Here is a 125402-nt window from a genome sequence, read left to right on the forward strand (position 1 = left end):
AAGTACCAAAAATGAAATACTTTTATTTATTGTCAGATACATAGGTACTGTAAATTTTTTACTCTTGAATAGTGGTATCCCCCCCCAAAAAACAACAACAACAAAAAAACAATCCATATCGGTTGGGCACTGATTCCCACAATGAAAAATATGAATATAGTTAGTGGAAAAATCTGTCATCTTCACATTAAGGTCATCCGTGATGGTTCCCAAAGAAAAATATGTGTGATGTGACCACTGCAGATATTTCACAGAAAAGTGAAACACTGTGGGGGCACCCTCACCTGGTTAAAGCGTTTTTCACAGTGTGAACACTTGTGGCCCTTTTCCGTGTCATGAGTCTCCAGATGTCGCATCTTGGCAGTGGGATCAGAGAAAGCCTTCTCGCAGTAGTCACACTGATATGGTTTCTCTCCGCTGTGCACAAGCTGGTGGCGCTTCAAATTGCCAGATGTGGTGAAGAGCTTGCCGCACACTTCACAACTATAGCGCGCTTCACCCGTGTGTCGTTTACGGTGCAGGTTCAGCAGGCTGATCTGGCGGTAGCTCTTTCCACATGTGGAGCAGCAGTATGGTTTCAGCGGGCTACAAAGCAACAACAGCTCAGTTTCAAAGGGAAACCTGACAAAAACGCCAGTTGGAGTGATCAGATGTAAATTTTATGAGTACGCGTCACCTGTGTGTTTTCTCATGTGCTTTGCAGGCTGCGGGGTCAGAGAAAGCCTTGTTGCAGTCTCTGCAGCTGAAAGGCTTCTCTCCTGTGTGAATACGCATGTGTCTCTTGAAATTGCCTGTGTGGGTGAATTTCTTTCCACAGTCCTAGAATGTAGAACATCATTTGAAAAGCATGAGCTGAGCCACATATTTATTTTCAAATGTAAATGTAACCATCACTTAACCATAAACTCAAAGTTGTAGCAGTAAAATGAATTTCTGCCTGTTAAAGCAAAAACAGCTCAGTGCCAGGGCCCGCCTGCCACAATTGTGACAATACTGAACCATGAAATTTCAGATGCCAAAATGGTACTTTAACCATTATGGACTCTCTCAGACACAGGTGACAATACACATGTGCTGTAACACGCACAAGGAAGGTTAAGCTGTTAATTCCCAAATGGTGACAGGAGTGTTTATACACATTGTAGTTAGATGCACCAACGTCCTTGACAGTCTGTAATGTTATATTTAGGGCTCTCCTTACAGCTACTGAGACAGTGATACTTCAGAAAGGACTCTCTTGTGCTTCCAACTACACTGACTTTTTTTTCTCTTTCAGACAGATTCATTTGAAACATTTTTCCTCTAAATCTAATGTTTTGCCTAATAATAATACTGCAAGTAATAATTTGGACTCCAACATCTGTGATTTTTTTTAAGAGAAGATGCCCCTTTTAAAAAGAAATCAAAGTTGCTGCCTTCTTCAAATTTAAATCCTACTATAGTGACCTTTAGCCAGTTAGCTGAGCAGGATTTGGCCAAACTGGGTGCTTTATGCCCATCTAAAAATAAAAATATGACAAACAGTGAATTGGATGTGTTGTGATCTTTGGAATCCAGAAGGGATATCATTGTTCGCCCTGCCAATAAGGGGTGGGGGATGCTGTTGTATAGTTATGGGGTTAGAGAACTATGAATGTGGTATTTTGAAACTGCTAAATGATGAAAAACACTATTTCTAATCCCATTTCTAGCATCAACAGTATGATCCATGAATTTATTGATGCATCTCATAAGAATGGCTGGATCACAGAAAAAGAAGGTTTTTCTTTTAAGTGACCACCCTCATTGCCTAGTATTCTATGGTTTACCTAAAATTTGTAAATGATTGGATGATCCTACTTTACGGCCTATTGTCTCTGGGATAGGGAGTCTTACTGAGCCTCTCTGACAATTTGTTGACTTCTTTCTTGGAAAATTTGTTCAGTTTACCTTCATATCTTGGGGATACTAGAACTGATGTTCTAAATTTACTAATAATTGGAATTGTGCAAGTGATGATATCATTGTGTCTTTGGATGTGCAAAGTCTGTATACATGCTTACCTCACCACGTAGGCTTAGAAGCTATGTCCTTTTATCTTGCTAAACGTCCCACTGATGTGTTACCGCCATGGGATTTTCTTTTAAATCTGGCAGAGATTATTTATCTAATAATTTTTTCAAATATTCTGGCAAATTTTATTTACAACTACAGGGGACTGCAATGGGGAGTGCTTTTGCTCCATCGTACGCCTGTTTAGTGATGGGTTTATGGGAAGAGAAGCATGTCTTCAATATTGAAAATAACCCTTTTCACTCTAAAATATCACGATGGTGCAGATATATTGATGATGTCTTCTTTAATCTGGAAGGGCACACTCGATGAGTTACATTTATTTTTGAATTATGTTAATTCCACCATGGATTATCTTTCCTTGACTATGAATTATAACTTTCACTCGATTTTAGATCTCACTATTTATAAGGATGGAAATAATTTTTTACAATCTACCAAAGGCACTTTACTGAGAGCAGACAGTAACCATCTGCCTCATTTAGTTCGTAATATACCAGTGGGCCAGTTTTTGCGAGTTAGAAGAAACTGTAGTATTACTACTGATCTTATGTCAAAAGCAGTTCATCTAGCACATCCGTTGATATATATGATAAAACTGACATCATCAAAGCATGGGAACGGGCTTTTAACTGATCGTGCCTCATTACTTAAGAAAAAAACCTAATGCTGCATTTACAGCATAACGACGTCACGTCACGAACACCACGAAGTACACAGTGGGGCAAAAAAGTATTTAGTCAGTCCCTGATTGTGCAAGTTCTCCTCCTTAGAAAGATGAGAGAGGTCTGTAATTTTCAACATAGTTACACTACAATTATGAGACAAAATGAGAAAAAAAAATTTCAGAAAATTACATTGTAGGATTTTTAAAGAATTTATTTGTAAATTATGGTGGAAAATAGGTATTTCGGCAACCACAAACAAGCAAGATTTCTGGCTCTCAGAGACCTGTAACAACTTCTTTGAGAAGCTCTTCTGTCCTCCACCTGTTACCTGTATTAATGGCATTTGTTGGAACTCGTTATCTGTATAAAAGACACCTATCCACAGCCTCAAACAGTCAGACTCCAAACTCAACCATGGCCAAGAACAAAGAGCTGTCCAAGGACACCAGGAAGAAAATTGTAGATGTGCACCAGGCTGGAAAGAGTGAATCTACAATAGTCACAGCAGGTTTGGTTGTGAATAAATCAACTGTGGGAGCAAGTGTAAAGAAATGGAAGACATACAAGACCACTGATATCTCCCTCAATCTGGGGGCTCCATGCAAGATCTCATCCCCTGGAGTCAAAATGATCATGAGAACAGTGAACAAAAATCCCAGGACTACACGGAGGGACCTGATGAATGACCTGCAGAGAGCTGGGACCAAAGTAACAAAGGCTACACACCTATGCACAGAGGGACTCAAATCCTGCAGTGCCAGGCATGTCCCTCCGCTTAAGCCAGTACGTGTCCAGGCCCGTCTGAAGTTTGCCAGAGAGCATATGGATGATCCAGAAGAGGACTGGGAGAATATCATGTGGTCAGATAAAACCAAAATAGAACATTTTGGTAAAAACTCAACTCGTTGTGCTTGGAGGAAGAAGAATGCCTGAGTTGCATTCCAAGAACACCATACCTACTGTGAAGCATGGGAGTGGAACATCATGCGTTGGGGCTGTTTTTCTGCAAAGGGGACAGGACGACTGATCCGTTTAAGGGAAGAATGAACGTGGCCATGTTTCATGAGATTTTAAGCCAAAACCTCCTTCCATCAGCGATAGCATTGAAGAGGCAAGGGACTTTTAGCTGACTTGGCATCACTGTCGTTCTTCAGCATACTGCAGTAATGAAAAAACACTGTCACGCTCTATTAAGGATCATCACTAATCAAGACGACTCAACACACTCAGTTGCGACCTCCATGACATGAGGCAAAATGAGGGTGGTGCGTGACATTCGTGGAAGATTTTTTTGACAGCCAAAAATATTTATGCTTGTTTTTAAATTGGAATGGTGTGTTTCTAATTATGAACTGAGTGCAACACCTTGATTGATGGATGGTTAACATCCCTTTACACAGGATGACATCTAGCCCTGATTATTATTTAAGGCTGTACCATCCATGTCTTTCAAGGACTCTGAGGAAGATGTAATTTTTACATCGAAAAGTTAGTCTCATCATTGTTTTGCACCTATAATAAACTTTTTGCACTGACTTCTGTGTTGCACCAGTGGTCCTCAGTGAATGAATTCCCTCACCTCATTGTCGATGAGGTATCTTTGGCTCCAAACTTTAACCTATTTTGAATACAATTGCTGCCTTTGTTAACTTACTCAAGAGGTGTGCAGTATGACCCCTTTAACAGTACAGTGAAAGTGAGACTGGAAACAGAGAGAAATGCAGCAGAGGGTATTTGATTCACATGTGTGATAGCCAGTGATGCCAGTAACGCGTTACTTAGTAACGTGTTACTTTAATCTGACCACTTTTTTCGGTAACAATCTAACGCATTAATATTTCCAAATCAGTAATCAGATTAAAGTTACTTCTCCAAGTCACTGTGCGTTATTATTATTTTTGCCTTGCGGGTTGATCACAGTATTAAACTTGGCCCGTGGGCAGGGGTTGGGGTTCAGCTGAACTGCCCACTTTCAGCGAGCTGTGAGTTTTTCATCCGCGGTTTTGCGCTGCAGCTCCGAGTTGGGAAAAAAAAACAGTTATCTCTCAAAGCGTGGTGATGACAGCACACCTGCAGTGAGCTTTACAAAGACATTTTTACACTCCCCCCCCTTTATTTAAAACTCTGAGCTGCTCTGTGTGTCTTCGCTAAAAAGATCTGATTCACAACACATTAACACTTTTTCCCACCAAAATGCACCTAAACTCTCTTTTTGAGGGTGACATGAAGTAAAAAACGCTGATAAAACTTTCTTACATGTCAATCCAGTTGTGTTTTCTGCATAAATAAATGTTATTCATTCTTCCTGCTCAAATGCCAAAGCAGGGGTGAATTCTGAATGAAAGGGGGCATGGAGCGGGGCAGGGATGCTTCCCCCCCACAACACCCCTAGATTACAGTTCCACTTTTGAAGCCTTTTTTTTTTTTTTTTTTACTACTACTACCACTACTAATACTACTCATAACAATAATTTCAACAACTAAAATGTATACGATAGAAAGAATTTAGAAGTTACAATAATAAAAAATGTTGGTTAGAAACTGTAAATTTTACTGTTACAGTGCTGTCAACAGTTAAATATGAGGTCAAGAAAGATGTCATTTTATTTTTGATAAAACAAGTATTTATGTTCATTGTAGTCAAGAAAGGGTGACTATAAAGTGAGTACTGGCACTACTGGGGTGTTGTCAGCAGCTGCTGAAGGTACCTAATAAAATCACTAGTAATTTAACTTGGTTACTTTTAAAACTGAGTAATCAGTAAAGTAACTAAGTTACTTTTTCAAGGAGTAATCGGTAATTGGATTACTTTTTCAAAGTAACTATGGCAACACTCATGATAGCTGTAACAACAAAGTCACAAGACTGCCTCACGTTATCTGACGTGTAAATAATGATGGCGATTCACGGTTCTCACCTCACATTTATGGGTCATAGAGCTGTAAGGCTTTGACTCGGATCGACTGCTCAGGAATTTTGTATTCCTTCTCTCTCACTGCTCGACTCGACTCCGTTCCTTTGCTGTCCAACCTGTTCTTCGTCTTCTATAGGTGCCTCTTCATCATATGCCTCCTCTTCACTAGTCTCATCAGAATCATGCTGTTGTACTTCGGACACTTCAGTTGCATCATTCTTCTCATTCACAACCGTAGACACGCCTTCATCCTCAGAGTCATCTGGAATAACAACAATATGGAAAGCAAGATTTGGAACAAAGGAGCAGATACACTGTCTCAAATTAATGCAAATTAATTAAGATTGTAATGAACTACAGTAGTTCATTTTAGTATTTTTAAAAATCTGTTTAAAAACATGACTTGTCTGGACACGATCATTTTTCAGTACTGGCTTCTGCCCATGAAATATTAGAAGTCTAACTGACCAAAAGTTAAGACTGAACAATTAATCAAGTTATCATTATGGGGAAAAGTCATTAATGCACTAAACACATTACAAGGGTTGCAACACGTGATAAGCTCAGTCACAGAGGGGCGCGCGTGTGTGTATGAGTGTGTGTGGTGGGCATTTTTATTTATTTTTTGGTGAACACTGCTGCCTCACAGAAGGTCATGGGATTGCTTTCAGCCTGGTCGTTTGTGTCGAGTTTGGCAAGCAGGTCAGGGGAACTGGAAACTTTTACGTTTACTGTAGGTGTGAAACTGTTTGTCTGCCAACATGTTGGCCCTGTGATGGACTGGTGGCCTGCGTAGGCTGTACACCACCTCTTGCCCACTGACTGCAAGGATAGGCTCCGGCTCCAATGTGGCCCTTACTGAGAATACGTGGGCATAGAAACTGAATGAATGAATGAATGTGAAGTGTAAGTTTAATTAAAAAACCCAACAATGATCAAACTTTGCAGGACTATGGTAGGATTGCATAAAAAACAAGAGCAATCACAGATATCCGACATCCGCCAATCCAGATCTGGATCACCTCCAAATTCAGTGGAGTCTTCCATGCCCTAATATATATCTGTGGAGCAATTTGGTGAGAATCTGTGAAGTAGTTTTGATGTAATCCTTAAAAGCCTATAAAGTGAAACTTGATCCAGAATCCGGATCCAGATCCAGATCATCTCCAAAATTTAATGGAGTCTTCCATGGCGTAATATGTATCTGTAGTGCAAATTTGGTGAGAATCTGTGAAGTAGTGTTGATGTAATCCTTCAAAGCTTACATAAAGTGAAATCCTGAGCCAAATCCTGATCTCTCCCAAACTCAGTGGAGTCTTCCATGACATAATTTTTCAATTTATTTTCATTGATACAGAATCAAATCACAACAAAGTTGCCTCAAGGCACTTCACACAAGTAAGGTCTAACCTTATCAACCCCCAGAGCAAGCACACAGGTGACAGTGGTAAGGAAAATCTCCCTTTGATGATTTGAGGAAGAAACCTCAAGCAGACCAGACTCAAAGGGGCCTGCCTGGGCCATGCTAGAGACACAACTGACAAAATAATTTACAAAAGGAAATTTTGCCGGTGCACAAGACGGGAGGGCTGCAGAAGTAGACACCACAACCATCTCTGGATGGAGCCACACCTCAAAAAGAGAGAAAAAACAGAATCAGGCATCGGAAAGACAACAAATACTGTATAATTTGTCAGCAATAAGCAACAAGAAAAACTAAGAAATACTAAGGTGATCGCCGGCCACTAGCCCTAAGCTTCACTAAAGACCCAGACTTTAGATAAAGTTGAGGCCGCGGCTCGCTCTGTTTCCTAATAAAATTTATTTAAAAGGGTAAAAAGCATAGTAACATACAATGCCAGTATGCTAGCCATACGAAAGGGAAAATGAGTGGGTCTGGACTTGAGTGTCTACAGAATCTGACTGTTTTATTGATGCAGGGAGATCATTCCACAGAACAGGGGCATGATAAGAGAAACCTTTGTGATGCGCAGACTTTTTATTCACCCTAGGGACACAAAGTAGTCCTGCACCCTGAGAACGCAGAGCCCGGGCCAGTACGTAGGGTTTAAGTAGGTCAGCTAAATAGGGAGGTGCCAGTCTGTGAACAATTTTATAGGTTAGTAGCAGAACCTTAAAATCTGATCTCACTGGGACAGGAAGCCAGTGAAGAAATGCCAAAATGGGTGTAATGTGGTCAAACTTTCTGCTTCGTGTCACAAGTCTGGCAGCAGCATTTTGAAACAATTGAGACCCCTAATGCTGGACTGTGGTAAACCAGAAACTAGAACGTTGCAGTAGTCCAATCTAGAAGAGACAATCGCATGAATCAGGGTCTCAGCATCAGCCATAGACAGGATGGGACGAATCTTCACTATATTTTGCAGGTGGAAGAAAGCAGTCCTCATAATATCTCTAATGTGGAGGTCAAAAAATAACATAGGATCAAAAATTATCCCAAGGTTCCTCACTTTACTAGTGTGATGTATAACACATGAGCCTAGGCTAAGCATAAACCTGATGCCGGTGTCCCACTGGACCAAGAACCATCATTCCAGTCTTATCAGAGTTTAAACGCAGGAAACTGCTAGACATCCAGCTTTTCAATGATGCAAGGCAATCTTCTAAGGATTTTAAGTGGATGAGATTACCAGCGGTTATCGGCATGTATAACTGAGTATCATCAGCATAGCAGTGAAAGGTAATCCCAAAATGCTGCAATATGTGCCCAAGGTGTGCTATATAAATTTGTGTCTGTAGCATGGCCCAAGCAGAGGATCACCCCCTTGAGTCTGGTCTGCTTGAGGTTTACTCCCCAAAGGGAGTTTTTCCTTACCACTGCTGCTCTGGGGGTTGGTAAGGTTAGACCTTACTTGTGTGAAGTGCCTTGAGGCAACCTTTTGGTGATATGGTGCTATATAAATGAAAATAAATTGAAAAAAATTGAACTGAGAAAAGCAGGGGCCAAAGTTGGACCCCTGTGGAACTCCAAATTTCATGTCACTAAGGTCAGAGGTAGTTTTATTGTACAAAATACAGAACTACTGGTCAAGTATGATGTCAACCATGCAAGGGCACTCCCGGTAATCCCAAAATGAGCCTATCCAGCCTATCGAGTAGAATATGATGATGTGGTGTCCGAATCCATTGCAATCAGAAGATCATTCAGCACTCTAGTGAGAGCCGTCTCTGTGGAGTGATATTTTCTAAAAGGAGACCACAGTCGCTCAAAAGATTATTCTCAGTAAGATGGTCCACAAGCTGCCGTGAAACCACCTTTTCCAGAATTTTAGAGCAAAATGATAGATTTGATATTGACCTATAGTTTTTCAGTACACTAGGGTCAAGATTAGATTTCTTAAGTAATGATTTAATCACTGCAAATTTGAAACATTTAGGAACAGATACAGAGGCTAATGAGAGATTAATAATTTCCAGTTTTATTGGTAAGGGATCAAATAAACAGGTAGTGCTTTTTGTAGAGGTTATGAGTTTCGTCAGCATACCTAGTGAGATACTATCAGATTCTGTAAATCTAGGTAATACCTCAGTTATGGCACCCACCTCAATAGCAGGGTGTACTGGCTGGGTTAAGGTATGCTGGGATATGTTTAACTTAATGCTGTCTATTTTCTTCTCGAAGTAATCCAGGAAATCTTGTGCTGTAAAAAGAGAGCGACTCACAGGTGGTGTCCATGAATAAGTGTTGCCACCATGCCGAACAAGAACTTTGAGTTATGCTTGTTTTTGTTGATCAAATCAGAGTAGTAGGTCCGCTTTGTAGCGAGTTGTGCATGCTTATAATCTAAGATAGCATAATGCCATGTGAGGTGGAATACTTCTAATTTTGAACTACGCAATTTCCGTTCTGGACCTCTAGCCTAATGCTTGAGGTCACGCAAGTTTTCATTGGACCAAGATGACTGTGTTTTGGGGGAGCGTGGTTTTAATATGTGGCGTAGTCATGTCGAGTGTAGTTTTGGGTGCTGAGTTTAAACTGTCCACAAGACTGTCTACTGATTGGGCATATTCCAAATGTGAAGCTAAGATATCAGGCAATATGTATCTGTGATGCAAATTTGGTGAGAATCTGTGAAGTAGTTTTGACATAATCCTTCAAAGCGTATATAAAGTGAAATCTGATCCAGAATCTGGATTTGGCTCCGGGTCACCTCCAAATGGAGTCTTCCATGCCCTAATATGTATCTGTGGTGCAATTTGGTGAGAATCCGTGAAGTAGTTTGATATAATCCTTCAAAGCGTGTATAAAGTAAATCTTGATCCAGAATCCGGATTCAGATCCAGATCACCTCCGAAATTGAATGGAGTCTTTCATGACCTAATATGTATCCGGGGTGAAAATTTGGTGAGAATCTGTGAAGTTGTTTTGACATAATCTTTCAAAGCCTATATAAAGAGAAACTTGATCCAGAAGTCGGATCCGGATCACCTCCAAAATTTAATGGAGTCTTTCATGGCCTAATATCTTTCTGTGGTGCAAATTTTGTGAGAATCTGTGAAGTAGTTTTGATATAATCCTTCAAAGCGTGAATAAAGTAAATCTTGATCCAGAATCCGGATTCAGATCCGGATCACCTCTGAAATTTAATTGAGTCTTTCATGACCTAATATGTTTCCGGGGTGAAAATTTGGTGAGAATCTGTGAAGTAGTTTTGACGTAATCTTTCAAATCCTATATAAAGAGAAACTTGATCCAGAAGTCGGATCCGGATCAACTCCAAAATTTAATGGAGTCTTTCATGGCCTAATATCTTTCTGTGGTGCAAATTTGGTGAGAATCTGTGAAGTAGTTTTGAAGTAATTGTTCAAAGTTGCCCTGTATTTTATTTTATTTTTATTTGTAAATAATATACAATAAGCCCCTTATGTTTTATTTTTATTTCCATGTATGCAGCTATTTCAGGATTTTGAACAGGACCTGTTTTGTTTGGATTTGATTCAAAAATAAATAAATTATTCAAAAAAGGAGACGCCGTTGTCTGCTTCAGGGAGGTGGTGGCGTAATGGTTTGCACGTGATTTAAGAGGTTTTACTTTGCCATCTGCTTGTTCTTAATGACATTATTCCCTTTGGTCACAGTTAATATCTACGTCTGTGAAATAACAGAATACAACCGAATGCATTTTTTATGTGTGTGGTACTGGCATGATCTGATGTCATATTCTTCCATGGCCTAATATCTATCTGTGGTGAAAACTTTGTCAAAATCCGTGCAGTAGTTTTGACGTAATCCTTCAGACAGACAAATAAATAAATGCTGATGAGTTTTATTCTTCCACACAACACTCCTTGTGGTTTGAGCTTTACCCCCCCTCTGTGAGTACTACAACACCTGCAAAGAATTTCTACGAGAAAAACTATTTTTTGTCTTCATGGCTCTTTAACATTGTCCTCACCAGGTGGGAAGTTTCGATGAGCAGTTCTGATTCTTCTCCCTCGAGAGCTCAAACAGGATGAACTGTCAGCAGGCTTGAGCAGAGATTCTGTTGACAAGTAGAAAATATGTGACAGGTTAAAGATCAGGTTGGACTCAGACTTATTCGAGCAACATGTGGATCAATGTACTAACTGAGTGTGTTGTCGGAATCTGAGGTGTTGTCTTTGAGTTCAAGTACATCTTGTGCAGGAGGTTCACCTTCCACCCTTAAAGGTACTCTCCTTTTGAGCAGAGTTTTTTGGTGTCCGTCCTCGTCCTGAACAGGCTCCGTTTACATTCGGCTGTGGAACTTCGTGTTGCGTTTCAGTGGAGTCATCATGTGTCATCATTTCTTGTCCAGCTGAGGACTGCTGGGTCTCTGTAGGGGTGCTGGGAAGTGACTCCTCTGCATGCGATGCCACGTCTGCCAGCTTTACCACCAGATCCTCCGCCTGGTCTGCTTTACCTGGTTTGTCTTCTGGTTTGGTGAAGAGAAAAGAAATAAAAGTTTTTTTCAAATATTGCTGGTCTTATGCAATAATAAGGAAAACTGGAATGGATTCATTCATTCAGATGGAACAAAGTTCCTGTTGTGTCACAAGATTCTCTACAGCACAAGTCCCAAATCCGACTGACGGCTGTGTATTGGGAAATGAATCTTGCCTCAATGAGTTGAAAAATAAGTGAACTGACAGTTAAGTGTGAGTGTACATCTACACACTCTCATTTTGCAATGTAAATAAAATAATAAGCAAATATATTTTCATGGCTATAACCCTTTTCGCAGATCTGCTGAAGAATGTAACAGATTGTCTTCCAGATCAGAAGCAAACTGGTTTATAAACGCTTTGTGTGATGGTCTCTTTTAAATCCCTTCAGCTGCTCTCTTGTTTTCACTCGTGGTCACCACTGCAGATCTGATGTGGATCTGCATGTTGATTTGACATGATGTCCTTACTGATGCAGCTCCATACTACAACCCCTGGCAAAAATTATGGAATCACCGGCCTCGGAGGATGTTCATTCAGTTGTTTAATTTTGTAGAAAAAAAGCAGATCACAGACATGACACAAAACTAAAGTCATTTCAAATGGCAACTTTCTGGCTTTAAGAAACACTATAAGAAATCAGGAAAAACAATTGTGGCAGTCAGTAACGGTTACTTTTTTAGACCAAGCAGAGAGAAAAAAATATGGAATCACTCAATTCTGAGGAAAAAATTATGGAATCATGAAAAACAAAAGAACGCTCCAACACATCACTAGTATTTTGTTGCACCACTTCTGGCTTGTATAACAGCTTACAGTCTCTGAGGCATGGACTTAATGAGTGACAAACAGTACTCTTCATCAATCTGGCTCCAACTTTCTCTGATTGCTGTTGCCAGATCAGCTTTGCAGGTTGGAGCCTTATCATGGACCATTTTCTTCAACTTCCACCAAAGATTTTCAATTGGATTAAGATCCGGACTATTTGCAGGCCATGACATTGACCCTATGTGTCTTTTTGCAAGGAATGTTTTCACAGTTTTTGCTCTATGGCAAGATGCATTACCATCTTGAAAAATGATTTCATCATCCCCAAACATCCTTTCAATTGATGGGATAAGAAGAGTGTCCAAAATATCAACGTAAACTTGTGCATTTATTGATGATGTAATGACAGCCATCTCCCCAGTGCCTTTACCTGATATGCAGCCCCATATCATCAATGACTGTGGAAATTTACATGTTCTCTTCAGTTCCAGCATCATCACCTTGCCCAATGCAGATTCGAGCTTCATCACTGAATGACTTTCATCCAGTCATCCACAGTCCACGACTGCTTTTCCTTAGCCCATTGTAACCTTGTTTTTTCTGTTTAGGTGTTAATGATGGCTTTCGTTTAGCTTTTCTGTATGTAAATCCCATTTCCTTTAGGCGGTTTCTTACAGTTCGGTCACAGACGTTGACTCCAGTTTCCTCCCATTCGTTCATTTGTTTTGTTGTGCATTTTCGATTTTTGAGACTTATTGCTTTAAGTTTTCTGTCTTGACGCATTGATGTCTTCCTTGGTCTACCAGTATGTTTGCCTTTAACAACCTTCCCATGTTGTTTGTATTTGGTCCAGAGTTTAGACACAGCTGACTGTGAACAACCTGTTGTGTGGGCCGCCAGAAGAGGAGGTACTGCTGGCCCACCACCAGAGGGCGCCCTGCCTGAAGTGCGGGCTTCAGGCACGAGAGGGCGCTGCCGCCACGGACACAGCCGGGAGTGACAGCTGTCACTCATTATCTCTTAACAGCTGTCACCCATCTACACTTCATCATCCCACTCCATAAAGACCGGACGTCATCTCCACCTCGTTGCCGAGATATCGTCTACCTTAGGAGGTACTTTGTTCTCAGCCATTGTTTTGTCTACCACAGACAGTGTTTGCTTGTGTTATTTTTGCAGTAGGTTTTGTGAGTGCTTGCAGCTGGAGGCTGGGTTTGGACTGATGTCTTCACTCCAGACCTTTGATAAGTACACATACTACTGCACGTGGCAGTTTTCTGTATGAGAGGTGGAGGTGGAATTTCCACCATTGTTGTTACTGGGTGTTCACACACCCACATCTGATTGTCTCTGCTCCTCGCCAGCAGTACCACATCCGACACGCGGAGACAGTGGCCACCTGGGGTTTTCGGGATTTGGCGGCTCCAGTATTCTCCAGGTTCGGTGGCGGAGGAAATCGTGTGGTTCCGGTTCCTCTCAGGACAGACGTCCTCTATCCTCGAGCCTGCCCACACGTCACCTTTGTTAATTGACTATTGTACACATTCTGTAATCTGCTGTGTTTGGTTGTGCTTTTCACAACAGTAAAGTGTTCATATTTGACTCTTTCATTGTCCGTTTATTTACGCCCCCTGTTGTGGGTCCGTGTCACTACACTTTCACAACAGGATATCTCGGCCAGCGTCATTGGATCCCGAGGGGCGTCAACCATCTGTTGGACAGCCAATGGGAGAGCAGGATGCACTGGCGTCTGCAGGAGGTGTGATTGGTGAGTTGCAGCAAATCCTCACTGCCTTTACTGCTCGGTTGGATCTGATGACCGAGCAAAACGTCATCCTTAATCGCAGGATGGAGGCTCTCACCGCACAGGTGGAAGCATGCGCTCAGGGCGCTGCTGCAGCTCCTCCTCCTACCGACCCAGTGCAGAATATCAGCGTTCCACTGGTCGTTCAACGACCCCCCCCCCTTCCCCTGAAGCATACATAAGTCCCCCAGAGCCGTACGGGGGTTGTGTGGAGACGTGCGTGGACTTTATTATGCAGTGTTCGTTCGTCTTTGTACAACGTCCCGCAATGTACGCGTCTGACGCCAGTAAGGTGGCTTATGTCATTAACTTGCTTCATGGTGAGGCACGCACTTGGGCTACGGCGCTTTGGGAGCAAAATTCACGGCTCCTTCTCACGTATGCTGGGTTTGTGAGGGAATTCAAAATGGTTTTTGATCACCCTAATAGAGGAGAGACCTCTCAACAGTGCTGCTGTCAATGAGACAGGGGCGCCGGAGCACAGCCACTTATGCAGTCGACTTCCGCATCGCGCTGCGAGATCGGCCTGGAATAACGCTGCGCTCCGCGCCGCCTTCATAAACGGACTGTCGTCGGTCCTGAAGGAGCACCTGGTAGCTAAGGATGAACCGCGGGATTTGGATGGACTTATTGATCTCGTTATACGGTTAGACAATCGGTTAGAGGAACGCCGTCGGGAGAGAGACGAAGGACGTGGCCGGGCACGCACCGTCCCTCTCCCTTCCGGGTCTGAAAAGGTTCCGCCCTCCCCATGCTCCACAGCCGCAGCGCTCCGTGGGGCAACAGCACCCCCTGCTGACGTTGCTAGGGAGACGCGCAGGGCCAAGATAAGATCAAATGACAGAATGAGGAGGCTGGTCCACGGGGAGTGTTTTTTCTGCAGCTCAAAGGAGCATATACAGAGAAACTGCCCCAAACGGCCAAAACGACAACACTCGCCTTTAGAGACTGGGCTAAAGGGGGGTCATAACATGAACGTGGGACACACACGTATTGCCACACGACTCCCAGTTACAATCCTGAGTGGGGATTTAACCCTTCAAGCCCCAGCACTGGTGGACACGGGGTCAGAAGGGAATCTGCTGGATAGCAGATGGGCTAGGGAAGCAGGGCTCCCTCTGGTGGCGCTTCCTTCACCATTGCAGGTGCGGGCACTAGATGGCACCCTTCTCCCTTTAATCACGCACAAGACACAACCAGTAACTCTGGTGGTGTCTGGAAATCATCGGGAGGAGATCAAGTTTTTTGTGACTCCTACCTCCTGCGTGATTTTGGGCTTCCCTTGGATGTTGAAACACAATCCCCGGATTGATTGGCCGTCTGGGGTGGTGGTTCAGTGGAGCGAAACCTGCCATCGGGTGTGTTTAGGATCCTCAGTTCCTCCCAGTTTACAGGCTAAGGAGGAGGTCAAAGTCCCTCCCAATCTGACAGCGGTGCCGGTTGAGTACCACGATCTTGCTGACGTCTTCAGCAAGGATCTGGCACTCACCCTTCCTCCGCACCGTCCGTACGATTGTGCCATTGATTTGATACCAGGCGTGGAGTTCCCGTCCAGCAGGCTGTACAACGTCTCACGACCTGGACGCGAATCAATGGAGACCTACATCCGGGACTCATTAGCTGCCGGGTTGATGCGAAATTCCACCTCCCCGATGGGTGCAGGTTTCTTTTTTGTGGGCAAGAAAGATGGCGGACTCCGTCCATGCATTGATTACAGGGGGCTGAATGAGATCACGGTTCGCAATCGATACCCGTTGCCCTTGTTGGATTCCGTGTTCACCCCCCTGCATGGAGCCAAAATCTTTACAAAATTGGATCTTCGGAATGCGTATCACCTGGTTCGGGTCCGGAAGGGAGACGAATGGAAGACGGCATTTAACACCCCGTTAGGTCACTTTGAGTACCTGGTCATGCCGTTCAGCCTCACTAACGCCCCCACAACGTTCCAAGCTTTGGTAAACGATGTCTTGCAGGACTTCCTGCACCGATTCGTCTTCGTATATCTGGACGATATTCTCATCTTTTCTCCGGACCCTGAGACTCATGTCCAGCATGTACGTCAGGTCCTGCAGCGGTTGTTGGAGAACCGGTTGTTTGTGAAGGGCGAGAAGTGTGAGTTTCACCGCACTTCTTTGTCCTTCCTGGGGTTTATCATCTCCTCTAACTCCGTCGCCCCTGATCCGGCCAAGGTTGCGGCGGTGAGAGATTGGCCCCAACCTACAAGCCGTAGGAAGCTGCAACAGTTCCTCAGCTTTGCAAATTTCTACAGGAGGTTCATAAAGGGCTATAGCCAGGTAGTTAGCCCCCTGACAGCCCTGACCTCTCCTAAAGTCCCCTTCACCTGGTCGGATCGGTGCGAAGCCGCGTTCAAAGAGGTGAAACGACGGTTCTCGACTGCACCAGTGCTGGTGCAGCCTGACCTTAGCCGCCAGTTTGTGGTTGGAGTGGACGCCTCTGACTCAGGGATAGGAGCCGTGCTATCCCAGAGCGGAGAGACCGATAAGGTCCTTCACCCGTGTGCCTATTTTTCCCGCAGGTTGACCCCGGCTGAACGGAACTATGACGTCGGCAATCGAGAACTCCTTGCGGTGAAAGAGGCGCTTGAGGAGTGGAGACACCTGTTGGAGGGAGCGTCTGTGCCATTCACGGTTTTCACTGACCATCGGAACCTGGAGTATATCAGGACCGCCAGGCGGCTGAACCCCAGGCAAGCCCGCTGGTCACTGTTCTTCGGGCGTTTTGACTTCCGGATCACCTACCGCCCCGGGACCAAGAACCAGAGATCGGATGCCTTGTCCCGGGTGCATGAAGATGAAGTCAAGACTGAGCTGTCGGATCCACCGGAGCCCATCATTCTGGAGTCCACTATCGTGGCCACCCTCACCTGGGACGTGGAGAAGACCGTCCGGGAGGCCCTGGCACGGAGCCCGGACCCCAGAACAGGGCCGAAGAACAGACTCTACGTCCCACCAGAGGCAAGAGCTGCTGTCTTGGATTTCTGTCACGGTTCCAAGCTCTCCTGTCATCCGGGGGTGCGAAGGACCGTGGCAGTGGTCCAGCAGCGCTTCTGGAGGGCGTCCCTGGAGGCCAACGTCTGGGAATATATTCAGGCCTGCACCACCTGTGCCAGGGGCAAGGCAGACCACCAGAAGGCACAGCGACTTCTTCAGCCACTTCCTGTGCCTCATCGCCCCTGGTCCCACATTAGTCTGGATTTTGTCACGGGCCTCCCGCCGTCCCAGGGTATGACGACCATCTTCATGATAGTGGACCGATTCTCCAAGGCGGCCCACTTCGTGGCCCTCCCGAAGCTCCCCACGGCCCAGGAGACTGCAGACCTCCTGGTCCACCATGTCGTCCGTCTGCATGGGATACCTACCGACATCGTCTCTGATCGTGATCCCCAGTTTTCCTCACACGTCTGGAGGAGCTTCTGCTGGGAACTGGGGGCCACTGTGAGCCTCTCGTCCGGGTATCACCCGCAGACCAATGGACAGGCAGAATGGGCCAATCAGGAATTGGAGCAAGCCCTGCGCTGTGTGACGTCCGCACACCCGATAGCCTGGAGTGAACATCTGGCCTGGATCGAGTACGCACATAACAGGCAGGTGTCCTCTGCCACCGGCCTCTCCCCATTTGAGGTGTGTTTGGGGTATCAGCCCCCGTTGTTTCCCGTGGTGGAGGGAGAGGTCGGTGTGCCCTCGGTCCAGGCCCACCTGCGGAAGTGCCGTCGGGTAATGGCGCTCCGCCTGTTCTGCCTTGTAAAGGCCCGGACGAGGGCGAAGACCCATGCAGACCGCCGGCAGTCCCCGGCCCCTGCTTACCAGCCCAGGCACCGGAGTACATCAGGGACCTGATCCAGCCTTATGCTTCCTCCAGGAGCCTCAGGTCGTCCAATCAGAACCTGTTGATGGTTCCTCTGACCCGTTTTAAAACTCGCGGGGACAGATCTTTTAAAGCAGTGGCGCCTAGCCTGTGCCCTTCGTTCTCTGGATTGTATAGATACTTAGAAGGCAACTAAAGACGCATTTCTTTAAGTTAGCTTTTTAGCCTAATATTGTATTTTATTGTTTTCGTATGTTATTTTTAGATTATTTTTGTATGCCATGTGCAGCGCTTGGACCCTGGTCTGTGAAAGGCGCTTATAAACAAAGCTTACTTACTTACTTACAGCCCGGGCAGGAGGTGTGGCTATCCACAAAGGACATCCCCCTCCAGGTGGACTCTCCAAAGCTCAAGGACAGGTACATTGGACCGTACAAAATCCTCAAAATCCTCAGTCCTGCCGCAGTGAAGCTCCGACTCCCAGCTTCACTGCGGATCCACCCGGTTTTTCATGTGTCAAGAATCAAACCTCACCACACCTCACCTCTCTGTGCTCCCGGACTGGCGCCGCCTCCTGCCCGGATCATCGACGGGGAGCCGGCTTGGACATTGTGCCGGCTCCTGGACGTCCGTCGGATGGGCCGGGGGTTCCAGTATTTGGTGGACTGGGAGGGGTATGGACCCGAAGAACGCTCCTGGGTAAAGAGGAGCTTCATCCTGGATCTGGCCCTCCTGGCCGATTTCTACCGCCGTCACCCGGATAAACCTGGTCGGGCGCAAGGAGGCGCCCGTTGAGGGGGGGGTCCTGTTGTGTGGGCTGCCAGAAGAGGAGGTACTGCTGGCCCACCACCAGAGGGCGCCCTGCCTGAAGTGCGGGCTTCAGGCACGAGAGGGTGCTGCTGCCACGGACACAGCCGGGGGTGACAGCTGTCACTCATTATCTCTTGACAGCTGTCACCCATCTACACTTCATCATCCCACTCCATAAAGGCCAGACGTCATCTCCACCTCGTTGCCGAGATATCGTCTACCTTAGGAGGTACTTTGTTTTCAGCCATTGTTTTGTCTACCACAGACAGTGTTTGCTTGTGTTATTTTTGCAGTAGGTTTTGTGAGTGCTTGCAGCTGGAGGCTGGGTTTGGACTGACGTCTTCACTCCAAACCTTTGATAAGTACACATACTACTGCAGGTGCCAGCTTTCTGTATGAGAGGTGGAGGTGGAATTTCCACCATTGTTGTTACTGGATGTTCACACACCCACATCTGATTGTCTCTGCTCCTCGCCAACAGTACCAGATCCGACACTCGGAGACGGTGGCCACCTGGGGTTTTCGGGATTTGGCGGCTCCAGTATTCTCCAGGTTCGGTGGCGGAGGAAATCGTGTGGTTCCGGTTCTTCTCAGGACAGACGTCCTCTATCCTCGAGCCTGCCCACACGTCACCTTTGTTGACTATTGTACACATTCTGTAATCTGCTGTGTTTGGTTGTGCTTTTCATAACAGTAAAGTGTTAATATTTGACTCTTTCTTGTCCGTTCATTTACGCCCCCTGTTGTGGGTCCGTGTCACTACACTTTCACAACACAACCAACATCTTTTGCAACATTGCATGATGATTTACCCTCTTTTAAGAGTTTGATAATCCTCTCCTTTGTTTCAATTGACATCTCTCGTGTTGGAGCCATGATTCATGTCAGTCCACTTGGTGAAACAGCTCTCCAAGGTGTGATCACTCCTTTTTAGTTGCAGACTAACGACCAGATCTGATTTGATGCAGGTGTTAGTTTTGGGGATGAAAATTTACAGGGTGATTCCATAATTTTTTCCTCAGAATTGAGTGAGTCCATATTTTTTTTCCCTCTGCTTGGTCTAAAAAAGTAACTGTTACTGACTGCCACAATTTTTTTTCCTGATTTCTTACAGTGTTTCTTAAAGCCAGAAAGTTGCCATTTGAAAAGACTTTAGTTTTGTGTCATGTCTGTGATCTGCTTTTTTTCTACAAAACTAAACAACTGAATGAACATGCTCCGAGGCCGGTTGATTCCGTAATTTTGCCAGGGTTGTATAAACCAGACAGGGGCTGGCATTATACTGGGCCCAACTGGGCTAGTCTGGAAAAGGGGCAAAGAAATTCAGATTTTCCAACACGGCACATTTTGCATTCCTCTTCTCCTTTCGGATGCTCCTGTTAGAGTCGCCACAGCAGAGCATCATTTCCATCCATCTCACTCTGTCCTCTGCATCTTTAGTTTTGTGTCATGTCTGTAATTGCTTTTTTTCTACAAAATAAACAACTGATAGAACATCCTCCGAGGCCGTGATTCCATAATTTTTGCCAGGGGTTGTACATGGAGAATGGACAGGGGTGGGGTTTGAACCAGAAACTTCCTGCACTTTCTGCCCGTTTTCATTTATCAGTTTAACCCGTTTTGCCCCACTGGCAACAAATGCTGCCGAAGTGTATCACTGTCAATTTGTACTCACAATAAAAAAAAAAAAATCTCAAAGGTACCAATGCAACTTTTTCCACTTATAAAAAAATGTGGGCATAAACAGGTTAATTTCATGCACACATCAGGGACAAAGACTAAAAAAATTGAAAATGTCATATGTGCCCCTTATGTTTGTGGAAGTTATTTACAATCAGGTACATACGTATTTGGACAGTTAGACGATTCTTGTATTTTTGTGTCTGTACACCACCCTAATGGAGTTGACATGACAGACTCATGATGTTCTTGTAGTACAGACCTTTAACTGTATTTCAAGGGGTTTAACAAAAATATGCATTAACAGACGCTCCATTTTCAAAAACTGTACACTTTGAGGCTTCGGGCTCTCATGTGCCTTCTAGCAAACCATAGTTGAAATGTCATGTTTTCTTTCTAAGAAAGTCCTTCCATTTGCCACTCTGGGCAGGGGTGGTGGCCAAGTGGTTCGCGTGCTTGTTTCCGGAACAGAGGGTTCACAATTCAAGACCACTCCTGCCGATTCACCATGTAATGTGGAGCCCCTTTTTGAAGGGCATCCGGCATAAAATTTGCGCCACATCAACATGCAGATCCATCTCAGAACTGCCATGGCCACTAAGTGAAAAGGACTTACTTCTTCCCTTCACACCACCATCAGTGTGCCAGTAATTCTAAGTATGACTGTATATTCCTAATTTATTCTTCCACATGCTCTATTAATTGACACTCTTGAAAAATTAACAAGCAAGTGATGTCCTTTGTCTTCTATGCTGAGTCAGATGATTCCAAAGAACTTTCATCCTGATTCTGCTGACAGCTTAAAACAGGGGTGGGCAATCATGTGCCATGAAGGGCCAAAGCACTGCAGGTTTTCCTTGCTACCAGTCACCTCAGCAGGTGATTTCATTAATGATCAGGTGTTTCAGCCGGTAATTTCAAGACGACCAGGTGTTTATGTTCAAGGTAGAAGCTCATCAGCAACCCACCTGCTGAGGTGATTGGTTGCAAGAAAAACCTGCAGTGTCTCGGCCCTCGTTGCCCACCCCTGGGTTAAAACAATCATCATCTAATCTCAGCAATAAAGACCAAAGATCAAGGAACAAAGGGGTGTTTTAAATTACTCAGTTACAGGTACCTACTTATTTCCAGATATTCTCAGGTTAACCAGTTAGTGAATTTCTGTTACCTCAAGACCCTTAGTTACTCTAAATCACTTAGGTTAGCTACTTTTACATTTCCTAGTTACTAACGTATTTGCAATCAATCAGTTATTTCACCAAATTAAAATTACATGGTTAATTTCATAGTTGGCTAAATTAATTCTATTACTTTAGCCAACACTTAATGCTTACGTTACTCTGAACAATGACTGAAAGCAAGATCTGTCCCAACAACTTCCATCACACTTAAACAGGTCCTCCCTTGGCCTAATGGCTAACTTTGTAATAAGTTTCATAAATGTATTGTCTTTTTGAGATATTCTGCTGTCTAACAGACAGACAGCCATACAGCACTGAAAACAAGAGCAATCGGAGATTTCTGACATACACATATCTTCAAAATAAAAGATATGTGATTCACATTGTAACCCGGACTTTGCCTGGATCTGCATTTCACAACACAATGCAATAATTGAATACTGATCTAGAATGGTCTGACTGATTAAGATCTGATATTTAAAGGACATGCCGCACTGAAATCATAACAATTTAGATTTAGGCTGTTAGTGACCATCCCATGATCCACCAGGATTACTTTGTTCACTTCCGTGACCGGTTTCAAAGTATACGGCATTTGCAGCAAACAGCTACGGAGACTTTCAAACACAAAGTACTCGTGAGTACTCGAGTGTTTCTGACAGATGACGTAGTTACTAGAAGCATCCCAGCATGCGTTTCAATGAGCTGAGGCACAGAATAATTCCAAAGTTTACACAAGTGTGATGTTGTGTTATGACAACTTGTTTTTAAGTGATAACTGTACATTTTGATGCAGTCACGGTAAAAGGAGCAGCTATGCGAAGGTTTTGTCCACCTGCAGCAATTAGTCATAAATGCAGCCTGTTAAAAACGCTAATAAGTGTAGTATATAACTGACAAATCTAATAAATATATCTGTGTCATCATGGAGACATTCCACATCCATTAAGTGGCACTAAACAGCTGACATGGGGGTTAAAACAGCGTAACAGCCGTTTTAACCCGCATGTCAGCTGTTTTTTTTTTTTAAGGGATTATTCAACATTCTCTTTTAAAAAGTCCCTTATAGAGATTGACAGTTTTATGACATTTGAGAGTCTAGAAGCTTAATACTGATATATTAAGCAGAGTTGTAGTCTTACACACCTCTCTGCAGCTTCTCTCCCCCTGCCATCCCCTCATTACCCCATCCCCGTAGAGACGGTGCCTGCTCCCAGACTACCAATAACCAGCAAAAATCTATTTAAGCATAAAAATTCAAAAAGAAAAAATAATATAGCACCTTCAACTGCACCACAGACTAAAACAGTTAAATGTGGTCTATTAAACATTAGGTCTCTCTCTTCTAAGTCCCTGTTGGTAAATGATATAATAATTGATCAACATATTGATTTATTCTGCCTAACAGAAACCTGGTTACAGCAGGATGAATATGTTAGTTTAAATGAGTCAACACCCCCGAGTCACACTAACTGTCAGAATGCTCGTAGCACGGGCCGGGGTGGAGGATTAGCAGCAATCTTCCATTCCAGCTTATTAATTAATCCAAAACCCAGACAGAGCTTTAATTCATTTGAAAGCTTGTCTCTTAGTCTTGTCCATCCAAATTGGAAGTCCCAAAAACCAGTTTTATTTGTTATTATCTATCGTCCACCTGGTCGTTACTGTGAGTTTCTCTGTGAATTTTCAGACCTTTTGTCTGACTTAGTGCTTAGCTCAGATAAGATAATTATAGTGGGCGATTTTAACATCCACACAGATGCTGAGAATGACAGCCTCAACACTGCATTTAATCTATTATTAGACTCTACTGGCTTTGCTCAAAAAGTAAATGAGTCCACCCACCACTTTAATCATATCTTAGATCTTGTTCTGACTTATGGTATGGAAATAGAAGACTTAACAGTATTCCCTGAAAACTCCCTTCTGTCTGATCATTTCTTAATAACATTTACATTTACTCTGATGGACTACCCAGCAGTGGGGAATAAGTTTCATTACACTAGAAGTCTTTCAGAAAGCGCTGTAACTAGGTTTAAGGATATGATTCCTTCTTTATGTTCTCTAATGCCATATACCAACACAGTGCAGAGTAGCTACCTAAACTCTGTAAGGGAGATAGAGTATCTCGTCAATAGTTTTACATCCTCATTGAAGACAACTTTGGATGCTGTAGCTCCTCTGAAAAAGAGAGCTTTAAATCAGAAGTGTCTGACTCCGTGGTATAACTCACAAACTCGTAGCTTAAAGCAGATAACCCGTAAGTTGGAGAGGAAATGGCGTCTCACTAATTTAGAAGATCTTCACTTAGCCTGGAAAAAGAGTCTGTTGCTCTATAAAAAAGCCCTCCGTAAAGCTAGGACATCTTTCTACTCATCACTAATTGAAGAAAATAAGAACAACCCCAGGTTTCTTTTCAGCACTGTAGCCAGGCTGACAAAGAGTCAGAGCTCTATTGAGCTGAGTATTCCATTAACTTTAACTAGTAATGACTTCATGACTTTCTTTGCTAACAAAATTTTAACTATTAGAGAAAAAATTACTCATAACCATCCCAAAGACGTATCGTTATCTTTGGCTGCTTTCAGTGATGCCGGTATTTGGTTAGACTCTTTCTCTCCGATTGTTCTGTCTGAGTTATTCTCATTAGTTACTTCATCCAAACCATCAACATGTTTATTAGACCCCATTCCTACCAGGCTGCTCAAGGAAGCCCTACCATTATTTAATGCTTCGATCTTAAATATGATCAATCTATCTTTGTTAGTTGGCTATGTACCACAGGCTTTTAAGGTGGCAGTAATTAAACCATTACTTAAAAAGCCATCACTTGACCCAGCTATCTTAGCTAATTATAGGCCAATCTCCAACCTTCCTTTTCTCTCAAAATTCTTGAAAGGGTAGTTGTAAAAACAGCTAACTGATCATCTGCAGATGATGGTCTATTTGAAGAGCTTTCAGTCAGGTTTTAGAATTCATCATAGTACAGAAACAGCATTAGTGAAGGTTACAATGATCTTCTTATGGCCTCGGACAGTGGACTCATCTCTGTGCTGTTCTGTTAGACCTCAGTGCTGCTTTTGATACTGTTGACCATAAAATTTTATTACAGAGATTAGGGCTATGCCATAGGTATTAAAGGCACTGCGCTGCGGTGGTTTGAATCATATTTGTCTAATAGATTACAATTTGTTCATGTAAATGGGGAATCTTCTTCACAGACTAAAGTTAATTATGGAGTTCCACAAGGTTCTGTGCTAGGACCAATTTTATTTACTTTATACATGCTTCCCTTAGGCAGTATTATTAGACGGTATTGCTTAAATTTTCATTGTTACGCAGATGATACCCAGCTTTATCTATCCATGAAGCCAGAGGACACACACCAATTAGCTAAACTGCAGGATTGTCTTACAGACATAAAGACATGGATGACCTCTAATTTCCTGCTTTTAAACTCAGATAAAACTGAAGTTATTGTACTTGGCCCCACAAATCTTAGAAACATGGTGTCTAACCAGATCCTTACTCTGGATGGCATTACCCTGACCTCTAGTAATACTGTGAGAAATCTTGGAGTCATTTTTGATCAGGATATGTCATTCAAAGCACATATTAAACAAATATGTAGGACTGCTTTTTTGCATTTACGCAATATCTCTAAAATCAGAAGGTCTTGTCTCAGAGTGATGCTGAAAAAACTAATTCATGCATTTATTTCCTCTAGGCTGGACTATTGTAATTCATTATTATCAGGTGTCCTAAAAGTTCCCTAAAAAGCCTTCAGTTAATTCAAAATGCTGCAGCTAGAGTACTGACGGGGACTAGAAGAGAGAGCATATCTCACCCATATTGGCCTCTCTTCATTGGCTTCCTGTTAATTCTAGAATAGAATTTAAAATTCTTTCTTCTTACTTATAAGGTTTTGAATAATCAGGTCCCATCTTATCTTAGGGACCTCGTAGTACCATATCACCCCAATAGAGCGCTTCGCTCTCAGACTGCAGGCTTACTTGTAGTTCCTAGGTTTGTAAGAGTAGAATGGGAGGCAGAGCCTTCAGCTTTTCAGGCTCCTCTCCTGTGGAACCAGCTCCCAATTCAGATCAGGGAGACAGACACCCTCTCTACTTTTAAGATTAGGCTTAAACTTTCCTTTTTGCTAAAGCTTATAGTTAGGGCTGGATCAGGTGACCCTGAACCATCCCCTTAGTTATGCTGCTATAGACGTAGACTGCTGGGGGGTTCCCATGATGCACTGTTTCTTTCTCTTTTTGCTCTGTATGCACCACTCTGCATTTAATCATTAGTGATCGATCTCTGCTCCCCTCCACAGCATGTCTTTTTCTTGGTTCTCCTCCCTCAGCCCCAACCAGTCCCAGCAGAAGACTGCCCCTCCCTGAGCCTGGTTCTGCTGGAGGTTTCTTCCTGTTAAAAGGGAGTTTTTTCCTTCCCACTGTAGCCAAGTGCTTGCTCACAGGGGGTCGTTTTGACCGTTGGGGTTTTACATAATTATTGTATGGCCTTGCCTTACAATATAAAGCGCCTTGGGGCAACTGTTTGTTGTGATTTGGCGCTATATAAAAAAATTGATTGATTGATTGATTGATATATTGTTCAAATTCAGCCAGAAGTCCATCTAAATTGGGGATTAAAACAACTGCTGCACACACGCACACACTCTCAAAGTAAATAGCTCCATTGAAAAGAACACAAGGTAAAGATGAAAAAACCCCCAAAAACAATTAATATTCCACTCACCCAGTGTAAAGATTTCCAAATTACACCACAACAAAAACAAGCCCCCACACACACGTCATGCATGCACAATTGCAACTGCGATCGCCAGGCATGGAACAATCCACTCATCCAAACTTGAAAATTATCTTTGGCTATGGATACAAGTTCCACTCGGCCAGAGAATAATGTCCAGGTCCACTCGCTCTCAGGTTCTGATCGCGCACGCATAATGTCCAATCGCAGCTCTGCTTTCAAAAAAACCTCTGTCAGGATTGTGGCACATTAGAGAGTCCATTATCTCCTGAAGATAGCATCTTCTGAGTTTTTCCAATACGAGACATATTTCTGCGTGTCCAGTCATGTCTGAAGCACTAAACCAGCAGCTGTGGCTCAAACAGCACCGTCACAACACTTTTAAGTTCCAAAATCTGAAAGATTCTGAAAAAGTTAAGAGTTTCAGGGTGAAATGTGTCGTCTCCTCTGTAAATCTGAGACACTGCTTTCAAAGAAAAGCTCAGAAGCTTTGCTATCAGGCATAACCTCATTCATTTTGCTCAGCCTCTCTCTGTCTGGGATGTTTGTGTTTTGCCCTTAACTACATCATAAGCAGAGAAATGCAGAGAATTGCCGAGTGAGATGTATTTTGCAAATGTGCCTGTTTCCCTGCATACATGCGCTCATAATTAGTGGTTTCTGGTGTTTTTTATTCCTCTCCTGAAGCAAGGAGACTTACAATCATTAGTACTTTGATGTTGTGTTGATAACTGGGATGTTAAAACACATTCGACATGTCCTTTAATTCACAATCTTAAACAAAATAGTATCTTCCTGATCTTGATTTTACATAGTGATGTGGTATCCATGAAATAGTTTTGATATAATCCTTAAAAGTCTACAAAGTGAAATTCTGATCCAGAACCCAGATCACCTCCAAAATTTAATGGAGTCTTCCAAGGCCCAACACCAATGTGTGGTGAAAATTTGGTGAAAACCAATGAAGTAGTTTTGACATAATCCTTCAAAGCCAATATAAAGTGAAATCTTGATCCAGAATCTGGATCCGGATCACCTCCAAAATTAATGGAGTCTTCCATGTCCATGCCCTAATATCCATCTGTGGTGCAAATTTGGTGCGAATCCGTGAAGTCGTTTTGACGCAATCCTTCAAAGCGTATATAAAGTGAAATCTTGATCCAGAATCCGGATTCAGATCCGGATCACCTCCAAAATTTAATGGAGTCTTCTATGATCTAATATCTATCTGTGGTGAAAATCTCATCAAAATCCATGCAGTAGTTTTGATGTAATCCTATTAACAGACAGACAGACAAATAAATAAATGCAGATGACGTTGTTGCATCCTTGGCGGACCCAACAAAACTTCATTGGCACAGGTAATGTGCAGCTACTTCACATGAATTATTCAGCCTCATGTAAACAAGAGGAAAGTATTCTGTGACTGTCCTAGAATCATTTATAGTATTGTACAATAAAAAAAGGCATCATGATGATTCCAACAAAAGAGACAAACTGTGGAAGGTGGAAGCTATGGATCCACAGAGGTTATATAGTTTACATATCTAAATTTTTTAAAAGTTTGTCACTATCACTCACACACATACAGACCTTCCTGGATTTTAGGATTCACTGCCTTGCTGAAACACATTTTAGCCTATAGTACATATGGACATAGATTAGGCTAAAACCACTAAATGACTGAATATACATTAGCTCCGTTTGTTAAAAATTGCTCAACTACCCCCCCCCCCCCCCCAAAAAAAAACCCTCCAATTTTGTGAGATGAAAATAAATCCTGCCCTATTTTTGAGCTATGGCCTTTGGTGCAGGATCACACACACACACACACACACACACACACACACACACACACACACACACACACACACACACACACACACACACACACACATATTGTGTGTGTGTGTGTATATATATATATATATATATATATATATATATATATATATATATATATTCCAAGCTCAACCAAAACGTTTTGTGAAAATCAGGCCCATTTCCAAAATTTTGTAATTTATTTAAAATCTTACTTGCTACATCTCTTTCCAAGCTTTTTTGAAAATGGGTCAATGAGTTTTAATGAGTCAGTGCTAACAAATCAATAAAGTGACACAGGTAAAATTTTTACTTCCTTGCTGGAGATAATAACGAGTACAGATTTGAAGACATACATAAACATTATGTTCCCATTTGAAAACTAATAATTATGTTTGTTCCAGCCTTACACGGAGCAGACTTTTCCAACAATGACCATATAAAAATGATGCTCACCAACAGGAAAATCCAGCTTAAAGGTGGACGGAACTGGACTCGCCATTGACTGGTACAGAGAGCAAGCATTTACAATCTCTTGCATCTGTAGAAAGTTTGCAACAGCCAACACATCTTCTACATTCTGAGGAGATAAACTCAGCTTAGCTGTGTACATAAACTCCAGGACCTGAGATAAACCTGCAAAGATAAAGAGAGTGGTCAGACAGCAGCAAAGGTGCGGACATTCACTATCAATGAAGCACTAGGATTGTGAATTAAATATAATGTATTGTAAAAACTCATTGTGTTGGCATATTTAAGGAGTCCACAGACTGATTAACACTCACCTGCTGCATTGCTGATGTCCAGATGCACCACATCTTTTTGGTCCAAAAAGATTGTATGAAAGTAAGCACTGCACGCTGCCAGTACAGCCTTGTGAGCCTTGAAGTCCACGCCGTCCACTACAAAGGTGCAGTCACACAGCAGGCCCTGCTGGCGCTGGCAGTTGAGCTGCTCCAGAACCTTCCTGCAGTGCCACGGGAACTCCATTGTCCTGAAGGCTTCAAGGCTGCTCAAGTGCCTGGTAGGAGGAACACTCTCTGATCTGAAGACAAGCAACACATTAGATATTATATAATGGCTGGGAGGATCCTTGTCATTTGACTGGTGCTTTGTATGTCAGGTGACATGGATCCGATTTGTGTTGCATTTAGCGTGCAAATTGGTTCCATTTACTGTGCAAATTTGGTTCCATGCATTTTGCACCAACTGCATGTTGCGACCACTGCCCACACTACTGGGAGCGGCGTTTAGCTAAACATGGCGGAGTTTGTTTCGCTGACGGATGACAATGTGAATGAGCTAACTGACGGTGCTAATTCTTCTAACACATAAAACAAATCCACTACATCATAAGCCATCTGGAGGCATGAAGAGCTGTTAGGATGAAAAGCTGGACTAATTTCTGCCGTGATTTTTCGCTGGAGTGAGGAAAGCAGACAGCAGCCTGTACGAGAATTCGGTGGATGGCGTCACGCACTACATGGTCAGAATTGTTTTTTTGCAAGTTGACTCAGAACAATTTTGGACTCCTATTTAAAGTTTGTGTTGGACTGTTAAGCACCAGTGACGCACACCAAAATGTAAGTCACTTTTCTGTTGTTTATAAATTAATAAAATATCAAATAACATGGATCTATTTTAGCCGTTATATTAAAGAAATAATGAATGTTTTTCAATGGAACGAATATTTCATGTGAAATATTCGTACCATTGAACTTTAAACATTTATTACTTGTATAATGTAAAGCAGCAAATTAGGTTATCATTTTGTACATGTCTTTTTATTGATTGTTCAGGTGGGGAAACAATATCAAATGAACTAAGTTAGAAAACTGAGAGGCAGAGCAAAGCTGCATCATGTTGTGGAGGTGTTTTGTGGGAAAGGGACCAGTGCAGCCCACAAAATAAAGATGACCAGTCAGAAAGCAAAAGCTTGGTCACAACACCACATTTTTTGTCTGATTACCTTCAGATATATAAGAATACATAATAATAACAACAAATGATAGTTAACTGCACACATGGGCAAATGAGGACATGAAAACAGCCAATTTTAAGTAAAATTATTAAAAAAAAATTCTGTCACTCTTGGAAGAGTAATAAATATATGGTTACTGCATTATACAGACAGCCTAATAGATTATAAATGACATGGAAAACACTGCTTTCTTAAACATGATATATGATCATTTATTAAAAAGATTAGGATTACTATTTATTAAAAGGATTGGGATTAATAAATGGGATAGTTTTTGACTGTGTTGAAAACTTGTTCTGTAAAGGTCAAACAATCTCAACATCCATTGGATTCTATGACATGTGACATATGTTACCCTGTAACATGATAACTAAGCATGACACATGGTGCAAACTATTTCTTTTTAAAACCACATTAACTAAACCAATAATTGGCATGACTTTTTTTTTTTTAATCAAAATTAGAGCAACTTTAACTTTTGACCCCTGTACAAACTGACACTAACCTTTGTCACCTGTTACTTGCACAGTGGGGGTGCATCAGTTTTGACATACCGGCCATGTAGCAAATTCCAGCCAGCACATGCCTGAGTGTTGACTGAAGACTCCAGTAGCTGCAGAAGGCCAACGGGATGCCCACATTTTACCTCGCTGCAGCAAGTACATGCTTATTTTGGAGAAGTGGGAATGGACTGGTTGTTTTCCTGGGGGTGGCATCATGGACCAAAAACTGGTGCTGTGGTGGTGTGCATGCAGCAAAGCACAGCAGCAGTGCACACTCCGATTCTAATCCTGACCCATGGAAGATTTTGCATAGTTGCTTGGCAGCTGAGACATTAGGTTTGAGAGTTATAGCCTGATTCCAGCAGCAGAAGTGCACAGTGTCCTTCCACAAATGGCCAAAGAGCACCAAAACATGTTTGCATATGGTGCACAACACATAAAAGTCAATTAGGTCACCATGTTACTTGATACAGTCACATTTTACCTAATTTTTTTTTTAACCAGAGTATGAACTTTGACAGCCTGTGTAATTCAAACAAGTGTCACCTCATAAAATTATCTGTTTTTTGAAAACTGATGTGGTCAAAGTTAAGACAGGCTGGCTTCAAACATTTATTAAAAAATGTTTTTCTCTCATTGTCTAATTTCTAGAGACCCAACCTCCTACATGCATACATACTTAAATATATATACACATACATACGTACGTGTGTGTGTGTGCATGACATCAGCATTACAAAACCAAATGTTTGGCAGTTGTTGTGATTAAAATGATTGGCATTTGGCTTATGTCTAAAACAGGTTAACCTGGGCAGCGCCGGGTACCCCAGCTAGTAAATCATATATGACAAGCTTCAAGCAGCTACATTTTACTGACATGGGCGTGAAAAAAATCTCAGGAAACCAATTTTTTAGATATCTGTTTCATTTTTGCGGCATTATGAGCAGAAAATAGTTGGCTTTTGATCTATAACCTTTCTGTAGTCATGAAAATATGTTGTTATTAAAAAAAAGTACTGATATATGGTGAAAATCGCATGAAATTGCTGGCATAGTTCCACCTTAGAATTGGAATATAAGATATACCTTACTGAATTTTCATGTATTTATCTTCATACGGGATTAGAATTATTTTCTTGGTGCCCGTTGTTGTCCTCTCTTCCTTAAATAGGGGTTGTTTACAGTTAATAATCCGACCATACGGATAATACTTTGAAAGTTGTGCGCGATTAGTTTGACGTGACTTGATTACAATTCCTTCATCCTGGCAGTTTTGTTATCTGGGATGAATTGATCAGGTCTATGCTGAGAAATGGCGGAGTGTTGTTTTCATCTCTCTTTGCTTTTAGAAAACGCCATTTTAAGACAAAGTTGCAGCACCATTACCTCTCCGATAGCACAGCTTCTCTCCGGCTCCAAACCTCCTGATTCCTCGTCGTTACGCAGCGTTTGTCGTCCTGAGAAAAAAACAAACCCAATCGAGTTCTTCGGGGATCGATCGTGTTCCTCTACATCCGTCCGTCGTCATCTTCCTCTCTCTGATCGATTGATCGGGACCAGCCGGAAGTGTCTCTTGAGCACGCGCAATGTCCGTAAGTGCTGTACCTACTGTGAACGCTTGATGGGGCAATAGGCACGACCAAAAACATGTCTAATAAGTTTGTGGCAAAAAACAAACAAACATTTTAAATTATGATTAAAATCTATTTGTCTTCAACTTTGAGAATATTTAAATCAAGACCTTTGAAATTATTTTTTTTTAAAGAATGTTGCCTTTTCAAATGAAGTCAAGCTTTAAGTGCATTTCATTTGCTGTAAGTGTTTAAAAATAATCAGGTTGCTGCTAAATAGGTTATTAATAAATATATGAAGTATATGATTACTTGTCACCATTAAAAAGAAAAAACAAAACAACAACAAATTTTAATTTATTTTATGTTTGTCTGCACAATTAATAACAATTACCAGGTCGCGTTAAATTAGTTTTTTTTTTTTTTAAATATGGATCATCTGGTGACCACTGGTGCTGACTTGTTAACAGTTAAGAAATTAATAAAGATTTTTTCATAATTCATAACTTGATTCATTTCTTTGTGAAATGTGCAATATGCGTATATGTATCACTGTCCCGCTGTGCTTTAAATGCTATCTCAATACTTATTCATCCCATGCAATATAATCATTTTATATTCTTATGTTATATTTGTACATAAAGATTTTCAATGGCACTCTCCTGTAGGATTTTATACTTATACTTTTTTTAAACTTAACTATCTGTTTGAACTGAAGTGCTCCAATCTTGTTGTACATTTTGTATAGTGACAATAAAGGACATTCTATTCTATTCTATTCTGTTGATGGAATAGAGAAAAGCTTACAAACAGTAAGGTTTTTATTGGAATAGGAAAGTCTGGGCATTTAAAATGAGGTATTCTGTTGACTCACTGATGACCCCACCCACCCACCCACCCACACACACACACACACACACACACACACACAAACTTTTTACTTTATTTTCCAGATATGAAGAGATTATTTGTCCATCCATTTTCTATACCCCCTTACTCCAGTTAAGGATCACGGGGGGCTGAAGCCTATCCCAGAAGTCATAGGGCATGAGGCGGGGTGCACGCTGGACAGGAAGACAGTCTGTTGCAGGGCCACATATAGGCAAACAAACATATTCACACACCTACAAAAAAAATTAAAGTTTCTAATTCACCTAACCTGCATCTGTTTGGATGTGGGAGTAAGCCAGACCACCTGGAGGGAACCCATGCAAACACAGGGAGAACATGCAAACTCCACACAGAAAGACCACAGGTGGGAATTGAACCCATGAGTTTCTTGCTGTGAGGCGACAGTGCTAACAACTAAGTCACCGTGCTGCCCAAGATTATTTGTCTTGTCAGTGAAATATTTTTCAATTTGTGCATATTTTGAATCAATTGAATACACATATACGCATACTTCCAACAGCAAATGCCAGCACAGACAGTATAAATTAATCAATAAAACAAGAAAACACAATCAGACAAACACAGTGCACAATCCCCAAAAACAGTAACAGAAATCTATAAACCTAGTTCTTCAGATTAACACGTGAAGGATCTCACTATGTTGTTGCCTTGTGAAGCAATCAAAGCAACATTGCCAAATGCTTTTCAAGAGCATGTTGTAAACACAACCTGTGTAACTGACTAGAGAGACAGTTATACAAAAGCAAAAAAAAACCTGGATTCAAGAAGTGAATCAAATACAGTCACTATTATGCAAATAACACCGTTAAGTATTTATTGGCTGTTTTCCCCTCTGGAATAATCATGTTTGTTTCTGCTGTGCAGAACACAGATGTGGTTTTTTTTTTTTTTTGGAACATATATTGAAAATGTATTGAAAATACTGTTTTCCTTGAAACATTAAAAAAAAACAAAAAAAAACAACTGAAGGCATCTTATTTCATCCTCCTTTATTTTCTTTCATACAGTGCTCGTTTGTTGTATGTAGCACACATTACTCATTAAGTAATTACTGTATTTTTAAGACATTCAGATATTAGAGGCAGAGCAGAACCTTCTTTGCAACAAGTTCATCCATTAATGTTGGAAGCAGATGTGAAAAGTAGACATTCTGGAGATGTTTCATGTGTCTGTAAAGACTGTCAAATGAAATGTCCAACTGCAGGTGCTCAGCTGGTGTCCAGATAACCAGCTGCAGACAGACACATCACTGTCAAATAGACCTGGAGAAATGTAAAATAAAATGCAAAAATATGGCTTAGAGATTATTTTAATTAAGGCTCACATGTATTCTGTCACATTAGTTCATATATTATAATTAGCCAAATGTACCCACCTGGAGATCTGCCTTGACCTGCGACACATGAGAACCTGCTGTCTGTGTTTCACCTGATGCTGAAACTCAAACCCAGGCTCGGTGATCAAGGACTTTAAGGAATGGGTTAAAGTTCTCCGTCACCACAACGGATTTCCGTCATTTGGAAAATTTAACCACACATACGCGTGTGCACATGGTTTCATGCGTGTTTTGGGGCCGAAATATGATACTCTCACTGTCAAAGCAACATCCCATTCTGCGCTAATCAAAGCAGCAGCAATGTCTGCATGGCTGGCGCCGCACTGCGGAGGAAGGGACTGTGAATTTTCACTCCTCTCTGCTCTGTTTACTGCTTGCCATGAGCCACGGTCCTTCTCCTCCCTGTCTTCGTGAGAACATTGGCAGACACTCCCCAAGTATGTCATGCTTTGTACCTGTGCTCTGTGTTGTTTAGTTTAGGTTTTTATGGTTTTCTCGGTGCTGGGTTTTTTCCTGCCTGCTCTTTTTCTGTCCCTATCTCTCTTGTCTGTGTCTCTTGGTGCTTGGTGGTGGGCGTTGCACTCAGTTTGGGCCACACCCAGTTCTGGATCTTTCCATACACCTGTTTCTAATCTGCATCTCATCACCTGGGTGTATTTATGTCCCACTGGTGGCACTACTCCTTCGCCAGATCATTGCGCCTTGTGCCTTCGCTTCCAGCCTTGTGTTCCATGTCTCCAAGTCCTGCTACCACGTTGTGTTTCGACCACCTGCCTGTTTGTATTGACCACGCCTTAAGCCTGATGTTTTTGATCTGTTTGCTTGTTTTGGACTACCTTGCTGTGTACCAGACCCCACTGAATCCTTCATTAAACGCCTTTACAAACCAAAGCTACGTTGTCGAGTCCTGCAATTGTGTCCAGACGTTTCTGTCCACCATTCCTGATAAAGTAGAGCGGGATGTGGCTTTGCTTTGAACCAATAAGCAGTTTCGAGTTTTCAGCGATGCAGTGGCTGCTGGGTAAGTTCAAAGGTCAATGCATATAAACATTGCGCATTCCCAGGATCATGGCGGCGAAGTACGATCAAGTCTGTCTGTAGAAATGAGAACGATGAGAGCAGTTTCTTCGTGCAAAGGGTTTAGCGGTGATGGGGAGAGTGGAGGAGCTTCGAGCTTCAATGTGCGGTGCTCAGTTCTTCAGTGTGCCAGTAAAACTCACACAAAAAGATGATAACCGACTCCGAGCAGATCAGTTTACTGACAGTCCACTCGCCGACCTCCCGAATGGTTCGCTCGGTAAGTTAGTGCATTTATAAGAGCTATATAGATGAATCTTATCACAGACTGGCACTTCTAATATTTTTTATTTTCCTTCTGCACGTGTGTGTCGTGGCTGACGTCACCCAGAAAAGTACACACCGGCAGGAAGCTCGTCAACTTGCAAACAATGAGCTAAAAGCTGAAGCTTTGTCCTCATATTGATTAACTTTATAACAGAGAAGAATTTTCAACTTCAAAAAATGCAAAAATGCAATTGAAGCATTTAGGGGGCTATTCAAACGGGCCAACTATATCACTCCTGAAAACGACTTTGCCATATCACATGAGGTAAATCTGCCCTACGATTGGATTTTGGAAAACCATGTGACGGAGAACCAATTCCGATTGGACACCCACATTGCGCATGTCATCACACATCTTCTATGAGGAGTACCAAGATTGGCGACGGTGGATCAAAAGTCCACGGAGTTAACTTTTCAGCAAAAAAAAAAGAAAAAAGTCTCTATCTCATATCATTAAAAAATGATTTACAATTTAGTAAAGCTTAACGGCGAATGACCAGTGAATCTGAATGTTTCAACCTCTTAGCAGTAAACAAAAGTTTTTCATGCTAGAAATAAGGTCTACACAATGTGGGCTTAATAAAAAGCGTGACCGATGCAATGAAGCACATTTGACATTACTACATATACTGAGTTAATCAAACTGAGTTGCACTGAAATGGAAGAAATGTGGGGTGAATGTAATCGCAAAGTTATTACAAACAACATCCTTATAAACTTACTTGTATGCTTTTGTCAGCCGATCAGTGCAGTGGCCGGTGATGAACACATTTAAGCAGGGGTGTAAGCAGCTCTCAGTTGAATGGAGTCAGAGCTCCATCTACTGGACAAACGGTGCAAGGACATTTTACATTGCCGACACAAACATTACTTCAGTAATAGTGAGTACTTTGAAAAGGGCTTATATCGGCCGATAATATCGGCTTGCCGATATATCGGTCGGGCTCTACAAATAATGTCCTTATTATAGTATATACTTTTATTTTATTCAGGAGAGCAGAAAGGAATCCATCACTGGCCACTGTGTTTGTCCTATGACATATCATCTCATCAGTGGAGAGGAGAGGGACCTGCAGACAGGCTCCTTACAGACTACAGAGAAGGAAAAGACAACTCATACTTCAATTCACAGTAGTTGAAGGAAGTTTATTACATTCATCTCGATTCTGTTTACTGCTTTTTAAAAGCAGGCTGCACCCCTTCTATGAACATATACAAGCTTCCACACAAAGTTTGGGTGTGTCTCATAAAGATGGTGAAGGTTGTCAGTGGCTGCTGCACTTGCTTTGCTTGGATTTCCAGCCAAATGATTGAGAATTGTATTATAGATGCTCATGTACAACTATAATATTTAATTCCAATAATATAATAAATAATATCCACCTTTTTGCAATGTAACTGTTGTGTGGGCCGCTGAAGAGGAGGTACTGCTGGCCCACCACCACCAGATGGCGCCCTGCTTGGAGTGCGGGCTTCAAGCACGAGAGGGCGCCGAAACCAGTGGAGTGACAGCTGTCACATCATCACCACCAGCTGTCACTCATCTACGTCAACCTCCATAAAAGCCGGACTGCAACTCCACCTCCCCGCCGAGAAATCAGCTACCATTCAGGTAATTTCTCTGCTGTATTTACAACGAATAATAGTCTGATCTCATTTGCAGCCACTTTCCTGTGACGTGTTCCTTATCTGCTGTATTGGCGTTTGGTGTGGACTGCGACGGCTTCGCCTCACACCCCAACCAGATAAGTGGTTTTCACAGGAGCTGTCCGAGTGTGTTATTGGAGGTGGAGGTTCTCCCTCCTTACGGAACACAGACTGTGGGATTACTGAGTGTGCGAACTCACACTCATCAATACTGTTTCTGTTCTCTGCCAGCAGTACCGGGTCTGACTGCTGAAGACAGTGGCCACCTGGGGCGCAGGGCTTGGCGGCTCCGGTGTTCTTCAGATCCGTTGGTGGTGGAAGCTGTGTGGGATCCGGCTCTTCTCTCACCAGACGTCTTCTATCTTCGAGCCTGCCACACGTCACCTTGTGTATAATTGACATTCCGCAATATTGTTATTGTCTGTACTTCGTTGTGCGCTTCACAACATTAAATTGTTACTTTTTGGCTTATCCATTGTCCGTTCATTAACGCCCCCTGTTGTGGGTCCGTGTCACGACACCTTCCCAACAGGATTTCTCGGCCAGCGTCATGGATCCCGAGGGGCGTCAACCAGAGCTTGAACAGCCAATGGAAGAGCGAGGTGCACAGGCGCCAGCAGGAGGCGTGTTAGGTGAGCTGCAGCAAATTCTAACCGCTTTCACTACTCGGTTGGATCTGGTAACCGAGCAGAACGTTATTCTCAATCGGAGGATGGAGGCTCTCACCGCCAGGGTGGAGGCGCGCGATCAAAGCGCTGCTGCAGCACCTCCTCCTGCTGGTCCCTTGTCAGACACAGACGTTCCACTGGTCGTTCAACGACCCCCCCCAGCGTCCCCTGAAGCATACATAAGCCCTCCGGAGCCGTACGGAGGTTGTGTCGAGACGTGCGCGGACTTCCTAATGCAGTGTTCGCTCATCTTTGCACAGCGTCCCATCATGTACATGTCAGACGCTAGCCTTGTGGCTTATGTTATTAATCTGCTTCGAGGAGAGGCACGCGCCTGGGCTACGGCGCTCTGGGAGCAGAACTCACGGCTCCTAACGTCATACGCTGGGTTTGTAAGTGAGTTCAAACAGGTTTTTGATCATCCCAACAGAGGCGAGACCGCTTTGAGCGTGCTACTGTCAATGAGACAGGGGCGCCGGAGTGCAGCCGAGTATGCAGTCGACTTCCGCATTGCGGCTGCGAGGTCCGGCTGGAATACCGTTGCACTCCGTGCCGCCTTCATAAACGGACTGTCTCCGGTCTTGAAGGAGCATCTGCTGGCTAAGGAGGAACCGCGGGATTTTGACGGGCTTGTCGACCTGGTTATACGTTTAGACAACCGCTTAGAGGAACACCGTCGGGAGCAGGGCGGGAGGCGTGACTGGGCACGAGCCGTCCCTCTTCCTTCCGGGTCCGAAAGGGTGCCGTCGTCCCCATGCTCCACAGCCAGAGGGCCCCGTGTGGCAACAGCTCCCCCTGCTGACGAAGCTATGGACACGAGCAGGGCCAAAGTGAAACCAAATGACAGACAAAGGAGGCTGGCCCGCGGGGAGTGTTTTTTCTGTGGCTCTAGTATACAGAGGAACTGCCCCAAACGGTCAAACTACAACCCCCGTCCTTAGAAACTGAGCTAAGGGTGGGCCATAACACGCACGCGGGGAAACCCCGTAGATCCGCACGAATCCCAGTCATGATCCTTAGTGAGGAGTTAACCCTTCACGCCCCAGCACTCATAGACACGGGGTCGGAAGGGAATCTGCTGGACAGCAGATGGGCAAAGGAAGTGGGGCTCCCTCTGGTGGCTCTGCCTTCACCTTTGAAGGTACAGGCACTAGATGGCACCCTTCTTCCATTAATCACACACCAGACACAGCCCGTGACATTGGTGGTGTCTGGGAATCACAGGGAGGAGATTGTGTTTTATGTAACACCTTCTACCTCCCGAGTGATTTTGGGTTTCCCATGGGTGTTGAAACACAATCCCCGGATTGATTGGCCGTCTGGGGTTGTGACGCAGTGGAGCGAAACCTGCCACCGGGAGTGTTTAGGATCCTCGGTTCCACCCGGTGTGACAGCTAAAGAGGAGGTCAAAGTCCCCCCCAATCTGACGGCGGTACCGGAGGAGTACCACGATCTTGCTGACATCTTCAGCAAAGATCTGGCATTCGCCCTTCCCCCGCACCGACCGTACGATTGCGCCATCGATTTGATCCCGGGCGCTGAGTATCCGTCCAGCAGGCTGTACAACCTCTCACATCCGGAACGCGAATCAATGGAGACCTACATCCGGGACTCCTTAGCTGCCGGGTTGATCCGGAACTCCACCTCCCCGATGGGCGCGGGTTTCTTCTTTGTGGGTAAGAAGGACGGCAGACTCCGTCCATGCATCGATTACAGAGGGCTGAACGAGATTACGGTTCGCAATCGATACCCATTACCTCTGTTGGATTCGGTGTTCACGCTCCTGCATGGAGCCCAAATATTCACCAAACTCGATCTTAGGAATGCGTACCACCTGGTTCGGATCCGGAAGGGAGACGAGTGGAAGACGGCATTTAACACCCCCTTAGGTCACTTTGAGTACCTGGTCATGCCGTTCAGCCTCACAAACGCCCCCGCGACGTTCCAAGCATTGGTTAATGACGTCTTGCGGGACTTCCTGCATCGGTTTGTCTTAGTATATCTAGACGACATACTCATCTTTTCTCCGGACCCTGAGACTCATGTCCAGCATGTACGTCAGGTCCTACAGCGGTTGTTGGAGAACCGGCTGTTTGGGAAGGGCGAGAAGTGCGAGTTCCACCTCACTTCTTTGTCCTTCCTGGGGTTCATCATCTCCTCCAACTCCGTCGCCCCTGATCCGGCCAAGGTTGCGGCGGTGAGAGATTGGCCCCAACCAACAAGCCGTAGGAAGCTGCAACAGTTCCTCGGCTTTGCAAATTTCTACAGGAGGTTCATTAAGGGCTACAGTCAGGTAGTTAGCCCCTGACAGCCCTGACCTCCACTAAGGTCCCCTTCACCTGGTCGGATCGGTGCGAAGCCGCGTTTAGGGAGTTGAAACGCCGGTTCTCGTCTGCACCAGTTCTGGTGCAGCCTGATCCTACTCGCCAGTTCACAGTGGAAGTGGATGCCTCTGACTCAGGGATAAGAGCCGTGCTGTCCCAGAGCGGGGAGTCCGATAAGGTTCTCCACCTTTGTGCCTATTTTTCCCGCAGGTTGACCCCGGCTGAGAGGAACTATGACGTCGGCAATCGGGAACTCCTGGCGGTGAAGGAGGCTCTTGAAGACTGGAGACACCTGTTGGAGGGAGCGACGGTGCACTTCACGGTTTTCACGGACTATCGGAACCTGGAGTACATCCGGACCGCCAAGCGGCTGAACCCCAGGCAAGCCCGCTGGTCACTGTTCTTCGGGCGCTTTGACTTCCAAATTACATACCTCCCTGGGACCAAGAACCAACGATCGGATGCCCTGTCCCGGGTGCATGAAGAGGAGGCCAAGGCCGAGTTGTCAGACCCCATAGAGACCATCATCCCCGAGTCCACTGTCGTGGCCACTCTAACCTGGGACGTGGAGAAGACCGTCCGGGAGGCCCTGACACGGAACCCGGACCCGGGGACCAGCCCGAAGAACAAACTGTACGTCCCACCAGAGGCCAGAGCTGCGGTTTTGGACTTCTGTCATGGCTCCAAGCTCTCCTGTCATCCCGGGGTGTGCAGAACCATGGCAGTGGTCCAGCAGCGCTTCTGGTGGGCGTCTATGGAGGCTGACGTCCGGGACTACGTCCAGGCCTGTACCACCTGTGCCAGGGGCAAGGCTGACCATAAGAGGACTTCAGGACTCCTCCAGCCCCTACCGGTACCTCACTGCCCCTGGTCCCACATCGGCCTGGACTTTGTCACGGGCCTCCTGCCGTCCCAGGGCAACACCACCATCCTCACGATAGTGGACCGGTTCTCCAAGGCGGCCCACTTCGTGGCCCTCCCGAAGCTCCCTACGGCCCAGGAGACAGCAGACCTCCTGGTTCACCACGTCGTGCGTCTGCATGGGATACCAGCGGACATCGTCTCAGACCATGGCCCTCAGTTCTCCTCTCAGGTCTGGAGGAGTTTCTGCAGGGAACTAGGGGCCACCGTGAGTCTCTAGTCCGGGTATCACCCTCAGACAAACGGACAGGCAGAGAGGGCCAACCAGGAGCTGGAGCAGGCCCTCCGATGCGTTACCTCCGCGCACCCAATGGCCTGGAGCGCCCATCTGGCCTGGATCGAGTACGCCCACAACAGCCAAGTGTCGTCAGCCACCGGCCTCTCCCCGTTTGAGGTGTGTTTGGGGTATCAGTCCCCATTGTTTCCGCTTGTGGAGAGAGAGGTCGGTGTGCCCTCGGTCCAGGCCCACCTCAGGAGGTGCCGCCGGGTGTGGCGGACCACCCGTTCTGCCCTGTTGAAGGCCCGGACGAAGGCCAAGGCCCATGCAGACCACCGGCGTTCCCCAGCCCCTGCATACCAGCCCGGGCAGGAGGTGTGGTTGTCGACAAAGGACATCCCACTTCAAGTGGACTCACAGAAACTCAAGGACAGGTATATTGGACCGTTTCCCATCCTCAAAGTCCTCAGCCCGGCCGCAGTGAAGCTACAGCTGCCAGCTTCACTGCGGATCCATCCTGTCTTTCATGTGTCATGGATCAAGCCCTACCACACCTCACCACTCTGCACCCCTGGACCTGCACCGCCTCCTGCCCGGATCATCAACGGGGAGCCGGCATGGACCGTGCGTCGGCTCCTGGACGTCCGTCGTAAGGGTTGGGGGTTCCAGTATCTGGTGGACTGGGAGGGGTATGGCCCAGAGGAACGCTCCTGGGTGAAGAGGAGCTTCAGGAGCCTCCTGGCCGACTTCTACACCCGGCACCCGGACAAACCTGGTCGGGCGCCAGGAGGCGCCTGTTGAGGGGGGGGTCCTGTTGTGTGGGCCGCTGAACAGGAGGTACTGCTGGCCCACCACCACCAGATGGCAGCCGGTTTCTGTTTGTTTGTTGTAAAAACACCAGCGCTGCCCTCAAACCTCAACTTTATTATCATTTACGGAAAACTCAGACTTCACCAAGGATCGAGACAAAAACCCACATACACCATGTACAGTAGTGTTCAGAATAATAGTAGTGCTATGTGACTAAAAAGATTCATCCAGGTTTTGAGTATATTTCTTATTGTTACATGGGAAACAAGGTACCATTAGATTCAGTAGATTCTCACAAATCCAACAAGACCAAGCATTCATGATATGCACACTCTTAAGGCTATGAAATTGGGCTATTAGTAAAAAAAAAAAGTAGAAAAGGGGGTGTTCACAATAATAGTAATGTGGCATTCAGTCAGTGAGTCCATCAATTTTGTGGAACAAACAGGTGTGAATCAGGTGTCCCCTATATAAGGATGAAGCCAGCATCTGTTGAACATGCTTTTCTCTTTGAAAGCCTGAGGAAAATGGGATGTTCAAGACATTGTTCAGAAGAACAGCGTCGTTTGATTAAGAAGTTGATTGGAGAGGGGAAAACGTATACGCAGGTGCAAAAAATTATAGGCTGTTCATCTACAATGATCTCCAATGCTTTAAAATGGACAAAAAAAAAACAGAGACGCGTGGAAGAAAATGGGAAACAACCATCAAAATGGATAGAAGAATAACCAGAATGGCAAAGGCTCACCCATTGATCAGCTCCAGGATGATCAAAGACAGTCTGGAGTTACCTGTAAGTGCTGTGACAGTTAGAAGATGCCTGTGTGAAGCTAATTTATTTGCATGAATCCCCCGCAAAGTCCCTGTGTTAAATAAAAGGCGTGTGCAGAAGAGGTTACAATTTGCCAAAGAACACATCAACTGGCCTAAAGAGAAATGGAGGAATATTTTGTGGACTGATGAGAGTAAAATTGTTCCTTTTGGGTCCAAGGGCTGCAGACAGTTTGTGAGACGACCCCCAAACTCTGAATTCAAGCCACAGTTCACAGTGAAGACAGTGAAGCATGGTGGTGCAAGCATCATGATATGGGCATGTTTCTCCTACTATGGTGTTGGGCCTATATATCGCATACCAGGTATCATGGATCAGTTTGGATATGTCAAAATACTTGAAGAGGTCATGTTGCCTTATGCTGAAGAGGACTTGAAATGGGTGTTTCAACAAGACAATGACCCCAAGCACACTAGTAAATGAGTAAAATCTTGGTTCCAAACCAACAAAATTAATGCCTCGCAGATGTGAAGAAATCATGAAAAACTGTGGTTATACAACTAAATACTAGTTTAGTGATCCACAGGATTGCTAAAAAAGCAGTTTGAACATAATAGTTTTGGGTTTGTAGCATCAACAACAGATGCTACTATTATTGTGAACACACCTTTTCTACTTGTTTTTTACTAATAGCCCAAATTCATAGCCTTAAGAGTGTGCATATCATGAATGCTTGATCTTGTTGGATTTGTGAGAATCTACTGAATCTACTGGTGCCTTGTTTCCCATGTAACAATAAGAAATATACTCAAAACCTGGATTAATCTTTTTAGTCACATAGCACTACTATTATTCTGAACACTACTGTATCACTGTGGACCTGAAAACTCTTCCTCACATACAAGTTACATCTGAGCATGTACCGTCTGAGCATGTACCGTCTGAGCATGTACCATTTGAGCATATACCACCTGAGCATATTTCTTCTGAAAGTGTACCATCTTAGCATATACCTTCTCAGAGTGTACTGGCTGAGCATGTACCATCTGAGCATGTACCGTCTAAGCATGTACCATCTTAGCATACACCGTCTGAGCATGTACCGTCTGAGCATGTACCATCTTAGCATACACCGTCTGAGCATGTACCATCTTAGCATATACCGTCTGAGCATGTACCATCTGAGCATGTTCCATCTTAGCATATACCATCTGAGCATGTACCACCGCCCTGCTTGGAGTGCGGGCTTCAAGCACGAGAGGGCGCCGAAACCAGTGGAGTGACAGCTGTCACATCATCACCACCAGCTGTCACTCATCTACGTCAACCTCCATAAAAGCCGGACTGCAACTCCACCTCCCCGCCGAGAAATCAGCTACCATTCAGGTAATTTATCTGCTGTATTTACAACGAATAATAGTCTGATCTCATTTGCAGCCGTTTTCCTGTGACGTGTTACTTATCTGCTGTATTGGCGTTTGGTGTGGACTGCGACGGCTTCGCCTCACACCCCAACCAGATAAGTGGTTTTCACAGGAGCTGTCCGAGTGTGTTATTGGAGGTGGAGGTTCTCCCTCCTTACGGAACACAGACTGTGGGATTACTGAGTGTGCGAACTCACACTCATCAATACTGTTTCTGTTCTCTGCCAGCAGTACCGGGTCTGACTGCTGAAGACAGTGGCCACCTGGGGCGCAGGGCTTGGCGGCTCCGGTGTTCTTCAGATCCGTTGGTGGTGGAAGCTGTGTGGGATCCGGCTCTTCTCTCACCAGACGTCTTCTATCTTCGAGCCTGCCACACGTCACCTTGTGTATAATTGACATTCCGCAATATTGTTATTGTTTGTACTTCGTTGTGCGCTTCACAACATTAAATTGTTACTTTTTGGCTTATCCATTGTCCGTTCATTAACGCCCCCTGTTGTGGGTCCGTGTCACGACACCTTCCCAACAGTAACTACAGTAAACACCAGGATTTTAAAAATTTTTGACCTCTAGTCTGAAGGTGAAAGAAGCTTCTTATTTCAATGACAGTGTTACAAATGTGACTCTCAATGTATTGACAATAAAACATTTTAATTTCTCGTCTGTTTTTTTAGATATATTAAAATAAGAAAAAAGCTACCTTTATGATAACCTAGTATGGTGTGTGCATAAGTGAAAAGCTGATACAAAGAGAAAAATAACCATGACATAATTAACAATGGTAAAAATAAATATATGCAACAGTTTAAACAGTTTAGTTGTTCTAAGTAGAGTGAGAACTACAGACTTTCACAACAACAACAACAACAACAAAAAAAACAGGTCTTGCACAGTAAAGTGTTCACAGCCTGATCATTTTGCTGCTTTGTTTCCAAACACTGGGAGTGTTTTGTCACAGAACGGACCCGACGTGGTCCAACTACTGACTTTAGAAATGTTTACATACCGTTTTCTGTCCACACCGTGACTTCTTTCAGCTCTTTAAGCAGTTATGTTGCTTCAAAAACACTGTCTTCTTATCAGCGTGAACGGCGTTGGCAGTCTGTTTATATGAATTGACCTGTCAAGGTCAACTTTATTGTCCCATTCGGGAAATTTGTCTTAGGCGTTGCCCTACATTATAGCTTCACAGGGCAGAGAACAATTTACAAAAGGACACAAATCACATAAAAACACAAAAATTAAAATCTAGACTAAAATCAGGAAATACATTACAATGACAACACAGAGACATTCAAGTATTTAAATTGCTGAGAAAAGTGCCAGATGCTAAAGTGCTGGTTTATTACACGTCTTTCTATTGCACTAGTTACTTGCATTGTTTAGCAGTTCGATAGAAACTGGAACAAATGATAATTTGAGATGATTTGTTTTATACTTTGGTATACGAAATCTTCTTCCTGAAGGGAGAAGTTCATACTCTGAGGACAGTGGGTGAGTGGAGTCTGAGCAGATTTTTGTTGCCTGCATCATAACTGACTGGTTATACAGCTTCTCAGTGGACTCATATTTTTTCATACCATTTATATTCATTGCTGTTTTGTGCATGTTAGACAACCTAGTTTTAAGTTGAACTGTAAAGTTACCAAACCAGGCAGTGTGAACCGGAAGTGTTAGGAGCTCTGCACACGTGCACTGAGAAACTCGAAACTGGCTTATGAAGCATTGATCTGACTCACTGCTTCGATGGTTTGTTGCATTATTTTGCTTTATCTTAATTTTACCCCGCTAAAACCCTAAAGAGCATATGTCTGTGAGTAATATTTACCTTTTATGGTCTTCTAAAACAGTTGATGTATTTTATAACTTAAAAATGGGACAGATACTAACGCGTTAGCATGTCTATGGTGTTTTCAGTGTTAAAGTTAGCATTAAGCTGTTTGCATCTCAGCACAGTTTGTGTGCATTTTTTTTTCTGTATAATAAATAAATAATGGCTTAGCATTTGTTGTCGTAAAAGAGTCAAATGTATTAGGAATTGTATTTTTTTATTTATATATTAATAATATAGTAATAGCAACAACAACAAAAGTAATAATATAACAATACAGTAATAGTTGTTGTGTGGGCCGCTGAAGAGGAGGTACCGCCACCAGATGGCGCCCTGCTTGAAGTGCGGGCTTCAAGCATGAGAGGGCGTCATAGCAACCGGGAGTGACAGCTGTCACTCGTTATCAGCACCAGCTGTCACTCATCCACATCACATCACCACCACCATAAAGGCCGGACTGCAACTCCACCTCCCCGCCGAGAAATCAGCTATCAGAAGAGGTAATTGTCTCTGCTGACTTAAAACATTGAGTAATAATCTGAACTTCTTTGCAGCCATTTTCCTGTGGTGTTTTCCTTATCTGTGGGATTGGCGTTTGGTGTGATCAGTGACGGCTTCGCTTCACACCCCAACCATAAGTAGTTAGACAGGAGCTACACGAGTGTGTGATTGGAGGTGGAGGTGCTCCCTCCCAAAAGAATACAGACTGTGGAATTACTGAGTGTGCGAACTCACACTCATCAATAGTTTTTCGGTTCTCTGCCAGCAGTACCAGGTCTGACAGCTGGAGACGGTGACCACCTGGGGACCCAGGACTTGGCGGCTCCTTGTTCTTCAGATCCGTTGGCGGTGAGGGCCGTGTGGGATCCGGCTCAGCTCAGGACGGATGTCTCCTATCCTCAAGCCTGCCCACACATCACTCAAATCTGTAATTCAGTGGTACCTAAACTGTGATTGTCTGTATTTCGTTGTGCACTACAACATTAAATTGTTACTGTTTGGCTTATCCATTGCTCGTTCATTTAACGCCCCCTGTTGTGGGTCTGTGTTCCTACACCTTCACAACAATAGTAATAGTATAGTAATAACCATACAGTTTTAGAGAAACAAACAAAAAGAACCTGATAAAACAAAACACGACAAAAAAGGTAAAACCAACTAACAATGAACATAAATAAATAACTTTAGAAATAAATAACTTTCCTGTGAACACCTAGTGACTCCACTTCATCCCTGTTTTATTTAAGTTTAATGACAATTTGTTTTGGTTAAACCACATCTAAGCTGTGTTTTCACACAAGAAAAAAATAAAACGCAGTAAACTGCACATTTGTGTCTTTTTTCATGAAAATAACTTATTAAAGATCACATATTACACTTTAGTCAGGTCTTTAAAATACTTTTGTGGACTCTTGCTGTAATATGTTGTCAGTGGTTGAGATAGTTACTGTAGGCATCTAAAAATGCTCATAATCGGGTGAAATCTGATGGTAATCTACCGGCGTGAAGTTGGACAGTAGAAAGTGGTTCATTATTCAGACAGTAATTCGCGAGTATGACAGAAAGCAAAAAATTACATAAAAAATTGTAACCCAGCAATGTATCTATGCCTCCTAAACATGGGCAAGTGAATTTCATTAACCTTACTTGCCCAAATTTGTCACATAGGCCTAGGCCTATACACCGTAATGGCCCTATATGGCTATCCAAAATCCGAATAACTGTCCAGAATGTGCTGAATAACTGTCCACACTCATGCAGTTATAACTTTTACATGGGCAAGTGAATTTTGGCATCACCTGCCCAGATCTCTCAAGTACACTTGTCCCCCTCCCACCCCTCAATTTCAATGTATTTAATGATATCGCGAACAACTGTCTAGAAATTGAATAAATGTCCAGATACTGAATAACTGTCCAGAATGCGCTGAATAACTGTCCACACTTATGGAGTTATAACTTTTACATGGGCAAGTGAATTTTGGCGCCACCTGCCCAGATTTGTCAAGTGCCCTTGCCCCATGCCCATCAACCTCCATTTCACCCCTCCATATGACCCCTTTCAAGGATACTGTCTAGAATTTGAATCGCTGTCCAGATACTGAATAACTGTCCACATTTAAGCAGTAATAGCTTTTCCATGAGCAAGTAAATTTAGGCGCCACCTGCCCAGATTTGTCAAGTACCCTTGCCCCATCCTCCCCACCCTTCATTTCACCCCTTCTACCCCTCAATTTCATCAGTTTAAATGATATATCCGAACGACTGTCTGGAATTTGAATTACTGTCCAGATACTGAATAACTGTCCACACTTGAGCAGTTAGAACTTTTACCTGGGCAAGTGAATTTTGCCACCACCTGCTCAGATCTGTCAAGTACACTTGCCCTATGCCCAACAACCTCCATTTCACCCCCTCCCACCCCTCAATTTCACTGTATTTGATGATATGACGAACTACTGTCTAGAAATTGAATAACTGTCCAGGATCTGAATAACTGTCCAGAATGAGCTGAATAACTGTCCACACTCATGCAGTTATAACTTTTACATGGGTAAGTGAATTTTGGAGCCACCTGCCCAGATTTGTCAAGTGCCCTTGCCCCATGCCCACCAACCTCCATTTCACCCCTTCCCACCCCTCCATCTACTGTCTGGAAATTGAATCATTGTCCAGATACTCTGGACAGCAATTCCAGACAGTAGTTCGGCTTATCATTTAAATTGATGAAATTGAGGGGTGGGAGGGGGTGAAATGAAGGGTGGGGAGGATGGGGCAAGGGTACTTGACAAATCTGGGCAGGTGGTGCCAAAATTTACCTGCCTGTGTAAAAGCTATTACTGCTTAAATGTGGACAGTTATTCACTATCTGGACAGTGATTCAAATTCTAGACAGCAGTTCGGCTTATCCTTGAAAGGGGTCACATGGAGGGGTGGGAGGGGGTGAAATGGAGGTTGGTGGGCATGGGGCAAGGACACTTGACAAATCTGGGCAGGTGGTGCCAAAATTCACTTGCCCATGTAAATGTTATAACTGCTGAAGTTTGGACAGTTATTCAGCACATTTTGGACAGTTATTCAGATTCTGGACAGTTATTCAATTTCCAGACAGTAGTTCGGCTTATCATTGAGAGGGGCCATAATGAGGTGTGGGAGGGGGTGAAACGAGGGTTGGGGAGGATGGGGCAAGGGTACTTGACAGATCTCGGCAGGTGGCACCCAAATTAACTTGCCCATGTAAAAGTTATAACTGCTAAAGTGTGGAGTTATTCAGTATCTGGACAGTGATTCAAATTCTACACAGTAGTTTGGCTTATCATTGAAAGGGGTCATATGGCGGGGTGGGAGGGGGTGAAATGGAGGTTGGTGGGCATGGGGCAAGGGCACTTGACATGTGGGCAGGTGGCACCAAAATTCACTTGCCCATGTAAAAGTTATAACTGCTGAAGTGTGGACAGTTATTCAGCGCATTCTGGACAGTTATTCAGATTCTGGACAGTAGTTCGCCATATCATTAAATACTGTGAAATTGAAGGGAGGGAGGGTGTGAAATGAGGGTTGGGCAGGATGGGGCAAGTGTACCTGACAGATCTGGGCAGGTAAGGCCAAAATTCCCTTGCCCATGTAAAAGTTATAAATGCTTAAGTGTGGACAGTTATTCAGTATCTGGGCAGTGATTCAAATTCCGGACAGCAGTTCAGCTTATCTTTAAAACTGATAAAAATTGAGGGGTGGGAGGGGGTGAAATGGAGGGTGGGGAAGATGGGGCAAGTGTGTTTGACAAATCTGGGCAGGTGACGCCAAACTTCACTTGCCCATGTAAAAGTTATAACTGCTTAAGTGTGGACAAAATTCATTATCTGGACAGTGATTCAAATTCGACACAGTAGTTTGGCTTATCATTGAAAGGGGTCATATGGAGGGGTGGGAGGGGGTGAAATGGAGGTTGGTGGGCATGGGGCAAGGGCACTTGACATGTGGGCAGGTGGCACCAAAATTCACTTGCCCATGTAAAAGTTATAACTGCTGAAGTGTGGACAGTTATTCAGCGCATTCTGGACAGTTATTCAGATTCTGGACAGTAGTTCACCATATCATTAAATACTGTGAAATTGAGGGGAGGGAGGGTGTGAAATGAGGGTTGGGCAGGATGGGGCAAGTGTACCTGACAGATCTGGGCAGGTAAGGCCAAAATTCCCTTGCCCATGTAAAAGTTATAAATGCTTAAGTGTGGACAGTTATTCAGTATCTGGGCAGTGATTCAAATTCCGGACAGCAGTTCAGCTTATCTTTAAAACTGATAAAATTGAGGGGTGGGAGGGGGTGAAATGGAGGGTGGGGAAGATGGGGCAAGTGTGTTTGCCAAATCTGGGCAGGTGACGCCAAACTTCACTTGCCCATGTAAAAGTTATAACTGCTTAAGTGTGGACAAAATTCAGTATCTGGACAGTGATTCAAATTCTACACAGTAGTTTGGCTTATCATTGAAAGGGGTCATATGGAGGGGTGGGAGGGGGTGAAATGGAGGTTGGTGGGCATGGGGCAAGGGCACTTGACATGTGGGCAGGTGGCACCAAAATTCACTTGCCCATGTAAAAGTTATAACTGCTGAAGTGTGGACAGTTATTCAGCGCATTCTGGACAGTTATTCAGATTTTAAAACTGATAAAATTGAGGGGTGGGAGGGGGTGAAATGGAGGGTGGGGAAGATGGGGCAAGTGTGTTTGACAAATCTGGGCAGGTGACGCCAAACTTCACTTGCCCATGTAAAAGTTATAACTGCTTAAGTGTGGACAAAATTCAGTATCTGGACAGTGATTCAATTTCCAGACAGTAGTTCGTAAAGGGGTAATATGGAGGGGTGGGAGGGGGTGAAATGAGGGTTGGGGAGGATGGGGCAAAGTCACTTGACAAACCTTGGCAGGTCGCACCAAAATTCCCTTGCCCATGTAAAAGCTATAACTGCTTAAGTGTGGACAGTTATTCAGCGCATTCTGGACAGATATATTCACATTCCAGACAGTAGACCTAGTCTAGCCTCATCTTATTGTTGAAAATCCTGAAATTGACTTATTGATGGGTGGGGGAAGGTCAAATGAGGGTTGCGTGGGGCAAGCAAGGGATAGATAAGCTTACTCGACATTATCGAGTCAGAATATCTGAGCGGATGTATTTTTCGTGGTAGGGGATCTAGAGGCCTACAGTAGGGGGGGAGCACCCCCAGACCCCCCATAGTCAATAGTGTGTTTTTACTTCACACTTTGAAGTGACTTTTATTTGTTTCAGAGGGCTTCATTCTCATTAAAATTCACCAGAATGTACAAAATTTGACTTGCTTTTTTAAAAAAATTCTGGGGGAGCACCCCCATAGCCCCCATAATCAATAGTATGTTTTTACTTCACAAGTAGTATTAGTAGTTGTTGTAAAAAAAAAAAGCTTCAAAACTGGACCTTTAATCTAGGGGTGTTGTGGGGGGGGGGGGGGGGGGGCTCCTTGCCCCACGCCCCCATTCTGTCTGGATTCGCCCCTGCTTTGGTGTTTGAGCACAAAGAATGGATAACATTTATTTATGCAGGAAACATGACCAGATTTACAGGTAAGAAAGTTTTATTGTGTTTTCACATCATGTGGTCCTCAGAAAGAGAGTTTAGGTGCATTTGAGTGGAAAATAGTGTTAGTTGTTGACGTGTCGCGGAGGATCAGCTGTTTTTAGCGAGCAGATACGGAGCGGCTCAGCTCAGAATTCTAAATAAAGGAGAAAAAAAGCATAAAAATGTCTTTGTAAAGCTGTTGTCGGTATGCTGTCGTCACCGCGCTTTAAGAGGTGAGGACGAGTTGTAGCTGCTGCAGAAAACTGCGGATGAAAAGCTCACAGCTCGCTTAAAGTGAGCAGTTCAGTTGAACCCCGACCCCCTGCCCACGGACCAAGTTTAATGCTGCTATCGACCCACAATGCAAAAATAATAGTAACGCACAGTGACTTGGAGAAATAACTTTAATCTGATTACTGATTTGGAATGATTAACGCATTAGATTACTCAGTACTAAAAAAAAGTGGCTAGATTAGAGTATCACTGGTCCAAAGACCTCTTTTAGAAAGAATGGGACCAACCTTATTACTATGCAGGGATGGATACGCTTCATCAGAGCTTTTCAGACTGTTCACTGCCTCCCTGTCCAAAGCGAGAGCTAAGAAAGTAGCTAAAAATGCTACCGTATGTTATCTTAGGCCACTTCTTCATGTCCACCATCATGCTTAAGAAACATGAAATAATAATAAAAAACAGAAATATTGTTGACACAAAAGTGAATGAATTGAAAATATGTTTTAGTGAAATTAAAACAGTTATTTAAAATTAATTTAGTTCAATGAACTTAATATTTTGCATTTAATCAGCCTATCAGTTTTTGGAACCTGTTGGCAAAACACAATTAAAGTCAAAGATCCAGTTTTTGAGAGTACAATGAGTTCAAAATTCAAGTTACTGGATTTTGCTTTTATGGAACACAGTTTTATTTCCACTGTCAATGTTGTTCATTAGATTTGTGGTTCCAAAATGTCCATTTATAATTTCTCATTCTTCAGGGCCCCACCTTTTATAAATAAAATAACTTTAGAGAGTTTAATGTCAAAGCAGGAGGACTTTATTCACACAAATAATAATGTACAATAAATTATTACTGAACATTCATACATTGCAGAAGAATGAATAAAGTTTTAGATTTGCATTTTGTATGAGTGAACATGCAGAAGTAACTGTGTTTGCTTCCATGTGTGCATGATATCAGCTGCTGTGTTTCAATCTGTCAGACTTTATTTGTAGTTTCTGTTGTTGCATTGTGTGTCATGTTTCATTCTGTTGTGTGGCTGTTTCATTGTACTCTGTGATTGTTTTATTGTACTGTGTGGATGTTTCATTGCGCTGCACGGATGTGACATTGTACTGTGTGGATGTTTCATTGTGGTGCATGGATGCTTCATTGTACTGTGTGGATGTTTCATTGTGGTGCATGGATGCTTCATTGTACTGTGTGGATGTTTCATTGTGGTGCATGGATGCTTCATTGTACTGTGTGGATGTTTCATTGTGCTGGTTGTCATGTTTCATTGTGCGCACGGATGTTTCATTGTACTGTGTGGATGTTTCATTGTGCTGGTTGTCATGTTTCATTATGTGGATGTTTCAGTGTGCTTGTTGTCATGTTTCATTGTGCTGTGTGGATAGTTCATTGTGCTGGTTGTCATGTTTCATTGCGCTGCACGGATGTTTTATTGTACTGTGTGATTGTTTCATTGCGCTGCACGGATGTGACGTACTGTGTGGATGTTTCATTGTGGTGCATGGATGCTTCATTGTACTGTGTGGATGTTTCATTGTGCTGGTTGTCATGTTTCATTATGTGGATGTTTCAGTGTGCTTGTCATGTTTCATTATGTGGATGTTTCAGTGTGCTTGTCATGTTTCATTGTGCTGTGTGGATTGTTCATTGTGCTGGTTGTCATGTTTCATTGTGCTGCACGGATGTTTCATTGTACTGTGTGGATGTTTCATTGTGCTGGTTGTCATGTTTCATTATGTGGATGTTTCATTGTGCTGGTTGTCATGTTTCATTGTACTGTGTGGATGTTTCACTGTGCTGGTTGTCATGTTTCATTGTGCTGCACGGATGTTTCATTGTACTGTGTGGATGTTTCATTGTGCTGGTTGTCATGTTTCATTGTGCTGTGTGGATGTTTCATTGTGCTGGTTGTCATGTTTCATTGTGCTGCGTGGATGTTTCATTGTGCTGGTTGCCATATTTCATTGTTCTGGTTGTGATGTTTCATTGTGCTGGTTGTCATGTTTCATTGTGCTGGTTGTCATGTTTCATTGTGCTGTGTGGATGTTTCATTGTGCTGGTTGTCATGTTTCATTGTGCTGCGTGGATGTTTCATTGTGCTGGTTGTCATGTTTCATTGTGCTGCGTGGATGTTTCATTGTGCTGGTTGCCATGTTTCATTGTTCTGGTTGTGATGTTTCATCGTGCTGCGTGAATATTTCATTGTACTATGTGGATTTTCCATTATGATGCGTGGATGTTTCATTGTGCTGAATGGATGTTTCATTGTGCTGCATAGATATTTCATTGTACTGTGTGGATGTTTCGTTATACTGTGTGGATATTTCATGTTGCTAGTTCTCATGTTTCACTGTGCTAGTTGTCATGTTTCATTGTACTGTGTGGATATTTCATAGTGCTGTGTGGATATTTCATAGTGCTGTGTGGATGTTTCATTATACTGTGTGGATATTTCATGTTGCTAGTTGTCATGTTTCATTGTACTGTGTGGATGTTTCATTATACTGTGTGGATATTTCATGTTGCTAGTTGTCATGTTTCATTGTACTGTGTGGATGTTTCATTATACTGTGTGGATATTTCATGTTGCTAGTTGTCATGTTTCATTGTACTGTGTGGATGTTTCATTATACTGTGTGGATATTTCATGTTGCTAGTTGTCATGTTTCATTGTACTGTGTGGATGTTTTGTTGTGTTGTGTGGATGTTTCATTGTGTGTTGTTGATGTTTCGTTGTGCTGTGTGGACTTTGTGATGCCGAACATGTGGACGTGTTTGTGAGGAGATGTCTGTCCATCTCTAGATCTTGATCTCTGTACGGAAGGTCTGTACGTGTTCGTGTTTGGCTGGTTGTCGACGTGCCCTGATGGTTAGTGATCCCTCGGCACCCAGTGATGATGTCACAGAGGTGGGGTCCACGTCGTCTGGAAGTTGGCACTTGTGGGTGAATGTGTTCATCACTGTGCCATCCTGAGCCAGCTGTTGATTGGAGAACAGTAAAGTGGGTTTATGTATTCTGACTGATAGAGATCTGAACTACAGAGTCCTTTAATAACAACTGGATGATGGTGCAATTCCAAACCAAAAAGAAGTTTGTTTACCTTTTCTGCACGAACTTCAATTTGATTGTTGGATGTGGTGACAATGACATCTTCAGGGGAGAAGTCTTGCACATCGACTGTGAACTGGTATGAATCCTCAAGAGTCTTGATATTTCCAGCACCACCTGAAAGTGTCACAATGGGAAAGGGTGTGACCAAGGGTGTAGTACATTATGGTACTTTCTAAATGAACAAATTATGTCCCAATCAATTGTTTTTTACTCAATATGTTCACACTGTCTGATGTGGTTGTATCTGCATTTCAGTCCTCGAAATCTGGCCCGAGACATCTAATGACACTTTGGGAAAGCCCCACTAATTGGTTAAAGCCTTTTCAAATTACTTCAAAACTGAGGTCAGTTTATCAGTTGTTGTTGTTTTTAAACAAATTATCACAGGTGATTATTTTCATTAATACTCTGGGGATTCATCGATCAGTGATGGAATGTCACCAAGACTTCATACAACCACTTCTTCAAACCTACACAGTGTCACTTCCTGTTTCAATCCCTGTTGTTGACTAGCTTTGATTCACAGCCAATCCTACAGGCTAGAGAAGGTTACACGAGTCTGTGTGTCTCTTCCTGCTGGAGGGTACAGCCATATTTATTTGCCAAATGGTCATAAATGCTAAAATAACAGTCTTGTCAGTCTGAAAACATTTTACATTTTTATATAGCCCTTCAGACAAAGAAAATTGTTGTGGAAACACAGAGTGAAAAGCTTCCCTCCCAGTGGAGCAAATGGATATTTATATTTTTTCACTGAAGTATATTTATGGACATTTCTGTTGAGAGTGAAGACAGAACAAATCTTGCTGGTTAGTGATTTCATTTTCTAAATATGACTTTGAATGTGTTTCTACCATTGACAGTTCCCAGTGGTTGGAGCTGTTGCCCTGCAATGCACATATTTTTTTGTAATTTATTTATACACTGCTTTAAAATCCTTTTTATATATTACATTATTACACTTTTGTGACCTAACGGCTTTGGTGAAGCCATTTCTAACACTAAAACAGTTCGTCCACATGAATAAAAAATGGATATTAGAGTGTTTACTGCTGTTAAGACCCACAATACCATACTTCTTTTTTTACTTGCAATATTTGCTTCAGGTTTTATGTGGGACACACATTGTACATACATATAGATTTCCTACCAGCTTGTTCTAGTTAAGGGTCATGGGGGGCTATCCCAGCGGTCACTGGGTAAGAGGCGGAGTACACACTGCACAGGCCAGTAGTCATTTGCAATGACAATCACACTCGGACTACCACTCACACCTACGGTCAATTTAGTCACCAATTCACCTACCTTACATGTCTTTGGAAGTAGGAGGAAGTCAGAGCACCTGGAGGGAACCCCACCTCCCCACAGAAACGACCGGGTGGGAAGCGGTACTTTCTTACTGTGAGGCAACAGTGCTGATCACTAAGCTACTGTGCTGCCCAGTATGATATGTATGAATAGAAACGTACATACAAGGTCTGTTAGAAAAGTATCGGACCTTTTTATTTTTTGCAAAAACCTGATGGATTTGAATCACGTGTGCTTGCATGAGCCAGCCTTGAACCTTCGTGAGCATGCGTGAACTTTTTCATGCCTGTTAATTGCATCATTTGCTGGTAAGCAGCCTTTGTGTGAGGACGTGTGTAGTGCGCTCGGCAGATTTTCATTTCAAGTAAAAAGACGGAACGACTGGAGCAGTGCCGCATCAAATTTTGCCAGAAACTGGGCGACAGCCAGGTGGAAACCATTTGGAAGATTCAGATGGCTTTCGGTGACGATGCTTTGGGCATCACACAGAATAAGGAGCGGTACAACCGGTTTAAAGACGTCCGCACAACGGTGGAGAGCGAGCCACGCAACGGTGGAGAGCGAGCTACGCAACGATCGGCCATCAACATGCTAAAATGACCAGATCATTCCAAAGTGAATGCTGTGGTGATGCAGGACCGTAGTGTGACTGTCCGAGAAATTGAGGAAGAAGTGGACATCAGCACTTTTTCGGTACATTCCACTGTGACAGAAGATTTGGCCATGAAAAGAGTGGCTGTGAAATTCATGCTGCTGCTAATGGTGGAGCAAAAGTGCCTCCGTGTTGAAGTCTCACAGGACATGCTGTGACATGCCCACCTCTTCCACAATTTCTCGGATAGTCACACGACTGAAAAGTCACCGAAAGCCGTCTGAATCATCCTGCTTACCAGAAAATGATGCAATCGACAGGTGTGAAAAAGTTCACGCATGCGCACGAAGGTTCAAGGTTTGCTCATGCAAGCACACGTGATTCAAATCCATCAGGTTTTTGCAAAAAATAAAAAGGTCCAATACTTTTCTAACAGACCTCGTATATCCACATTTCTGTTCCACTGTATTACAAAAATCAGTTTTCACGGTGACAATTATGAATTAACCATTACTGCATTTAATCATAAACTTGGTTGTAATATACTAATTGTCAAAGAACACTAGTCATCAAATAGGAAAATCAAAATTATATCTCACATTTACGTTTTATCTAATTATGACCTAAAGTTTTGCACTGTGACCTTTAGTGACCTTAAAACTCTAAGTTGGTACTTCTTACATTACTTATATTATTCATACCAATATAAGTGATGTTTTTATTGAGTATCTGAAAGCAGTTTGTGCAAAACGGGAATTAAGTAACTTTTTGACCATAATATTACAGTTTCATTGTAACTGTAATGGTTAAATAACTTGTTTTTTGGGAGAATGGGGGCACTCTCTCCTGCACCAGGGGTCTTGCAGCAGGAAACCAGCCTTGCAACTTCAGAGAAACCAACCCGGTGTCTTGTGAATAAGAGTCTCAGGTCTCACGAGAAAGAGAAATTGCTTTACACTACAACAACAACACATATATGCTACTCTCAGTGGTGGGCACAGTTGCGCTAATCCGCTAACCGCTACTGAAGGTAATGTTTTCATTATCGGATGGTTCAATAATTTTTAGACCACTAACATTTTTGCAGACGTAGCTTTCTGTAGTAGATGTGCAGTTCTACCCTCTACAAACAGAGAAGAGGTGGTTCTAGAAAAAAAAACACTCTATCCTCTGTAGGCAAAGAAAAACTGGTCAAAGGAAAGGAAAGGAAAGGAAAGGAAAGGAAAGGAAAGGAAAGGAAAGGAAAGGAAAGGAAAGGAAAGGGGCTCATTTCTTTTGAACCCATACTAATACACTGGCAATAGCACCCAAGTCATCCAGAGGCATACAGTTTTAACTTATGGTTAAAAATTTAACCAAACTAATTTTGGACAAGTTATTTAAATTAACGTCACATCTGAAGTTTTATAAAGTGAAAATATCAGATATATTTTTTAGTTTTAAAGTAATGCACTAATTTGAAGGTTTTAGTGTGGACATGCTGTGCCACCCAGTGCATTATGGGTATTCACGACAGAAGAAATGCATTTGAGATGCTCTGATCAGGCTCCACAGGGACAACAGCATTAAACTCTTTGTATATTGTGCCTAAAACTCTCATGAATATATTCTCTGGGTTTATAGACGTTGTTATTGTGTTTGTTTTATGTAAAAATGCCAGAAGAAGCCCATGTTGCTTTTCCAAAAGCTGAAAAGTCTGTTAAATTGTCATTCAGGCCATGTGATATAACCAGCATCCAAATGCATAGAGCACTGCCATCTACTGGTGTTGTCTGCAGGATTTTAAAATTATCTGTAGGTTTCCAAAACCTGAGAGACCACACACGTGGAGATTAAAAAAAAAAAAAAAAAAAAAATCATAGATCTGACAGGTTTAGTTGTACAGTGTGTGGTGTCAGCCACATGCTAAAAAAACACACACACACGAACAGATTTCACACACGAACATTCCCGGGTCAAACACCTCGCTTTCTGATTGGCTGCATGCAGTGGTGGGCACAGTTCCGCTAATCCACTAATTATCAAAGATAATGTTTTCATTATCAGATTAGCTTTTCAGATAACTTTGAAAACCATTATTGGACTAATTATCTTACCATAAGTTTTGGTCTGATAATTTTTAGACTGCTAACGTAGACGTGGTAAACAAAGCTGAACAGCTACAAACATTTATAAAATTTAGAATCAGTTGAGCACCTACTTGTTAAATGTTTTATAGCAAATGTGTAGTTCTACCCTCCATAAATAGAAGAGAGCTGGTTCTAGAAAAAAACACTCTATGCTCTGCAGACAAAGGAGAACTGGCCACAAAAAAAGAGAAAAAATTCACTTCTTTTAACCCCATATTGATACACTGGCAATATCACCCAAGTCAAGTCAGAGACATACATTGACTATGTTTACATGCAGCCAATAACCCTTTCATAACACTTTCATGACCGGAATATTAGCAATAACTCAGTTGTGCATGGCCATATAAACACCCGCAAAAACCCAAATATGCTCATATTCCGGTTTTTAAAAACCCGAATAAGACCCCTGGGTTACTCCTTTTCTAACCCGAATATGAGGTCATATAAATGCGCATCCGGATATCCCCATAGAAAGGAACATTATTTTGTGTTCTGCGCATGTCCTATCCGCAAGGAATCTTGGTCTTTTGAGTACGGCAACTACTTGTATGCGGCGTGCGCAACCCACTGGACACCACAGAAGCAGAGATAAACAGCGCATTGTGTTCTGCGTCCTTATCAGGTGGGCCGGTTGTGGCACTGGTCGGCATCACCGCAATTGCTCTCACTGCCTCCGATGCGCTTACTGAGTCTGCGGGCTCGGTAAACGCCGTAGCGGGCCACTCATATCACTCTTTTCTCTGCTGTGTGGAGCTGCGCCAACTGTGGCAATGGGTCTAGAGACTACGCTCGCTGTTTTGATGCGGAGGCAGCTTGCAAGGATAGATTTCTTGCGGAAAAAATCCACAGCGCCGCAGGGTCTTGGTATACTGCAGCCGCAGAGCTCCGTGGCCATGACTTGGATTCTTTGCGGGTCCCGCATCCGTACCCCCGGAGGCAGTGAGCAAAGGGACAGCATGCGCATTGTGATCTGCATGTGTCTATTTATAATCTTCTCGCCCAGAAGAAAAAAGAGAGTGTTTACACAAGAGAGAAAAGTGAGAATGTTAATGCCTGTTTGAGAAAAGTGTATAAAGTGTGTAGTGAGGGGTTTTACACGAAGCAGGATTACACGAAGCAAGATTTGCACGAACGCCAGACCAAATCAAGCACCGGTGGAAGACGTGTGTCGCTGTTTAGATGGGGATATTCCAAATGATACCATTGACCTTGTATACAGGAGTAACTCAGTCTGGTTAAGCATGTGAACGGGTTATTCCTAATGATTCAGAATCTAGAATAATGACCTTAACCCAAATATTAACGGCATGTAAACATAGTCACTTTTAACTTATGGTTCAAATTTTAACCAAACTAATTTTGGACAAGTTATTTAAATTAACGTCACATCTGAAGTTTTATGAAGTGAAAATATCAGATATATGTTTTAGTTTTAAAGTAATGCACTAATTTTGAAGGTTTTAGTGTGGACATGCCCTGTCCAGGTGCATTATGGGTATCTCAGTACATTCACGTCAGAAGAAATGCATTTGAGACACTCTGATCAGGCTCCACACAGACAACAGCATTAAACTCTTTGTATATTGTGCCTAAAACTCTCGTGAATATATTCTCTGGGTTTATAGACGTTGTTAATGTGTTTGAGTTTATTCAATTCCACGCATCTTAAACGTAGCAGACATGGATTATCTGGAATTTTGTTTTGGCAAGTTTTCACAGTCTCTGCTGCCATCTACTGGCCAGTAGTGTTCATGGCAGTATTCGCCCTAAAGCTAGGCAGACGTATGATATTTTCATTCACTGTACTCAGTTCCAGCTCATACTGTACAGAACCGCACGGTGTAAAAGTTCAGAGCGCCAGATTTATGTTCTCACACACATTGTACGTTCAAAAACCACACATTGGACTCATGTTTCCAGAAACAAAATGTAAACAGAAGCTTTTTTTCCTCAAACTTTATTTACATTTCTTATTTTTCCAAAAACTCTCATCAAAGTTAAAAAAGACATCAAAGTTAAAAAAAAATTACAAGACTTTACATAAGTTGAAGAAAGGAGGGAAAAAGAAACAGAAGCTGCTCTCCCAAAGAGATGATCACTGTTTATGCTCTCTCCGGTGTTTGCACATGCACAGTGCGAGAAGTTGGACACTTGTAGGGCTTCAGCAGCGGGATACCCTCACGACGGCCAACCAGAATATCAAACAGGTTTGATTTTCATTCGACTATACGATTGCCGATCAGGAAGTGGTCGTGAGATGTTAAACGCAGCTCGTTACTCCATGTATACTACACGATGCAGGGCGCGCGATTAACCTGAAACTCAGTGCGATCAAAAAAATTCTCGTACGAGTGAAAAATCAGCTGAAAAGGGCCAAAATTCACACAGTGTAAGCCCAGCTTAAGTACTGAACATCTGGCACCAGTAGATCATGGCAGTGTTCTGTTTATTTTGACACCGGTTATATCAGACGGTTATCTAATTACAACTTGGCTTTTGTTTAAAAAAATGTCTTTTTTTTTACAAAAAGATGTAAAAATTTGTAAATATTTTACAAAAGCACATTTATCTGTAAACACCAACACACGACACACCTCACATTAACGTGTTGGTTTACATAGAATGAATGAGTCAAAGTCAGTGTTAGCGGAGGCACATTTTCCCCAAATCCTTTGCCATCTGTCTGTGTTTGTTACAAAACTTCAGAATTAGTGCATTATTCAACATTAAAAGATATATGTTATATTTTAACTTTGTACAAATGACAGAATTGACATTAATGGAGTTATTCTATCAGTATTAATTTTTTTTATATACCAAACCATAAGTCAGCACTGCTTTATTTTCCAAGACCTCCGCCTGACAACAATGCCATTATTGAGTAGAGAGTTGAGCTTTGCTGCTTCTCTCAACTATTTTGCTGCTGGAAGTTATGTAGTAAACAGGAGCTTCCAGTAGTGAGCAGGCTATATAAAGACAGAAGTGCTGACTCATTGTTTGTGTCTGTTGTCGCCTTTGATTCTCCCAGAAGCGATCGTGGTGTTAAAACTCAAAGTCAGCTTGTTAGTAGTTGCAAGTGTATTGGAGACAATACTGGAATTGATCAGTTATCTGTTGCTTTCAATAAGTTTTTGGGTGATTTATTGGTTTAGCTTTATAAAAGATAACTTTTCAGTTCTCTGATTACCAGTTATGGAAGCTAACTAGATCTAGCGGCTATAAGAACAAGCCAATGAAGACTTTATTTTTTACATGTTCATAATCATGACAGAGCCATCAAAAAAGCAAACAAACAAAAGCAAACAAGCAAACAAAAAATGCTGTTGGAGGTGAGAAAGAGAAACACAGCGTGACAGAGGGAGGGTTCACACAGAGTTCAGCCTGTTTTTATCCTAGTTGTAGTTTGTGAGGTTTTCCCCCAGGTGGCGCACTCAGAGCCTATTCACACCTGCTGCGCCTCACCACTCATCACAACGGCACACCTGTCGTGTATGAGTGGCTGATGAGGGGCAGGCTGTTTAAACCCAGACTTTCAGTTCACCTGTTGCCGGATACTTCCACAGCTTCCAGATTCTTCTAGATGCTTCAAGACTCTTGCAGCCCTGGCCATGCTCCATGAAGCCTGAGACTCTTGAACTTCACCTCATCTTCCTGCTGCTCCCATGCGTTAGGACAACGGAGCTTCCCGCAGCTAAACTCAGGGTAACCTGGCCAGCTCTCTAATTCCCGTTTTCTAGCGAACTGACTTTCCTGGTGTTCCATGCGCTATCCTGCGCTGCTTCCATGCTGCCCTGGTTCCTAGCTCCTGGCTACCTGCACAGCAACGTCACTTTGGAGCTCTACAGCTCTCAGCTCAGAGCGTGCGGCACTGCTCCAGTTAAGTTTCTTCGTGAAAATTCATTAAGGTATATCTTCAAAGGTATATTATATTCAAATTCTAAGGTGGAACAATGCTAGTATACTAAGGAACTAAATATCTAAAAGGAAGAGTAACATAGAAGAGTAGAAAAGAGTAGGGTAGAGCCACTTAGGTGCCTGGTCTTGAGAACCAGGGATGGTTCTCATGTCTCAGTGGGATTCCGTTCTCACTCTTTCCTGCCTTTGACTGTGCATGTCTATGAACAGTTCCAAGAACTACTCCCAAGAACTATATAAACTCTTACACTGAACTGCTAAGAACTTTCTAAGCCATCAAGTCCAGCTTAATTGGACTGTGTCAGTGACGTGTGGTATTTGACCTCCGACCTCAAAAGATAATTCATGAACTGTGAATGATTCCTGAACAGTAAACCTTATTTCCTTAAATGGAGAACATTTCCAGAACTGTGAACCCTTATGTTTTAAGCCTCCTGTGAACGGTTGAAGGCATCCTGTGTTATGAGTGCAATCACTCACTATCTTTGTCCTCCGTTTTCCTAGTTCCTGGTCTCGGCTTTGTGCATCCCACCTGGTCCCTGGCTCTGAACCACTCAAGTCTGGAGGAGTTTCTGCCGAGAACTGGGGGCCACCGTGAGCCTCTCGTCTGGGTATCACCCGCAGACCAATGGACAGGCAGAACGAGCCAACCAAGAACTGGAGCAAGCCCTGTGCTGTGTGACGTCCGCGCACCTGACGGCCTGGAGTGAACATCTGGCCTGGATCGAGTACGCGCATAACAGCCAGGTGTCCTCTGCCATCGGCCTCTCCCCGTTTGAGGTGTGTCTGGGGTACCAGCCCCCATTGTTTCCTGTGGTGGAGGGAGAAGTCGGTGTGCCCTCGGTCCAGGCCCACCTGCGGAGGTGCCGTCGGGTGTGGCGCACCACCCGTTCTGCCTTGTTGAAAGCCCGGATGAGGTCCAAAGCCCATGCAGATCGCCCGCGTTCCCCGGCCCCTGCATACCAGCCCGGGCAGGAGGTATGGCTTTCCACGAAAGACGTTCCTCTACAAGTGGACTCCCCAAAACTCAAAGACAGATACATTGGACCATTTAAGATCCTCAAGGTCATCAGGTGGATCCGCAGTGAAGCTGGGAGCTGGAGCTTCACTGCGGATCCACCTGGTTTTTCATGTCTCCAGATTGAAACCATATCACACCTCACCCCTCTGTGCTCCCGGACCGGCGCCGCCTCCTGCCCGGATCATCGACGGGGAGCCGGCTTGGACTGTGTGTCGGCTCCTGGACATCCACCGGAAGGGCCGGGGTTTCCAGTACTTGGTGGACTGGGAGGGTTATGGACCCGAAGAACACTCCTGGGTGAAGAGGAGCTTCATCCTGGATCCGGCCCTCCTGGCCGATTTCTACCATTGCCATCCCGACAAGCCGGGTCGGGTGCCAGGAGGCGCCCGTTGAGGGGGGGGTCCTGTTGTGTGGGCCGCTGAAGAGGAGGTACTGCTGGCCCACTACCAAAGGGCGCCCTGCCTGAAGTGCGGGCTTCAGGCACGAGAGGGCGCTGCCGCCTCACAAGAACAGCCGGGGTGACAGCTGTCACTCATCAACTATGCATTACGGACGTAATGCAGGAAAGTACAGGATTTAAGAGGAGATGGTGTTTAGATGCTCTGTACATGGGCCTCTGGAAGTATTGCATGCTGATGGGACACTGAGGACCTACAAATCTGATGGTCTCTGAAAATGAGTTGAAATGTAGAATTTGTCAGTGCAGCTTGTCATGGACAAAGTGTTGGCTGTGCCAAGTAAGGTGAAGTTCCTTTATGAGAGAAAGACAGAGCATCTTCAGTTTAGTAAAACCCCAATTCCAATGAAGTTGGGACATTGTGTAAAATGTAAATAAAAACAGAATACAATGCTTTGCAAATCCTCTTGCAAATAGTTGTAGCAACAGGTGTACTAGGCGTTGGAGGCAGCTACGATTTTACAACCGCTTATTGAGTGTTGTCAGAAGGAAAGGTGATGTAACACAGTGGTAAACATACCACTGTCCCAGCTTTTTTGAAATGTGTTGCAGGCATCCATTTCAAAATGAGCAAATATTTGCACAAAAACAAAAAAGTTTATCAGTCTGAACATTAAATAGCTTGTCTTTGTGGTGTATTCAGTTGAATATAGGTTGAAGAGGATTTGCAAATCATTGTATTTTGTTTTTATTTACATTCTACACAATGTCCCAACTTCATTGGAATTGGGGTTGTACACATATTGCCTATAATTCCTGCTTCATGTGCAATTCAACCACATTCATACTATGTGTGAAGTGGCCCTAAAGTTTCCAATTCACCGTAATGGCATGTCTTTAAATGTGGGAGGAAACCGGAAAACACCCAGAGGAAAGTCACGCAAACAGGGGGAGAACATGCAAACTCCACACAGAAAGGCCACCGGTGGGAATCAAACTCATGACCTTGCTGTGAGGCAACAGTGCTAACCACTAAGCCACTGTGCTGCTAGTTCTGCTTCATACAGTTGCTCTGTCAGCTAGAGTGTGTGAGAGCGCTGCTTTCATTACACCTTCTGGGCTCCTCTGACACCAACAATCATGTCAAGTTCAAAGTCATCAAAATCACCTGCTCCATACTGATACTTGGTTTGAAATCTGCAGATTATATTGACCTTGTCTACATGTTTAAATGTGCTGGGTTCCTGCCAAGTGATTGGCTGATTCGATATTTCCGATAATGTGCAGTTGAGTGGGTGTACCAAAAGTAGAGACCAATGAGTGCACAGCAACAAGGCAGTCAGGGATTGTGATGGCATTACAAATGTTCACAGAGGACACTCTGAATATCATGACTCATCGTGCACGGCTGGTGGCCTTTTCAGGCTGTACAAGCATCTCAGGAAGTGGGCTGTGAAGCCACTGAGGGTAGAGGAGGAGGGATTTGTTCCAGGAATTGAAACACTATTTGTGCCAATGCGGTTGTGGCAGTGGTCCTAAAGGTTGACTGCAGAACTAAAACTCTGTCCAGTCTTCTCCTGATGGGGGATGGCTTTTCTAAAATGTGAGTTTACAAGTACAGATAAGCTCCATTTGCTGCATAACAAATTTTACAGACCAAACACAATTCACCCAAAGTTTATACAGGCCAATCACACATGACAGTCTGTGAGTGAAGAATATTTTGAATAAATAAGCTACATAAGACAAAATGTCTGGAAGATTATTTATGTCTAGTACTGGAGAGTATTTTAAAGGTGTTGTTTTTTTAAGCAATCCTTGACAGTTACCATGTTTTCTGGAGTTAAGTTGCCTTTTGCTTTTGCTAGTTTAGGAGGCCCTGTGACTTAACATACACCCATCCTGGACATGAATGTCATCACACTTTTGGACTGTTACTGATGTGCTTGAATTGTTCTTTTGTTCTTTTGCTAGAGTGGAATGATTATGCAGGATACATCATGAATGACGTGAAAAACCAAGAATTTGGTGCACAAGTTTGAATTACTTTGGATCTTGTCTAACCCATACAGGGTCAAAATTTTACATGCAGGCTCAAATATATGCCTTCATTCACTTAAATTGTTTAATAAGTGGAGCTGAAGGTTCTGCAGTGTGCTTTAATTGTAGCCCCATTAACTCTTTGTTAGTGATCATGATTGGCTATAGCTGGTAGTTTCTCTTTGCCAGCATACAAAAAGGATGTGTTTGACAGCACTCACTGGTTTGACCAATACTCAGAACAATGGGAAAGTCTGATGAGAAAGAACTCAGGGAGGTCTAAAGACACCTTGACACTTGCATGCATTTAACCCACGCACTGCCGTCATGCCAGTGCGACTCGCTTTGTTCCCCTTTATGCTGTGCTTGATGCTGATGGATGCTGCGTTATATAAAATAATTATTTCGTAGCGGATTAATCATTCACTCTAAGAACTTGGATGATGAAACCACCTCGAAGCGCTCCCGGAATCACAGAGGAATTTTCTACAGCTGCAGCTTTTCTCGTACGCTTCATAACGTGGTGAACGCATTTGGAATCATCTCAAAGGTAATTATTTATAATATTTATATTCAAATGGATCGGTAAAACAATTGCATTTTCATTCCTTCTTATGAGTGTCTGTATAATTATGTTTATGATACATTTAACATCACGCCATAATCATTCAGATGAGCTGCACTGTGATGCACTGCGCTGATGCATTGACTTGTAGTGGCACACACTGTTTTTGAATAGGTTGCGCAATGTTCACAAAATTTATGCGCACCAGAGAGTTTGAACATTTCAATATTTTCTTTGTGCACTTGCACACAGCCACACACAGTTTATAACAATTTACAACAAGTTTACTCTCTATCACGCCAGATTGCATGCCAGTGCGGGGATCAATTTCATACAAGTGTCAAGGTACCTTAAGAAGGAGAACTGTAGATTTAAACAAGTGGGGAAGATCTCTTGAAGCCATTTCTAAACAACTCCAGATTCCAAGATTGTCAGTTCACACAACTGTTAGGGCTCCTTCACACAAAACACGATTGAAGCTGACTAGCACACGAAGGAGGAATTGCATGCCATTTGTGAAAAATAGGAGCTGCTTCCAATGCCTCGTACACCTGTCGCTACAATTATTCATGCACACCAGCGGCTGAAAGACAGAGTGTGCACTGTTGAGAGCCCATTCGATCCCTCTCGCGGCAGGTGTTGGCCAAATTCCAAGTGACACATACAAGCATCCAACACCGCTAGGTGGAGACTTAGAAAATGTGTGGCCATGCACACTGTCAGCACGAAAATAGTGAGCAGATGACCACTTTCGAGCTGGATATGAAATTTGTCTAAGTGCCCCCACGAGTATGGAGTTACAAAAAGCAACACACGTGGTGTGCATGTGTTCCCCGCCCCAACACATGTGGCGTGCAGGGGGAGAGCACACTTGCATAACCTACTGCCATGTATTTACAGACATGATCATAAGGGGGCCGGATAGCCATGTCTGAGCACACACAGCCGGGCTGCAGGGGCTGCACACAGCTCACCTCAGATCATGCAGCAGGCGATCTGAATGTCACGCGTGTCCGGCAGAACACCCATGCCGCAGGACTATGACAATATGACAAGCCAACAATGTCACAAATACGCCACTTGCAGTCACGTATCACCACAAATACACTTTAACAAACGCTGTTTTGTCAGTTATTACGGCGCTTTTTTCTCTTTTTTAAAAAAAAAAAAAAAAAGACATTTATCTCCTTGTTGATTTTAGGCATTTTATGCTCCTGTTTTAAGACAGTGATTGTAGTGCAGTGATAAAGTTCCCATCTGGTGATGTGAGCTTTTGTAAATTGCAGGTTCAAACCCGTGAGTGGCGTTTATTTTTTAATTTAACCAGGGCTATTTAACCACAGGGTTCTGTATTGCTTCCCCTTTTGTTTATTTTCACTAATTATACATCTGTTTTTTATTTTATTTTTCTCCACATCAGCAGTGCGATGTGGTTCTACACGTTCCAGCTGCTCACACTGTGTTCATGCACACCTACAAGTGTGCACGAAATCATTGCTGATGTGTTGTGTATGCCTGTGCGATCGTGCATCCCTCACGACAGCAGGTGGATGGTTTCTGGTTCTCCATTTCGTGTTTGGTTCGTGGATTTTCTTCTGGTTTCTGCATCTTTCATGTAATGTGTGAAGGGGCCCTTATGCAAGTACAAGGTAGGTAGATTTGAAGAAAACCCAAAGTGTCAGCCTGAGACAAGAGGAAATTGTGTTGTGAAAGTGTAGGGACACGGACCCACAACAGGGGGCGTAAATGAACGGACAATGGAGGAAGTCAAATATCAACACTTTACTGTTGTGAAACAAGCACAACAATCACAATCAATAATAATAATTGTAGCGATAAGTCAATCACAACGGTGTCGTGTGGGCAGGCTCGAAGGTAGGAGACGTCCGTCCAAGCTGAACCGGAACCACACGATTTCCTCCGCCACCGAACCCCGGGAATACTGGAGCCGCCAAGTGCCGAACTCCAGGTGGCCACTGCCTCCGCTTGTCGGATCCGGTACTGCTGGTGAGGAATAGAAACAGTCAGATGTGGGTGCGTCTGCACCCAGCAACACGTGGGGTGAAACACCACCTCCACCTCTAGTCAGGAAAAACACTGCAGGAATGTAAGTACTTATCCGTGTAGCAATCTCCTGCTGTTCTTCTCTCTGTACAAAGGCAAAAAGTATTTTCTAGTCAAAGAATAATTCGCTGGCTGGATATGTTACCTTCTGGGTCGAACGATATCTCGGCAAAGAGGTGGAGATGTCGTCTGGCTGATATACCGACACTGATCCGACGAATGGTGACAGCTGTCAAAGATGATGAGCGGCAGCTGTCACTCTGGCTGCTCCTGTGAGGCGGCAGCGCCCTCTGGTGCCTGGAGCCCGCACTCCAGGCAGGGTGCCCTCTGGTGGTGGTGGGCCAGCAGTACCCCCTCTTCAGCGGCCCACACAACAAATTGGTTAGGATGTTTAGGAACAACCGAGGAACCAGCAAGGCTCAGGCCTGCCATGAACTGGAAACTGCTGGAACACCAGTGTCACTGTCCACAGTGAAGTGAGTTTTACATCGCCATGGGGTGAGAGGGTGCCAATCAAGAAAGAAGCACCTGCTCCAAAACAGACACATTCAAGCTACAATGAAATGTGCAGCTGCCCACGTGGACAAGCCAAATACATTCTGGAGAAAGGTTATATGGAGCAAAGAAAGATTGAGCTATTTCACCACAATGACAAGAGGTATGTTTGGAGGAGTAACGGTGAGGCTTTCAAACCTTAGAACACTGTACCAATTGTCAAGTATGATGGTATTAGCATCATGCTCTGTGGCTGTTTTGCTGCCAGTGGATTTAATAATGAAGAAGAAGGACCACTTCCAAGTTCTTTAATATTACATCAAATTAACAGCTAGACATTTGAAACTTGGCCACAACTGGGTGTTCCAACAGGACAATGATCCCAAACACACATCAAAACTGGTTATGGGTTGAATATAGTAGGCTAACATTAAGCTTCTGGAATGGTCTTCCCAAAGTTCCGACCTCATCCCTGTTGAAAAGTCTGTGGACTACTCTTAAAAGCTATGTCTGTGCCAGAAAACCAACAAACTTAAATGAATTCTGCCAACTTCGCAAAGAAGAGTAGTCAAAAAGCCTGCCATAATTATGACAGAAGCTTGTTGATAGCTACCAAATATGTCTGGTCAAGGTGCAGCTTGCTAAGGGACATTCACCCAAATATTAGTGAGGGTGTATGTCTGTTTTTCAGCCTGTATGTATAATTTGTCCCTGTGTGGATTACAAAAGATCCAAGCTAAATTCAAACTTGTGCACCCAATTCTTGATTTTAAAAGTCATTAATGATGTATGCTGTACAATCATTCCACCCTCACAAAAGAAAGGTTCAAGGCTATCAGGTTCAAGGCCATTATATACAAATAAAAAAATAAAAAAATTCACATTTGTTAATAATAAAAGCGAAGGTCGCTCATGGTACAGGGAGTCCCAAACAGGAAGTGCCAAATTTTGAGTCCACAGTGAAACAGGAAATGTCAAATGTTGAACACTTCCTGGCATGGGTGGAGCTAGAGCGAAGGCCAGCATTGCACTGGACTTCCCTGAAATCTGATTGGACACAGATGACTGACATGTCACATCACCGCATGTCTGGTTGAAAGAGCTGCATTTTCAAATCAGTGAGTCACATTGACTGCTAGGTTCCTCCTGACCAGTAGTTAAAAAGTTCTAATCCACCTTAGTAGAAGAAGAAAAATGTTTGCCTCAGAACTGAACACGTTATTTGAACCATGGACTAATAATGACACCAAAGTTATATTGGTGAGTAAACCATATTTTATGTCAGAAATGAGGTCCAGGTTGTTAAAAGTGGCATTTCTCCTTTAATTTGGGTTGTCTTATATATGCGTGTGTAACCAGATTGAGGCCTAATCACTGCATCGGACACTGAGTGGCACATAGACTACATTAACATTAAGCATTAGGACCAGTGTATCAAAAGTTTAGGTTTGCTCCCTGGAGAACTGAATATTTAGACTGCAAATCAAGTAGTAAGAGTAAGTGAGACTCATGGACATCAAGTAGGTTTTGTAGAACTGCTGTATTAGTTAGATAAAGAACATAGAATGGAATAACATGGAATAATAATAATGATAACAACAATAATAAAAATGTTTTTGTTTTTTGTTTTTTTTGTTTTTTTACAATCCAACAACAAGAGCAATCAGTACAATTGGTCTCTGAAAAAAATTAATAAATCACTCACCGAGTGAGATGAGCTAGCATTCAACCAGATGACTTTTGAAACCTTTTACAGTCTGCTTTAAACCTATTCAAGCCTAACTTCAGTCCTATTTTAGTATGTTGAATGTAATTTTAAAACCGTTTTTTTTTTCTTTATCAACTTTGAACTATTTAAGAGAAAACTTATTAGGTGGTACTAGAAAGTACTACAGTGTGGCTATTGATCTGAGCCCTGGTGTATTTAAGATACTTTTTGAACTAAAAAAAGAAACTGGAATACACCTTTAAATTAAATGAAAAACCTCTCAAAGGGAAAGGAATATCTGTACATTACCTCAAATTTCACATCAGTTCACTACATATCAATGACAAGAATCTTTCACAACAGTACCTTAAACAATCAATGTCCACGAACTCTCAAATATCAGTCCACAACCACAGCCGTAGTGTGGAGGAACAGCAGAAGAACTTGACTCTTTGACTCCAACCCAAGCACAGAAGGCAGAAACAGAAGACCCAGGCTAAAGGCCAGAACTAGGGTTAAAATTCTACTGTATGCATTTTTAGATGGAGATAATAAATTGCTTTAAAACACATTTTTAACTCTTTATCTCATTTAAATGAATCATAAACGCTGCTAATTATCAAAAATACCTTCTAACCATGTCTCTTCATACAAGCGACATTAAAAGATCAAAGTATGATTTAATTGTTCCGACCCAGTTTACTTTCTCACTCAGTTACAACATGGTGTGTGGTGAAATACACACACATATCTTACTCACAGGTGCATGTTCAAGTTAAAGTTCACACAATAGCGTCAATCTAACTAATTTCACCAGTGTGGAAAAAAAAGTACAACTCTCCATGCCGGCTGCTGACCACGCAGAAAACTAAATTACGTCCATCATCATGTAGGTAACGTGTGAACTAGCTAAAGGGCATTTCACTCAAAATGTCAGCTGAAGACTGCGAAAGGTGGAAAACTCATTCACACCCATTGAATTGGAAATAATAGCTTCCAATACTAAAGATTTATGTTTTTCAGTGCACTATTTTATTTAAATGGTGCCACATTTATTCTTTAAAAGAATAACAATTTAATATTGCAACTCCTTTATTTCTTTTATTCATTTTTCAGACTCATGTTCGAGGCCGAGTGACCTGAGTTACATGTGTACGTCTCCAGTGATTTTTAAATGAGCAGGCAGCTGCAGTAAACTCATAATTTTGCTGTCTGAAGGACTTAAATAACCTCTCAATTTTGCTCTTCGAGTGACACCAGGATGATGCATTTCACGTAAAAATACACATGCTACGGAGTGTTTCTCAACTGTATCGCTTGGGCCTGCGATGACTTATTGTCAGTTAATTGTGTTACAAAGGAAGCTGCAGTCGTGTTGCTGTGAGCACACCTGATCTCATCAGATCCCAGCAGCAGAGCTGATCCTGATCAGTATTTGGTTGAAAGAGTGTGATTTTGGGGCTCCAGTCACAGACAAAAACATTATCCTCATTGCATGATTGAGGACCCTTATTAAGAATAAAAAAAAATCACATAACATGTTATATGATTGAAGGGCCCAGTGCAACCATACCTGGATGGGCCCATTCTCCTATTGGAGTAGATGATATAACTTCATGCAGACTTAAGCTTCAAGTCTGTTAGTCCTTGAGCCCCTGATCCCAAGATCAGTAGGCGTACTCGGTAAGTCATCCCTAGTGTGGAAGCATGCACTGAACCAATCTGTGTGCCAGGATGGGTATTTCTGTTGTTTTGATTTGCATTATTGTTGTTTTTGCATTATGTCTTTTCTGTGATTTTTTTTTTTTTTTTGCTTGGGGTTTTTGTGGCTGCATTCTTTTGTCTGTCACCTGGGTGCTTGGTGGTGGGTGTGTCCCTTCTGTTTTTCCACACCCTGCTCCGACCTTTCCCGCACCTGTTCTTAATCACCGGCTCATTAATCACTGTATTTAAGTCTTTCTTTCTCCTATTCTATCTATCCTATCTTCTATTCTATTTTGCTAGATTGTTGTGCCTTGTGCCTTCGCTTCTAGTCTCTTTTTTCTGTTTTGAGTGCCTTACCGTGTTTTTTAAATCTCTTGCCTGTTTTTTTGGTTTTTGCTTTTCGTGTGATGCTTTGGTTACTGTTGCTGCTCTCTGTCTGCCTTTTTGTGTACCGAACCACGCACGTCTTTTCAATAAAGAACTTTGAACGTTGACCATCTGAGTGTGAGTCCTGCATTTGTGTCCAACACAACTTTGTCTCCGGTCCTGATAGAACAATTTGGCCAGAAATGGACGCAGCAGACTCATCCGTTCTGTTTGGCAGTGCACATTAAGAGGACACACTGACCACGCTATGTTCGGATTTCAGTGAACTAGCCAAATGACTACGTCATAGATTTCTACATATTGGTGGCCAATATGTAGAGTGGAACTCAGTGGCCCTAAATTATGTTTTTTTTCCAAGGACTTGCGGATAACATCAAGGACCAGCTTATTGCTGTCAATATCCCTGAAGACCTAGATGCCCTGATAGCACTTGTGATAAAGGTGGACCACCAGATGTCAGACCGACCACGGAGGGAGACCCTTCCTTTTGTCCACCGGACGACCGGTTCCAACAGCCTTCTTCCTTAAGCAGCCCGCACCAGCCTCAGCCCCTCCTGGGAAAACTCAGAAGACCTGATGCAGCTGGGATACAAGCACCTCTCTACTGAAGAACACTGTCAGGATGAAGGTCGCTGTTTCTACTGTGGACATTTAGGTCACATGACCTCGGCTTGTCAATTCAGGGGAGCCCCCACTCGGACTGTATTAGCAGTACGGGTGAGTCAAAATTCTATTTTTTCTGATTCCGCAAATAACGTGATAAAAGCTAAGCTAACCGTGGATCACTTGTCTGTGTCAGTACCAGTGTTTGTTGAGTCAGGTTTAGACGCTAACCTCTTACATCCCTCTCTTGTCAGGATGCTTCATCTTAAATTATACCACCTCTCATGCCCTTAAAGCAGTAGATGGCAGCCTTCTGGGCCATATAACTCAGAGGACCCAATCTGTTCAGTTAATGGTACCTGATAATCATTCCGAAACAATCAGCTTCCATGTATTCGATCAGATGACTCACCCGGCCATATTGGGGCACCCCTGGCTCAGAAAACGCAGTCCTAATTTTGATTGGACAGCAGGTCAGATAATCTCAATGGGACCAAATTGTGCAAACAGCTGTCATCCTAAACATTAGTTCCCATCAGCCACTCCAAATCCTGACCTCACTGGTGTTCCTGCGTGCTACCATGACCTTGCTGAGGTTTTAATAAGGAAAGGGCTAAGGCCCTCCTTTCACACCGCAGTTATAATTGTGCAATTGATTTGATCCCAGGAACAAGTCCTCCTAGAGACAAGCTTTATTCATTATCAGCCCCTGAATGTCAGACAATGAACGAGTACATACAAGAATCTGTCCACGGGACTCATACATCCGTCCACTTCCCCGGCTGGTGCCGGATTCATCTTTGTAGAAACGAAACATAGAAAGATACAACTCTGTGCCCTTGTATTGATTATTGGGATCTTAATGATATCACAGTCAAGAACCAGTATCCTCTTCCTCTGATTACTTCTGTGTTCGAACTATTAGATGGAGCGCGGATTTCCACTAAACTGGATTTGCAGAACACCTATCATCTGGTGAGGATCCTAGAAGGGGATGAGTGGAAGATGGCGTTCAACATGTCTTCGGTACACTAAGAATATTTAGTAATGCCTTTTGGTTTTACTAAAGCTCCCACTGTTTTTCAGAACTTGGTGAATGGTGTTTTGCGAGATTACCTTAATAAGTTTGTCTTTGGTTATCTTTATATCTTGATTTTCTCCCCCAATGAGGAGACTCATTCTCAACACATCCAGACTGTACTGTCTAGGTTACTGCAAAACCAGCTGTATGTCAAGGCGGAGAAATGTGAGTTTCATAAGCCCTCTGTTTCCTTCCTGGGGTTTGTGTTGGCTGAGGGGGTGATCAAAATGGATCCCAGTAAGGTTGCGGCCGTGGCTGATTGGGCAGTGCCACGTACCCGCAAGGAGCTTCAAAGGTTTCTGGACTTTGCAAACTTTTATAGAAAATTCATACGATATTTCAGTATGGTGGCATCACCTCTGCACAAGCTTACCTCTTCTCATAAGCATTTTGTCTGGGCCCCAGAGTGTAATAAAGCCTTTAAGATCCATAAGCATCGCTTTTCTGCTGCCCCATGCTACTCCTCCCTGACCCCACCTGTCAGTTTGCGGTCACGGTGAACGTGTCCAACACTGGCATTGGGGCAGTTTTGTCCCAAAGTATCCCCTCTGATGGCAAGCTGCACCCGTGTGCCTTTCTATCCTCCAAATTAACATCTGTGGAGTATAATTATGACATCGGTGACCGCGCACTGCTGGCTGTCAAAGTGGCCTTGGAGGAGTGGTACCATTGGCTAGAGGGGGCACAAAGGCCTTTACTGGTGTTAACTGACCATAAAAACATTGAATATCTCTGTTCTGCAAAGAGGCTTAATGCCAGACAGGCTAGATGGGCGATCTTCTTCAGTCATTTTAACATTACATTATCTTACCATCGGGAATCCAATGATGGCAAGCCCAATGCCCAGACAACAATATCTGAGAACCCTCGGCCATCCTGCCTACATCGTTTTGTGCCCGCTGTTACTTGGGATATCAAAACTAAAGTTAAAGCACCCTCTGAGGGGCTTGCCATACCCCTGGAGTGTCCTGCGGGGAAACATCTGGTCCCTGACCCTTTAAGAGGGGAGGTCATCACCTGGGCACATGATACTCAGTTCTCCTGTCACCCTGGGATTAAAAAACAGCCTTTGTAGTCCCACAGCAGTTTTGGTGGCCACAAATGCATAGTACTGAGTATGTAAATGCATGTTTGGTTTGTGCGGCTCACAAATCCTCCACTCAAAAGCCCCAGGGGAAACTTTCAAGACATCCTTGGTCCCACTTAGCAGTGGATTTTGTAACCGGCCTTCTTGCATCTAAAAGAAACACTGTGGTTTTATCTGTGGTTGACAAATTTTCTAAAATGGTTCATTATATCCCTCTTCCTAAACTCCCCTCTGTCAAGGAAATTGCTAAGGCCTTGCTGGCTAATGTTTTCAAATTGTATGGATTTCCTCAGGATATCATTTTTGATCGGGGACCACAATTTGTTTCCAGCTTCTGGAAGGAATTCTGCAGCTTGCTAAGGGTGTCTGCCTTCTGGTTACCACCCGCAATCCAATGGACAAGCTGAATGACTGAATCAGGAAATGGGAAAGGGACTTCACATCCTGGCATCGCAACACTTGACCACATGGGCCTCCCAGTTAACTTGGATAGAGTTTGCACACAACAGTCTACCGTCTGCATCTACTGGTTACTCACCCTTTCACATAGTATATAGTTTACAACCCACTCTGTTTACTTTCCCAGACTCTCCAGTACCATCTGCCCTGGCTTTAATCCAGAGATGGAGGAGAAGCTGGGAGTGGGCCCATCAAGCTGTTGTCCACTCTTCCACTTCCTACAAGGCAGCCACTGACTGCAAGAGATCATCCGCATCTGTCTATGCCCCTGGACAATTGGTTTGGCTGTCTACATGGCATCTGCCCCTTCAGGGGTTCTATAAAAAGCTCGCTCCCAGGTTTGTGGGTCCCTTCCCTATTTCTAAGGTACTTAATCCTGTCACCGTCCACCTTAAATGTCCAAGAGTGATGCGGGTGCACCCATCCTTTCATATTAGTCAGGTCAAGCCAGTACAGTCCAGCCCACTTTGGCCTCCTGCTAGGCCCTGCATTCTGCCCGGTTTGTCAATGGTGGTCCGGCCATTCTCTGTCCAGTGGCTTCTGGCTTATCGATGACGGGGTCGGGGCGTTCAGTACTTGGTGGATTGGGGGGGTTACGGAATTGAGGAATGTTCCTGGATTTCATCCCATTTTTTTCTGGACCCTGCCCCTATCCGGGACTTTCACTGAGTGCACGCTGCTGCTCCTGGGTCGTTGGGTGTCAGCCGTTGTGTGTGTGTTTGTGTATGTGTGTGTGTGGGGGGGATGTTAGGATGGGTATATCTGTTGTCTTGATTTGTATTATTGTTGTTTTTGCATTATGTCTTTTCTGTGATTTTTTTTCTGCTTGGGGTTTTTGTGGCTGCATTCTTTTGTCTGTCACCCAGGTGCTTGGTGGGTGTGTCCCTTCTGTTTTTCCATGCCCTGCTCTGACCTTCTTTCTGACACTTGTTCTTCATCACCAGGTCATTACTCATTGTATTTAAGTCTCTCTTTCTTCCTTCTGTTTCGCAGATTGTTGTGCCTTGTTCCTTTGCTTCCAGCCTGTCCTCTGAGCTTTTTTGTCTTGACTGCCTTACTGTGTTTCTTTTAAATCACCTGCCTATTTTTTGGTCTCTGCTTTTCGGTAAATGCTTTGGTTACTGTTGCTGCTCTCTGACTACCTTTTTGTGCACAGAACCAAGAACGTCTCTTCAGTAAAGATCTTTGAACGCTGACCATCTGAGTGTGAGTCCTGCATTTGTGTCCAACATGAGTGTGTCTCCGGCCCTGTTACTGTGTTCTGTATAGCAACCACTCAGGCAGACAACTTAGCAATCTCCACATCATGAAAGTAAACATTCATCTGCCACAGCCAGGTGAAGCAGGGGTGCCCTTGACTTTCTCCAGCCACTGTGCTCCTCAATACAGAAGTAACCCATGTGTGGCTTCATGCACGTCAAAAATGTTGTAACTGACCTTCCCTCACAATACAAGTGGTTCGCCTCATCTGAATCTCCTGCAGTAAGTATTCCTTTGACACAAAGTCATTCTAGTTATACCCAAGAATCCCCAAAGAGATCAAGTACCAAGGATATCCAGTCATCACCAGCGTCCACATTTTACAACATATAATAATAATACAAGCACAAAGAGCCTCATTTATAAATGTTCCGCATGCACAAAATGGGATCTAAACGATGGACACAGCAATTTTAATGCTTATCTTTTGATTTATAAAAACAAACTAGACCGCAAAATGTTTTGCAGAGGGTTAAAATATGAGTGGTAACGTAACATATAAAATTATTCTTTGTGTGGGTGAATATTTCATCATGCATTTAATAACACACATCACATTAACATTGTCAGATGTCACAGTGAGCCACAATTATTCCAAAGTGACTGTTCAATTATTAATTCAGTGGCAAGTAAAAGTATGTGAAACCTTGAGCTATTAGACATCTGAATGTTGGAATGACATAAAAAAATAGAAAAAAAAAAAGAGAAAAAGATTCAGGCTTCTGTTTCTAATGTTTCTAAAATGATGACTTTTAAACTGACAGTGAAAACTAGTTCCTACAAACCTGGAACCAGATCCTGATGACACGACACCATGGAACTGCTCTGGGGCCTGGATAGCAACCACTCAGCACATCAACCTTTCCAAGTCATTGAATATCGCTTGGATTTCATTTTCATCAATCATTAAGAAATACTGACTGAATGGTACGGTACTGTTCAGTTCTCAAAAACTGACTGACTTTATAAGAAGGAAAGTGAGGAAACTCACCAAGACACCCAGACAACCCTGAAGAAGTTATAGGCTTCTGTGGCTGAAAGTGTGCATGATAAATTTTTTTTTTTTTGCTTTTGTATCACCAGTTATACAGCTTCATGATGAAGTGCTATAAAGGAGGATTTTCTTAAAAAGACTTGAAAGTTCAGCTTCATTTTGTGAGAAGGCACATAGGAGATGTAGCTTTGATTTTCTATGTTTCCTTCTCTGCTCCGTCCAGCTTGGACTGCAGCAGAGCTCCTCAATATTTCAGTTTTAATTTGAACTTAGCAACATGATGATTTGAATTATTATTTAATGACACGGGTCATTAAATAATAAGGAGAGTATGTTTGTCATTGTTTGTCTGTCAGGTTGTTAGTTTGTTTCTCAGCAGGATATTACATAAGGACTAGACCAGGTTTTAATCAAATTTTTTGATGATGTCAGCAAGGTGGAGGTGGTTCGATTTTAGTGTTGGGCCAGATCAACGGCGGATGCTATTAATGTTTGCTCTTTGAGCTTTGATCTTTAATCCTCCCTTTGATCTTTAATCATGGATCATGATTTATGATCAAACTGCAGATCCTACCTTTGATAGGGATTAAAGTCTGGATAAAAAAAAGCAGTGATCGGGATCAAAGACGAGATGAGGATAAAGGATCAGGATTAAGTTGGTTTGGGGCTAAATTTACATTAAAGAAGATTGTGGAACCTTGTCCTCATACAAAATCTGTCAAGTGCTCTTCAATTTATAATAATGCAACTAATAATACAACTAATATTCATAACAGTAATAATAATAATAATCATAAAGATTGTTATTATTATTATTATTTTTTCTTATATTCATGGCATGTCAAGAATTAATAGTAATGAAAATGAAAAACCTGAAGGGTCAGTTACTGGTTACTGAGATCCATGTTGGAGTGTGGGTGCTGCATGCTTATTTGCTGAAAACAGTCACCCCAGTGATGAAACCTAATAATACTTATGATTCAAACACAGCAGTGAAAGGACACTAGCCCAATGTTTTATCCTCAAGAATTTGGCCACTGGTCAAATCTTAATGATGACGCCTGCAGTGGAGAAACAGATTATGTGATCATGAGGTCTCATGCACCAGTGAGTGTGAGCTCAACGACCACCTACCTGCTGACATTTGACCTCAGACACATCATCATATTGGAAAACGGATTATGTGTGATATCAGCTCCAGCCAAACATGTGCAGGTTAGGCTGATGTAGTGACATCATTCCAAATATCAGTGTGTGTGTGTGTTTGTGTTCTCTGTCTCTGTGTGTGTTCACAGTCACTGGGCAACCATCTAGTCATTCCTCATGCAGGCGTCGTGCTAATCATACTCAGTGTGTGAAGTCACAGAGCTGGCAGGCGGTCCAGCATTCCCCACTTTGTGTGTCTGTGCTTTGCTGTTCCTCTAGCTCAGGGGTGGACAACTTGTTCCAGAAAGGGCCAAGAGGGTGCAGGTTTTCATTGCAGCCACTGACTCCACCAGGTGATTTCACTGATTATCACTTTGAGCAGATGGAATCAGTTAATCAGTGAAATCACCTGGTGGAGTCAGTGGCTGCAATGAAAACCTGCACCCTCTTAGCCCTTTCTGGAACAAGTTGCCCACCCCTGCTCTAGCTGATCCCACCCTCATGGTCCTCTGCTGCACCTAAGCAGCTTCACAGACATGGTCATGATATACTAATGTTCAGATGCCACAAAGTTGCATTAAGTTGACATGTTCACACCAACTCCCCCACACAGACACTGAACCATACACTCTACTGAAAAATGTTTGTGGGAAGATTTATAAGAGAACGTGTTGTCTGAAGCCTGCTGCCATGTTCTTGCATTTCTGGGCTTCAGAAATATTTCCAACCCAGCTGTTGGTGTTTTTGACACACACACACACACACACACACACACACACACACACACACACACACACACACACACACACACACACACACACACACACACACACACACACACACACACACACACTGCACCCCAACTGCGAGATTACAGTTTTTTTCATTTGTGTCAGAGTGAACAGTTTTTGTCTTCCCATGAAAGGAGCTGCAGCCATGTGTCAGTGTGGAATCCCCTCACTTCCTTGTTCTTTCATTCATTCATAGCATTCATTCACAGCTGTACATCTCCTTTTCTCCACAAACTTTTTCTAGGGTATCTGTTCTCCAAAACTGTATTGATGTCATAAAACATTGGATGGCTGCTAATTATTTGTCACTTAATACAGCAAAAACTGAAGTCCTTGTTTGTGCCCCTGAGGAGTTTGTTCCCTCAGTGATTAAAACGTCTATCCTCGTTTGTTCACTCAGAAATTTGGGTGTTACATTTGACCAGACTCTCAAATTTGACCCACACATTACCAGTCTTGTGCAATATTGCTTTTTTCATTTACAGAACATTGCCCGCCTTAGAAACATTGTGTCTCAAGCTGAGCTGGAACAGATCATTCATGCCTTTATTTCTTCACGTCTTGATTACTGTAATTCACTGTTCGCTAGCCTCAGTAAGTCTTTGCTGGACCGCCTACAAATGGTCCAGAATACAGCTGCAAGGCTCCTTACAAGGTCTTCTAAGTGGTCTCACGTAACACCCGTTCTGTCCTCTTTGCATTGGCTCCCAATTCAGTTCAGACTGCAATTTAAAATACTGGTGATGACTTTTAGAGCCTTGCACGGTCAAATGCTGTTGTGTGGAACGGCCGAAGAGGAGGTACTGCTGGCCAACACCAGAGGGCGCCCTGCCTGTTGTCGGGTTTCAGGCACCAGAGGGCGCAGTTGCCATCCAGGAGCCAGGACTGACAGCTGTCAGCAATCACCATCAACTGTACCATAAAAGCCTGGAGGAGACACCACATCTCTGCCAAGATATCAGCTTACCTCACGGGTAACCTCTCAGCTGTTTTTGTGCCGTTCGCACATTATTTACTACTGAGTTTGCAGTCGTAACCTTTGTATGCTCACAGCTTGGAGCTGGGTTTTGTGGAGGTTGGAGGGAGTTGGCGTTTCTTGTTCCTCACTTTCCTGAACCTTAAGTGTACTATTGGTACTGCACGTTCTCAGCGTTCCTGTTTCTGGGAGTGGTGGATTATTCCCTCAGGAAGGAATTGTGAGTTTTTGCTGACTGCTTACTGGGTGTCCACACACCCACCATTAACCTGTTTTTGTTCCTGCCAGCAGTACCGGATCTGACAGCTAGAAGCAGAGGCCACCTGGGGACTCTGGACTTGGCGGCTTCGGCATACTGCAGGTCTCCGTTGGCGGTGGAACCTTGTGGGCCCCCGGCTCTTCTCTGGATAGGCATCTCCTACCCTCGGGCCTGCCCAGACGTCACCTGTTGTATTTTGTGATTGACTGTCTAAAAGCAGTATTCGACCTGTTGTGCACATTTGCTGCAATAAATTGTATTTATTGGTTTATCTATTGACCGTTCATTTACGCCCCCTGTTGTGGGTCCGTGCATTACACTTTCCCCAACAAATGCCACTTTATGTCAGTGAACTCTTGCACCCGTATGTGACAAGCAGGTCTCTGAGGTCCTCGGACCAGAACCTGTTGGTTTGTACCAAGGTCAAGGCTGAGGTTGACCTTGACCTGGTCTTCAAGGTTGACCTTGAAGACTTTATTGGCTATGAAGCAGGCCTATTACTCTGAATTGATAAACAAAAACAAGCATAATTCAAAGTTTTTGTTTAATACGGTGGCATTTCTTATTCATGGACAGCCACCTGTTGGTCGTTCTCCTTTTTCAGCACAGGACTTTCTGGACTATTTCGAAAAGAAAATAGAAGATATTAGGTTGAGCACATCTCAGCATACTTTGGTCCAGTCATTGTATCCAGCTACTGAACTGGGGACTACCACTGAGGTGCTACCTAGATTCACGGAATTTGATAGTATCTCACTAGGTGTGCTGACGAAACTCGTGATGTCTACTAAAAGCACAACTTGTTTATTTGATCCTATACCAACAAATTATTTAAGGATCTTTGGCCCATTCTTGGGCCGACTGTGCTGGAAATTGTTAATCTTTCTCTAAACTCTGGATCTGTTCCAAATTGTTTTAAATCTGCAGTGATTAAACCACTACTCAAGAAATCTAATCTTTATCCTGGTGTATTGAAAAATTATAGGCCAATATCAAATCTATCATTCTGCTCTAAAATTCTGGAAAAGGTGGTTTCACGGCAGCTTGTGGACTATCTTACTGAGAATGACTTTTTTGAGCCACTGCAGTCTGCTTTTAGAAAACATCACTCCACAGAAACAGCACTTATTAAAGTAGTTAATGATCTTCTGCGAGCAATGGACTCGGATACTACTACAGTATTGGTGTTGCTGGATCTCAGTGCTGCGTTTGACACCGTTGATCATCAAATTCCACTTGATAGGCTAGAAAACTGTCTCGGGATTACTGGAACTGCTCTTGCGTGGTTGACGTCTTATCTGTCTGGTCATTCCCACTGTGTTTTGTGCAACGACACTACCTCTGATTTTAGGGGCATGAAGTTCGGGGTTCCGCAAGGATCCGTTCTGGGTCCCCTGCTTTTTTTCCCTGTATATGGCACCCCTTGGGAACATTTTGCAGCATTTTGGGGTTGCTTTTCATTGCTATGCTGATGACACTCAGTTGTATATGCCGATAGCTGCTGGAAATCCTCTCCACATAAAATCTTTACAGGACTGTCTCGCAGCAGTGAGAAGTTGGATGTCTAACAACTTTCTACTTTTGAACTCTGATAAGATTGAAATGATGGTTCTTGGTCCAGCAAGACATCGGCATCAATTTGATCAGCTAGCACTTAGCCTAGGTTCATGTGTTATACATCATACTGACAACGTGAGGAACCTTGGGGTAATTTTTGATCCTACGTTGTCCTTTGACCTCCACATTAGGGACATTACAAGGACTGCTTTCTTTCATCTAAGAAATATAGCAATGATTCGTCCCATCCTGTCTATGGCTAATGCTGAGACTCTGATTCATGCTTTTGTTTCTTCTAGATTGGACTATTGTAATGCTTTGTTTTCTGGTTTACCACAGTCCAGCATCAGGGGTCTTCAACTGGTTCAAAATGCTGCTGCCAGACTTCTGACATGAAGCAGAAGGTTTGACCATATACGCCGGTTCTGGCATTCTTCACTGGCTTCCGGTCTCTTTGAGATCGGATTTTAAAGTATTAATATTGGCCTATAAAATTGTTCACGGACTGGCACCCTCCTATCTGGCCGGCCTGGTTGAGTCCTATGTGCTGGCTAGGGCTCTGCGTTCACAGGGTGCAGGACTATTGTGGGTCCCGAGGGTGAAGAAAAAGTTAGCGGATTACAGAGCTTTTTATCACCGCGCCCCAGCTCTGTGGAATGATCTGCCTGCGCTGATAGGACAGTCGGACTCTGTGGAGACTTTTAAAGCTAGGCTGAAGACACATTTGTTCTCCCTGTTTTATCATTAGTATTTTATATGATTGTGTGTCTTTTTTTATTTGTTTTATTTCTTTTATTTCTTTTACCTTTTTTGGTTAAATTTTTTTATTGTGTTTTAATCTTATTTCATTTTATTCTGCTTTTAAATGTTTGTGAAGGGCCTCGAGGCGATTACTCGTGATTTGGCGCTATATAAATTAATAAATTATTATAAATTATTATAAGACCAAAGGAGACTATGCATTGGAGGTTGTGGCACCCAAACTGTGGAATGTACTGCCACTACACCTATGTTCCGTGGACTCTGTTGGAACTTTTAAGGAGAAACTCAAGACCTATTTGTACAGACTTGCTTTTAACTAGTTTTATGTGATTGCTGTTTTTGGTTTCTGTAGTTTTATTTCTGTGTTCTTAAATTCTTGTACAGCAGTTTGTGATTTTATCTTGAAAGGCGCCATACAAATAAACTTTACTTACTTACACAGATTTATCTGTGAAATCATGTGTTGCGTTGTTCATGTACGATTGCAATTCTTTAAAATGGCTCTTTAGTATGAAAGAAGGGAACTAAAACTAGCCTCATACAGAAGGTGTGTGCATGGTGTGTTCATGGAAACCATTGGGGTGCTGTACTTGCGGGGCACATGTCTGTACTCGCTGCCGGTGCCAGCGACTGCAGGCATGTGATCGCTGCATTCAGTTTCATTTAAGTGTGTCGTCTGCTGTTTCCTGGCCAGTGTTTAGCAACTTTATCTCTGTTTTCTTCTATTTTATCATGGATTTGGAATTTGTGGACAACCTAGTGCTTTCCAGCCTGTCACACAGATGGCATGTGTGCCGTATGTGTGTAGCAAGTTCGTGGCATGTAAGAGAAGATCGTATGATGAGTGAAGTTCAGTGATAAGTGTTTTACACATGGCCAAAACACTTACCACACCCTGGCGAGTGCCAGCAGTTGTGTTGTGTGATGTGTTTTTGGTGAATAGTGCCATTTTAGACGATGAGTGCTACAAGTGCCTCTAAACACTACTTCCATGTGAGAGGCACTCAAGCCCAACTAGGGTGTTGTGCCTTTTATCAGTGCCCTAAAATTTCCCTGCTTACCTTAAATCCAATCCACTTCCCTTAGCTGAACATTAGCTGTAGCTCTGTGAGAGACGGGGGGGAACAGGTGAGCGAGCAGTACTGAAATAGCTGTGTGCATGGATACAAAAATGCCACATATTTTGGCATCCACTCACAAAGAGGTGCTGCACCTGAGTGTTGTGGTTTGTAAACTAGAGGTGGGCGATACCGGGAATTTTGGTATTGATCCAATACTAAGTAAATACAGGCCCAGTATCGCTGATATTGATACTGATACTTTTTCATATTTAAGCTTCATAGATCCAAAGGATCCAAAAGACCTAGGATAGAATTTTGCCAAACATTGTACGTGACAACAAAATACTTTATCACAATCAACATTTTTGTTTAAAAAAATTTCACTCAACACAACTTAAAATCTCCTGAGGTAGAGGGCTGACAAGCCACAATACATGGGTGCGCTGCTCCGTGTTGTGTGACACAGCGCAGCGCTGCTTTTACAGAGAGTAGACTTTGATGAATCTGTGTGCGCAGCAGTCAGTGCATTCAGGAGAGAAAAAAGCTTGAGTATCGATGTTTTTACACGAGGATTGTTCAATATCAATACCAGCGTAGGTATCGATATTATCGATATTAGGATCGATCCGCCCACCTCTATTGTAAACTTGCAGACTCTGGATGCTGGTGGCCTTTAGAACCCACTCAATGTCAAGACTGTCTGGTTTGGAAAGACACAATGTGATGGATCCTTCAGAAAACACGCAAACACACTCTGCTCTGCTCTGTGTGTGCGTATGAAGAACCGTCACAGGAACATCAGGTGTGTATGAGTGGGGAAAGAAAGAACGATGAGCTGTTCTTTTGATCCACCTCTCACAATGAATCAGAACATAAGATCCAGTTCCCATCCCTAGTGAGGGCTCTCTCTCAAAGACGTGTATTGTTCCGTAGTAAGACCCTTCAGCTGCTCTGCTGTTTTCACTCAAGGCAAAACAGATCCAAGGTGGTTCTTCATGTTGATTTGGCACAGGTTTTTTTGTTTTTTTTTCTTTTTTTTTACACCGATTGCCCTTCCTGAACTAACCTCCATATTACACAGAGATGGGCAGCGGTGGGTTTGAACCAGGAGCCTTCGCGCTGGAAACAAGCATGTTTACCCCGCTTGGCCACCACCAGCTGCAAAGATGTTTTTTCAATACTGAGACATGAATTTCCATGCACACCAGTGGAGGCATCAAGTATTCGTCCAATTATCTGTACAACAGACTGTACAATGATCAATGCTAGTTACTGTAGTAACCATAGCAATCAGGACAATATCATGTCACTACCTGCTGTATTTATTAGTGCAATAATTTAACTTATAGTGCACTCAAGTCACTTTACATATATTACACTAATATTACATCTATATATTACTTATATTTGACTCTGCCCATATTGTAAATATCAGAGTAACTTGTCGTACATTCACGCTGAAGTCATTTTACCTGATCACTCTCACACCCGACGGTGTATATCATCCCGGCAGTGCAGCATTGAACTGAACAATGGTAGCCTCAGCTTTACCCGGCCCTCAGTGCTTTTTCTTTTTTTTTTTTTTTTTTTTTGGAGAGATGCTTGTTGTTTTGTTGCATGCCCTTCTATTCCTACTGTTCTATGCTGCGATGTGACACTGAAATTTCCCCATTGAGGGATGAATAAAGGCTTTTCTTATCTTATCATAGGCAGTCACTTGGCAGAGCGCACAGTGATTTGTGAGTTTTTTGAGTTTTTGTGATGTGCTTGTCTCTTTTGCCTTATGACTTTATAATAATGACACATAATGATGTTTGCAAACATGTACAGGGGGACTTGACAGCGAAGATGATGATTTTTCTGCAAATGCCGTAGACCTGCACACATTCTTTGATAGCACATGCAGAACACAGATGGAAAATTATCATACAAGGTTAATTAATTACTACCAATTATGTTCCAGCTGGGGCTGGGGAAGAAGGTTTGGTGCTTGCGCAGATATGCATTCAAATTCCAGAAAAAAATGGGACACAAATTACAATTACATTAACAGCATTCAGCTTGGGACTCCGACGAGGGCGGTCACATCTTCTCCTCTCTCCTCTATCTCTGGTCCAACCTTCAAAGTCCCTACTTCACCAGGCTGTGAATTCTTCAAACTATATTGGATTAACTATGGAATTGATCAGCTGGTCTCTGAACGTTATTGACAACCATTTTTTTTTTACAAGAAGATCAGGGCCTGGGGACCCTGCGTGCCCGGATGGAACTTACCCTGTGGGCTATGTTCTTGACGCCTGGGAGACTTGGCGGGTCGCATGCTTTCCGCCTTCTCTGTGGAGGACGTCGAGGATTTATTCATATTTGGATTCATAGTAGGAGGGCTGGTACTTATTGGCTTATGTGCTGCCCTGACGTACTGGAAGATTGGCAAGACGGCTGCCACCAAAACCACGACCCCTCGCTTGTCTGTCATGATTAAAGAATTGGGCAAGACAATGCATTCTCAGACTGCGGTAACCCTTGAACTCAGACGCAAATTGGACAACATCTCGGAGCAAATGCGTGCCTTGCAGGAGAAGATTCAGAGGCCGGGGAATTTTTCATATTTGGGTTTTGGTTTGTCATGTGAAGTTGGAAAAAGTGTTTTTCACTGCTCAACCACAAACACGGCAGGCTTATCAGCCTGTCAAGGATAAAATGCCCATTGTTTATCCTCCAGAAGAACTATGGCCTTGGGAAGATTGGCTACCTCCCTATCTTTCTCACTCCAGTACACAAGGACAGACAGACTCACACATGGACAAAGACTGAAGCATGCCCCACTTTCCCTTCTACCTCACCTCCTGTCCCCCATCACACACCCCATCCCGGCCACCGCTCACACCACCCCTTTCCCCTCTGGGGGCTGCGCGGTTTTAGCTGCAGCAACAAGTAATAATTGTGGATTAATTGCTGTTTGCCTGTGGTAATGTGAGTGTGGACGTAATCTCATTGTTGTTGCACTTGTAATGACAATGACAATAAATCTCATCCATCCATCCATCCATTAAAATTGGTCAAACATGAATAGATTAACTTTTCCCATCATTCTTTTTTCAAAACGAATGAATTATTATGTATATGCTGTTTATGGTATGATACAATTTCCAGATCTTGACAGTGGTTTTGAACTTTATTACACATTGTTACTCCTAGTATCAAGCAGTCCATACATTTGAAGCCTTCTAAAGGGGAAGGGTTAACTAGTCCGAAGGTTCAGTAGGCTGTGTGTGTATTTGCTCCAAATTAAGCCAAACATCGCAATTCACAGAGTTACCCGTGAAGGTTGGATAAGTGCCATGTGACTTCAATGCTAAAGTCTTACTTACAGAGTATTGTGTATGACACTTACATTGTACAATGCATCTTTATAACCAGCAAAGTTACAAGTTGTTTTTTATTAAAGTAACATTCACTCTCACATCACAGATGAAAGAAATGTTGTTTTAATTGAAACGAAAAGCACATGTAAGTATACAGCTACCAGTGCAGCCTACTGAAACTTGGCATCAAAATATATTCATTTATTGACCTGAACCTTCAGACTAGTGGGATGTTCCCCTTCTAAAGCCATGTATGAATAAAAATTTAGACGGGACATGATGACATTTTCATACTTTACACATTACACTAACCTTCAAAAACACTAATTTATTTAACTACGAATTTATCATTCAAATATGTTTTTTGTGGTTAAGTAATATATTTTAATTTTACAGAGTTAACCCCCTTCCCTCCAAAAAAATTGTAATCAATCCTACAAAGGTCCAGCAAATTCCTTGAAATTTGCTGGACTTAAACTTCAGTCTCACCCTGCTCAGCGTGCTGCTCTTGTTGGAGCAACATCTCTGCTATTTTGGCATTGTGGGATAGTTCGCCGGACTACTTTTGCCTGACCCGGCGCTGAATTTGCCAACATGAGAAGGTGGTGCTGGATGAGTGTGAGTATTGACTTACAATTATTCAGGCGTAAAAACACACGAGATACACAAGTTCTTGTGCCAAATATACTCCTTATGTTTTTGCTACCCATGAAAATGCACTGTCATTGCAAATACAACATTGTTTGGGAACTACTTTTTGCACAGGAATTCATTAACTGCGTCAGCCACAGGCGCGTACTAACACAGAATATACAAAAGCTGTATAGTAGTTCGGCCAAAACAAGAGTGTCCACTTTTATCTTGCAATTCGCCCTATTGACGTTTCAAATTCCACAAAACCTCAGAGAGGTCGCCGCGCTGCGAGATCTCATTAACATTGAGAACTGCATTGAGACGCTCTGATCACGCTGCACTTTAACCGCTGCACACAGACAACACCATTAACATCGCAACATAAAACAATTTTTATATTGTGCCTAAAACTCTCGTGAATATATTCTCTGGGTTTTTATACGTTGTTATTGCGTTTGTTTTATGTAAACATGCGAGAATCACAGACTGTCTCTCCATTATTTTCAATGGGAGCTGCTGTGAGCTCCGCTCGCTTCCTGATCATGTTGTTCTGAGGGTAAAGTGAAGTTTGCTCTTTAATGTCTTGATTATTGTTCTTTACAACACTGTTTGTCCTCTTTGTTCGAGACTAATATATATGTCTGAAATTTGGTTTGTGTTTATTGAATTCCACACAGATTTAAATGTAACAGACACGGATTATAATTGTTTTAGCAAGTTTTCAGGGTATCATGCAGCAGTCTCTTATTAACGTGACGAAAAGCATAAAAAATTAATTTTTGTAGTATAATATTCATTTACAACTGTCATCGTGTTGATTCTCTATATGTTGTTCTCTGGCACGCAAGGGATTATGGGATACGTCAATAGGGTGAATAAACTAAGCTAGTGGCACTCGTGAGAGTAGGCTTCAGTCTGTACGATCACTCCACCAAAGTTTCAATTATCTGGGTTGCGTTGCATAAAAGTCATGTCCTTTCCAAATTATGCTTCAAATGGCAGTTATACTAAAATACGAAAGGAGCAAAAATGGGGTGCAATGGAGCCTAATAATCACAAATGGGGGTAAAAAGTAACGAAATAGGGCAGATTGACCCAGACTGACTCCAAATATGATTCAATTAATTACTTTTATTTAATTATTTTTAAGCGAATGAGCGAAATGGGGACTGATAATATTGAAATGGGGGTTAAACGTAGCGAAATGGAGCAGACTGACTCCAAATATGATTCTTTATTAAGATTTTTTAGCTAAATGGGACGAAATGGGGACTGATGATAACGAAATGGGGGTAAAAAACGAAATAGAGCAGAGTGAGCTATTAATTGAAGTTTCATCTCTAAAACACCAGATGGCGCACCTGCCCTACTACATGTACTGAGCGCATCTCACATAAAATATTTTGTATTTTAGTATGGCCCTTCACATGGTATGATTTGTTGGTGAAATAGGCCTCCAGGCAAAATGTCTTTTCCTTGTTTGACCAAGACATGTTGGGGAAGACGATTAGAACAATTGTCTTCCCCAACAAGACAATTTTTTGTGTGTGTGTCTGTGTATTTGTTGTTAAAATAGTTCCTGTTCTTTGGGTTTATTTATCATTTCATCATCATTTATTCACACAAACCCACCACACACAGTCTTTTCACCTCTTTAAATCCAGTGGCCGTCTGTTCCCTCTTTCAGCAGCCGACTTGTTACTTTTGACAGACCGTCTTTATTTGGAAACGGCACCAGCCGAGCCCAGACTGCTCCAAACAGAAACATCTGTCTGCTTCGCAGTCCGATCTGACCCTCTAGTCTGCTGTGCTGTTATTTATGATTTACACACAGAACCAAAAAAAAAAAAAAATTACAGCCATTATGGCTTCTAACTACTGGAAAACCCAAAGCATCGCTGCCGGGTCTCATGAAGGTGCCAAAGTCCTCGGCGATACAGGTCCCGGCTCTTCTCCATGTGCGGGTTAGCAGAGGATGACGATGAAGTCTGGTGGAAACTACGCTCCGATCGGTAGGCTGAAGAGTTGGTCACACTCATGGATGGCTGAAAGTGCAGGGTGAGGTGGAGCAGGCGAGTAAGGGCAGAGAAGAGAGGGAGGAGGAGAATTTTGTGCTCTCACAGGCTCCCGTGGGCCTTAAATGCCAAGCAGCAGCTTTTCCTTCTTTCTTTGGTGGGAATACTTAATCTTTGCTTTCCTGCAGTGACTCATCATTCACCTTTATATGGTGTGGCCCCACTGAGGGTTTGGGAGGGGTGCACGTGCACACAGGCTGCACGCTGTATTGGGGAAACTATATTTGTTATGAAACGGAGAGAACCGCCTGCGGGGGGAAAGGTCAAGGGCATCGAAGGACCTGAGAGAGAGAGATAGAGGAAACAGTTGTCATTCCACATACATGCTTTCCTTGAAATACCCCCCCCCCCCCCCCCACCCCCCCCGAGTGCTCTGTCTGCTTGCCTTTCTACATGTTTGGTGCAACACTTTTTATTCTGGATCTTAACATTCAGCACTTAAGCGACAGAACAGAGAACATTTCACATAAAATCACATCATGTGTTTTCTGGCTTATTGAATTGATCTGAATAAAGTAAAACCACATCGTCCTTTGGGAAAACGGTGCTCATGCAGATGAAGAAAGGAAAAAGAAGCCCAGAGGCTTATCTCAGAGGGTAAGTTTTAAAGAGACCAACAGAGATGGAAAGAATGTGCTTGACAACAAAGCAGTGGGGGGCAGGGCCCACATTGTTTGGTGGCTATTAATATCCTGCACACACACCACACACGTCTGATTAGAAAACAGTCACCAGTAACCTGCAGTTAAACCGTCAAACACCATTTACGGAGTCTCCCAGCATCTGTTATGAAACCAGATGACACTCAGTGAGTGCATACCTCAGCCAAGGCCACATTTTTAAAACTTCTGCTGGGCCCAAAATATGTTCCAGATCAAATTCATAATAAAATCCTCAATTTTCCCCAAACATTATTCCTCTGCTCACATCATCCTCATACAACTTTTTAGTGTAAATGTTGCTATATGCCAAAAAATTCCTCTGGATCTCAATTCCAGAATATATTCTGGTTCACCTTCAAACTGAACCACTTATTTCTTGGAACATTTCACTGAAATTTCACTGAAATCCATTCTTTATGTTTTGAGTTATCCTGTTAACAGACAAAAGAGCAAAGAAGGAAACAAATTCTGGTGAAAACACGACCTCTCTGGCAGAGGTAATCAGGCAAACAGCAAATAAACTGCTCTTCATCTGTCAAACAGATGACAAACACAGTCCTGGTTAGAATTATTGGCACACCTACATTTTAAATAGAAAATTCAAAATACATCCAGAAATAATTGCACCTTTGTCCACTGGGAGGCGCTTCAACTCCCCTGTGACCCTTAATTGGCACTTCAACCAGATTGACTGCAGAGGCAAGCTTAAGTTGATAATTTTAAAAGGTAATTAAGTCTGCCCTCACCCAAACAGGCAGCAAGTAAATTCAAACTAACTCAGGTGTAATATAGTCAAATTTCTGTGTCCCAGTCAGCAATCAGTCACATACATATCTACACATTCCACAGTAGAAGGTAAGGCTGGGCAATATGACCTAAAATTCATATCACAGTGTAAATTGAATCCCTTCATGGTATATATCGGAATATAAACTTAAGTGTAAAAATTATAATAGAAGTGTTTCTGTTGTGTGGGCCGCCGAAGAGGAGGTACTGCTGGCCTACCACCAGAGGGCGCCCTGCCTGCTGGCAGGTTGCAGGCACCAGAGGGCGCAGTGGAACTAAGGAATCCACCAGGTGCACTATGCAGCTGTCATCACCTGTCTCACATCTGCTCATCACATCATCCATAAAAGCCTGGGAAAGACACCATAACTCTGCCGAGTTATCTGCTTACCTTTCAGGTAAACTTCTCAGCCATTTTTGTGCCGTACGCACATATTTTGCTTCTGAACTCTTTGCAGTCGTAACCTTCTGTATACTTGCAGCTTGGAGCTGGTTTTGTGGAAGTTTGGAGGAGCTGGTGTTTCCACTCCTCACTTTCCTAATCTCTAAGTATTACATTAGGCACTGCATGTACTCAGTTTTCCTGCTCTCTGGGAGTGGAGGATTTTCCCTCAGGAAGGAACTGTGTTTTTGCTGACTGTTTGTTGGGTGTACACACACCCACCTTAACCTGTGTTTGTTCCTGCCAACAGTACCGGGTCTGACAGCTGGAGCGGTGGCCACCTGGGGATTCAGGACTTGGCGGCTCTGGTGTGTTGCAGGTCTCCGATGGCGGTGGAACTTCATGGGTCCCGGCTCTTCTCTGGATAGGCATCTCCTACCCTCGGGCCTGCCCACGCGTCACTGTTTTGAATTGACTGTCTAAAAGCATATTTGAGTGTTGTGTACATTTGCAGAATAAATTGTGATTTATTTGGAATTCCTATTGACCGTTCATTTACACCCCCTGGCGTGGGTCTGTGCATTAACTTTCTCAACAGTTTCTGAATTGGTTATATAGCCCTTTAGCAAAACTAAATTGATAAAAAAAACTAAACAAGAAAAAACAAAAAACAGAATTTTGAGAACCCTTATTGTGCAGATCTCAAAACTACAATTTGCCAGAAGGTGTAAGTCTAGATTTGATGTTTTGGTGAAAGAATTTAAAAAATGTATTTATTGTTCGGTCATTGGCTGACGTTTCATATCTTGATCACTAGATGGCACAGCCGCTCTGAATACATGAAGTGTTTTCAGGACAGTCAGAGAGCATTTCCCCATTTACAAAACTCAACACATGGCTGGTTTTGTCTTGCTGCTTTGGTTAAAAAATCCTTGCGTTATTTCATGTGGCGCTTTCTGAAATGTTTGATTCAGGTCACGATGGAGCGTCCACTGAAATAAACAACGGCTTTGCTAAGTGCTGAAGACACTCAGGCGTCTCACGTGAACACTCTTTGTTTTAGTGAGAGACACGTCTCAGCTCAGAACCCACCCCCACACTCTGCAGCAAAGGAGCAGTGGTTCACAGATGCTTCACAGGAGTTTTCCTGGATCGCAAAAACTCCGCAGGCGATATTGCGATTAGACGGAGTCGAAATCGCTACCATAGGCCAAATTTATACTGTGTACTGTATAAACTGGATATACCATGCACCCTTAGTAGAAGGATAATGAGTGACTGTGACTCACCCGCTGGCAAGACACCAGTCCAGTGGGGGTTACTTCCCAAGCTAAAGTCAGTGTTCATTTTAACATTTTAAACTAAGCAATAATCTTGTGGGCTGGATTTTAGACATTTTAACGAATAGAACACAGAAAGTCAGAGTGAAGGGGCTTTTATCAAACAAAGTGTGTTCTACTGGCTCGCCACAAGGGTGTGTGCTCTCACCTTTGTTATTTATTCTTTACACCAGTATGTGTCTGTTTTAAAAACAGGTTCATTTTAAAATATGCAGATTGTTGTGTGGGCCACTGAAGAGGAGGTACTGCTGGCCCACCACCACAAGATGGCGCCCTGCTTGAAGTGCGGGCTTCAAGCACGAGAGGGCGTCAGAGCGACCAGGAGTGACATCTGTCACTCATCATCCGTACCAGCTGTCACTCATCATCCGTACCAGCTGTCACTCATCTACTACTCATCACCACCACCATAAAGGCCGGACTGCAACTCCACCTCCATAAGTGGTTACACAGGAGCTGCACGAGTGTGTGATTGGAGGTGGAGGTGCTCCCTCCTTACTGAATACAGACTGTGGGGTTACTGAGTGTGCGAACTCACACTCATCAGGACTGCCTCTGTTCTCTGCCAGCAGTACCGGGTCTGACTGCTGAAGACAGCGGCCACCTGGGGTGCAGGACTTGGCGGCTCCGGTGTTCTTCAGCTCCGTTGGTGGTGGAAGCTGTGTGGGATCTGGCTCTTCTCTCGCCAGGCGTCTTCTATCGTCGAGCCTGCCCACACGTCACCTGGTGTACAATTGACAGTCCACCATATTGTTATTGTCTGTACGTCGTTGTGCGATTCACAACATTAAATTGTTACTTTTGGCTTATCCATTGTCCGTTCATTAACGCCCCCTGTTGTGGGTCCGTGTCACGACACTTTCACAACAGGATTTCTCGGCCAGCGTCATGGATCCCGAGGGGCGTCAACCATTGCTTGAACAGCCAATGGAAGAGCGAGGTGCACAGGCGACAGCAGGAGGCGTGTTGGGTGAGCTGCAGCACATCCTAACCGCCTTTACCGCTCGGTTGGACTTAGTTACCGAGCAGAGCAGTGTTCTCAATCGTAGGATGGAGGCTCTCACCGCCCAGGTGGAAGCGCATGCTCAGGGCGCTGCTGCAGCACCTCCTCCTGCTGACCGTGTGCCAGAAACAGACATTCCGCTGGTCGTTCAACGAACCCCCCCACCTTCCCCTGAAGCATACATAAGCCCTCCGGAGCTGTACGGAGGCTGTGTGGAGACGTGCGCGGACTTCTTGATGCAGTGCTCGCTCGTCCATGATCATAAGGGGGCCGGATAGCCATGTCTGAGCACACACAGCCGGGCTGCAGGGGCTGCACACAGCTCACCTCAGATCATGCAGCAGGCGATCTGAATGTCACGCGTGTCCGGCAGAACACCCATGCCGCAGGACTATGACAATATGACAAGCCAACAATGTCACAAATACGCCACTTGCAGTCACGTATCACCACAAATACACTTTAACAAACGCTGTTTTGTCAGTTATTACGGCGCTTTTTTCTCTTTTTAAAAAAAAAAAAAAAAGACATTTATCTCCTTGTTGATTTTAGGCATTTTATGCTCCTGTTTTAAGACAGTGATTGTAGTGCAGTGATAAAGTTCCCATCTGGTGATGTGAGCTTTTGTAAATTGCAGGTTCAAACCCGTGAGTGGCGTTTATTTTTAATTTAACCAGGGCTATTTAACCACAGGGTTCTGTATTGCTTCCCCTTTTGTTTATTTTCACTAATTATACATCTGTTTTTTATTTTATTTTTCTCCACATCAGCAGTGCGATGTGGTTCTACACGTTCCAGCTGCTCACACTGTGTTCATGCACACCTACAAGTGTGCACGAAATCATTGCTGATGTGTTGTGTATGCCTGTGCGATCGTGCATCCCTCACGACAGCAGGTGGATGGTTTCTGGTTCTCCATTTCGTGTTTGGTTCGTGGATTTTCTTCTGGTTTCTGCATCTTTCATGTAATGTGTGAAGGGGCCCTTATGCAAGTACAAGGTAGGTAGATTTGAAGAAAACCCAAAGTGTCAGCCTGAGACAAGAGGAAATTGTGTTGTGAAAGTGTAGGGACACGGACCCACAACAGGGGGCGTAAATGAACGGACAATGGAGGAAGTCAATATCAACACTTTACTGTTGTGAAACAAGCACAACAATCACAATCAATAATAATAATTGTAGCGATAAGTCAATCACAACGGTGTCGTGTGGGCAGGCTCGAAGGTAGGAGACGTCCGTCCAAGCTGAACCGGAACCACACGATTTCCTCCGCCACCGAACCCCGGGAATACTGGAGCCGCCAAGTGCCGAACTCCAGGTGGCCACTGCCTCCGCTTGTCGGATCCGGTACTGCTGGTGAGGAATAGAAACAGTCAGATGTGGGTGCGTCTGCACCCAGCAACACGTGGGGTGAAACACCACCTCCACCTCTAGTCAGGAAAAACACTGCAGGAATGTAAGTACTTATCCGTGTAGCAATCTCCTGCTGTTCTTCTCTCTGTACAAAGGCAAAAAGTATTTTCTAGTCAAAGAATAATTCGCTGGCTGGATATGTTACCTTCTGGGTCGAACGATATCTCGGCAAAGAGGTGGAGATGTCGTCTGGCTGATATACCGACACTGATCCGACGAATGGTGACAGCTGTCAAAGATGATGAGCGGCAGCTGTCACTCTGGCTGCTCCTGTGAGGCGGCAGCGCCCTCTGGTGCCTGGAGCCCGCACTCCAGGCAGGGTGCCCTCTGGTGGTGGTGGGCCAGCAGTACCCCCTCTTCAGCGGCCCACACAACAAATTGGTTAGGATGTTTAGAAACAACCGAGGAACCAGCAAGGCTCAGGCCTGCCATGAACTGGAAACTGCTGGAACACCAGTGTCACTGTCCACAGTGAAGTGAGTTTTACATCGCCATGGGGTGAGAGGGTGCCAATCAAGAAAGAAGCACCTGCTCCAAACAGACACATTCAAGCTACAATGAAATGTGCAGCTGCCCACGTGGACAAGCCAAATACATTCTGGAGAAAAGGTTATATGGAGCAAAGAAAGATTGAGCTATTTCACCACAATGACAAGAGGTATGTTTGGAGGAGTAACGGTGAGGCTTTCAAACCTTAGAACACTGTACCAATTGTCAAGTATGATGGTATTAGCATCATGCTCTGTGGCTGTTTTGCTGCCAGTGGATTTAATAATGAAGAAGAAGGACCACTTCCAAGTTCTTTAATATTACATCAAATTAACAGCTAGACATTTGAAACTTGGCCACAACTGGGTGTTCCAACAGGACAATGATCCCAAACACACATCAAAACTGGTTATGGGTTGAATATAGTAGGCTAACATTAAGCTTCTGGAATGGTCTTCCCAAAGTTCCGACCTCATCCCTGTTGAAAAGTCTGTGGACTACTCCTTAAAAGCTATGTCTGTGCCAGAAAACCAACAAACTTAAATGAATTCTGCCAACTTCGCAAAGAAGAGTAGTCCAAAAAGCCTGCCATAATTATGACAGAAGCTTGTTGATAGCTACCAAATATGTCTGGTCAAGGTGCAGCTTGCTAAGGGACATTCACCCAAATATTAGTGAGGGTGTATGTCTGTTTTTCAGCCTGTATGTATAATTTGTCCCTGTGTGGATTACAAAAGATCCAAGCTAAATTCAAACTTGTGCACCCAATTCTTGATTTTAAAAGTCATTAATGATGTATGCTGTACAATCATTCCACCCTCACAAAAGAAAGGTTCAAGGCTATCAGGTTCAAGGCCATTATATACAAATAAAAAATAAAAAATTCACATTTGTTAATAATAAAAGCGAAGGTCGCTCATGGTACAGGGAGGTCCCAAACAGGAAGTGCCAATTTTGAGTCCACAGTGAAACAGGAAATGTCAAATGTTGAACACTTCCTGGCATGGGTGGAGCTAGAGCGAAGGCAGCATTGCACTGGACTTCCCTGAATCTGATTGGACACAGATGACTGACATGTCACATCACCGCATGTCTGGTTGAAAGAGCTGCATTTTCAAATCAGTGAGTCACATTGACTGCTAGGTTCCTCCTGACCAGTAGTTAAAAAGTTCTAATCCACCTTAGTAGAAGAAGAAAAATGTTTGCCTCAGAACCTGAACACGTTATTTGAACCATGGACTAATAATGACACCAAAGTTATATTGGTGAGTAAACCATATTTTATGTCAGAAATGAGGTCCAGGTTGTTAAAAGTGGCATTTCTCCTTTAATTTGGGTTGTCTTATATAAGTGCGTGTGTAACCAGATTGAGGCCTAATCACTGCAATCGGACACTGAGTGGGCACATAGACTACATTAACATTAAGCATTAGGACCAGTGTATCAAAAGTTTAGGTTTGCTCCCTGGAGAACTGAATATTTAGACTGCAAATCAAGTAGTAAGAGTAAGTGAGACTCATGGACATCAAGTAGTTTTGTAGAACTGCTGTATTAGTTAGATAAAGAAACATAGAATGGAATAACATGGAATAATAATAATGATAACAACAATAATAAAAATGTTTTTGTTTTTTGTTTTTTTTGTTTTTTTACAATCCAACAACAGAGCAATCAGTACAATTGGTCGCTGAAAAAATTAATAAATCACTCACCGAGTGAGATGAGCTAGCATCAACCAGATGACTTTTGAAACCTTTTACAGTCTGCTTTAAACCTATTCAAGCCTAACTTCAGTCCTATTTTAGTATGTTGAATGTAATTTTAAAACCGTTTTTTTTTTTCTTTATCAACTTTGAACTATTTAAGAGAAAACTTATTAGGTGGTACTAGAAGTACTACAGTGTGGCTATTGATCTGAGCCCTGGTGTATTTAAGATACTTTTTGAACTAAAAAAAGAAACTGGAATACACCTTTAATTAAATGAAAAACCTCTCAAAGGGAAAGGAATATCTGTACATTACCTCAAATTTCACATCAGTTCACTACATATCAATGACAAGAATCTTTCACAACAGTACCTTAAACAATCAATGTCCACGAACTCTCAAATATCAGTCCAAACCACAGCCGTAGTGTGGAGGAACAGCAGAAGAACTTGACTCTTTGACTCCAACCCAAGCACAGAAGGCAGAAACAGAAGACCCAGGCTAAAGGCCAGAACTAGGGTTAAAATTCTACTGTATGCATTTTTAGATGGAGATAATAAATTGCTTTAAAACACATTTTAACTCTTTATCTCATTTAAATGAATCATAAACGCTGCTAATTATCAAAAATACCTTCTAACCATGTCTCTTCATACAAGCGACATTAAAAGATCAAAGTATGATTTAATTGTTTCCGACCCAGTTTACTTTCTCACTCAGTTACAACATGGTGTGTGGTGAAATACACACACATATCTTACTCACAGGTGCATGTTCAAGTTAAAGTTCACACAATAGCGTCAATCTAACTAATTTCACCAGTGTGGAAAAAAAAGTACAACTCTCCATGCCGGCTGCTGACCACGCAGAAAACTAAATTACGTCCATCATCATGTAGGTAACGTGTGAACTAGCTAAAGGGCATTTCACTCAAAATGTCAGCTGAAGACTGCGAAAGGTGGAAAACTCATTCACACCCATTGAATTGGAAATAATAGCTTCCAATACTAAAGATTTATGTGTTTTTCAGTGCACTATTTTATTTAAATGGTGCCACATTTATTCTTTAAAAGAATAACAATTTAATATTGCAACTCCTTTATTTCTTTTATTCATTTTTCAGACTCATGTTCGAGGCCGAGTGACCTGAGTTACATGTGTACGTCTCCAGTGATTTTTAAATGAGCAGGCAGCTGCAGTAAACTCATAATTTTGCTGTCTGAAGGACTTAAATAACCTCTCAATTTTGCTCTTTGAGTGACACCAGGATGATGCATTTCACGTAAAAATACACATGCTACGGAGTGTTTCTCAACTGTATCGCTTGGGCCTGCGATGACTTATTGTCAGTTAATTGTGTTACAAAGGAAGCTGCAGTCGTGTTGCTGTGAGCACACCTGATCTCATCAGATCCCAGCAGCAGAGCTGATCCTGATCAGTATTTGGTTGAAAGAGTGTGATTTTGGGGCTCCAGTCACAGACAAAAACATTATCCTCATTGCATGATTGAGGACCCTTATTAAGAATAAAAAAAAATCACATAACATGTTATATGATTGAAGGGCCCAGTGCAACCATACCTGGATGGGCCCATTCTCCTATTGGAGTAGATGATATAACTTCATGCAGACTTAAGCTTCAAGTCTGTTAGTCCTTGAGCCCCTGATCCCAAGATCAGTAGGCGTACTCGGTAAGTCATCCCTAGTGTGGAAGCATGCACTGAACCAATCTGTGTGCCAGGATGGGTATTTCTGTTGTTTTGATTTGCATTATTGTTGTTTTTGCATTATGTCTTTCTGTGATTTTTTTTTTTTTTTGCTTGGGGTTTTTGTGGCTGCATTCTTTTGTCTGTCACCTGGGTGCTTGGTGGTGGGTGTGTCCCTTCTGTTTTTCCACACCCTGCTCCGACCTTTCCCGCACCTGTTCTTAATCACCGGCTCATTAATCACTGTATTTAAGTCTTTCTTTCTCCTATTCTATCTATCCTATCTTCTATTCTATTTTGCTAGATTGTTGTGCCTTGTGCCTTCGCTTCTAGTCTCTTTTTTCTGTTTTGAGTGCCTTACCGTGTTTTTTAAATCTCTTGCCTGTTTTTTTGGTTTTTGCTTTTCGTGTGATGCTTTGGTTACTGTTGCTGCTCTCTGTCTGCCTTTTGTGTGTACCGAACCACGCACGTCTTTCAATAAAGAACTTTGAACGTTGACCATCTGAGTGTGAGTCCTGCATTTGTGTCCAACACAACTTTGTCTCCGGTCCTGATAGAACAATTTGGCCAGAAATGGACGCAGCGGACTCATCCGTTCTGTTTGGCAGTGCACATTAAGAGGACACACTGACCACGCTATGTTCGGATTTCAGTGAACTAGCCAAATGACTACGTCATAGATTTCTACATATTGGTGGCCAATATGTAGAGTGGAACTCAGTGGCCCTAAATTATGTTTTTTTTCCAAGGACTTGCGGATAACATCAAGGACCAGCTTATTGCTGTCAATATCCCTGAAGACCTAGATGCCCTGATAGCACTTGTGATAAAGGTGGACCACCAGATGTCAGACCGACCACGGAGGGAGACCCTTCCTTTTGTCCACCGGAGGACCGGTTCCAACTGCCTTCTTCCTTAAGCAGCCCGCACCAGCCTCAGCCCCTCCTGGGAAAACTCAGAAGACCTGATGCAGCTGGGATACAAGCACCTCTCTACTGAAGAACACTGTCAGGATGAAGGTCGCTGTTTCTACTGTGGACATTTAGGTCACATGACCTCGGCTTGTCAATTCAGGGGAGCCCCCACTCGGACTGTATTAGCAGTACGGGTGAGTCAAAATTCTATTTTTTCTGATTCCGCAAATAACGTGATAAAAGCTAAGCTAACCGTGGATCACTTGTCTGTGTCAGTACCAGTGTTTGTTGAGTCAGGTTTAGACACTAACCTCTTACATTCCTCTCTTGTCAGGATGCTTCATCTTAAATTATACCACCTCTCATGCCCTTAAAGCAGTAGATGGCAGCCTTCTGGGCCATATAACTCAGAGGACCCAATCTGTTCAGTTAATGGTACCTGATAATCATTCCGAAACAATCAGCTTCCATGTATTCGATCAGATGACTCACCCGGCCATATTGGGGCACCCCTGGCTCAGAAAACGCAGTCCTAATTTTGATTGGACAGCAGGTCAGATAATCTCAATGGGACCAAATTGTGCAAACAGCTGTCATCCTAAACATTAGTTCCCATCAGCCACTCCAAATCCTGACCTCACTGGTGTTCCTGCGTGCTACCATGACCTTGCTGAGGTTTTTAATAAGGAAAGGGCTAAGGCCCTCCTTTCACACCGCAGTTATAATTGTGCAATTGATTTGATCCCAGGAACAAGTCCTCCTAGAGACAAGCTTTATTCATTATCAGCCCCTGAATGTCAGACAATGAACGAGTACATACAAGAATCTGTCCACGGGACTCATACATCCGTCCACTTCCCCGGCTGGTGCCGGATTCATCTTTGTAGAAACGAAACATAGAAAGATACAACTCTGTGCCCTTGTATTGATTATTGGGATCTTAATGATATCACAGTCAAGAACCAGTATCCTCTTCCTCTGATTACTTCTGTGTTCGAACTATTAGATGGAGCGCGGATTTCCACTAAACTGGATTTGCAGAACACCTATCATCTGGTGAGGATCCTAGAAGGGGATGAGTGGAAGATGGCGTTCAACATGTCTTCGGTACACTAAGAATATTTAGTAATGCCTTTTGGTTTTACTAAAGCTCCCACTGTTTTTCAGAACTTGGTGAATGGTGTTTTGCGAGATTACCTTAATAAGTTTGTCTTTGGTTATCTTTATATCTTGATTTTCTCCCCCAATGAGGAGACTCATTCTCAACACATCCAGACTGTACTGTCTAGGTTACTGCAAAACCAGCTGTATGTCAAGGCGGAGAAATGTGAGTTTCATAAGCCCTCTGTTTCCTTCCTGGGGTTTGTGTTGGCTGAGGGGGTGATCAAAATGGATCCCAGTAAGGTTGCGGCCGTGGCTGATTGGGCAGTGCCACGTACCCGCAAGGAGCTTCAAAGGTTTCTGGACTTTGCAAACTTTTATAGAAAATTCATACGATATTTCAGTATGGTGGCATCACCTCTGCACAAGCTTACCTCTTCTCATAAGCATTTTGTCTGGGCCCCAGAGTGTAATAAAGCCTTTAAGATCCATAAGCATCGCTTTTCTGCTGCCCCATGCTACTCCTCCCTGACCCCACCTGTCAGTTTGCGGTCACGGTGAACGTGTCCAACACTGGCATTGGGGCAGTTTTGTCCCAAAGTATCCCCTCTGATGGCAAGCTGCACCCGTGTGCCTTTCTATCCTCCAAATTAACATCTGTGGAGTATAATTATGACATCGGTGACCGCGCACTGCTGGCTGTCAAAGTGGCCTTGGAGGAGTGGTACCATTGGCTAGAGGGGGCACAAAGGCCTTTACTGGTGTTAACTGACCATAAAAACATTGAATATCTCTGTTCTGCAAAGAGGCTTAATGCCAGACAGGCTAGATGGGCGATCTTCTTCAGTCATTTTAACATTACATTATCTTACCATCGGGAATCCAATGATGGCAAGCCCAATGCCCAGACAACAATATCTGAGAACCCTCGGCCATCCTGCCTACGTTGTTTTGTGCCCGCTGTTACTTGGGATATCAAAACTAAAGTTAAAGCATCCTCTGAGGGGCTTGCCATACCCCTGGAGTGTCCTGCGGGGAAACATCTGGTCCCTGACCCTTTAAGAGGGGAGGTCATCACCTGGGCACATGATACTCAGTTCTCCTGTCACCCTGGGATTAAAAAACAGCCTTTGTAGTCCCACAGCAGTTTTGGTGGCCACAAATGCATAGTACTGAGTATGTAAATGCATGTTTGGTTTGTGCGGCTCACAAATCCTCCACTCAAAAGCCCCAGGGGAAACTTTCAAGACATCCTTGGTCCCACTTAGCAGTGGATTTTGTAACCGGCCTTCTTGCATCTAAAAGAAACACTGTGGTTTTATCTGTGGTTGACAAATTTTCTAAAATGGTTCATTATATCCCTCTTCCTAAACTCCCCTCTGTCAAGGAAATTGCTAAGGCCTTGCTGGCTAATGTTTTCAAATTGTATGGATTTCCTCAGGATATCATTTTTGATCGGGGACCACAATTTGTTTCCAGCTTCTGGAAGGAATTCTGCAGCTTGCTAAGGGTGTCTGCCTGTCTTACTTCTGGTTACCACCGCAATCCAATGGACAAGCTGAATGACTGAATCAGGAAATGGGAAAGGGACTTCACATCCTGGCATCGCAACACTTGACCACATGGGCCTCCCAGTTAACTTGGATAGAGTTTGCACACAACAGTCTACCGTCTGCATCTACTGGTTACTCACCCTTTCACATAGTATATAGTTTACAACCCACTCTGTTTACTTTCCCAGACTCTCCAGTACCATCTGCCCTGGCTTTAATCCAGAGATGGAGGAGAAGCTGGGAGTGGGCCCATCAAGCTGTTGTCCACTCTTCCACTTCCTACAAGGCAGCCACTGACTGCAAGAGATCATCCGCATCTGTCTATGCCCCTGGACAATTGGTTTGGCTGTCTACATGGCATCTGCCCCTTCAGGGGTTCTATAAAAAGCTCGCTCCCAGGTTTGTGGGTCCCTTCCCTATTTCTAAGGTACTTAATCCTGTCACCGTCCACCTTAAATGTCCAAGAGTGATGCGGGTGCACCCATCCTTTCATATTAGTCAGGTCAAGCCAGTACAGTCCAGCCCACTTTGGCCTCCTGCTAGGCCCTGCATTCTGCCCGGTTTGTCAATGGTGGTCCGGCCATTCTCTGTCCAGTGGCTTCTGGCTTATCGATGACGGGGTCGGGGCGTTCAGTACTTGGTGGATTGGGGGGGTTACGGAATTGAGGAATGTTCCTGGATTTCATCCCATTTTTTTCTGGACCCTGCCCCTATCCGGGACTTTCACTGAGTGCACGCTGCTGCTCCTGGGTCGTTGGGTGTCAGCCGTTGTGTGTGTGTTTGTGTATGTGTGTGTGTGGGGGGGATGTTAGGATGGGTATATCTGTTGTCTTGATTTGTATTATTGTTATTATTGTTGTTTTTGCATTATGTCTTTTCTGTGATTTTTTTTCTGCTTGGGGTTTTTGTGGCTGCATTCTTTTGTCTGTCACCCAGGTGCTTGGTGGGTGTGTCCCTTCTGTTTTTCCATGCCCTGCTCTGACCTTCTTTCTGACACTTGTTCTTCATCACCAGGTCATTACTCATTGTATTTAAGTCTCTCTTTCTTCCTTCTGTTTCGCAGATTGTTGTGCCTTGTTCCTTTGCTTCCAGCCTGTCCTCTGAGCTTTTTTGTCTTGACTGCCTTACTGTGTTTCTTTTAAATCACCTGCCTATTTTTTGGTCTCTGCTTTTCGGTAAATGCTTTGGTTACTGTTGCTGCTCTCTGACTACCTTTTTGTGCACAGAACCAAGAACGTCTCTTCAGTAAAGATCTTTGAACGCTGACCATCTGAGTGTGAGTCCTGCATTTGTGTCCAACATGAGTGTGTCTCCGGCCCTGTTACTGTGTTCTGTATAGCAACCACTCAGGCAGACAACTTAGCAATCTCCACATCATGAAAGTAAACATTCATCTGCCACAGCCAGGTGAAGCAGGGGTGCCCTTGACTTTCTCCAGCCACTGTGCTCCTCAATACAGAAGTAACCCATGTGTGGCTTCATGCACGTCAAAAATGTTGTAACTGACCTTCCCTCACAATACAAGTGGTTCGCCTCATCTGAATCTCCTGCAGTAAGTATTCCTTTGACACAAAGTCATTCTAGTTATACCCAAGAATCCCCAAAGAGATCAAGTACCAAGGATATCCAGTCATCACCAGCGTCCACATTTTACAACATATAATAATAATACAAGCACAAAGAGCCTCATTTATAAATGTTCCGCATGCACAAAATGGGATCTAAACGATGGACACAGCAATTTTAATGCTTATCTTTTGATTTATAAAAACAAACTAGACCGCAAAATGTTTTGCAGAGGGTTAAAATATGAGTGGTAACGTAACATATAAAATTATTCTTTGTGTGGGTGAATATTTCATCATGCATTTAATAACACACATCACATTAACATTGTCAGATGTCACAGTGAGCCACAATTATTCCAAAGTGACTGTTCAATTATTAAATTCAGTGGCAAGTAAAAGTATGTGAAACCTTGAGCTATTAGACATCTGAATGTTGGAATGACATAAAAAAATAGAAAAAAAAAAAGAGAAAAAGATTCAGGCTTCTGTTTCTAATGTTTCTAAAATGATGACTTTTAAACTGACAGTGAAAACTAGTTCCTACAAACCTGGAACCAGATCCTGATGACACGACACCATGGAACTGCTCTGGGGCCTGGATAGCAACCACTCAGCACATCAACCTTTCCAAGTCATTGAATATCGCTTGGATTCATTTCATCAATCATTAAGAAATACTGACTGAATGGTACGGTACTGTTCAGTTCTCAAAAACTGACTGACTTTATAAGAAGGAAAGTGAGGAAACTCACCAAGACACCCAGACAACCCTGAAGAAGTTATAGGCTTCTGTGGCTGAAAGTGTGCATGATAAATTTTTTTTTTTTTTGCTTTTGTATCACCAGTTATACAGCTTCATGATGAAGTGCTATAAAGGAGGATTTTCTTAAAAAGACTTGAAAGTTCAGCTTCATTTTGTGAGAAGGCACATAGGAGATGTAGCTTTGATTTTCTATGTTTCCTTCTCTGCTCCGTCCAGCTTGGACTGCAGCAGAGCTCCTCAATATTTCAGTTTTAATTTGAACTTTAGCAACATGATGATTTGAATTATTATTTAATGACCCGTGTCATTAAATAATAAGGAGAGTATGTTTGTCATTGTTTGTCTGTCAGGTTGTTAGTTTGTTTCTCAGCAGGATATTACATAAGGACTAGACCAGGTTTTAATCAAATTTTTTGATGATGTCAGCAAGGTGGAGGTGGTTCGATTTTAGTGTTGGGCCAGATCAACGGCGGATGCTATTAATGTTTGCTCTTTGAGCTTTGATCTTTAATCCTCCCTTTGATCTTTAATCATGGATCATGATTTATGATCAAACTGCAGATCCTACCTTTGATAGGGATTAAAGTCTGGATAAAAAAAAGCAGTGATCGGGATCAAAGACGAGATGAGGATAAAGGATCAGGATTAAGTTGGTTTGGGGCTAAATTTACATTAAAGAAGATTGTGGAACCTTGTCCTCATACAAAATCTGTCAAGTGCTCTTCAATTTATAATAATGCAACTAATAATACAACTAATATTCATAACAGTAATAATAATAATAATCATAAAGATTGTTATTATTATTATTATTTTTTCTTATATTCATGGCATGTCAAGAATTAATAGTAATGAAAATGAAAACCTGAAGGGTCAGTTACTGGTTACTGAGATCCATGTTGGAGTGTGGGTGCTGCATGCTTATTTGCTGAAAACAGTCACCCCAGTGATGAAACCTAATAATACTTATGATTCAAACACAGCAGTGAAAGGACACTAGCCCAATGTTTTATCCTCAAGAATTTGGCCACTGGTCAAATCTTAATGATGACGCCTGCAGTGGAGAAACAGATTATGTGATCATGAGGTCTCATGCACCAGTGAGTGTGAGCTCAACGACCACCTACCTGCTGACATTTGACCTCAGACACATCATCATATTGGAAAACGGATTATGTGTGATATCAGCTCCAGCCAAACATGTGCAGGTTAGGCTGATGTAGTGACATCATTCCAAATATCAGTGTGTGTGTGTGTGTGTGTTTGTGTTCTCTGTCTCTGTGTGTGTTCACAGTCACTGGGCAACCATCTAGTCATTCCTCATGCAGGCGTCGTGCTAATCATACTCAGTGTGTGAAGTCACAGAGCTGGCAGGCGGTCCAGCATTCCCCACTTTGTGTGTCTGTGCTTTGCTGTTCCTCTAGCTCAGGGGTGGACAACTTGTTCCAGAAAGGGCCAAGAGGGTGCAGGTTTTCATTGCAGCCACTGACTCCACCAGGTGATTTCACTGATTAATATCACTTTGAGCAGATGGAATCAGTTAATCAGTGAAATCACCTGGTGGAGTCAGTGGCTGCAATGAAAACCTGCACCCTCTTGGCCCTTTCTGGAACAAGTTGTCCACCCCTGCTCTAGCTGATCCCACCCTCATGGTCCTCTGCTGCACCTAAGCAGCTTCACAGACATGGTCATGATATACTAATGTTCAGATGCCACAAAGTTGCATTAAGTTGACATGTTCACACAACTCCCCCACACAGACACTGAACCATACACTCTACTGAAAAATGTTTGTGGGAAGATTTATAAGAGAACGTGTTGTCTGAAGCCTGCTGCCATGTTCTTGCATTTCTGGGCTTCAGAAATATTTCCAACCCAGCTGTTGGTGTTTTTGACACACACCACACACACACACACACACACACCACACACACACACACGCACGCACACACACACACACACACACACACACACACACACACACACACTGCACCCCAACTGCGAGATTACAGTTTTTTTCATTTGTGTCAGAGTGAACAGTTTTGTCTTCCCATGAAAGGAGCTGCAGCCATGTGTCAGTGTGGAATCCCCTCACTTCCTGTTCTTTCATTCATTCATAGCATTCATTCACAGCTGTACATCTCCTTTTCTCCACAACTTTTTCTAGGGTATCTGTTCTCCAAAACTGTATTGATGTCATAAAACATTGGATGGCTGCTAATTATTTGTCACTTAATACAGCAAAAACTGAAGTCCTTGTTTGTGCCCCTGAGGAGTTTGTTCCCTCAGTGATTAAAACGTCTATCCTCGTTTGTTCACTCAGAAATTTGGGTGTTACATTTGACCAGACTCTCAAATTTGACCCACACATTACCAGTCTTGTGCAATATTGCTTTTTTCATTTACAGAACATTGCCCGCCTTAGAAACATTGTGTCTCAAGCTGAGCTGGAACAGATCATTTCATGCCTTTATTTCTTCACGTCTTGATTACTGTAATTCACTGTTCGCTAGCCTCAGTAAGTCTTTGCTGGACCGCCTACAAATGGTCCAGAATACAGCTGCAAGGCTCCTTACAAGGTCTTCTAAGTGGTCTCACGTAACACCCGTTCTGTCCTCTTGTGCATTGGCTCCCAATTCAGTTCAGACTGCAATTTAAAATACTGGTGATGACTTTTAGAGCTTGCACGGTCAAATGCTGTTGTGTGGAACGGCCGAAGAGGAGGTACTGCTGGCCAACACCAGAGGGCGCCCTGCCTGTTGTCGGGTTTCAGGCACCAGAGGGCGCAGTTGCCATCCAGGAGCCAGGACTGACAGCTGTCAGCAATCACCATCAACTGTACCATAAAAGCCTGGAGGAGACACCACATCTCTGCCAAGATATCAGCTTACCTCACGGGTAACCTCTCAGCTGTTTTTGTGCCGTTCGCACATTATTTACTACTGAGTTTGCAGTCGTAACCTTTGTATGCTCACAGCTTGGAGCTGGGTTTTGTGGAGGTTGGAGGGAGTTGGCGTTTCTTGTTCCTCACTTTCCTGAACCTTAAGTGTACTATTGGTACTGCACGTTCTCAGCGTTCCTGTTTCTGGGAGTGGTGGATTATTCCCTCAGGAAGGAATTGTGAGTTTTTGCTGACTGCTTACTGGGTGTCCACACACCCACCATTAACCTGTTTTTGTTCCTGCCAGCAGTACCGGATCTGACAGCTAGAAGCAGAGGCCACCTGGGGACTCTGGACTTGGCGGCTTCGGCATACTGCAGGTCTCCGTTGGCGGTGGAACCTTGTGGGCCCCGGCTCTTCTCTGGATAGGCGTCTCCTACCCTCGGGCCTGCCCAGACGTCACCTGTTGTATTTTGTGATTGACTGTCTAAAAGCAGTATTCGACCTGTTGTGCACATTTGCTGCAATAAATTGTATTTATTGGTTTATCTATTGACCGTTCATTTACGCCCCCTGTTGTGGGTCCGTGCATTACACTTTCCCCAACAAATGCCACTTTATGTCAGTGAACTCTTGCACCCGTATGTGACAAGCAGGTCTCTGAGGTCCTCGGACCAGAACCTGTTGGTTTGTACCAAGGTCAAGGCTGAAGGTTGACCTTGACCTGGTCTTCAAGGTTGACCTTGAAGACTTTATTGGCTATGAAGCAGGCCTATTACTCTGAATTGATAAACAAAACAAGCATAATTCAAGTTTTTGTTTAATACGGTGGCATTTCTTATTCATGGACAGCCACCTGTTGGTCGTTCTCCTTTTTCAGCACAGGACTTTCTGGACTATTTCGAAAAGAAAATAGAAGATATTAGGTTGAGCACATCTCAGCATACTTTGGTCCAGTCATTGTATCCAGCTACTGAACTGGGGACTACCACTGAGGTGCTACCTAGATTCACGGAATTGATAGTATCTCACTAGGTGTGCTGACGAAACTCGTGATGTCTACTAAAAGCACAACTTGTTTATTTGATCCTATACCAACAAAATTATTTAAGGATCTTTGGCCCATTCTTGGGCCGACTGTGCTGGAAATTGTTAATCTTTCTCTAAACTCTGGATCTGTTCCAAATTGTTTTAAATCTGCAGTGATTAAACCACTACTCAAGAAATCTAATCTTTATCCTGGTGTATTGAAAAATTATAGGCCAATATCAAATCTATCATTCTGCTCTAAAATTCTGGAAAAGGTGGTTTCACGGCAGCTTGTGGACTATCTACTGAGAATGACTTTTTTGAGCCACTTGCAGTCTGCTTTTAGAAAACATCACTCCACAGAAACAGCACTTATTAAAGTAGTAATGATCTTCTGCGAGCAATGGACTCGGATACTACTACAGTATTGGTGTTGCTGGATCTCAGTGCTGCGTTTGACACCGTTGATCATCAAATTCCACTTGATAGGCTAGAAAACTGTCTCGGGATTACTGGAACTGCTCTTGCGTGGTTGACGTCTTATCTGTCTGGTCATTCCCACTGTGTTTTGTGCAACGACACTACCTCTGATTTTAGGGGCATGAAGTTCGGGGTTCCGCAAGGATCCGTTCTGGGTCCCCTGCTTTTTTCCCTGTATATGGCACCCCTTGGGAACATTTTGCAGCATTTTGGGGTTGCTTTTCATTGCTATGCTGATGACACTCAGTTGTATATGCCGATAGCTGCTGGAAATCCTCTCCACATAAAATCTTTACAGGACTGTCTCGCAGCAGTGAGAAGTTGGATGTCTAACAACTTTCTACTTTTGAACTCTGATAAGATTGAAATGATGGTTCTTGGTCCAGCAAGACATCGGCATCAATTTGATCAGCTAGCACTTAGCCTAGGTTCATGTGTTATACATCATACTGACAACGTGAGGAACCTTGGGGTAATTTTTGATCCTACGTTGTCCTTTGACCTCCACATTAGGGACTTACAAGGACCTGCTTTCTTTCATCTAAGAAATATAGCAATGATTCGTCCCATCCTGTCTATGGCTAATGCTGAGACTCTGATTCATGCTTTTGTTTCTTCTAGATTGGACTATTGTAATGCTTTGTTTTCTGGTTTACCACAGTCCAGCATCAGGGGTCTTCAACTGGTTCAAAATGCTGCTGCCAGACTTCTGACATGAAGCAGAAGGTTTGACCATATTACGCCGGTTCTGGCATTCCTTCACTGGCTTCCGGTCTCTTTGAGATCGGATTTTAAAGTATTAATATTGGCCTATAAAATTGTTCACGGACTGGCACCCTCCTATCTGGCCGGCCTGGTTGAGTCCTATGTGCTGGCTAGGGCTCTGCGTTCACAGGGTGCAGGACTATTGTGGGTCCCGAGGGTGAAGAAAAAGTTAGCGGATTACAGAGCTTTTATCACAGCGCCCAGCTCTGTGGAATGATCTGCCTGCGCTGATAGGACAGTCGGACTCTGTGGAGACTTTAAAGCTAGGCTGAAGACACATTTGTTCTCCCTGTTTTATCATTAGTATTTTATATGATTGTGTGTCTTTTTTTATTTGTTTTATTTCTTTTATTTCTTTTACCTTTTTTGGTTAAATTTTTTTATTGTGTTTTAATCTTATTTCATTTATTCTGCTTTTAAATGTTTGTGAAGGGCCTCGAGGCGATACTCGTGATTTGGCGCTATATAAATTAATAAATTATTATAAATTATATAAGACCAAAGGAGACTATGCATTGGAGGTTGTGGCACCCAAACTGTGGAATGTACTGCCACTACACCTATGTTCCGTGGGACTCTGTTGGAACTTTTAAGGAGAAACTCAAGACCTATTGTACAGACTTGCTTTTAACTAGTTTTATGTGATTGCTGTTTTTGGTTTCTGTAGTTTATTTTCTGTGTTCTAAATTCTTGTACAGCAGTTTGTGATTTTATCTTGAAAGGCGCCATACAAATAAACTTTACTTACTTACACAGATTTATCTGTGAAATCATGTGTTGCGTTGTTCATGTTACGATTGCAATTCTTTAAAATGGCTCTTTAGTATGAAAGAAGGGAACTAAAACTAGCCCTCATACAGAAGGTGTGTGCATGGTGTGTCATGGAAACCATTGGGGTGCTGTACTTGCGGGGCACATGTCTGTACTCGCTGCCGGTGCCAGCGACTGCAGGCATGTGATCGCTGCATTCAGTTTCATTTAAGTGTGTCGTCTGCTGTTTCCTGGCCAGTGTTTAGCAACTTTATCTCTGTTTTCTTCTATTTTATCATGGATTTGGAATTTGTGGACAACCTAGTGCTTTCCAGCCTGTCACACAGATGGCATGTGTGCCGTATGTGTGTAGCAAGTTCGGTGGCATGTAAGAGAAGATCGTATGATGAGTGAAGTTCAGTGATAAGTGTTTTACACATGGCCAAAACACTTACCACACCCTGGCGAGTGCCAGCAGTTGTGTTGTGTGATGTGTTTTTGGTGAATAGTGCCATTTTAGACGATGAGTGCTACAAGTGCCTCTAAACACTACTTCCATGTGAGAGGCACTCAAGCCCAACTAGGGTGTTGTGCCTTTTATCAGTGCCCTAAAATTTCCCTGCTTACCTTAAATCCAATCCACTTCCCTTAGCTGAACATTAGCTGTAGCTCTGTGAGAGACGGGGGGGAACAGGTGAGCGAGCAGTACTGAAATAGCTGTGTGCATGGATACAAAATGCCACATATTTTGGCATCCACTCACAAAGAGGTGCTGCACCTGACGTGTTGTGGGTTTGTAAACTAGAGGTGGGCGATACCGGGAATTTTGGTATTGATCAATACTAAGTAAATACAGGCCCAGTATCGCTGATATTGATACTGATACTTTTTCATATTTAAGCTTCATAGATCCAAAGGATCCAAAAGACCTAGGATAGAATTTTGCCAAACATTGTACGTGACAACAAAATACTTTATCACAATCAACATTTTTGTTTAAAAAAATTTCACTCAACACAACTTAAAATCTCCTGAGGTAGAGGGCTGACAAGCCACAATACATGGGTGCGCTGCTCCGTGTTGTGTGACACAGCGCAGCGCTGCTTTTACAGAGAGTAGACTTTGATGAATCTGTGTGCGCAGCAGTCAGTGCATTCAGGAGAGAAAAAAGCTTGAGTATCGATGTTTTTACACGAGGATTGTTCAATATCAATACCAGCGTAGGTATCGATATTATCGATATTAGGATCGATCCGCCCACCTCTATTGTAAACTTGCAGACTCTGGATGCTGGTGGCCTTTAGAACCCACTCAATGTCAAGACTGTCTGGTTTGGAAAGACACAATGTGATGGATCCTTCAGAAAACACGCAAACACACTCTGCTCTGCTCTGTGTGTGCGTATGAAGAACCGTCACAGGAACATCAGGTGTGTATGAGTGGGGAAAGAAAGAACGATGAGCTGTTCTTTTGATCACCTCTCACAATGAATCAGAACAATAAGATCCAGTTCCCATCCCTAGTGAGGGCTCTCTCTCAAAGACGTGTATTGTTCCGTAGTAAGACCCTTCAGCTGCTCTGCTGTTTTCACTCAAGGCAAACAGATCCAAGGTGGTTCTTCATGTTGATTTGGCACAGGTTTTTTTGTTTTTTTTTCTTTTTTTTTTACACCGGATGCCCTTCCTGACATAACTCCATATTACACAGAGAATGGGCAGCGGTGGGTTTGAACCAGGAGCCTTCCGCGCTGGAAACAAGCATGTTTACCCGCTTGGCCACCACCGCTGCAAAGATGTTTTTCAATACTGAGAATGAATTTCCATGCACACCAGTGGAGGCATCAAGTATTAGTCCAATTATCTGTACAACAGACTGTACAATGATCAATGCTAGTACTGTAGTAACCATAGCAATCAGGACAATAATCATGTCACTACCTGCTGTATTTATTAGTGCAATAATTTAACTTATAGTGCACTCAAGTCACTTTACATATATTACACTACATATTACATATATATATTACTTATATTTGACCTGCCCATATTGTAAATATCAGAGTAACTTGTCGTACATTTCACGCTGAAGTCATTTTACCTGATCACTCTCACACCCGACGGTGTATATCATCCCGGCAGTGCAGCATTGAACTGAACAATGGTAGCCTCAGCTTTACCCGGCCCTCAGTGCTTTTTCTTTTTTTTTTTTTTTTTGGAGAGATGCTTGTTGTTTTGTTGCATGCCCTTCTATTCCTACTGTTCTATGCTGCGATGTGACACTGAAATTTCCCCATTGAGGGATGAATAAAGGCTTTTCTTATCTTATCATAGCAGTCACTTGGCAGAGCGCACAGTGATTTGTGAGTTTTTTGAGTTTTTGTGATGTGCTTGTCTCTTTTGCCTTATGACTTTATAATAATGACACATAATGATGTTTGCAAACATGTACAGGGGGACTTGACAGCGAAGATGATGATTTTCTGCAAATGCCGTAGACATGCACACATCTTTTGATAGCACATGCAGAACACAGATGGAAAATTATCATACAAGGTTTAATTAATTACTACCAATTATGTTTCCAGCTGGGGCTGGGGAAGAAGGTTTGGTGCTTGCGCAGATATGCATTCAAATTCCAGAAAAAAATGGGACAAATTACAATTACATTAACAGCATTCAGCTTGGGACTCCGACGAGGGCGGTCACATCTTCTCCTCTCTCCTCTATCTCTGGTCCAACCTTCAAAGTCCCTACTTCACCAGGCTGTGAATTCTTCAAACTATATTGGATTAACTATGGAATTGATCAGCTGGTCTCTGAACGTTATTGACACCATTTTTTTTTTACAAGAAGATCAGGGCCTGGGGACCCTGCGTGCCCGGATGGAACTTACCCTGTGGGCTATGTTCTTGACGCCTGGGAGACTTGGCGGGTCGCATGCTTTCCGCCTTTCTCTGTGGAGGACGTCGAGGATTTATTCATATTTGGATTCATAGTAGGAGGGCTGGTACTTATTGGCTTATGTGCTGCCCTGACGTACTGGAAGATTGGCAAGACGGCTGCCACCAAAACCACGACCCCTCGCTTGTCTGTCATGATTAAAGAATTGGGCAAGACAATGCATTCTCAGACTGCGGTAACCCTTGAACTCAGACGCAAATTGGACAACATCTCGGAGCAAATGCGTGCCTTGCAGGAGAAGATTTCAGAGGCCGGGGAATTTTTCATATTTGGGTTTTGGTTTGTTCATGTGAAGTTGGAAAAGTGTTTTTCACTGCTCAACCACAAACACGGCAGGCTTATCAGCCTGTCAAGGATAAAATGCCCATTGTTTATCCTCCAGAAGAACTATGGCCTTGGGAAGATTGGCTACCTCCCTATCTTTCTCACTCCAGTACACAAGGACAGACAGACTCACACATGGACAAAGACTGAAGCATGCCCCACTTTCCCTTCTACCTCACCTCCTGTCCCCCATCACACACCCCATCCCGGCCACCGCTCACACCACCCCTTTCCCCTCTGGGGGCTGCGCGGTTTTAGCTGCAGCAACAAGTAATAATTGTGGATTAATTGCTGTTTGCCTGTGGTAATGTGAGTGTGGACGTAATCTCATTGTTGTTGCACTTGTAATGACAATGACAATAAATCTCATCCATCCATCCATCCATTAAAATTGGTCAAACATGAATAGATTAACTTTTCCCATCATTCTTTTTTCAAAACGAATGAATTATTATGTATATGCTGTTTATGGTATGATACAATTTCCAGATCTTTGACAGTGGTTTTGAACTTATTACACATTGTTACTCCTAGTATCAAGCAGTCCATACATTTGAAGCCTTCTAAAGGGGAAGGGTTGACCTAGTCCGAAGGTTTCAGTAGGCTGTGTGTGTATTTGCTCCAAATTAAGCCAAACATCGCAATTCACAGAGTTACCCGTGAAGGTTGGATAAGTGCCATGTGACTTCAATGCTAAAGTCTTACTTACAGAGTATTGTGTATGACACTTACATTGTACAATGCATCTTTTATAACCAGCAAAGTTACAAGTTGTTTTTTATTAAAGTAACATTCACTCTCACATCACAGATGAAAGAAATGTTGTTTTAATTGAAACGAAAAGCACATGTAAGTATACAGCTACCAGTGCAGCCTACTGAAACTTGGCATCAAATATATTCATTTATTGACCTGAACCTTCAGACTAGTGGGATGTTCCCCTTCTAAAGCCATGTATGAATAAAAATTTAGACGGGACATGATGACATTTTCATACTTTACACATTACACTAACCTTCAAAAACACTAATTTATTTAACTACGAATTTATCATTCAAATATGTTTTTTGTGGTTAAGTAATATATTTTAATTTTACAGAGTTAACCCCCTTCCCTCCAAAAAAATTGTAATCAATCCTACAAAGGTCCAGCAAATTCCTTGAAATTTGCTGGACCTTAAACTTCAGTCTCACCCTGCTCAGCGTGCTGCTCTTGTTGGAGCAACATCTCTGCTATTTTGGCATTGTGGGATAGTTCGCCGGACTACTTTTGCCTGACCCGGCGCTGAATTTGCCAACATGAGAAGGTGGTGCTGGATGAGTGTGAGTATTGACTTACAATTATTCAGGCGTTAAAAACACACGAGATACACAAGTTCTTGTGCCAAATATACTCCTTATGTTTTTGCTACCCATGAAAATGCACTGTCATTGCAAATACAACATTGTTTGGGAACTACTTTTTGCACAGGAATTCATTAACTGCGTCAGCCACAGGCGCGTACTAACACAGAATATACAAAAGCTGTATAGTAGTTCGGCCAAAACAAGAGTGTCCACTTTTATCTTGCAATTCGCCCTATTGACGTTTCAAATTCCACAAAACCTCAGAGAGGTCGCCGCGCTGCGAGATCTCATTAACATTGAGAACTGCATTGAGACGCTCTGATCACGCTGCACTTTAACCGCTGCACACAGACACACACCATTAACATCGCAACATAAAACAATTTTTATATTGTGCCTAAAACTCTCGTGAATATATTCTCTGGGTTTTTATACGTTGTTATGCGTTTGTTTTATGTAAACATGCGAGAATCACAGACTGTCTCTCCATTATTTCAATGGGAGCTGCTGTGAGCTCGCTCGCTTCCTGATCATGTTGTTCTGAGGGTTTAAAGTGACGTTTGCTCTTTTAATGTCTTGATTATTGTTCTTTACAACACTGTTTGTCCTCTTTGTTCGAGACTAATATATATGTCTGAAATTGGTTGTGTTTATTAAATTCCACACAGATTAAATGTAACCAGACACGGATTATAATTGTTTTAGCAAGTTTTCAGGGGTATCATGCCAGCAGTCTCTTATTAACGTGACGGAAAAGCATAAAAAATTATTTTTTGTAGTATAATATTCATTACAACTGTCATCGTGTTGATTCTCTATATGTTGTCTCTGGCACGCAAGGGATTATGGGATACGTCAATAGGGTGAATAAACTAAGCTAGTGGCACTCGTGAGGAGTAGGCTTCAGTCTGTACGATCACTCCCCAAGTTTCAATTATCTTGGTTGCGTTGCATAAAAGTCATGTCCTTTCCAAATTATGCTTCAAATGGCAGTTATACTAAAATACGAAAAGGAGCAAAATGGGGTGCAATGGAGCCTAATAATCACAAATGGGGGTAAAAAGTAACGAAATAGGGCAGATTGACCCAGACTGACTCCAAATATGATTCAATTAATTACTTTTATTTAATTATTTTTAAGCGAATGAGCGAAATGGGGACTGATAATATTGAAATGGGGGTTAAACGTAGCGAAATGGAGCAGACTGACTCCAAATATGATTCTTTATTAAGATTTTTTAGCTAAATGGGACGAAATGGGGACTGATGATAACGAAATGGGGGTAAAAAACGAAATAGAGCAGAGTGAGCTATTAATTGAAGTTTCATCTCTAAAACACCAGATGGCGCACCTGCCCTACTACATGTACTGAGCGCATCTCACATAAAATATTTTGTATTTTAGTATGGCCCTTCACATGGTATGATTTGTTGGTGAAATAGGCCTCCAGGCAAAATGTCTTTTCCTTGTTTGACCAAGACATGTTGGGGAAGACGATTAGAACAATTGTCTTCCCCAACAAGACAATTTTTTGTGTGTGTGTCTGTGTATTTTGTTTAAAATAGTTCCTGTTCTTTGGGTTTATTTATCATTCATCATCATTTATTCACACAAACCCACCACACACAGTCTTTTCACCTCTTTAAATCCAGTGCCGTCTGTTCCCTCTTTCAGCAGCCTGACTTGTTACTTTTGACAGACCGTCTTTATTTGGAAAACGGCACCAGCCGGAGCCCAGACTGCTTCCAAACAGAAACATCTGTCTGCTTCGCAGTCCGATCTGACACTCTAGTCTGCTGTTGCTGTTATTTATGATTTACAAACAGAACCAAAAAAAAAAAAAAATTACAGCCATTATGGCTTCTAACTTACTGGAAAAGCCCAAAGCATCGCTGCCGGGTCTCATGAAGGTGCCAAAGTCCTCGGCGAACAGTCCCCGGCTCTTCTCCATGTGCGGGTTAGCAGAGGATGACGATGAAGTCTGGTGGAAACTACGCTCCGATCGGTAGGCTGAAGAGTTGGTCACACTCATGGATGGCTGAAAGTGCAGGGTGAGGTGGAGCAGGCGAGTAAGGGCAGAGAAGAGAGGGAGGAGGAGAATTTTGTGCTCTCACAGGCTCCCGTGGGCCTTAAATGCCAAGCAGCAGCTTTTCCTTCTTTCTTTGGTGGGAATACTTATCTTTGCTTTCCTGCAGTGACTCATCATTCACCTTTTATATGGTGTGGCCCCACTGAGGGTTTGGGAGGGGTGCACGTGCACACAGGCTGCACGCTGTATTGGGGAAACTATATTTGTTATGAAACGGAGAGAACCGCCTGCGGGGGGAAAGGTCAAGGGCATCGAAGGACCTGAGAGAGAGAGATAGAGGAAACAGTTGTCATTCCACATACATGCTTTCCTTGAAATACCCCCCCCCCCCCCCCCCCCCCCGGTGCTCTGTCTGCTTTGCCTTTCTACATGTTTGGTGCAACACTTTTATTCTGGATCTTAACATTCAGCACTTAAGCGACAGAACAGAGAACATTTCACATAAAATCACATCATGTGTTTTCTGGCTTATTGAATTTGATCTGAATAAAGTAAAACCACATCGTCCTTTGGAAAACGGTGCTCATGCAGATGAAGAAAGTGAAAAAGAAGCCCAGAGGCTTATCTCAGAGGGTAAGTTTTAAAGAGACCAACAGAGATGGAAAGAATGTGCTTGACAACAAAGCAGTGGGGGGCAGGGCCCACATTGTTTGGTGGCTATTAATATCTGCACACACACACACACGTCTGATTAGAAAACAGTCACCAGTAACCTGCAGTTAAACCGTCAAACACCATTTACGGAGTCTCCCAGCATCTGTTATGAAACCAGATGACACTCAGTGAGTGCATACCTCAGCCAAGGCCACATTTTTAAAACTTCTGCTGGGCCCAAAATATGTTCCAGATCAAATTCATAATAAAATCCTCAATTTTCCCCAAACATTATTCCTCTGCTCACATCATCCTCATACAACTTTTTAGTGTAAATGTTGCTATATGCCAAAAAATTCCTCTGGATCTCAATTCCAGAATATATTCTGGTTCACCTTCAAAACTGAACCACTTATTTCTTGGAACATTTCACTGAAATTTCACTGAAATCCATTCTTTATGTTTTGAGTTATCCTGTTAACAGACAAAAGAGCAAAGAAGGAAACAAATTCTGGTGAAAACACGACCTCTCTGGCAGAGGTAATCAGGCAAACAGCAAAATAAACTGCTCTTCATCTGTCAAACAGATGACAAACACAGTCCTGGTTAGAATTATGGCACACCTACATTTTAAATAGAAAATTCAAAATACATCCAGAAATAATTGCACCTTTGTCCACTGGGAGGCGCTTCAACTCCCCTGTGACCCTTAATTGGCACTTCAACCAGATTGACTGCAGAGGCAAGCTTAAGTTGATAATTTTAAAGGTAATTAAGTCTGCCCTCACCCAAACAGGCAGCAAGTAAATTCAAACTAACTCAGGTGTATATAGTCAAATTTCTGTGTCCCAGTCAGCAATCAGTCACATACATATCTACACATTCCACAGTAGAGGTAAGGCTGGGCAATATGACCTAAAATTCATATCACAGTGTAAATTGAATCCCTTCATGGTATATATCGAATATAAACTTAAGTGTAAAAATTATAATAGAAGTGTTTCTGTTGTGTGGGCCGCCCCGAAGAGGAGGTACTGCTGGCCTACCACCAGAGGGCGCCCTGCCTGCTGGCAGGTTGCAGGCACCAGAGGGCGCAGTGGAACTAAGGAATCCACCAGGTGCACTATGCAGCTGTCATCACCTGTCTCACATCTGCTCATCACATCATCCATAAAGCCTGGAAAGACACCATAACTCTGCCGAGTTATCTGCTTACCTTTCAGGTAAACTTCTCAGCCATTTTGTGCCGTACGCACATATTTTGCTTCTGAACTCTTTGCAGTCGTAACCTTCTGTATACTTGCAGCTTGGAGCTGGTTTTGTGGAAGTTTGGAGGAGCTGGTGTTTCCACTCCTCACTTTCCTAATCTCTAAGTATTACATTAGGCACTGCATGTACTCAGTTTTCCTGCTCTCTGGGAGTGGAGGATTTTCCCTCAGGAAGGAACTGTGTTTTTGCTGACTGTTTGTTGGGTGTACACACACCCACCTTAACCTGTGTTTGTTCCTGCCAACAGTACCGGGTCTGACAGCTGGAGCGGTGGCCACCTGGGGATTCAGGACTTGGCGGCTCTGGTGTGTTGCAGGTCTCCGATGGCGGTGGAACTTCATGGGTCCCGGCTCTTCTCTGGATAGGCATCTCCTACCCTCGGGCCTGCCCACGCGTCACTGTTTTGAATTGACTGTCTAAAAGCATATTTGAGTGTTGTGTACATTTGCAGAATAAATTGTGATTTATTTGGAATTCCTATTGACCGTTCATTTACACCCCCTGGCGTGGGTCTGTGCATTAACTTTCTCAACAGTTCTGAATTGGTTATATAGCCCTTTAGCAAAACTAAATTGATAAAAAAAACTAAACAAGAAAAAACAAAAAACAGAATTTTGAGAACCCTTATTGTGCAGATCTCAAAACTACAATTTGCCAGAAGGTGTAAGTCTAGATTTGATGTTTTGGTGAAAGAATTTAAAAAATGTATTTATTGTTCGGTCATTGGCTGACGTTTCATATCTTGATCACTAGATGGCACAGCCGCTCTGAATACATGAAGTGTTTTCAGGACAGTCAGAGAGCATTTCCCCATTTACAAAACTCAACACATGGCTGGTTTTGTCTTGCTGCTTTGGTTAAAAAATCCTTGCGTTATTTCATGTGGCGCTTTCTGAAATGTTTGATTCAGGTCACGATGGAGCGTCCACTGAAATAAACAACGGCTTTGCTAAGTGCTGAAGACACTCAGGCGTCTCACGTGAACACTCTTTGTTTTAGTGAGAGACACGTCTCAGCTCAGAACCCACCCCACACTCTGCAGCAAAGGAGCAGTGGTTCACAGATGCTTCACAGGAGTTTTCCTGGATCGCAAAAACTCCGCAGGCGATATTGCGATTAGACGGAGTCGAAATCGCTACCATAGGCCAAATTATACTGTGTACTGTATAAACTGGATATACCATGCACCTTAGTAGAAGGATAATGAGTGACGTGACTCACCCGCTGGCAAGACACCAGTCCAGTGGGGGTTACTTCCCAAGCTAAAGTCAGTGTTCATTTTAACATTTTAAACTAAGCAATAATCTTGTGGGCTGGATTTTAGACATTTTAACGAATAGAACACAGAAAGTCAGAGTGAAGGGGCTTTTATCAAACAAAGTGTGTTTCTACTGGCTCGCCACAAGGGTGTGTGCTCTCACCTTTGTTATTTATTCTTTACACCAGTATGTGTCTGTTTTAAAAACAGGTTCATTTTAAAATATGCAGATTGTTGTGTGGGCCGCTGAAGAGGAGGTACTGCTGGCCCACCACCACAAGATGGCGCCCTGCTTGAAGTGCGGGCTTCAAGCACGACGAGGGCGTCAGAGCGACCAGGAGTGACATCTGTCACTCATCATCCGTACCAGCTGTCACTCATCATCCGTACCAGCTGTCACTCATCTACTACTCATCACCACCACCATAAAGGCCGGACTGCAACTCCACCTCCATAAGTGGTTACACAGGAGCTGCACGAGTGTGTGATTGGAGGTGGAGGTGCTCCCTCCTTACTGAATACAGACTGTGGGGTTACTGAGTGTGCGAACTCACACTCATCAGGACTGCCTCTGTTCTCTGCCAGCAGTACCCGGGTCTGACTGCTGAAGACAGCGGCCACCTGGGTGCAGGACTTGGCGGCTCCGGTGTTCTTCAGCTCCGTTGGTGGTGGAAGCTGTGTGGGATCTGGCTCTTCTCTCGCCAGGCGTCTTCTATCGTCGAGCCTGCCCACACGTCACCTGGTGTACAATTGACAGTCCACCATATTGTTATTGTTCTGTACGTCGTTGTGCGATTCACAACATTAAATTGTTACTTTTGGCTTATCCATTGTCCGTTCATTAACGCCCCCTGTTGTGGGTCCGTGTCACGACACTTTCACAACAGGATTTCTCGGCCAGCGTCATGGATCCCGAGGGGCGTCAACCATTGCTTGAACAGCCAATGGAAGAGCGAGGTGCACAGGCGACAGCAGGAGGCGTGTTGGGTGAGCTGCAGCACATCCTAACCGCCTTACCGCTCGGTTGGACTAGTTACCGAGCAGAGCAGTGTTCTCAATCGTAGGATGGAGGCTCTCACCGCCCAGGTGGAAGCGCATGCTCAGGGCGCTGCTGCAGCACCTCCTCCTGCTGACCGTGTGCCAGAAACAGACATTCCGCTGGTCGTTCAACGAACCCCCCCACCTTCCCCTGAAGCATACATAAGCCCTCCGGAGCTGTACGGAGGCTGTGTGGAGACGTGCGCGGACTTCTTGATGCAGTGCTCGCTCGTCTTTTCACAGCATCCCGTCATGTACGCGTCAGACGCTAGCCGGGTGGCTTACATTATAAATTTGCTTCGAGGAGAGGCACGCGCCTGGGCTACGGCGCTTTGGGAGCAGAATTCACGGCTCCTAACGGTTTACACTGAGTTTGTGAGGGAGTTCCGACAGGTGTTCGACCACCCTCATAGAGGCGAGACCGCTTCAAGTGTGCTGCTGTCGATACGGCAGGGGCGTCGGAGCGCAGCGAAGTATGCAGTCGACTTCCGTATCGCGGCAGCGCGAGCCGGCTGGAATGCTGTTGCGCTCCGCGCCGCCTTTGTAAACGGACTGTCTCTGGTCCTTAAGGAGCACCTGGTGGCGAAGGACGAGCCGCGGGATTAGATGGGCTTATCGACCTGGTTATACGGTTAGACAACCGATTAACAGAACACCGACGGGAGCGAGACGAAGGGCGTGGTCAGGCACAAGCCGTCCCTCTTCCTCCCGGGTCCGAAAGGGAGCCGACTTCCCCACGCTCCGCTGCCAGGGCTCTCCACGTGACGACAGCTCCCCCTGCTGACGTTGCTAGGGAAACGAGCAGGGCCAAAAAGCGATCAGATCAGAGACAAAGGAGGCTGATCCATGGAGAGTGTTTTCTCTGCAGCTCTACCGAGCACACAGAGAGAGAATGCCCCAAACGGTCAAAACAGCAGCACTCGTCCTTAGAGACTGGGCTAAGGGTGGGTCACAACACCCACGTGGGGAGACCCCGACGATCTGCACGTATCCCAGTCACGATCCTGAGTGGGGATCTAACCCTTCACGCCCCAGCACTGGTGGACACGGGTCGGAGGGGAATCTGCTGGATAGCAGATGGGCAAAGGAGGTTGGGCTCCCTCTAGTGGCCTTACCGTCACCATTGTCGGTGCGGGCACTAGATGGCACCCTTCTTCCACTAATCACACACCAGACACAGCCAGTGACATTGGTGGTGTCTGGGAATCACAGGGAGGAGATTGTGTTTTATGTAACACCTTCTACCTCCCGAGTGATTTTGGGTTTTCCATGGGTGTTAAAACACAATCCCGGGATTGATTGGCCGTCTGGGGTTGTGGTTTCAGTGGAGCGAAACCTGCCACCGGGAGTGGTTTAGGATCCT

The 125402-nt window shown here is 43.3% G+C and overlaps 3 protein-coding genes and 1 long non-coding RNA gene across 6 annotated transcripts in view; 1 reads left to right on the plus strand and 3 right to left on the minus strand.

The window, feature by feature from the left end:
* Positions 1–32261, minus strand: part of zbtb17 (zinc finger and BTB domain containing 17) — a 51417-nt gene extending 19156 nt beyond the window's left edge. The window contains exons 1-8 of one of the 3 annotated variants that reach the window (XM_034171949.1): positions 32089–32261; positions 29004–29263; positions 28675–28854; positions 11225–11549; positions 11052–11138; positions 5638–5896; positions 677–819; positions 285–585 (exon numbers count right to left, since the gene is read on the minus strand). In XM_034171949.1, coding sequence (XP_034027840.1) covers positions 285–585; positions 677–819; positions 5638–5655 — 462 coding nt within the window. In that variant the 5' untranslated portion in view covers positions 5656–5896; positions 11052–11138; positions 11225–11549; ... (1 more) ...; positions 29004–29263; positions 32089–32261. Of the gene's footprint in view, positions 1–284; positions 586–676; positions 820–5637; positions 5897–11051; positions 11139–11224; positions 11550–26385; positions 26547–28674; positions 28855–29003; positions 29264–32088 lie in introns of those variants that run through there. The other 2 variants (XM_034171948.1, XM_034171951.1) reach the window with 2 other exon arrangements.
* A 21216-nt stretch (positions 32262–53477) lies between these two features.
* Positions 53478–54549, plus strand: LOC117511438 (ATP synthase subunit a-like). Its single transcript, XM_034171464.1, has 2 exons — positions 53478–53764; positions 53825–54549. Exons 1-2 carry the CDS (start codon positions 53491–53493, stop codon positions 54547–54549), a joined length of 999 nt encoding a protein of 332 aa, XP_034027355.1. The 5' UTR covers positions 53478–53490.
* A 294-nt stretch (positions 54550–54843) lies between these two features.
* hspb7 (heat shock protein family, member 7 (cardiovascular)) lies at positions 54844–119978 on the minus strand. Its single transcript, XM_034171954.1, has 3 exons — positions 119664–119978; positions 55422–55546; positions 54844–55299 (listed from the first exon to the last, which is right to left on the minus strand). The coding sequence occupies exons 1-3, from the start codon at positions 119821–119823 to the stop codon at positions 55120–55122; spliced, it is 465 nt and encodes a 154-aa protein (XP_034027845.1). The 5' UTR covers positions 119824–119978; the 3' UTR covers positions 54844–55119.
* On the minus strand, positions 60776–89386 carry LOC117512017. The gene is made up of 4 exons (XR_004561183.1): positions 89255–89386; positions 87198–87207; positions 66627–66634; positions 60776–60786 (listed from the first exon to the last, which is right to left on the minus strand). It is a non-coding gene; the product is annotated as an uncharacterized LOC117512017 (long non-coding RNA).
* Positions 119979–125402: the final 5424 nt, after the last annotated feature.

Source organism: Thalassophryne amazonica, chromosome 6 (genome assembly GCF_902500255.1).
Source record: "Thalassophryne amazonica chromosome 6, fThaAma1.1, whole genome shotgun sequence".
In the NCBI taxonomy this organism is placed as follows: Eukaryota; Metazoa; Chordata; class Actinopteri; order Batrachoidiformes; family Batrachoididae; genus Thalassophryne; species Thalassophryne amazonica.

Bases quoted from the DNA above. Each gene is read 5' to 3' on its own strand.
- LOC117511438 (XM_034171464.1), top strand. From the start codon at position 53,491: ATGGATGCTTCATTGTACTGTGTGGATGTTTCATTGTGGTGCATGGAT. The intron at 53,765-53,824 runs ATTGTTTCATTG...TTGTGGTGCATG, and splicing joins ATGTTTTATTGTACTGTGTG to GATGCTTCATTGTACTGTGT.
- hspb7 (XM_034171954.1), bottom strand. From the start codon at position 119,823: ATGAGTGTGACCAACTCTTCAGCCTACCGATCGGAGCGTAGTTTCCAC. The intron at 55,547-119,663 runs GTAAGTTAGAAG...TGACACTTTCAG, and splicing joins CGATGCTTTGGGCTTTTCCA to GTGGTGCTGGAAATATCAAG. The intron at 55,300-55,421 runs GTAAACAAACTT...TCCAATCAACAG, and splicing joins TTGAAGTTCGTGCAGAAAAG to CTGGCTCAGGATGGCACAGT.